Source organism: Erythrolamprus reginae, chromosome Z (assembly GCF_031021105.1).
Source record: "Erythrolamprus reginae isolate rEryReg1 chromosome Z, rEryReg1.hap1, whole genome shotgun sequence".
NCBI classification, from domain to species: Eukaryota; Metazoa; Chordata; class Lepidosauria; order Squamata; family Dipsadidae; genus Erythrolamprus; species Erythrolamprus reginae.
In genome coordinates this window covers 27,656,103-27,775,434 of record NC_091963.1, presented here as the reverse complement: position 1 = coordinate 27,775,434, position 119,332 = coordinate 27,656,103, and the positions used below count along the sequence as shown (strand labels likewise).

The 119,332-nt window shown below is 39.8% G+C and overlaps 2 protein-coding genes and 1 long non-coding RNA gene across 6 annotated transcripts in view; 1 reads left to right on the top strand and 2 right to left on the bottom strand.

Moving 5' to 3' along the window:
• Positions 1 to 7,969: 7,969 nt before the first annotated feature.
• LOC139153464 (uncharacterized) lies at positions 7,970 to 14,198 on the bottom strand. Its single transcript, XR_011556834.1, has 3 exons — positions 13,766 to 14,198; positions 12,307 to 12,392; positions 7,970 to 10,282 (listed from the first exon to the last, which is right to left on the bottom strand). It is a non-coding gene; the product is annotated as an uncharacterized lncRNA (long non-coding RNA).
• A 3,690-nt stretch (positions 14,199 to 17,888) lies between these two features.
• Positions 17,889 to 86,056, bottom strand: ABCB1 (ATP binding cassette subfamily B member 1). The gene is made up of 28 exons (XM_070727439.1): positions 85,974 to 86,056; positions 85,203 to 85,297; positions 83,238 to 83,289; positions 81,327 to 81,471; positions 79,422 to 79,458; positions 75,853 to 76,044; positions 74,231 to 74,402; positions 71,062 to 71,186; positions 69,211 to 69,382; positions 62,903 to 63,016; positions 60,942 to 61,052; positions 57,220 to 57,345; positions 55,474 to 55,677; positions 51,915 to 52,085; positions 50,313 to 50,474; positions 48,603 to 48,782; positions 47,805 to 47,951; positions 41,260 to 41,364; positions 40,387 to 40,464; positions 37,745 to 37,828; positions 36,753 to 36,956; positions 34,617 to 34,717; positions 32,781 to 32,921; positions 29,241 to 29,397; positions 27,623 to 27,820; positions 25,707 to 25,913; positions 22,332 to 22,478; positions 17,889 to 19,534 (listed from the first exon to the last, which is right to left on the bottom strand). Exons 2-28 carry the CDS (start codon positions 85,289 to 85,291, stop codon positions 19,328 to 19,330), a joined length of 3,828 nt encoding a protein of 1,275 aa, XP_070583540.1. The 5' UTR covers positions 85,292 to 85,297; positions 85,974 to 86,056; the 3' UTR covers positions 17,889 to 19,327.
• Positions 86,057 to 109,595: 23,539 nt separating this feature from the next.
• The window catches only part of RUNDC3B (RUN domain containing 3B), a 65,862-nt gene continuing 56,125 nt past the window's right edge, over positions 109,596 to 119,332 (top strand). For 2 of the 4 annotated variants that reach the window (XM_070727441.1, XM_070727444.1), the window contains exon 1: positions 109,719 to 109,910. In XM_070727441.1, the coding sequence (XP_070583542.1) occupies positions 109,807 to 109,910 (104 nt within the window). In that variant the 5' untranslated portion in view covers positions 109,719 to 109,806. Of the gene's footprint in view, positions 109,911 to 119,332 lie in introns of all 4 variants that reach the window. The other 2 variants (XM_070727442.1, XM_070727440.1) reach the window with 2 other exon arrangements.

Sequence of the window (119,332 nt, the reverse complement as noted above, 5' to 3'; positions counted from 1 at the left end):
GGGTTTCTGGGAGTTGAAGTTCAATAGCACTTAGCAATCGCACTTAGACCAGTGTTTCCCAACCTTGGTAACTTGAATATATTTGGACTTCAACTCCCAGAATTCCCCAGCCTGAGAATGCTGTCTGGGGATTTCTGGGAGTTGAAGTCCAGATATCTTCATTGCGCTTTACAGCCCTCTCTAAGAGTCAGCATATTGCCCCCAACAATCTGCGTTCTCATTTTACCAGGGAAGGATAGAAGGTTGAGTCAACTTTGAGCCTGGTGCGATTTGATTTGCCAAATTACATATACAAAGTTACCCAAGTTGGGGAAAAAACATTGCTATTAGGACTAGGTCGTTTCAGTCAGGAATTGACAAATCTAATCTCCCTAATTTTAAATTCTGTCAGATGATAGGCTATCTGCAATTTATCTTTGCAGAAAAAGCAAGCATCATTCTCATTAGAGATCATGTGGGTTTGGATGTTACACTAGTGTTAAATCTAGGAAAGCAAGGAGGCTTGGATCTTGGAGCATCACAATTTCAACTAGCATCCACCAGTTAAATAACAAATCATATCCAACTACAGAAAACGACTGCAATTTGTGGATACGTGGTCCCAAGGTTTATTTTATTCATTATACAAATGTAAATGGTGTCCAACTAACGGGACTCTGGATGATTTAGCAGCACCGGTAGCAAAATTTGAGCTGCACATACAGCTTCCGGTGTCTTGTGGGTGCATGGGCGTCCCGGTTTTTGCACATGCACAGGAAGCAAAATCTTGTGAAGAGATGTGTGTGAGATTTTGGCAATATTTTGCTTTTGCACATGTGCGGAAGCAAAAAAATTGCCAAAATCACACGTGCGCATTCCCGCGCAAGATTTTGCTTCCTGTACATGCGCATAAGCAAAAGCAAGCTGTGACACACACACGCATCCACAAAACACCTGAAGCGCGTGCAGTGCACCAGTACCGGCAGTAGGAGTAATCCACCCGTCTACAACATATAACCCATTCTCCTTTCATAGCAGCAGCATTGCAATTATTAGTTATTATACCAATTTATTAAAAACTGACTACAGAATCAAAGTTGTAGCATTAATAGTATTACTAAATGCCCATAAAAAGTACACAGTCCTCGAACTATGATCATCATTGTGCCCCAAATTCCTGTTGTTCGGTGTGTTAGTAATTGATTTGTGCCTTATTTTATAAATAATTTTTTGCCACAGTTGTTAAGCAAATCATTACAGTTAAGTTAGTTAGTTAGTTAGTTAGTTAGTTAGTTAGTTTGTTTGTTTAGTTATTTGATTTGTATGCCGCTCCTCTCCGTAGACTCGGGGTGGCTAACAACAATGATAAAAAACAACATGTAACAATCCAATTAATAAAACAACTAAAAACCAAACATACACACAAACATACCATGCATAACTTGTAATGGCCTAGGGGGAAGGAATATCTTAACTCCCCCGTGCCTGGTGGCATAAGTGAGTCTTGAGTAGTTTACGAAAGACAGGGAGGGTGGGGGCAGTTCCAATCTCCGGGGGAAGTTGGTTCCAGTGGGCCGGGGCCACCACAGAGAAGGCTCTTTCCCTGGGCCCCGCCAAACGACATTGTTTAGTCGACGGGACCCAGAGAAGGCCAGCTCTGTGGGACCTTATCGGTCGCTGGGATTCATGCAGTAGCAGGTGGTTCCGGAGGTAATCTGGTCCAATGCCATGTAGGGCTTTAAAGATTATGAACAACACTTTGAATTGTGACCGGAAACTGATCGGCAGCCAATGCAAGCCATGGAGTGTTGAAGAAACGTGGACGAATCTTGGAAGCCCCACGACGGCTCTCGCGGCTGTGTTCTGCATGATCTGAAGTTTCCGAACACTTTTCAAAGGTAGCAAATGCCCTCCTCGCCACAGCCGAAAGATGATGTTCCAATGTCAGCTGTGGATCGAGGAGGACGCCCAAGTTGCGAACCTTCTCTGAGGGGGTCAGTAGTTCCCCTCCCCCAGGGTAATGGACGGACAGATGGAATTGTCCTTGGGAGGCAAGACCCTCAGCCACTCCATCTTGTCTGGGTTGATTTTGAGTTTGTTGACACCCATCCAGGCCCCAACAGCCTCCAGGCACCGGCACATCTTTTCCACTGCTTTGCTGACTGGACATGGGGTGGAGATGTAAAGCTGGGTATCATCTGCGTACTGATGATACCTCACCCCATGCCCTTGGATGATCTCACCCAGCGGTTTCATGTAGATATTAAATAGCAGGGGGGAGAGGACCGACCCCTGAGGCACCCCACAAGGGGGACACCTAGAGGTCGACCTCTGAACCCCCACTAACACTGACTGCGACCGACTGGAGAGGTAGGAGGAGAACCACTGAAGAACAGTGCCTCCCACTCCCAACCCCTCCAGCCGGTGCAGAAGGATACCATGGTCGATGGTATCGAAAGCCACTGAGAAGTCAAGGAGCACCAGGACAGGATCCGCATCACACAGCCCAACATGTCTCACCTGCCAGAAATGAGTTTCTGTGACTTTGCAAGGCTTATTGGGATATTGCATGGATAAATGGCAGGAGGACCCCAGCTATACTCAGTGGTGGACTCTTATGGGTACGGTTAGGTACGCAGTAAAAATAGCAAAATTTTGGTCAGGTACACAGTACTGGTAGCAAAAGTTTGATTTTTTTTCTTTTTTTTCTCTTCTGGGCTCTGGATATGTTTTTCCTATCACAGTAAATGAGGTTGAATGTGTATAATTTTAGAAGAGCTGTGCCTGCGTGTGTGTACATACACTTTATATAGTAACTAATCAGGGGTGGGCTACTGCCCAGACGAGGGGGGGAACGCAGTGGGGTAGCGAAAATGGAGCTCCACCCCAGAACACTGTTTGCACGGAGAGATGTTGAAACAAACTGCATAAGCCATGCCCACAATGTGGTAGTAAAAATTTTGGTAGCCCATCACTAGCTATACTGGTATGATGAAGCTTACAGCAATCCTGCAGCTTGTGTATGCAACAGCACAAGCCTTGCAGAGTCCTGCTCCATGAGACAGCAGCGGTAGGCCAGCTGCTCGGCCAGCACCAAGAAGAGGAAGGGGAGGCAGCAGCCATGGGACAGCCAGTCCTATCCTAGTCGCCTACTGTTCCCCCCAAATAATAAGCCACCCCTCCAGACAATAAGCCAAAGCCATATTTCAGGGTTCAAAAATATAAGGCCTGTCTTATTTTCAGGCAAACATGGTACAGTAGATTCCAACGCTATTCTTATTGCCAAAAAAATATACCTATTCAGGGCTTTGTAGCATCAGTGGCATACAAATGTACAAATGTGAAACAATTGCCCACAGTCTAATAAGACATCTGTGTATGTACCGGTGTTCTGCCGGCGTGTTTCAACCGCCCGTAATTACAGGGTAATTAGTCCAGGAAGACACACACCACACGATAAAAGGAAAACCCAAAAGTTTTTATAAACAGAAAAACAGAAACAGCTCCCTTTTTAAATGTCAAAGGGATTTTCTGGTACACCCAAGGCACAGGTTAAATGCAATCCAATTGCTCACCCAATAACTGGGAAATTGAGTCCAATTTTAAAGTCCAGAGAGTCTACACACACAATCCTGAACAACAAAAAAACACGATCTTGACGAAACAATGAATCAAATTGCCACGAGGCTAACACACCAAGCTGCACTTTTATCTGTAGCACTAATTACAGCAGCCCCACCCAACCACAGGTGGCCTCATTTTCTCTTGTAATAATCCTTCAGTTGTTGTCTCCTATGCATCACTCGACGCATGCGTGGATGTGTCATTAATTCTTGTTCAGAATCCAGGGATGATACAGATGATTGATCTCCTCCTGGTCTGTCTGCCAAACTCCCCTCTTCCCTGTCACTCACGCTTCCTTGGTCAGAGGAGACAGATTCTACTGGAAGCAAAACAGGCTGGAGGCATGTGGATGTCTCCCCCACCTCCACCTCCACATTGCTTGGGGCAGGAGCTGGGCCAGAGCTAACCACAACAACCAGTATTTAATTATGAATCTATGTAACCCATACTCACTTAAGTCATCTTGATGACATAAAATGTTCATTGGAAACATTTCCAAAAATAATTTTACAGCATGACAGATACACTAAATTAATAGTTGTAATGCTATTATTTAGGGCATAGTATTTAATAGCATTAAGATTACAGGGGGATTAATTCAATAATTTTATATATCTTCTGATAATATAGCTGCTATACAATCCTGGGTAAAGATAATGTTGCTTTCAAGAGTGGCAGACAGATGCTACAATCTCATACTTTGTACCATCTTTTGAAATTAAATTTAAGGAAAATGGTATAATACACCTATAGCAGTGGTGAAATCTACTTATCTTTTCTTCCAGTTCGGAAGTGCACCCACACGCTTTTCACCCTCATTCCACTTGCGCATGCACTTTTTCACTCTGTGCATGTGTAGAGGGTTAAAAAATAGAAAATGACATTGAGGCAGATGGGCGGAGTCTCGTGCAGCCGCCCGCTAGCAGTTCTCTGAATTACCAGTGGCCGCTGCTACCATTACGCCTGAACCGGTAGCATTTCACCCCGACCAGTGAAGGGCTACCAAAATGTTTACTACCACACTGTGGGCATGGCTTATGCAGGACACCCTGTATTTTCTTTCAGCATCTTTCAGTGCAAATTGGGTGCTCTGGGATGGAGCTCCATTTTCGCCACCCCACTGTGTTCCCTTCCATCCAGGCAGTAGCCTATTCCTGACCCCGATCCATAGTTCCCTCTAAGCTGAGCAGTGAGCAATCGCTCACTTAAAAATCATCATCAACTCAGAGTTTTCCAAACCTGCCCAGAAGCCGAGAGGGAAAGAGTGAGAGGGAAGGAGAGAGAGAGGAAGAGAGAGAAACAGATAGAAAAAAGAGAGGAAGGAAAAGAAAGAAAAAGAATGGGAGTAAGGAAGAGAGAAAGAAAATCAAAATCTAGTTTGAAACTAGCTCAACTATTTAAGTGGCATTTTGATATTGATAGAGTTGCCCTATTATGAGTTCACTGTTATAGACACACAGTACAGTATTTTATTTTGAAATTCTCTGAGGCAAAACAGGGTGCGTTTTTTATTTGTTTGTTTGTTTGTTTGTTTGTTTATTATTTATGTGCCGCCCAGTCCCAAAGGGACTGCCGCTCAGACACTATACTTTTCCGCCCATCCCCCCCAAAAATTAGAGGGAACACTGCCCCGATCTATAGTAATTACCACTCCTTTATTTATTTAGCATATGGCATACTAGGCCAGGGTGGCTATAATATTAAGCACACAATAAAAACTCTGACAGCCGACAGTCACTCGTCTGTTTGTTATACCAGTTTGTTACACGCTGTACCACAAGGGGGTGAAATAGCTTCACACCAGTTGGCCTGTAGCTTTCTCTATGAAAGTTGGCTCATCCAGGGGTTTTCTTCCACAGATCATGTCCAGGAAATCTAACACAGGTTCTATCTCTCCACACAGAATGCACCCAGCATTTTCTGGTAATGGCAATACCTATCCATCTACTTGCAAATAATATTTTCTAAATGCTAGATGGGCATGAACTAGGGAAAAGAGACAGGAGCTAGGCTTGAACTATCGGAGTGCTCCAATTACTCAGTACGTTTAGGATCAAGAAACCTCTGTTCATTGAAGGGCTGCCAACATTTTTACTACTACACATATGAGGCTGCCCTGCATTTTCTTTCAATATCATTCAGTGAAAATTGGGTGTACTAGGGTGGGGCTCCATTTTTGCTTCCCACTGCATTCCTCCCCATCCGGGCACCCCTGTCTGTGTTCTACCATGTCCTCAACACCTTTGTTTACATATTTTAAAGATATACAGTGATCCCTCTATTATCGCGAGGGTTCCGTTCCAAGACCCCTCGCGATAATCGATTTTTCGCGATGTAGGGTTGCGGAAGTAAAAACACCATCTGCGCATGCACGTCCTTTTTTTTCTATGGCCGCGCATGCGTAGATGGTGGAGTTTGCGTTCCCCGCCGCCCATGCAAAGGGGAAACCCTGATTCGGCTCCTCGCTGCTGCTGCGCTACCGAGCAGATCAGCTGCTGGGCGGCCGAAGGAACCTTCCCTGGGTCTTCCCCCTCTTGCTGGCGGGCGGGCGAGCGGCGGGCATCAGCGAGGAGCCGGGGTTTCCCCTTTGCGTGGGCGGCCGGGAAGACCCAGGTTGGCGGTTCAGGGGGGTGCTGGGAAGCCCCCCAGGCCGGCTGCGACCTTTTAAAACAGCCGCGCCGCTTCCCAGCTGAGTCCTGAAGCCAAACGCGGAAGTGGTTTTTTTTTAATTAATTTTTTTTAAAAATCGCGATATAGCATTTCGCGAAGATCGAGATCGCGAAACTCGAGGGATCACTGTAGTGGCGTTTCATTGTATCTGTCAAACAAAATAATCAAAAAGCTGCATAGAATACAGCATTTGGCACAAGTATATCTAGAATTTCAGTAATATAATATTAAAAACAAGAATTGTACTCAATCAATTTAATACTTGTTAACATTATATCAGTCATTACTATATTGCAAACATGAGAAGTATTTTTAAAGTAAATAATCATCAAAAATAGATAACCACACTTTTATTTTAATATCTGTATTTCTTGAGAGTATGGACCAAGAAGAAATAAAAAAGAAAGGTATTTCTTAACTGGCCAGTAGTTTAGAATCTAGTAAGTCTTGCTTTCTATTTTTGCATCCACCGCCTACATAAAATATTTAAATATATTTCATCTCATACTTAATTTAAGATTTTAAAAAAACCTTCATTTTGTAACATTGCAAAAGTGTTTTAATCATGCGATGTGTTTAAAACAAGAAAACCAAGTCTATATGCTTTAAACATCTATTACAAAATCATAGAACAGATTTTGTCTGAATTTTAAATGTCAGACTAATTTGGGGTTCCAACATGAGCCAGGGTTATATAGGAGCAAATCAAAATGAAATCCAGATTCGTTTATTAAAAAATGAATATACTGTATCTTCATTTATTCTCCAAAGCAAAGGTTTGTCTCTAGTGATAGTTACAGGTAAAATGAGACATAGAGGGGTTGTTTTATAGGTAGATTCATACTGGGAGTGGGTTTGAGGTGCATGTTGATTCTAGTATGTGACACTTGAGGGGTGTCAATTCTGACACAGTTGGCTCAAAGTAACAATGTAGATTGAATCTCTTCATTTGAATTGTATTATAATCTTGTTTACATTGTGTTGAGTTTTGTGTTTACTTATGTGTAGGATCTAATCTGGACATTTTTCAGGTCTGTTCCTGTAGCTCTCTCAGCTGCGAATCATGCTGGGTCCATCTTGTTTTGTGTTGGTGTTTTGTATTTTTGTGTTTGCTTGTGTGTATTTACAATTTGAAGTGTATTTACATTCTTATGTTTGATGTGTTTAAAGGATTTTGATATTATCACTCATCAGCTTTTCCAGAAAACTTTTGCAACTGGAAAGTATGTATTTCTACATTATTTACAGTTGTCATTCATAACCATACCTTTTGTCTAATTGTAACATCATAAAGAAAACATATTTAGGAAGAGGGGTTAATCCAACATTATTGGAAGCAAAACACTGTGCAGTGGTCAGAAGCATGCTTCAAACTGTGCAATCCTTTTTGTTCTGTGGAATAGTTTTTTAAGGAGCAAAATAAGTTTCTAATAAAGGCAAAAAGTGTCATGCACAATCTTCCACAAAGTATTCCCTAAAAGTTCACCTGATGAAATTCATTAACAACTTATTTGGCCATATGCATTGTGGATACATGGTACATTAAAGTGACCAGATTTTTATACTGGTAAAGAGGGACACCATTGACCAGGCCGGGGGGGGGGGGGTTGATTAAAAATTTGGCCTGTATGGAGCAAAAAAAACACCTTCTCTCCCCTTCTCCTTCCTTCCTCTTTTCTCTATCTTCCTCCCTCCCTTTTTCTCTATTTCTTTCTATCGTTCTCTCTCTCTCTCTTTCTTTTTTCTCTCTCCCTCACTCTATTTCTTTGTTTCTCTCTCCCTCCCTTCCTCCCCCTCATTCTGTTTCTCTCTCTTTCTATTTCTCTCTTTCTTTCCCTCCCTTTCTCTCTATTTCTCTCTCCCTTTCTTCCTTCCTTTCTTCCTTCCTTCCTTTCCTTTCTTTCACTTGTTCTCTCTACAGCCCCCCCCTGTGCCCCTTTGGGAGGTGGGGCTGAAGCAGAGGGGCGGCTGCAGAGGCCCTGCACAATGTTTGGGGCCTCAGTGCCAGCCCCGAAGTGCCCCCCCCCCTTGAAGCCTCCTCCAGATTAAGAGGCCAAGGCGACCGGCACATTCTGAGCTTCCCTTGGGCAGAGGAGCTGGGCGGCTGCATCTGGACCGCCATTATCAGGCTCCCACCGCAGCCCTGGGGGAGAAGAACTTTTTTAAAAAGTAGGATATTTTTCAAAGGCCCCGGAACACAGGACAAATCATCAAAAAGCGGGACTGTCCCACCAAAAACATGACGTCTGGTCACCTTGTGGTACATATAAAATAAATGCACATATTGAAGCATAAAAGTATTTATGAATATACATATGAATACCCCATTTTCACCATCTCCTTGTATCTTTAACTTAACGAGTGTCCCAGTATGAATTCAGTTGTTCAGTGATGTCAGTGTAGTTTGGCCTGGTTATCTGTGGCAATCAGCATATTAGGGAGGCAGTTGTTGGTGGAGGCTAACCACAACCAGTTCTCAGTACCTTAGAGAACTCTTTCTGAAGTATTGTAACTGCAGTGTCTCCTGATATGCTGCTTTGAAATCTACTGAATCAAAAGGCAATTGTTGACCATTATTGTGAGGGAGTCAGGGTTCTACTAACAGTCACTGTGTTCTATTTGTTGTGCTGCCAAGGTTATTGAGTGCCATTCCTGGTTCCATTTTGCTATTGGACATTTTTCAGGTCTATTCCTGTAGCTCTCTCAGCTGCGTTCGTAAACAGGAAAGCATGTTCTTTCCACGCGTGCGGTGCGCAAAACTTCGCTTATCTGTGGTAATCAACTTTTTACAAAAGTTGTATCAATGGTTCAATTTCAAAGTTCCAGTATGCATTCATGGCAATGTAGGTTGGTCTGGACACTGTGGTAATCAGCATTTTTAGGGAGGCAATTGTTTAGAGAACTCTTTCTGAAATAAATGCAGTATCTCTGATACGCTGCTATTGAAGTCTACTGAATCAAAAGGCAATTGTTGGCCATTATTGTGAGCGAGTCAGGGTTCTACTAACAGTCACTGTGTTGTATATGTTGTGCTGCCAAGGTTATCGAGTGCCATTCTGGTTCCATTTTGCTATTGGACATTTTTCAGGTCTATTCCTGTAGCTCTCTCAGCTGCGTTTATAAAGAAGAAAGCATGTTCTTTCCGCGCGTGCGGTGCGCAAAACTTCACTTATCTGTGGTAATCAACTTTTTACAAAAGTTGTATCAATGGTTCAATTTCAAAGTTCCAGTATGCATTCATGGCAATGTAGGTTGGTCTGGACACTGTGGTAATCAGCATTTTTAGGGAGGCAATTGTTTGGTCGAGGCTAGCTTAGAGAACTCTTTCCAAAGTGAACTGCAGTATCTCTGAAACGCTGCTATTGAAGTCTACTGAATCAAAAGGCAATTGTTGGCCATTATTGTGAGGGAGTCATGGTTCTACTAACAGTCACTGTGTTCTATTTGTTGTGCTGCCAAGGTTATCGAGTGCCATTCAGGTTCCATTTTGCTACTGGACATTTTTCAGGTCTGTTCCTGTAGCTCTCTCAACTGCGTTCGTAAACAGGAAAGCATGCTCTTTCCACCCATGCAGTGCGCAAAGCTTAAGTTGGAGGAAGGTTCTCTATTAGGCATAGATTGGGGGATGGTCAGCAAATCATTAGTTAGTGTTACAACCAATCATTGCACAGTATTTTCCCGCCCAAGGAATATGGGGCGGATACAAAACCTAACTGTCCTCTGGACACAACAGTTAAAGTTCAGGATAGCTTGATTTTAATTATCCATCATCAGACAGGAGGAAGATCTGTAAGAGACTTAAAGTTCTAGAAGAGACTTAAAGAAAATTGATCTCCAAACTGGCTTGGCCTGTTTGCAACCTCACAATCTAGTAAGTCACCTGCTTTGGGCCTCAGCCCTGTTGCCACAAGGTGCAGGAAAATCTCGTGTGGAGGAAATGTGTACCATAACTTCCCAGAATCTGAAATATGTCCCTTCTTTTGCCGTAATTCCACATATTTCTTTTTCCCTGTTGGTAAAATATATCAATGGTTCAATTTCAAAGTCCAAACAGATTTCAGAAAAGGTGCATGCACAATTGTGAGGGATAGAAAAGGTTCCAGATTTAAATAATAAGCTAAACTAGCCATAGTTGGTTCTTGAACCTTATTAGGATTAATTACATAACCATGCAATATAAGATGAAGCTTCTAGGATTATTTTTACTACCCACAAAAGACAAATCAAGAGAGATTAGCATAACTGTACCAATATGTGGGATGCCATGTGGAGGGTAATGTGTCAAATGTTAGCGCCTCATACTATGATAGAACTATTTACATTTGTCTACAACCTAAGATAAGACTTGGGCCTCAGCTTTTATTTGCATAACAAAGGTATTTAATACTTTCTCATTTCTTAATAATTTCCCCAAATCAGATCTTATAGAGCAGGGAGGATACATGGGTTGCTTCCCAAGCAGAGTTAAAATGTTTTTCTTATTTCAGATAGACTATATTTATCCATGGAAACTCTATCAAATCTTGCCAAACTGTTTTTCCTTCTGCTTTCACCTTATCGAGAGCCATCGTGGGGCTTCCCAGATTCACCCACGTTTCTACAACACTCCGTGACCTGCATTGACTGCCAATCAGTTTCCGGTCACAATTCAAAGTGTTGGTTATGACCTTTAAAGCCCTACATGGCATTGGACCAGAATACCTCCGGAACTGCCTGCTACCGCACGAATCCCAGCAACCGATAAGGTCCACAGAGTTGGTCTTCTCCGGGTCCCGTCGACTAAACAATGTTGTTTGGTGGGCCCCAGGGGAAGAGCCTTTTCTGTGGCGGCCCCGCCCCTCTGGAATCAACTCCCCCTGGAAATTAGAACTGCCCCACCCACCTTGTCTTTCATAAACTACTCAAGACCCACCTATACCGTCAGGCATGGGGGAGTTGAGACACCTTTCCCCTAGGCTCTTTATATTTTACGTTTGGTATGTATGTGCTCTTTGGTTTTTCAATATAATAGGGTTTTATATGCTTCTTTTTTAATATTAGATTTGTTTCGCTATAACATTGTTTTTTATTATTGTGAGCCACCCCGAGTCTTCGGAGAGGGGCGGCATACAAATCTAATAAATTATTATTATTATTATCATTATTATTATCATCATCATCATCATCAAAGGCCATGTTAAGGGGGAAAGATGAAACCCAGTAACTATGCTCTCATGACCTGTTTAGGATTTTTAAAGGCAAAACATAGGTAATAGGTAAAAAGTCATACGCCTTTGATACTTTTAAAAAACTGGCCTACATGGAGCCAAGAATGCTGGAATTTTCTGTGCATGGTAAATGAGGAGATTACTATTAGAGGCTGAAATACAAGTTTATCTTGGAGGCAGCAAAGCAGAGGAGGCAATAATGGTTGTGGGAGCAGAAATGCTGCCTTTCTAGGCTTAAAGACAGTGACTTCCCCATGTCATCAAACTAGTTTTCATGGCTAAGGCAGGGGAAGAGCCTTCTCTGTGGCGGCCCCGGCCCTCTGGAACAAACTCCCCCCAGAGATTAGAACTGCCCCCACCCTCCCTATCTTTCGTAAACTATTCAAACAATACAAGTTGTGCATGATATGTTTGGGTGTATGTTTGGTTTTATAATAGGGGTTTTTAGTTGTTTTTTATTATTGAATTGTACATGTTGTGTTTATTATTGTTGTTAGCCGCCCCGAGTCTGCGGAGAGGGGCGGCATACAAATCCAATAAATTATTATTATTATTATTATTGAACCCACATTTATTTTCTAACCTGCTGCCTTAACTACTAATTAGACTAAACTGTTCTCTTATAAAAGTTTGCCTTTTCCTTGATTCCAATGAAATCCCTTCCTCAAACCTCCTTTTTATCTACACTACAATATTAATTTTCTTACAAGCATATACACTTATAAAACAATTTGTAAGCTTGGCAGCTTCCCCTATCTATGCTTTGCTATCATTGCTTACAATAGGTTTTTTTTTCAAATATAAAGATAGAATTGGTTAATATTACCTTTAATATTTCTTGCAGACATTGTTCTTAATTGCTTCTCTTTGATCTTCTTATACAAGAAGGCTCCAGCTTTTCCTCATACTTTTCTAAATCCCAGGAAAGATTTATAAAAATTGCACATAAATATTTGTAGATTTGGATGCAAATAGGAAGTCTCTTTTAAGTCCTAGGTAACCTCAGAAATGGAAAGCTAGAGAAAGCCTCTGGTTCTGAGCTTGCAATTTCTTCCTCTGAATTAGCACATCTGAGAATAATTACAGTAATTGAACCAGGAGTTAATTGAATCCAGCTGGCTAAAGTTAGGACTGATTAAATTATCTACTGGAGTGGTTTCTCTCTCTTCTGTCAGTTTCCTTGCACTGACAAATTACAGATGGGAAGACATATTTTACTAAAAACATATAACATTTTCTTTTCAGGCAAGATTTTTTTTTATTTTTCACTCCAATCACATATGCAAAATAATATACCATCAATCTGAAAATACATTCAATAATTATTTCTTTTAATTTTGGTATTCATGATTCATCCAATGCTGCCTCCAATACAATTGACATCTGGGCAAGAATAATTACTCAAATTTCTTATGTTGCTTCAAGTTGCATCTTATACACAGAAAAATACGGTAGGTAATAGCACTTAAAATTAAGTGCTATTAACTACCGTATTTTTCTGTGTATAAGACGCAACTAGATTTTAGAGGAAAGCAAGGAAAAAAGTATTCTGAACCAAATGGTGTAGTATTATATTTCTTTAATAAAATATCCGTGTAGCAGAATACTTTTTACAACCATGTATACTTTTTAAAACCATGTACACTTTTTACAAACTTCAAACTTGACAGCTTCAAGACTTGTGGACTCCAACTCCCAGAATTCCTCCACTAGTCATGCTAGCTCAAAAGGGAGTTGAAGTCCACAAGCCTTAAACGTGCCAGGTTTGAAGACCCTTGCACCCCTAAACCCTAACCCAAGGGTCTTCAAACTTGGCAGCTTCAATACTTGTGGACTTCAACTCCCAGAATTTCTCCACCAGTCATGCTAGCTTAGAAATGGGAGTTGAAGCCCACAAGCCTTAAACTTGCCAGGTTTGAAGACCCTTGTACCCCTAAGCCCCAGTCTTCAAACTTGACAGCTTTAATAGTTCAACTTCCAGAATTCCTACGCTGACGGGATCCACCTCCCAGAGTAACACACCCCCTTCTCTCAGCTCTAGTCGAAAATCTGATTGGGGCGCTTCTCTGTCGGCCGCAACTCTGCGCAACTTTAACCCTAAACCATCCTCAATTCCCACCCACCCCTCCACCACCTCTGTTGCCTTTTCTTCTTCCAGGCCGGCCTCTGTCCCTATGATAACCGCCTGGTTCAATTGTAAACCCCAGCCTTGCCTGCCGCAGGTACCCTATTCTCCTCTCTCCCTTTGTAGATTAGTCTCCCGCGGAGAGACTGAGAGTGCTCACCTTTCCTTCTCTCTTCCGGCCACCCAAGAGATCAGCAGGCCCTTGCAACTCTTTTCCTCGGCCTTGCAGCAAAAGTGGCTGCAGCCACTTCTTCCTCGGCCTTGACGTCATTTCCTTCCAACATAGTGAGGATGGGAGGCTGATGTTTCGCCGCTGCCGCTGCTTCTAATGGACGCTGAGGCAAATAGGCAGCGCTGCGTTCTCCTGTTGACCTTCTTCGTCCTTCCCCTACAGTGACGAGCAGGGGCTACAAGCTGCCCGGGTTTCGGTTCTGGGTGGGGGTAGCAGCGAAGGAAAGTGTGTGAGCGGCAGCTTATGGCAGCCCTGCTCATCACTCTGCAATCCTCCGTCCCCCCACTTTCTTGCCCCTAGGAGCTTCAGAACGCGTGGCAGCAGCTTCAGAGAAGCGGGCGGGCTTCCCCTCAACACTTCCAGCCGGCGGAGGAGCCCACGGGGCGGTTTTGATCATCCGGCAGGAGAGGGCTCGGCTCCATCAGCCCCCACCCCAATCTCCCGCCTTTGGGAGGGCGCAGCGGTCAGCGAAGACGCATTATAGCTACAAGTTGCCAGCTAATTTAAGAGCAATATGGTCCCCTCTATACATTTGTCTGCCTCTACAAAGCACCTGAGGGTAGAACAAGAAGTAATCGGTGCAAACTAAACAAGGAAAGAAGTAACTTAGAACTAAGGAGAAATTTCTTGACAGTTAGAACAATTAATCAGTGGAACAGCTTGCCTCCAGAAGTTGTGAATACGCCAACATGGGAAGTTTTTAAGAAGATGTTGGATAATCATTTGTCTGAAATAGTGTAGGGTTTCCTGCCTAAATAGGAGGTTGGACTAGAAGACCTTCAAGATCCTTTCCAATTCTGTTGTAGTAGTAGTTGTTATTGCTATTGTTGTTATATCAGCATTCAAAAACAAATCATCCTCATACTGCAAAACTGAATATTCCTTGATCCATGATGGTTTATACAGGTTGTTAGCCAGGCATTGACCAAAGATGGTGGAATTGTTCTTAAATCCTTGTGATAACTTATATCCCAAGTATTTAATAATAATATCAGGTACCTCCATACAATGGGGTCTTGCCATTCAAAGGTAAAGATTGGTTGGCTCTCTTTTGCCAGTGGGATGTAGAAACAGACATCCTGTAAATCCAATGAAGTCAACCACTTATCTTTTGGGTTAATTTGTGCCAAAAATGTATACACGTTGGACACTACTGCATGGAAGATGGGGGTATTCCTATCACCCATCATATCCTAGAGAAAACTGGTTTCTTAATAAGTAGCATTGGGGTGCTCCAAGGTGAAGATGTTTGTCTTATAAGTCCTCATTCTAGGACATTTTCTATTATGGGCTGCTTGCTTTGCCTCCCATTTAATATTGTATTGCTTTGTATTAGCTACTTGTCTCCTATTAAACAATTTCTCTGGAACCATTTTCACTGTAGCTAACCCCACAGGAAAATTTCGTTGCTTTTGAGAATAAATAAATATATTTTCTCTCAACATGTCGATTGTATTTTGATTTGCTCCTATGCAATCCTGGCTCAAGTGGGAACCCCAAATTATTCTTTTAATAATATGGCAGGCAACACGGAGAGCAGGGGACGCAGCTCTCTTAATTTACACCAGACCATTTTAGCACCCCCTAGCCAATGCATTAACATTCATAGAAATATACAAGCAAGAGCTATGAAGTTATTTGCAAAGGACAGATGCATACATTCTGACATTGCAGTGACACAGAAATCTAGTCCTAGCCTAGGGTCAAATCTCCAGCTATCTCAAAATATGTTCCTGGTCATTTTAAACAGTAAGGAAGATCGAATTGTAAGCACTGAGGGGCTGCTTGCTGCCGGCGCTACCGGTACGCTCCTGGCGTCTGGCGTGGGTGCGCCCCCCCTGGCGTGAGATTTGGCTTCTGCACATGCATGTAGAAGTGAAATCTCATGCAAGAATCCTTGCACAAATGAGATTTTGGCAATTTTCGCCAATTTCTTTGCTTCCGCACATGTGCAGAAACAAAAGAAGCTTGAAAATTGCCGAAATGTCACACAAGCGAGCACTCTCATGTGAGGTTTTGCTTGCTGTACATGCACAGAAGTCAAATCTCACACGGGGGCGCATCGGGCTCACAGTTGCTCATACATTGCCATTTTTACTAACTAATCGGTGATCCCATTGGTACCAGCTGCTGTAAGTGAGAAGTAGTATGCAAGTTTGTCATACACCTACATACCAGAAACATAGAAGACTGACAGCAGAAAAAGATCCCATGATCCATCTAGTCTGCCCTTATACTATTTCCTGTATTTTATCTTAGGATGGATATATGTTTATCCCAGGCATGTTTAAATTCAGTTACTGTGGATTTACCAACCACGTCTGCTGGACGTTTGTTCCAAGAATCTATTTCACTAACTTCAGATTGTGTCCCCTTGTTCTTGTGTTCACTTTCCTATTAAAAACAGTTCTCTCCTGAACCTTATTTAACCCTTTAACATATTTAAATGTTTCGATCATGTCCCCCCTTTTCCTTCTGTCCTCCAGATTATACAGATTGAGTTCATTAAGTCTTTCCTGATAACGTTTTATGCTTATGACCTTCCACCATTCTTGTAGCCCGTCTTTGGACCCATTCAGTTTTGTCAATATCTTTTTGTAGGTGAGGTCTCCAGAACTAAACACAGTATTCCAAATATGGTCTCACCAGCGCTCTATATAGCGGGATCACAATCTCCCTCTTCCTGCTTGTTATACCTCTAGCTATGCAGCCAAGCATCCTACTTGCTTTTCCTACCGCCCGACCACACTGCTTACCCATTTTGAGACTGTCAGAAATCACTACCCCTAAATCCTTCTCTTCTGAAGTTTTTGCTAACACAGAACTGCCAATGCAATACTCACATTGAGGATTCCTTTTCCCCAAGTGCATTATTTTACATTTGGAAACATTTGTACACTACATTTATTAGTGTGCACTACATTACATTTGTATACACTAATAAATAATAAATGGGATTAATACATATATACACTCAGCAAATTTCTCTAAAATATATAAAAATGTACAAATATGGTTGTGTGATGTTTCAGAAAAGTATTTCTTTTTCATAATGTTTCAGAAAAACTTAAGTGATTTGTATACATTATCAGGTTTGCTCTGTTCCATGTATTTGGCATTACAGTATAAAGAATGATAGATGACAGATAGATAGATAGATAGATAGATAGACAGACAGACAGACAGACAGACAGACAGACGATAGATAGATGATAGACCGACAGACAGACAGACAGATAGATGATAGACAGATTTGTTTATTTATTTATTAGATTTGTATGCCGCCCCCTCCGCAGACTCTGCAGATAGATAGATAGATGATAGATAGATAGATAGGTAGATAGATAGATAGGTAGGTAGGTAGATAGATAGATAGATAGATAGATAGATAGATAGATAGATAGATAGATAGATAGATGCATGCATGCATGCATGCATACACACATTCATACATACATACGTAGATTATAGATCTTGTATGTACAATAATGGGCAGCCAAAATTTTTACTGCCACATTGTGGGTGTGGCTTATTTTGTGGGTGTGGGTTGATGGTCATGTGACTGGGTAGGAGTGGCTTGCCAGCCATGTGACCAGGTGGCAGTGACTTGAACGATCATCATCATCCAACTGAGCTGTTAAGTCCTCAACTTACAACTTTACAATTGTCTCTCTCTGGAATGACCCTGCCTCAGGCTGGGTAGCTAGGCGAATGGGTGCCAATCAGCTATTGAGAAAAGAAGGGGGAAGGATATGGACCCCCTGCAACTCCTGCCAGTGATAGTCTCCCTACCACTTTCCGAGGAGGAGGAAGAGGATGGGGGGGGGTATAGTCAGCTGGAGCTGGGCACACAGCTTCATTTCCGCCGGTGGAATTGCGTTCTACCCTGTCCTGTTGTTGCCCACCCCTGGATATGTAGATACAAATATATTCCCCCAGACATTTAACTTTGATTCACTTTTAACATCACAACAGGTTGTGACTTCCTTTAAAGGCATTAAATATTTTTTAAAAACTGTATACTGTATTCATAGAGATGACCAACACCCACTGGTTATTGAAACTTTATTTAATGACATTCAACAGATATTAACAACTGTCTCTTTTTCACTGGAAACAATTGTTTTTAAAGCTTGTCTATCTCTTTACCTCCTCCAAAATAAGTGTTAGTTTTCAAGCCATAGATGTACATTTAAAAGCTGAAGTATGTCATTTTGCATTGTATGGTCACAAAGGAAACTTCTTGGTCCATCATTTCATGGGAAAGATGATGGCAATAAAATTCTTGAAGTCATCCTACAAGTACAGCCGTCAAAATATAAAGTGCTCAGTTTAGCCAGCCAAAAGTGATAAGCAAAGAGCTGGAATGCAGAACCTGACTAAAAACATATTTAATATTGGTGAATCTTCTTAGAAATTTGGCTATCTTGCTTAATATAAGAATATGAATAGCATCTTTTGTACTTGCTAGTTGCCCCAAATACTGGCTGGGAACCTACAGTCTGGAGATAACATGGTGAGTCAGACTGGCTTTAGGTTGGCAAAGGAGTGTGTAAAAATAGTGTATTCTTCCCTTATTTATTGAACTGACCTGTGAAATATACTGCATACTGCAGGAAAAATAGTAAAGTGACAACATCTCACTTTTAGGATTGTTTCTTAACAATAAAGGAATCAACAGCCAAGAAATACTCCTTAGACTAGCTATTTGCTAGAATAACAATGAAGTCCTGAGGAAAGATGTGTATACTTAAACAATCAGAAATTTGCAAACCATATTTTCTCTATAAGACACTATGGATGTGAAAGTTGTACTTTGAAGAAACAAGGGAAAAAAGAATGTTGATGTTTTTGAACTTTGCCATTGGAGAAAATTCCTGAGAATATCATGAATAGAGAAGAATTGGATCATGAAAGAAAGCAACAGAATTATTTCTCAAAGTACAAACGAATGATCAGGTTTTGAATATCATATTTTGGGTACATTATATATGAAGACCTACGTAGTCCTATGAAAAAGTCTATAATGCTGGGAAAGGTAGAAATAAAGAAAAGGACTGTGGTGGGATGTCATCTGGATTTCCAGGAAGGAGGGGCTGCATTCCAGAAGGCAAAAAGTCAGCAAAATATGGGAAGTCTGATCAGGAGGAAGAGTTAAAACAGTCCCTCCCTAGCAATTCCCAGAGTATATCTACGGTGATACAAATATTTGCTTTACTTTGGCAAGATTTATTCCTATAGATGAGCAACAATAAAGGAAACTACTCTAAAGTTATTCTATGTATCCTTGGTCCTTAGGGACCTGACAAGGGCAGCGAGCAGCAAGATGTTTTCAATTACAGTGGCAATCAATACACCAATGGAAGACCTGAAAGACCAAATTGGGGACAAATCATCCTGGTGAATCTGTACAGTCGTTAAGAAACAGCCCTAACTTAATGCCACATAATCCATCCATCAAATTAATTCAAGCAATGTTCATTTTCATATTTATGCATGAGCTGTTCCTGCGTGTGCATTGACTAGTGAATAATAAGGTCCTTTTTGAGCTAGTAGCTGCTGATGTGTTCCCTGTTCCATGACTTTCCCATTCTGGATTACAGCTATACTGTCGGCATTCTGCACCGTTGATAAGCGATGAGCTATTATAATGCAGGTGCGACCTTGTCTGGCTTTATCCAGCGCCTCCTGAACAACCTGTTTGAAAAGAAATACATTTTAAAAATCTATTCTCTGAAAATACTGTAGGTACATTTTGATTATAACTGCTCATTGTTAAAATGAACTATTTAATTAATTATATAATGAGCTAAAAGAAAGGATAATCTTGTATCATCTTTAAGTCTTAATTATTTTATTGCCAGGGTGGTGCAGCAGGTAGAGTGCTGTACTACAGGCCACTGAAGCTGACTCTAGATCTGCGGGTCAGCGGTTCAAATCTCATCACCGGCTCAAGGTTGACTCAGCCTTCCATCCTCCCGAGGTGGGTAAAATGAGGACCCGGATTGTGGGGGCAATATGCTGGCTCTGTTCAAAAGTGCTATTGGTAACATGTTGTAAGCCACCCTGAGTCTAAGGAGAAGGGCGGCATAAAAATCAAATGAATGAATGAATGAATGAATGAATGAATGAATGAATGAATGAATGAATAAATAAATAATAAATTGCTGCATATATTTGCATGACTAGAGTTTATTTGTTTGTTTATTTATTTATTTATTTATTTATTTATTTATTTATTTATTTATTCTTATTAGATTTGTATGCCGCCCCTCTCCAAAGACTTTCATCCAAGATGTAGAAAGTTATTAACAAATCTAGTTCTGCTTGGTTCTATAGAAAAATTATCATTTAAAAATTCAAATTAATTTAATTTAACAAAGTCTTTGGTCTACTGCCCAGACAGGGGGGAACGCAGTGGGGTAGCGAAAATGGAGCTCCACCCCAAACACCCAATTTGCACTGAAAGATATTGAAAGAAAATGCATACACCACACCCACAGTGTGGTAGTAAAACTTTTGGTAGCCCATCACTGCCTATATGCATTTAATTCTTAAGATGTTTCATAAAAATTACTCCATTGTATTATTATTATTATTATTATTATTATTATTATTATTATTATTATTATTATTTATTTATTAAATTTGTATGCCGCCCCTCTCCGTAGACTCGGGGCGGCTCACAACAGTGATAAAAACAATACATAATGACAAATCTAATAATTAGAATCTAAAATAACAATAGTACATTTAAAAAGTCTAAAAAGCAACGAACCCCAATATAAAAAACATAAGTGTAAGTGTATTTACAGACGGGTTTCTATAAATACACTTACAAAATGTATTTACAGAATACCAAAGGGTTCTTTGCCTGGTTGCTGGGTGGGTGTGGCCATGGTGAGCATGGCCTAGTCAGCCTCCTGCACTATGATGCAGTGGGTGGGCACTGTTGCCCTCCTTGGACACTTTACTTGAGCCTCCAGGAGGGAAAAAACAGCTTCCCTAGGCCCTGGAGGTCCCGTGGAGGCTGGAAACAGGCTTATTTACAGCCTTCCCAAACTTCTGGTTAGGCCTATTATTCGCTCTTCCTGAGCCTCCATTCCCACCCTAAACTTACCTGCATCCACAACGGGCCACATGGGGATTCCTGGGAGGGAGAGGTGGATGGGGATTTGTGGGTTATTTTAACTGCACAGAATCTTAGCTAGAGGTTTTCTGGAGCTTACTGTGCAACTAATTCTGAAATATCTTTTGTGCTTTAATTTGAACTATTGATGTTAATTTTCTAGTTATGATGAACCCTTTAGAAGATCCTGTAGTTTAGTCACTCAGTGGCTAGAAGCCAACAATACAAAATTTGATTTATATTGAAGCAAACCTTTAGTCCATTTGGCCAGGATTATTCATGCTAGTTAAAACTGGTTCTTAATATCTGCCTGTGCCAATAAGTCTAACAGAATAGGCATGCTTCAGGTCCCGTTCCTTAAATGTAGCTGTGTCTGATGGGACCTTTGAAGGATGGTTTTTCTTTAGCTGCCCCATCTCTTTGCAATAGACTCCCACCAAAGACTGAAGGGGTCCATATTCTTTTAGCTTTATGAAAGGCCATGAAGCTCTGCCTCTTCTGATAAGCATTAGGTTCGGCTGGAGGCTAAGTTATTAGGCTAATAGTGTGGTTGCTTGGCACCAAATGAGAACATTGTTTGGTTTTTATTTTTGTTGGCTGTTATGAATTGCATAGGTTCATTAAATATGATAGCCAGTTATATAACACAACACTAATGCAATGCATTATAATGCAATGCAATGTAGTGTAGGTATATTATTATTATTATTATTATTATTATTATTATTATTATTATTTATTAGATTTGTATGCCGCCCCTCTCCGAAGACTCAGGGTGGTTCACAACAGCAATAAAAAACAAAATAGTAATGGAACAAATCTAATATTAAAAAACATATAAAACCCTATCATTATTTAAAAAACCAAACAGCACATTCATACCAAACATAAAACAAAGTATAAAAGTATATATTTGTACCGTGTTTCCCCAAAAATAAGATCCTGTGTTATATTGTTTTGAACTCTGAAATAAGCGCTTGGCCTTATTGCTATGCGCTCAGAAGCCTGATTGGGCTTATTATCAGGGGATTTCTTATTTTGGGGGAAAACAGGGTATGTGTGTGTTATATATGTATGTGTACGTAGATATATATTTTCTTTTAGAGCAAGCAACAGGATTTCAATTTTAATGTGTGCCAGTAAAACTGATAATAGATATTATCTCATCTCATCAAGTTCTTTAAATAGCATCAAAAATAAATAAAAGAAGGAACACTTCCAACTTAATTGAAATAACCAGGGACTGAAATGGAGACTTTTGTTCATGCAGTTACTATTTAGCTATGCTCGGCCTTAAGTTATATGCTGTATTCTGAAATCTTCCCAATTGGAAGCCTATATTTTCTGCAGTGACAAAATAGTTACCTTTTCACTTTCTGTGTCAAGGGCAGAGGTTGCTTCATCCAACAGCAGAATTTTTGGCTGGCGGAGGAGAGCACGGGCAATAGCAATGCGCTGCTTTTGGCCCCCAGAAAGTTGAGTTCCTTTGTCGCCAACAGCAGTATTGTATTTCTATAAGTAATCAACATTATTAATAAATTTTATTTATTTATTTATTTATTATTTGGATTTGTATGCCGCCCCTCTCCGAAAACTCGGGGCGGCTCACAACAAGTGAAAAGACAATCCAACACAGCAATATTGCTGTGTCAATTAATTTGATCATCTATGCCAATGAGCAAGCTAGGATCCTTTGCATGTAAAATGCCTGCTTTCCCTCCCTCCCCCTCCCTCCCTCCCTCCCTTGTACTATTCTTTCTTTTAGAGGAGCGTTTCAGCTAAACTATAGTCCCTTAGTAGTCTGCCAATGCCACCGCAAAGTTTTGCAAGAGTGGAATTTATCAAAAGGTAAAAAGCTTAATTAATAATTAACCCTACTAATGTCATATGAACAGCCATGTATCAAGGATATGGGTCTATAGGTAGTAAGTTGACATTTCAATCATTTTATGGTAGCTGGAGAAATGAAAGAATACTCCCAGGTCAGCTGGAAGTTGTTAGTCATAGTTATTAATAACCTTCTGCATATATCAAGTTCAAAGAACTCTGGATAAAATAGGTTACAGGTAATCCATAATTTACAACTGGTTTAACAACTTTTTGAAATTATGGTTACATGACTGTATTCTAGGCGCATGGCACTTGGCTCGCACTTATGACTTGTTGCCGCATCCATGGCAATGTGGCTGAATTTGAAATTTTTTTGCCAGTTCCAAGTACTTTTTGACAGTTTTAGGCAAAGAACACCCACTTGGGAGAAAATATTTACTTACCAACTATTGTAAAATTGGTGATAATCCACCTTGTTCACTATCCGCCTTAACTTACAAATGCAATGACTTACTGTTGAAAATCCTAGCCCATTTGTGGTTATTAGTCAAGGATTACTGGTACATGAATTCTTTTGTATGGGGGATCAGGCTCAAGCATGAAACAAAAGTGCATTGTATGCTGACATAGATGCTTTTGTGACAGGACTTGTATGAGAGAAGTTTGTAATGTATTTCAGTACCATGGTATCTTTATATATTGCCAATGTTCTGCAGTGGTTCTATTACTTCCTGAGTATGTGATTACAATAAGTGTTGGTGGGGATGGATAGGCTGAGTCCCTTTGCCATTTCCATCCGAGGTGCCCAGAATTGGTCTTTACCTCATATGATTATACTACAATCTTATGAGTATGATTACACTACAATCTTATGAGTATGATTAATGTATCAGGAAAGACTTAATGAACTCAATCTGTATACTCTGGAGGACAGAAGGAAAAGGGGGGACATGACCGAAACATTTAAATATGTCAAAGGGTTAAATAAGGTTCAGGAGGGAAGTGTTTTTAATTAGAAAGTGAACACAAGAACAAGGAGGAACAATCTGAAGTTAGTTGGGGGAAAGATCAAAAGCAACGTGAGAAAATATTATTTCACTGAAACAGTAGTAGATCCTTGGAACAAACTTCCAGCAGACGTGGTTGGTAAATCCACAGTAACTGAATTTAAACATGCCTGGGATAAACATATATCCATTGTAAGATAAAATACAGGAAATAGTATAAGGGCAGACTAGATGGACCATGAGGTCTTTTTCTGCCATCAGTCTTCTATGTTTCTATGTTTCTAATATCAGTATTATCAATATTGTATATTTATAATCCCCAGTTATATATGTCCCTAGCTGAGTGGGAGATTTGGTACGTGTCCTGTTTTGATGCCTGGAAGCTCTGAAAATCTAGGATTATATTGAATAGAACATAACTGAATTTGACCATGATGGAACTTCTCTCTTCGAAGAAGCCTCTTGTTCCAAAATAATTCCAATTTATCTCTGAATAAGATGACATTTTATTTATTTATTTTTATTTATTTTGTCCAATACACAATAATATACAATGAAGCTTATAGAGATATAGTAGAGAAGATATATGAGATATAGGAGAGACTATAGAACAGGGGACAGAAGGCACTCAATGCGCTTATGTACGCCCCTTACTGACCTCTTAGGAATCTGGAGAGGTCAACGGTGGATAGTCTAAGGGTAAAGTGTTGGGGGTTAGGGGTTGACACTATTGAGTCCGGTAATGAGTTCCATGCTTCAGCAACTCGATTACTAAAGTCGTATTTTTTACAGTCAAGTTTGGAGCGGTTAATATTAAGCTTGAATCTGTTGTGTGCTCTTGTGTTGTTGTGGTTGAAGCTGAAGTAGTCTTTGATAGGCAGGACATTGCAGCATATGATCTTGTGGGCAATACTTAGATCATGTTTAAGGCGTCGTAGTTCTAAGCTTTCAAGACCCAGGATTTCTTCTGAAGAAGGAGGTGCTTACTTTGAGAGTTCTCCTGGATCTTGCTGAAGCAAGCAATTGTGACCTTTCTTAAACTAGGAGCCTGACCTCTGTTAGATTACTGACTAGGAATAATTGGTAAAGCAGGGATATAGGGAACATCTAGCTAAAATGAGGAACTGAAAACAGTTTTGCCCTAGGATAATCCAATGGGTTGATTCCGATTCAAGTAAGCAATTCTGCAGGTACTTACTGTAAGTGCCAAGGATTAATTGTTTTAGAATTATAAGTTGTCTAGAACTTTTGTAAAAACTTATATAAATTTGTATAGAAATATTTAGGGAAAATATTACTGTACAGATAATCCTTGACTTACAACCTTTTGCTTAGTGACCGTTTGAAGTTACAACAGTACTGAAAAAGTGACATGACAATTTTTGATACTTACAACCACTGCAGCATCCTATGACCATATGATCAAAATTGAGCTATTTGACAATTCGCTAATATTTATGATAGTTGCAGTGTCCAAGAATCATGTAATTATCTTTTGTGACCTTCTAACCAGCCTCTTCCACCATTAGAATGCAGATTTAATAATGTGAAAATTCTTTTAGTAGAATAATAATAATAAGTAATCTTAGGAATCATTTAGGTGGGATGGGCGGTATAGAAATGTGATAAGTAAATTCTGTGTGATAATAACACATAACACATACAACTTAATTAGCATAAGAGTTAATTCTAAACCTCTAATTTTAATTTGCTAAACTTTTTTTAATATGTAATTTGTTGAGTACTATCAATGATATGAAATCTGTTATTTTTTGTGGCAACATTTTGTTTAACTTCTACATCAAGAAACTACTCCTTAACAATATGCCATCAAGAAGAGTATCTTTTACCAAGGAAGCACACCTAGGAATTCAATGAAGGACATGTTAGAAAAGGAACTTACCTCTGGTAAAGATTCAATGAAGGAGTGTATATTGGCTGCTTTGGCTGCTTCACATATCTCATCAAATGGTACCACCCTACTGTTATCACCATAGGCAATATTTTCTGCAACACTGCAACCAAATAGGACCGGTTCTTGAGAAACAATTCCAATTTGAGACCGCAGCCACTGAATATTTAACTGCTTTTCATTTTCACCATCCAAAAGCTGAAAAAGGAGAGTTATTACAGCTTAGAGGCAGAGATTTTTGTGATGTACAATGGATATTGGCCTTCAAAAATGTTATCGGGTATAATGAAAGCTCTTCCTTACAAAAAAGGAAGAAGACAACCAGCCAGAAAGTGAATGAACTTAGTTATGGTGGCAGTGAGTGTAAACTAAGGATAATTGAAAGAATAGGTTATGGATAGATTGTGGAAAAATGTGTGTCTACAGTGGCTAAGAGTTGAAAATGGAATCTAATCAATCAATCATTACAAAAATGACAGAAAATCCAACAAGAAATAAGATGAAAATATGATCAACTTAATGCATAATTTGAATGAAATTAATGAATGAATGAATGAAATAGAAATGAAATTTTTGGATCAAATTTTACCTCCTCACAAGATGACCTTATGTTGAAGATTTTGCTGGATTAAATTCCAGGCAGCATAATCAATATAAGGAAGAGGATGAAAGCTACAGTCAATACCCAAGAATCACAAGTTCCTAATTTCTTAAATTGCCCTAAGTCAGTGATGGCGAATTTTTTTTCCTTGGGTGTCAAAAGCATGTACACGTCCGCTATTGTGCATGTGCGAATGCCCACACCTATAATTCAATGTCCCCACCCCTAATTCATTGCCCCTTTGCCCCTTGTGCATGCACGTGGGATCCCCTTGTGCTGCCCTGCCCTTCGTGCATGAACACATGATCCCTCCATTCCTCCGTTTTCCAACTTCAGATGGGCCTGGTAGATCCATTTTTTACCCTCCCCAGGCTCCAGAGGTTTACTTGGAGCCTGGGGAGGCGGAAAATTGCTTCCCCCACCCCGTGGTGGCCCGCTGGAGGCTGAAAATGCCCTCTCAGAGCCTCTGCACAAGCACATGTGCCCTGGAGCTGAGTTAGGGTAATGGCTCATGTGCCAATATATATGGCTCCATGTGCCACCTGTGGCACATGTACCCTAAATTCACCCTAAACCAGTGATGGAGAACTTTTTTTTTCTTCGGATGCCAAAAGAGTGTGAGCATCCGCAAGTGCCCACACCCACGATTCAATGCTCGGGGAGGGCGAAAGCAGCTTCCCCCCACTTCCCGGAGGCCCTCTGAAGACCAAAAATGGCCTGTTTGCCAACTTCTGGTGGGCTCAATAGGCTCATGTTTCGCCCTTCCCAGGCTCCAAAGGCTTCCCTGGATCCTGAGGAGGGTAAAAACGGCCACCCCCATCCCCTCAGAGGATTTCTGGAAGCCAAAAGTGCCCTCCCAGAGCCCTCAGTGCGAGCCCAAAACCAGCTGGCTGGCACACACATGCATGTTGGAGCTGATCTAGGGCAACGGCTCACATGCCAGCAGATATGGCTCCGCATGCCACCTGTGGCACCTCTTCCCTAGGTTCAACATCACTGCCCTAAGCTATTCTTGACACGAGGGTGCCTTCAGGAAAGGCTTGAAGGACAATGACCCAGAGTAAGAGATGGGACCTCAGTCTTTATTCCTATGCCACAGCATGAATTCCAATAGGGTTACCTTTTTCTAAAGATATTAAAAATTCCCAAAGGGGGGGAGATAACTTTTTTTTTAAAAAAAATAATGAAATGGTATCACCTTTTGGCACCCAGGATTCAATTCTGGTAGGAATGTTTTATTATCTAGCATCACATTACATAAATTTGAATTCTGAAAACAATATAAGCAAAATCTAAATGAGTTTACCACTTCTCCACCGAGGGGATCATAGAATCTTTCAAGCAACTGGACCAGTGTGCTTTTTCCACAGCCACTGCTTCCCACAAGCGCTAGGGTTTGCCCCTTCTCTATTGCAATATTTAGACCTTGAAGTACTGGAACGTCTGGGCGGGTTGGATAGTTGAAGAACACTTCCTTAAATGCTACATTGCTATTAATTGTGTCCTAAAAGCCAAGCAACATCCATACAGTTAAGACAAATGGTTAACAAATACATAAAAGAGACATATTAAAAGCAAAGCAAGCAGTTCTAGTGGTATTAACCATTCAAATTATTTTGTAACTTTCCTTCGCTAAAACTAATAGATACAGTGTTCCCTCGATTTTCGCGGGGGATGCGTTCCGAGACCACCCGCGAAAGTTGAATTTCCGTGAAGTAGAGATGCGGAAGTACACTATTTTTGGCTATGAACAGTAACACAAGCCTTCCCTTAACACTTTAAACCCCTAAATTGCAATTTCCCATTCCCTTAGCAATCATTTAGATTATTACTCACCATGTTTCTTTATTAAAATTTATTTTAAAAAAATATTTATTAAAGGTGGACCAAAGTTTGGTGATGATATATGACATCATCGGGCAGGAAAAACCGTGGTAAAGGGGGGAAAACCACAAAGTATTTTTAAATTAATATTTTTGAAAAACCGTGGTATAGACTTTTCGCGAAGTTCGAACCCGCGAAAATCGAGGGAACACTGTACTATTCAAATTAAAGCAATACCTTCTAAGATCAAAAGAGCTGCAATGTAATATTATAGCCTCAGAAGTCAGATGGCACTGAGGAATGACTTCTAAATAAACGTATTATTCTTGCACAATCCAGACGTGCTGGGTTTACAACTTTATATTTCTGTCTAGGAATTCTGATAATTGAACAATTTTAACAAAACCTTGACTAAACAAATCAACAAATCTGGATGATAGAAATCAATAAGATAATGTGAAGAATGCAGTATCTTGATTTTTTGCATTTTAATTACTCATCAATAGCAGAATTCCATGTACCATTATATACATTGTAATATACAGGGTTCATGGGCATATAATCTATGCCCATTAAAAGAAGGCTGATGATTTATTAAATTGTATATATTGGAATAATATGGCAAATTAATCTTGTCTCAAGCCAGTGCAGAAGTTGGTGATAAATTAACAGCTGGCCACACTATCTATAGAAGGCCTGATGTTTATAGGAACTTGGTAGGGGTGATTTTCACGAGGAAACAGATGCAGCCACAAAGCATTATTTTGAGTGGTTCAAGGCCATCCTATGCCCACCCACCTGGGCGGAAGTGGAGGGAGGTCTTGCCATGCTGGCACAATCTGAATGGGCAATGTTTGTGGGTGGGGGACAAGGGATGTGAACTTTCAACTATGTGGGAAACTCAAATTCAGGTTTCCCAGTGTAAATGCCAGGATGGCTCCGGCAATAAACTGGAACTTTGAGGAGCATTTTGACTTGATTTAGTTCGGATGCTACCTGGAACCTTAACGTCTTTTAAATCTAGCAATAAATAACTCATTAGCTACAGTCCTCACAGTGGCTAAATCAAGTGCTGAAATTATGTTGGAAAATCAACTTACAGGCTTCTTTCCTTCCTCACTATAGTTATCTATTGATGGAACTCTTTCAAATAACATGAACAATTGAGCAGCAGATATCTTGGCTTTGGCATAATCTGGTGTGAATGAAAAGGTCTGCCCCACGGCCATGGCACCAAATACAATGCAGGAAAATACTCTGAAACAGCAAAATAAGAAAACAGGACAAGCACACATTACATTACTAAAGAGATAGAAACATAGAAAAATAGAAGACTGATTGCAGAAAAAGACATCATGGTCCATCTAGTCTGCCCTTATACTATTTCCTGTATTTTATCTTAGGATGGATCTATGTTTATCCCAGGCATGTTTAAATTCAGTTACTGTGGATTTACCGACCACGTCTGCTGGAAGTTTGTTCCAAGGATCTACTACTTTTTCAGTAAAATAATATTTTCTCACGTTGTTTTTTATCTTTCCCCCAACTAACTTCAGATTGTGTCCCCTTCTTCTTGTGTTCACTTTCCTATTAAAAACACTTCCCTTCTGAACCTTATTTAACCCTTTGACATATTTAAATGTTTCGATCATGTCCCCCCCCTTTTCCTTCTGTCCTCCAGACTATACAGATTGAGTTCATTAAGTCTTTCCTGATACGTTTTATGCTTAAGACCTTCCACCATTCTTGTAGCCCCTTTGGACCCATTCAATTTTGTCAATATCTTTTTGTAGGTGAGGTCTCCAGAACTGAACACAGTATTCCAAATGTGGTCTCACCAGCACTCTATATAGCAGGATCACAATCTCCCTCTTCCTGCTTGTTATACCTCTAGCTATGCAGCCAAGCATCCTACTTGCTTTTCCTACCGCCCGACCACACTGCTCACCCATTTTGAGACTGTCAGAAATCACTACCCCTAAATCCTTCTCTTCTGAAGTTTTTGCTGCAGAAATGGGATATGATTATAATGGGATAGATGGGATATGATTATAATATTTATATGCACATTTTATTATTTTGTTTCTTGTTAATGAGAAGCTATCATAATGGCTGGGAACTTATGGAATAATATTGCTAATACATTTGGAAGGGACCAGGTTGTGGAAGATTGACCTAGTTCAGTAACTTAAAAATTCAGAAAATGCCTAACTTGACTCTGCTGATGTGTCATTAGCACCCTCTGGAGCAAAAGAGAAACAATTTTTAAAATAATTCGTTTTGTAAAAAATGCAGTCAATAATGCGTGGTGCTATGTATTATATAAGGAAACATCACCCCTATTTTCATGCTCTATTCTCATGCAGCCTCCCCAAATCACACAAGAAGCCCTACATGGCAATGGACCTGAGTACCTCCGGAACCGTCTGCTACCGTACGAATCCCAGTGACCGATAAGGTCCCACAGAGTTGGCCTTCTCCAGGTCCCGTCAACTAAACAATGACGTTTGCCGGGCCACAGGGGAAGAGCATTCTCTGTGGCAGCCCCGACCCTCTGGAATCAACTCCCCCCAGAGATTAAAACAGCCCCCACCCTCCTTGTCTTTCCAAATTACTCAAGACCCACCTATATCGCCAGGCATGGGGGAATTGAGACACCTCCCCCAGGTTTTTATATTTTATGTTTGGTATGTATGTGTTGTATGGTTTTAATTGTTGGGGTTTTATATATCTTTTCTTTTAATATTAGATTTGTTCACTGTTATATTGTTTTTATTATTGTTGTGAGCCGCCCCGAGTCTTTGGAGAGGGGCGGCATACAAATCTAATAAATTGAATTGAATTGAATTGAATGGGGCATGCTTTACAAATAATTGTTATAGGTGTTGGTGAAATGCTGTCACTTACCCAAATTTTGTGGAATGTCATAGGTTCATCACTGTCATATAATACTATAGATCAGTAATGCCGAACCTATGGCACGGGTGCCACAGGTGGCATGCGGAGCCATATCTGCCGGCACACAAGCCATTGCCTACCTCAGCTCCAGCACACACATGTGCACTGGCCACCGGGTTTCGGCTCACACAGAGCCTCTGGGAGGGCATTTTTGGCTTCTGGAGGAAAGGAGAGGGCGTTTTTGCCCTCCCCAGCTCCAGAGAAGTCTCTGGAGCCTGGGGAGGGTGAAAACTGGGCATATTGGGCCTATCAGAAGTTGGGAAGTGGGTTATTTCTGGCCTCCATAAGGTCTCCGGGGGGCAGAGGAGGCAATTTTTGACCTCCGCAGGCATTGAATTATGGGTGTGAGCACTTGTGCAGGCACGATAGTGTGTGCACACATGTTTTCGGCACCTGAGGGAATAAAGGTTTGCCATCATTGCTTTTATTCTATTCTGGAAAAAGCTGCATATGCAAAAAAAACCCCTCAAAATAGCTATGCAAAAGCTAAGTCAAGTATTAGCTACCTGCCTTTTTAATAATTGAAATATGAAATGTGTATATTTCCTCTTTTAATTAAATGATTAAATAATTGTTGGGAAAAGTAATGCTCTTTCCAGAGATGTAGCTCCCCGATTTTCAGATCGCCATCATATTCAGATACTCCAAATATTCATTTAAATTGGTCAATATTGCTTTTTATCATGATTTCTTAGCATTCCTGATCTACAAATTTTATTCCTTATGTAAGAATGCTATTTTTTTACTCTTAATACACAACCTTTGTTCTCCTTAAATGGTCAGTCAAAGAAAGGAAGAGTATAGGTAAATATCTCCATTTATTATAAGAATCAAGTTACTCATTCTTTTGTTTAATTTTTGCCCGGTAGATCATTCATTCCACATAAACATTACTCTTTCTCTCAAGTCTTTCTTTCTTTCTTTCTTTCTTTCTTTCTTTCTTTCTTTCTTTCTTGATTGGATTTGTATGCCGCCCCTCTCCATAGACTCGGGGCGGCTAACAACAATGATAAAAACAGCATGTAACAATCCAATCCAATACTAAAATAACTTAAAAAACCCTTATTATAAAAACCAAACATGCATACAGACATACCATGCGTAAATTGTAAAGGCCTAGGGGGAAATAATATCTCAGTTCCCCCATGCCTGACTGCAGAGGTGGGTTTTAAGAAGTTTACGAAAGGTGAGGAGGGTGGGGGCAATTCTAATCTCTGGGGGAGTTGGTTCCAAAGGGCCGGGGCCGCCACAGAGAAGGCTCTTCCCCTGGGTCCCACCAAACAACATTGTTTAGTTGACGGGACCCGGAGAAGGCCCACTTGTGGGACCCTACTGGTCACTGGGATTCGTGCAGCAGAAGGCGGTCCCTGAGATAATCTGGTCTGGTGCCATGAAGGGCTTTATAGGTCATAACCAACACTTTGAATTGTGACCGAAAACTGATCGGCAACCAATGCAGACTGCGGAGTGTTGGTGTAACATGGGCATATTTGGGGAAGCCCATGACTGCTCTCGCAGCTGCATTCTGCATGATCTGAAGTTTCCGAACACTTTTCAAAGGTTTTCAACACTTTTCAAAGGTTTTAACTGTCCTCCAAGGCTATTCATTCTAGCATTAGATGTTATTCTAATATACCATGACACAATTGAAATAATTTTTTAAATATTGCAGTGTTACATACAAGAATACGTCCTTAAAATCCATATATCTATTCACAATAAGATAAGCACCAAAACGAAAACAGCCAGCATAGGAGAAGTACAACATTGCTTGGGAAATGCCAAAAGTTAGTCCGTGAAGATGTGCTTTCTTTATAGAATTTCTGCAACAAAAAAATGGGAAAAAGCTGAGTTTTTTGTATGCTGATACATTTCCTACCCATTTATCAATAAAATAAAATCCATCAGAATTCCATATTAATAATACATGTTAATATTTTCTAATATGGATTTACCAACCATGTCTGCTGGAAGTTTGTTCCAAGGATCTACTACTCTTTCAGTAAAATAATATTTTCTCATGTTGCCTTTGATCATTCCCCCAACTAACTTCAGATTGTGTCCCCTTGTTCTTGTGTTCACTTTCCTATTAAAAACATTTCCCTCCTGAACCTTATTTAACCCTTTAACATATTTAAATGTTTCGATCATGTCCCCCCTTTTCCTTCTGTCCTCCAGACTATACAGATTGAGTTCATTAAGTATTTCCTGATACATTTTATGCTTAAGACCTTCCACCATTCTTGTAGCCCATCTTTGGACCCGTTCAATTTTGTCAATATCTTTTTGTAGATGAGGTCTCCAGAACTAAACACAGTACTCCAGTTGTGCTCAAGACATAGAAACATAGAAACATAGAAGACTGACGGCAGAAAAAGACCTCATGGTCCATCTAGTCTGCCCTTATACTATTTCCTGTATTTCATCTTACAATGGATATATGTTTATCCCAGACATGTTTAAATTCAGTTACTGTGGATTTACCAACCACGACAGCCTTTGCCTCCTGCTGCTTGGGGGTGGAGATCAGGCCTTCTGCACTCGGAGCTGCTGGGTTGGGAGGGGATGTGGCAAGGTGATGTCAGGAGCCTTATTGCAAGAACAAAGTAGCCCTATATTTGCCTTTGGGCCTCATTTGGCTCAAGGCAGCCCTTGCCTCCCACTGCTTTGGGTACAGAACTGTAAGCCGCATCCTGTTGCCAGGAGAGAGAGAGACAGAGTTGCTTTGTGGCTCCATGTTGTAATGGGCTCCAAGAGGAGTAGGGGACTCCATCTCCCCCAATGTGAAGCATGCTAAAGTTCACTAGGGTGTGCAAAGCACTGCAAGAGTGCCCCAGGGAATCAGAATCAGAGAGAGGGTAAAAGAGGCATGCAGAAAGAGAGAGACACGGGGGGAGGAGAGAGACATAGATACACAGAGAGATACAGAGAGATGTGGAGACAGGGAGACGGAGAGAAAGAGAGAGAGAGACTAGTGGGGAAATAGAGAGGGAGAGAGGTGGAGGGAGAGATACAAACACATATACACAGAGATATAGAGGGGAGGGAGAGAGGTGGGAGAGAGACAGATACACAGAGAGATAGAGGGGAGAGAGGGGCGGAGATAAAGAAGGAGTGAGGAAATGAAAGGGTTTTGTGGCTCCCAGTGTTTTTTAACAACCAGTTGTCTGCCTTAATGACCAGCTGGGTGTGGGTGGCAGTCATGTGACTCGGTGGGAATGAGTGAGTGACATCCAGTTGGCCACTTCAACCCAGGTTTTGTGGTACCCGAAGTTTTCTTTTTTGTGGGAAGTGGGTCCAAATGGCTCTTTAAGATTGCTGACCCCTCTTCTAGAGGATTATGGATGTTGTAATTTGTTACAAGTGGAGGGCACTACATTGGAAAAACCTGTGATAAAATATTTGATAAAACCTGTGATAAAATATTTGATAAAACCTGTGATAAAATATTTGATAAAACCTGTGATAAAATAGTCATTGTTTTTCAAATGTTGGCAAGACATTTTAATATTTCATACCTGTAAGGTCCTTTCAAACTTTCTCCATACATTTGTTCAAATTTTCTTTCTTGAGTGAGGGAAACTACTGTTCGAATATTTCCAATAGCTTCTGTTGCAATCTATAAAATGCAAAAAATATAGTACAGTGTTCCCTCGATTTTCATGGGTTCGAACTTCGCGAAAAGTCTATACCACGTTTTTTCAAAAATATTAATTAAAAAATACTTTGCGGGTTTTTTCCCTATACCACGGTTTTTCCTGCCAAACTTTCGTCTGCCTTTAATAAATATTTTTTTAAATAAACTTTAATAAATAAACATGGTGAGTAATAATCTAAATGGTTTCTAAGGGAATGGGGAATTGCAATTTAGGGGTTTAAAGTGTTAAGGGAAGGCTTGTGATACTGTTCATAGCCAAAAATAGTGTATTTACTTCCGCATCTCTACTTTGCGGAAATTCGACTTTCGCGGACGGTCTCAAAACGCATCCCTCATGAAAATCGAGGGAACATTGTAGTAACAGAAAATAATGAACTCTCCAATTTGAATTTTAGATTTAGAACACTGTTTACAAAATTGGCATTTTCTAATCTAACATATCAGGACGACATTTTAAAACCATCACCCCGAAGAAAAAATATTGGGGGGAAAAATCTACAAAATTAATAACACCGTCCTCTTGTCTAGTACTATATCAAAATAGTTTTTTATATTTGCCCCCAAATTTGAATTTTGGAATTAGAACACAGGTCTTCCAGGTATTTGTTTTAAGCATTGACAGAGCATAACAGAACATAACTTATAAAAAATTAATAGACAACTTAGATATGTTTTATTGAATAAGCCACAAATATTATGGTTCAATTTATAACACTAAGCCAAAATTATGACTGAATACAGGTAGAGATGTTTTTGAGGAGCCGAGACTGCATTCTGATTTCCTTATTTTCGGAAGGCTCCTGGGCAAAATCTAATATTATCAGAATTTGATGACTACTGTAAATGTCCTTTGCTTCTTTTTTTGAACAGTTTTATGTGCAGGATTGGAAGTCAAAGGGAAATTCGTTCTCATTCTAAGGATGAGTCAGAGGAAAACTCATTCTCATTCGAAATCCTGGGAATGTAGCCAGAATCAATCTAATCACTATGATGAAGGAAGAAACATTAGTTGCAGCATTAAACTGTAGCATTAGCAACAGGTAAGATATGCAATATACTGTACTTTGACCTGAAGAACAACCTGGGAAGGAGGATAAATTTAAAAATTGTCTTGAAGATTTTCTTCCAAATACAAGAAAAAGGGAAACAATGCGGTAGATATTCAAATTAAACAAAACTTGATGCAAGATCAATGTATATTCACAAACAGGAGTTTATCAACCAATTAGTCCTCTGTTGTGATGCAAACTCCCCCAGCCTGACACCTTGATTTCATCAGATGCATTCATTAGATTAACATAGTTGGAAGAGACCTTGCAGGTCATTTAGTCCAACCCCTGCCCAAGCAGGATACTCTAACATTTGCCTCTATCTAGGATCAAACTCTCAACCTCCTGATTGTGAGGCAGGAGCTCCGCCTCATTTCTACTAGGGATTCCCAGAATCCCTAGTAGTAATCTAGTAGTAGAAGTAGTACTAGAAGATGTAATCCTGAAATATCCAACAAATGGAAAAAAGGCTACTATAGCTTGACAGAGAATCAAGAAAGATTAAATTGGCTTTATATATCAGTATTTTTTCTTGGTTTCAATACAGCTAGTTCACCAGTACAGTAGTCCCTCACCTATCGCTGGTGTTACGTTCCAGACCTGGCCGCGATAGGTGAAATCCGCGATGGGGAATTTATCGACTGATAGTACTTATTTAAGTATTTATATTGTAATTGTTTGGTAAGTTTTCATTGTTTTAAGTGTTTATAAACCCTTCCCACACAGTATTTATTTTAGATACAGTATTTAAATACAGTATTTACAATTTTAGATATATATTTTTTTTGAAAAACCTGCCGATCGAGTTCGGCGAGCTGTTTAAATCTGCCGATCGACTTCCTCAGAAACCCGCGATGAAGTGAAGCCGCAGTAGGTGAAGCGCGGTATAGCGAGGGACTACTGTATTTGAATTTGCTATTCAAGAGAATGATTGATCAAAAACTTACCTTGCCTGCCCCTTGAAGTTCCTTCTTATCTTTCTCAGCATGTCCAGATAACATCCTGATTTCAATGAGCCCTGCTACAGCAATGATTGGCACAAGAGCCAGTAGCAAAAGGGTAAGTTGCCAGCCATAGACAAAGGATATAATAATTCCAGTCCCAAGATTAGCAATGTTTTGAGCAATCATACCTAACCTTTCCCCTGTGGCCTGAGAAAAGAAGGGGAGAAAAAGAACGTTAAAACAACATCCTACCGGTCAATGACTAGTTCAGCTTCAACCGCAACAACACAAGAGCACGCAACAGATTCAAAGTTAATACGAACCGCTCCAAACTTGACTGTAAAAAATATGACTTTAACAATCGAGTTGTCGAAGCGTGGAACTCATTACCGGACTCAATAGTGTCAACCCCTAACCCCCAACATTTCTCCCTTAGACTGTCCACGATTGACCTCTCCAGGTTCCTAAGAGGCCATTAAAGGGCGTACATAAGTGCACTACTGTGCCTTTCGTCCCCTGTCCAATGGTCTTTCCTTTATCTCATATATTATATATATTTTCTTCCTTTCATATATCTCCTCTATGTTCACTTTTACCCTTATATATATTACTTCATGTCTCTTTTCTTCCTATGTATTTGTGTATTGGACAAATGAATAAATAAAATAAATAAATAAATAAATAAATTTAATAAATGGACTCTTCATACAGATACCAGTGGAAAACTGCAGTGGAAAGTATTCAATAGCATTTTATTTTTTTATTTTTTTTATTTATTAGATTTGTATGCCGCCCCTCTCCGTAGACTCGGGGCGGCTCACAACAATAAATTTGTTGTCTGCTTCCTTTCTTTCCGACTGATACAATCTAAACCATCCATTAGGAACTTCACACTTGTATGTTTGTCACAGCAAATAGTTAATCCATGGTTAATTTTCTATTTTGGATAATGTCGAAAAGCTCTGGCAACAGATTGGAAATGTGTTGTTACTTACACCTTTTACTTCAGAAGCATCATTTGCAAGTCTTGTAGTTAGGGCTCCAGTACTGTTTTTTGGATTATCAAACCAACTGATATCCTATAAAACATTTCAAATATCGATTTATTTTCAAATGAAACTTTTCAAATCAGGTTAAATAAAAGATCGGAATTTAGGTAGAAACAAGCTGCGATAAAGTCTACGCTGCATTATAATTACTACAATTCCTTTTCATGAATTTATGAGCAGTGTTCCCTCTAATTTCTTTTTGGGGTGGGCGGAAAAGTATAGTGTCTGAGCGGCAGTCCCTTCGGGACTGAGCGGCACAGAAATAATAAATAAATAAATAAATAAATAAACAAACAAACAAACGAACAAACAAACAAACAAAAAACCCACCCTGTTTTGCCTCAGAGAATTTCAAAATAAAATACTGTACTGTGTGTCTATAACAGTGAGCTCATAATAGGGCAACTCTATCAATATCAAAATGCCACTTAAATAGTTGAGCTAGTTTCAAACTAGATTTTGATTTTCTTTCTCTCTTCCTTACTCCCATTCTTTTTCTTTCTCTTTTCCTTCCTCTCTTTTTTCTATCTGTTTCTCTCTCTTCCTCTCTTCCTCTCTCTCTCCTTCCCTCTCACTCTTTCCCTCTCGGCTTCTGGGCAGGTTTGGAAAACTCTGAGTTGATGATTATTTTTAAGTGAGCGATTGCTCACTGCTCAGCTTAGAGGGAACTATGTTTATGAGAGTTCTTTTTTGAAACTGTTGAAAGATTAGAGGATTTTTAAAGCTATACAAGACCTCTTATTTCCCAAAGACATACTTATAGGACCAGAATATCTCCGAGACCGCCTTCTGCTGCACGAATCCCAGCGACCAATTAGGTCTCACAGAGTTGGTCTTCTCCAGGTCCCGTCAACTAAACAATGTCGGTTGGCGGGCCCCAGGGGAAGAGCCTTCTCTGTGGTGGCCCCAACTCTCTGGAACCAGCTCCCCCCCAGAGATTAGAACTGCCCCTACCCTCCTTGCCTTTCGTAAACTTCTCAAAACTCACCTTTGTCGTCAGGCATGGGGGAACTGAGATATTTCCCCCGGGCCTATATAATTTATGTATGGTATATTTGTATGTATGTCTTTTTAATAATGGGGTTTTTAAAATATTTTAAATTGTAAATTATTAGATTTGTCATGAACTGTTTTATTGTATTGTGAGTCGCCCCGAGTCTACGGAGAGGGGCGGCATACAAATCTAATAAATAAATGAATGAATGAATGAATGAATGAATAAATAAAGAAAGAAAGAAAGAAAGATCTAAAACAATAATCTCAATATTCAACTTCTTCTTTATACCCTTTATTTCATGTCCTTAACATGCTTTAGCTTTAGAAGAATACCTTTTGCTATACCTTAGAATACCTTTTGCTATGATAATGATTTCACATGAAATTTCTAGATTTTTTTTTCCAAGAAGGAGGAAGAGAAACCCATAAAAACAAAAATACCCCAAATGATGAAAAATGAATAGAAAAAGTGTATTGTTATTAATAAGAACTAATGAGGAATTTTTAAAAACTAATGCAATATAGCACAACATTAAATGTTTCATAGAAGTAGGGTCCCTATTACGGAGAATGTTTAGGGGAAAAAATCTATACAATTGAATTAAGTATTTATCCCACTGATTGACATCAGAAAGCAATGTTGTTAATTTGCATTATTCATTTGTATATTAATTTGTATATTAATTCAATGTTTTTTATTTAGGCTTATACATCATGTTTCCTTATCGGATTCAACATAAGGCTACCATATTTTCCCCGTAGCAAAAGTCAAATTTACTGATAATTTTAATAATCTAATTTTAGATTTAAACTTTAATCTCTACAAACCTGGTTCAGCAACTAACCAATTCTACACTCTGTTTCAATAACTGTAGTAGATTAGAAACCCTGTATAATAGCTAATTTCTAAAAATCGTATTATTAATAATAATTAATAACCGCTTATAAGCCATGCAGAATCTCTGTAGACAAGTGGGCACTCATATAAATTTCTCAAATAAAATAGGAAACTCTCTGTGATGAATTTTGAGACTGTTTTAAATAAGAAAGCTGCCATTTAAACCATTGCTGGATTTGCTTTCGGAAAAACCCCAAAGTGCATACCATGTCACCTATTATTTTAAATTATTTATTATGCCATTACACCATAAGGAAAAGCATTGTTTAATAAATACAATTCACATTACTCCTTGGATACATGTTTTGTATACATGTATCCATACATTTTGGAATGTACAATATGCTATGACTAATATAAAAGCAGGTTCAGGAGGGAAGTGTGTTTTAATAGGAAAGTGAACACAAGAACAAGGGGACACAATCTGAAGTTAGTTGGGGGAAAGATCAAAAGCAACATGAGAAAATATTATTTTACTGAAAGAGTAGTAGATCCTTGGAACAAACTTCCAGCAGACGTGGTAGATAAATCCACAGTAACTGAATTTAAACATGTCTGGGATAAACATATATCCATCCTAAGATAAAATACAGAAAATAGTATAAGGGCAGACTAGATGGACCATGAGGTCTTTTTCTGCCGTCAGACTTCTATGTTTCTATGAAAAACAAATGGGCATATTTCTTCTACATACCTGTCTAAGTATTGCTTTGAATCCCATGGAACGTAGCTTCATTGTAAGAATCTCTCCAGCTCTGCCAAAACTGAAGCCCTGAAAGAGAAAAATATTGTACTTCATTGTGGCAAATATAAAAGTAACACAAAGCTAAATGGAAGAGTACCACATTGCTCTTTTTAAAAGAGAGAAAATAAAATTCCTAGAAAACAAACATTCACAGGGAATAGTAAAAACAAAATAAAAATAACAGAATGTTTTAATGTTCTGTTGGTTTTTGAGCTCTCTCTATAAAATAATAGATGAAACTCCAATAGCACCATTGTGGCCATTATCTATTCTTTTCTGAACACATTCTGTAACTACCCATGCAAACAATTGTTTGACTAAAGTCCAACATATTTAGTTCTCTCCCCATTTGGACCATTTCCTTTCCAACTTAAATTGGCTTCCTAAAGTAAATATGATTAGAGAACATAACATTTTAATTAGACTAATATTGTGCTACATGCTTCAATGATTGTTAAATTATCATGAAAAAGAATAATTTAAAACGCCAATAGAATAATTTAAAATCACTACATTAAGACTCAGGCACAATGTTTTACTTTCCATAATTAAAGTACTAAATTTCCATATAGCCACTCAAGCATCAAAACAGTTTCCCTTAATATAAGGAAACTTATCCAAAATTCAGACCAGATAGGTATACCAAAAGAACCTCATGAGAAAAACTATTGTTTTTCCTGATTTAATAATAGCTCTAGAATGCTATATATCTGAAGATCACAAATCTGCCCCTGAATTGGTAGTAATCCCTTTAGGTTTTTCTTCTTCCTGGATAGTTTTAGAATCCATCTAAAATGATAAGAATAAAACAATGAAACCTACCTGAAGAAAAAAGGTAATGAAGGAAACAACGCCAAGTCCTAAGAACAGCAGTGAATAGAGATTGCTCTTGTCACGCAAAAATTTGGAATCTGTGCTTGCAAAAATCTATGGAAACAATAATTTCAGCCTTAATTTTATTTCATTCACTTGCAATATAGTATTACATATTGCTTAGATCAGTGATTTTCAACCTTTTTTGAGCCACGGCACATTTTTTACATTTACAAAATCCTGGGGCACACCACCAACCAAAATGACACAAAATGACACTCTATGACACTCTCCTCCCTTTCCATCCCTGTCTTCTCCCCCTTTGTGTGTGTGTGTGTGTGTATACACACTCGAACCATTTTCAAAAACAGGTGAGGGCTGGGGGTTTTTCTTTCTTATTCTTTCCAAAACTAGGTGGGGGCTGGTTTTTTCCCCTCTCTTATTCTTTGGGTGCTTTTTATCATATGCTTTAAATCAAGAGTCACTCCTCTCTCTCTTTTGTTTCCCTCTCGGTCCTCTCATCTTCTCATTCTCAATCATTTTCTCGTTTCTCTTTTTTCTCCCCTTTTTTCTCTCTATTCTCTCTCACTCTCTCCTATTCTCTCTCACTCTCTCCTATTCTCCCTCTCTCTCTTTCTTTCTCTCTCTCTTGCTTGCTTTCTCTCTCTCTCTTGCTTGCTTTCTCTCTTTCTCTCTCTCTTTCTTTCTCTCTCTTTCTGTCTCTTGCTTTCTTTCTCTCTCTTTCTTTCTTTCTCTCACTCTCTTTATTTCTCGCTTTCTTTCTTTCTCTCTCTCTCTTGCTTTCTTTCTCTCTCCCCCTCTCTCTTTTTCTCTCTCTCTCGTGCACCACGCCGGCAAAAGCGGCATCAGGCAGTAACTAGGCATGGGCGCGGGACTGGCACCTCCCTCTCGGCCCAGCGCAGTGGGCCAGTGCCAGCCCCGCAGCACCAGCATGTATGGCATCCAGCAACACATCCAGCTGCCACCGTGGGTGCCTCCGTCCTGGAGCTCCTGCTCACAGCCAACCACCCTGCCGCCCCCCTGCAGCTACTGCCCAATGCCGCTGTTGCCGACTGCTCGCAGCCACCGCCCCACAACTACTGCCCGGTGCCGCTGCTGCCGGCACCCTCCTGCTGGGCCCCAAAATCACCTGCCACCGCCACCAGGGAAGCTCCATTCGGGCGGGGCACTGCAGTTGCCAGAAAACTTGGAAGGCGCAAAGAAGGAAGCTCAGCTTTCGGTCTTGCAACTTTTTGCTCTTCGCGCCCTCAGCAAAAAGTTGCGAGACTGGAACCTGAGCTTCCTTCTTCGCGGCACACTGGTTGAAAAACACTGGCCTAGATGATATAACATTTTATGTTCTGACAACCACAAAATGAAAACCTCTTTTAATACTTTTTAAAGGATAAGTCCGCATGACATTGTTCAATTCTCAATTCTAGTGTATCTTATGGCAGTTTAATCTAATATTAAATCTGTTTTAGTTTGAAAGGAAAGCTTTCTTTCTTCTACCAATATAATAATCCATAACACTTCACTGAAAATATTGGCTCAGTCAGTGGCTGAAATGTATCTACAGAGAGGGATGGCATACAATTTAATAAATAAATAAATAAGTATCCAGTTCTTCTTGGTTACTCTCTCCTATGACCGGCAGATTCCCTGGCAATTGGCATTACTCTCCAGAGGGCATTTTGGCAGGCGCTTCAGGAAAGAAATTAAATGCCTAATGCCTACCTGGTATTTTGGAGTGCATTGGGCAATTATAATGTGTTGACCAGTTTTTTTCTTTTTATTGAATTTTTTTTAATATACTCATTGATAGTTTACATAAATTCTCTTCCATGGTTGAGCAAAGGATTAGTGCTCTTGGGTGTTAAACTGGCCAATAATCATGTATTTAGGCAATACAGTGGTACTTCTACTAACGAATTTAATTCGTTCGGTGACCAGGTTCTTAAGTAGAAAAGTTTGTAAGAAGAAGCAATTTTTTCAATAGGAATCAATGTAAAAGCAAATAATGTGTGCGATTGGGAAACCACATGGAGGGTGGAGGCCCTGTTTCCTCCCAGGAGATTCCTAGAGAGGACCGATGGAAGCTTATCCCCACCTTTTTCGGCCCTGTTTTCTCCCAGGAGATTCCTAGAGAGGCCCCACAGAGGCTTCTCCCTGCCTTTTCTGGCCTTGTTTCCTCCCAGGAGATTCCTAGAGAGGCCCCACAAAGACTTCTCCCTCCCCTTTTCCTGACCTGTTTCCTCCCAGGAGATTCCTAGAGAGGCCCCACGGAGGCTTCTCCCAGCCTTTTCTGCTTACAGTTTTGGAGGCTTGGGTTTGGAAGTGGAAAATGGGTCTTGAGGAGAGGCAAAAAAATCTTGAACACCCAGTTCTTATCTATTAAAGTTCTTGACCGGATTGCGCCTTTGCGACCTCTCCGCGGCGCTAGACCCCGTAGAGCCCCATGGTTCAACGAGGAGCTCCAGGTGTTGAAACGCCAAAAGAAACGTCTAGAGAAGCGATGGAGGAAGAGTAGGTCCGAATCTGATCGAACACTTGTAAGAGCTTTTATTAAGACTTACAAAGTGGCGCTCAAGGCGGCAAGATGCGCGTACCATGCCGCCTTGATTGCATCAGCGGAATCCCGCCCGGCTGCTCTGTTTAGGGTGACCCGCTCCCTTCTTAATCATGGGGGAGTTGGGAAGCCCTTGCAGAGTAGTGCCGAGGAGTTTAACACGTTTTTCGCTGATAAAGTCGCTCAGATCCGGGCCGACCTCGACTCCAACTGTAAAACAGAGTCGACTGACAACGAGTCAGTCGAGGTGACTGGGGCACGTACTTGTCCACCTGTCTGGGAAGAGTTTGATCTGGTGACACCTGATGAAGTGGACAAGGCCATCGGAGCTGTGAGTTCTGCCACCTGCTTACTGGATCCGTGTCCCTCCTGGTTGGTCTCGGCCAGCAGGGAGGTGACACGGAGCTGGGCCCAGGAGATTACCAACGCTTCTTTGGGGAGGGGAGTTTTTCCATCACTCTATAAAGAAGCGCTTGTGCGCCCCCTCCTCAAGAAGCCCTCCCTGGACCCAGCCGTACTTAACAACTATCGTCCAGTCTCTAACCTTCCCTTTATGGGGAAGGTTGTCGAGAAGGTGGTGGCACTCCAGCTCCAGCGGTCCTTGGAAGAAGCTGATTATCTAGGTCCCCAGCAGTCGGGTTTCAGGCCCGGTTACAGCACAGAAACCGCTTTGGTCGCGTTGATGGATGATCTCTGGCGGGCCCGGGACAGGGGTTTATCCTCTGTCCTGGTGCTCCTTGATCTCTCAGCGGCTTTCGATACCATCGACCATGGTATCCTTCTGCACCGGTTGGAGGGGCTGGGGGTGGGAGGCACTGTTCTTCAGTGGTTCTCCTCCTACCTCTCTGGCCGGTCGCAGTCGGTGTTAGTGGGGGGTCAGAGGGCGGCTCCGAGGTCTCTCCCTTGTGGGGTGCCTCAGGGGTCGGTCCTCTCCCCCTTGCTATTTAACATCTACATGAAACCGCTGGGTGAGATCATCCAAGGACATGGGGTGAGGTATCATCAATATGCCGATGATACCCAGCTTTACATCTCCACCCCATGCCCAGTCAACGAAGCGGTGGAAGTGATGTGCCGGTGCCTGGAGGCTGTTGGGGCCTGGATGGGTGTCAACAGACTCAAACTCAACCCGGATAAGACGGAGTGGCTGTGGGTTTTGCCTCCCAAGGACAATTCCATCTGTCCGTCCATTACCCTGGGGGGGGGGAATTATTGACCCCCTCAGAGAGGGTCCGCAACTTGGGCGTCCTCCTCGATCCACAGCTCACATTAGAAAACCATCTCTCAGCTGTGGCGAGGGGGGCGTTTGCCCAGGTTCGCCTGGTGCACCAGTTGCGGCCCTATCTGGACCGGGACTCATTGCTCACAGTCACTCATGCCCTCATCACCTCGAGGTTCGACTACTGTAATGCTCTCTACATGGGGCTACCTTTGAAAAGTGTTCGGAAACTTCAGATCGTGCAGAATGCAGCTGCGAGAGCAGTCATGGGCTTACCTAGGTACGCCCATGTTTCACCATCACTCCGCAGTCTGCATTGGCTGCCGATCAATTTCCGGTCACAATTCAAAGTGTTGGTTATGACCTTTAAAGCCCTTCATGGCATCGGACCAGAATATCTCCGAGACCGCCTCCTGCCGCACGAATCCCAGCGACCGATTAGGTCCCACAGAGTGGGCCTTCTCCGGGTCCCGTCAACTAAACAATGCCGGTTGGCGGGTCCCAGGGGAAGAGCCTTCTCTGTGGCGGCGCCGGCTCTCTGGAACCAACTCCCCCCGGAGATTAGAACTGCCCCTACTCTTCCTGCCTTCCGAAAACTCCTTAAGACTCACCTTTGCCGTCAGGCATGGGGAAACTAAACATCTCCCCTGGGCATGTTAATTTATACATGGTATGCTTGTGTGTGTGTTTGCTATTACATGGGGTTTTTCTTAAATCGTTAAATATTTTTAATTAATTGGATTGTTGTGACTGTTTTTACTTGTTGTGAGCCGCCCCGAGTCTTCGGAGAGGGGCGGCATACAAGTCCAACTAATAAATAAAATAAATAAATAAATAGAGGCATTCTTAGATAGAGGTACCACTGTACACATAAAGTAGTCGGTAGTCCCTGCTGGACATGTAACTGATGAACAAATGGTTCAGCAGTTGAGGCAATACTGATGTCTATATATCGTTAATAAGAAAGACAACCAAGAAAAAACCTTGAAAGAGGGCCTATTAGAGTATTGTCTTCTAATGTGGTGATTCAGCTATGCTTATGGTGAAACTCTTCATATTAAGCATATCATGTTCAATACAAAATGATTGTATCTTTCATCATTGACATACAGGGGCTTCAGGTTACAAAGGGGCCACGGTTTCCATCATTAAGCAATGTAGCTATAGAGCATGATGTCATGATATCAAATTATTTAGCAATGGCAACCTCATCCATACTAGTTGTTATATGTAAAATCACACTGGTTGTTAAATGGACAGGAATCCCAAGCAAACAGCTGCATACCCCAGATGATGGAGGTTGCCAGTGACTGCCACTATGGAATGGTGAGACACATGTGCTGCAGGGGGTAGGGGGGGCACCGATAGGTCTTATGGAATGTGGGGTAGGTTGCTGTAGACAGGGAGTATAGAAGATAAGTTTGCCAGCTGGAGTCATAGACAAATCGGCAGTGGCCAAGTGTAAGCACTACAGAGCATGTGCAAATTGGTGGAAGCTATGGGTAGGTGGTGAAGAGCTGGTGGTAGGTGCACACTTAAGGGTGCAGACAGATGCTGAAGGATATGAGAAAGTGGGGCTTCTCAGGAGAAAAAGCAGTGGAAACAGGGGAAACCTGTGAAAAAAACTTGTACCTTCTGCTTGCCTTCTCCATTGACTTTGTGGGAAGTTGGCATGGAAGATTGCACATAGAAATATAAACCACACACTATTTTTTAGTAATCCTGTGGCCATTAAAAAAACAATCAGACACAGACCAGGGTTTATATCTGTTGTACTTAGAAGCTCCCATGACGAAACAATGAAATTCTTTCTCTATAGACAGCTTTGTAGACACTTAGATGTTAGGTACCATAATTTTGGGAGTATAAGACACACCTTTTTCTTTTTTCATTGTTCTAACTTGCTCCAAATGTTTATTTCCAGCCCTAACAAGCTGCTAACAATGTTCTCAATTCTTACCGGCTTGCAAGGTCTTTCATTGTTATTGTCTGCGAATAATGTTTTCCAAGCTCTAAGTCTTTGCAGAGTTTTTTTCCCCCATTACTCTAACTTACTCCAAGTAAGTTTCCTTCCAGCCAGATTCTAATATTGTTCCCAGCTCTTATTGGCTTGCAAGCTCTTTCATTGTTACTCTCTCTCCAAATAAGGGTTTTTTAAAGCCCTAACCAGGGGATAAAATAATGTGCTGAAACTGACCAGATTAAGGATGCTAGCCGGATGAATATCTGGTAAACAGATTCTTTCCCCTATTTTCCTCCCCCCAAACTAAAGTGTGTCTTACACTCCGGTGCGTCTTATACTTCCAAAAATAAGGTAATCAGTTTAGAGAAAAGATTTGCCACTGGCAACTGTTTGCCAATCCAAATCACAAAAAGGATTAAGCAAGGTTATGAGTTCATTAGCAGGTTTTACAGGGAAAAATCGTAAAGAAAGGAAATGGCAAGCTACCTTTGTAACCTGATGCCAAGAACACTTTGAAAATCAATTCACACAATTGCCAAGAATAAAGTTCAACCTGACGGAGATTTCATGAGTAAACCCTTGGTCGTAAACTTTATATTAGCCATTAGGCTATATGCATTTTATAAAGCTATTAGTTCAATTTCAGAAAAATTCTATTAAGAATTATACCATATTTTTAAATATTTCTTTTTGAAGATTCAATACTGGTTTAAATCATGGGATAGGAATAAATATTAAAATCAGAACCTATCATATGATAACATGGAATAATATAAAATTTATTATATATGTCAAATACTCACACCTATGATTTCTGAGAATATAATTGAAAATGCAGGTTGCAGGGCTCCGTTGACCAGAGCAGAAAATGTTCCCACTAAAAAGTAAGGCCATTCGGATGTATTTAACCTCATAATCTTAAAAAATGAAACTTTGGGAAGATTTTCATCCTAGAATATGGAAAGAGATGAAACATAATCTAGCATGTTATTCATGGATTCCATGCATACATGCACACACAGAGATATAATTTTAAAAATTAATATCGTAGCATTGATTCCCACCTCCCAAATTTCAAAAGTTTGCATATGCCCAACAGTCTTTGCAAGTTCCACCAGCATCTCTTGAACATGAACTTGTTGCCTGCAGGCCTCATACTATTCTTTAAGTCATTTTGTGTGGCATGCATCACTGACATGCATATTTTGGGGTAAAAGTGAAAGTAAAACCGAATGCCTGGCTAGGGTGAAGCCGATGGGAGGGTGGCACCCCTAGCCCTGTATAGGGACCCTGCCCCACTTCGCAGTCAAAGCAGCAAAACCATGCCCAATGTCTACAAAAAATGCATCGAAACTTGTAAAAAGAAGAAAAAAAAGCTGTGAATGATCCCAATGAAGACTAAGCATGCTTATTTGGAATGACTGGATGGAAAGACAAATGTCTGGGTGGGAAAACCAGATGGAGTACCTCAGAAACAGGTTCTGTTGACTGACTGGAACAATAAACAGGAAGAACAATTTGTTACAGATCCCAGCTGTAGAAACAAAATACAATTAACAACTTGTCCCTAGGATGTACAATTCTAAACCGCAAAGACTTACAGGCTGAACTGTCTGGACCTCAAGGTCTTTTTCCTCCATGGCTGATTTTTTAAGACTTCTGCGAGTAGAACGTCTTCTCAGCTCATTTGAAAAAGGATCTTTGCTTGTCTCTTCTGAGTTATATTTCAGATGGGATTCTTCTTCTGCTGACTCTTCTGATTCAACTTCAGTGGAAACTGCCTGAAAGAACAGAATGGAGTGACAAAAAAGATTTTAGATCTCCAAATAGCTCCTGGAATAGAATCCAGTTGAAATGTAATAATGCTAGTGATAAATTTTTATTTGCTTTAGTATCAGAAATTCTGTAATGGATGATGATACTGTAAAACAATAATTTCTCTCCTTTCTCTTTCTCCCCTCATTCCTCCCTCTCATTTACTTGTAATAAGTTCTGTTTATTCTATTCTATTCTTTCATATGTGAATAATATATACTGCGTCTCTGGGAAGACATTCTTTTGGCCACAGAATGACTCTGGCTGTAAAATAGAATTGTCTATCACAGTAGGAATCTAGCAACATTTAGCATTTGCCTGATTGATCAATTGCTGCTTGAAATTCTATGTGGAACCTACAATATTTTTTTATAAATTAAAATGGCGGGTTGCTTTATCCCTCTACTGTTTCAAAGCAGCCCTGTTCACTCAGGAAAAACAAACAAATTAACAAAAAAATACAGTGGAGGGCTTAGGCCCTAGGAAAGACACTCAGGGTCTTTTTCGATTTAATTCTGATTTGAAACTTTCTCTATCACTGAATTAAAGAGTTAGCCATTCATCCAGAAGAAAACTAAATGGTCACAAAATTTCCTGCCTTGTATTAAGTGCCCCTTTTTTTGAATTCCTGCATCCTCTGTTTCAGAGGTCATGAAAAGGGTTACAATGTTTTATGTTATTTCACTATCCTTCTTTTCCACCATTACATTGTGCTGCCATTTTACTGGTCCAATCTTAGGCAAAGGTCTATGGCAGTGATGGCGAACCTATTTGCCGGCATGTGTGCACCAGCCAGCTGATTTTTGGCTCATACCAGAGGCTTTAGGAGGACATTTTTAGCTTCCAGAGGGCCTCACGGGGGGTGGGGGAGGGCAATTTTGTCCTCCCCAGGCTCCAGGGAAGCCTCTGGAGTATGGGGAGGGTGAAAATTGGGTCTACTTGGAAATGGGCCATTTTTCGCCTCCAGAAAGCCTCCAGGCGGCAGGGGAGGCCATTTCCCCCTCCCCAAGCATTGAATTATGGGTGTGGGCACTTGCACATCTGCAATAGTGTGCATGCATGAACCTTTGGCACCAAAGGAAAAAAAGGTTTGCCATCACTGGTCTATAGAGACTGGCTGAGTCCAGTAAATTGAATAATTTGCACAGACTCTTAGCATAGTATTGCTCTACCCAGCTTTTTAAGGAGGATATAGCAGAATGAAGGGAGATAGAAAATTGAAGGCCTCCACCAGCTATAAATTGCCAATAAATACCATTCTGATCCTACCCTCTTCTTGTCAGTTGGCTTTGTTTTTAATATAATAGTGGCAAAGTATCAGATTTTACCCATGCTTTAGCTGTCTCGTAACCTAAAGCATAAAAGAATCTTATTCTTGAGTTGGATACAAAATGAAGTTTTAGAAAGAAAATATTGGTAGTGTGTTTTCCAGAGAGATTAAATCTTTAAAGGAAAGAAAGGAAAAGAGAAAAAAATATTAACAAATTGATGCCTACCTGCATATTGACAAGTTTGAAATAAACTCCTTTGCTTTTCATAAGCTCATTATGAGTTCCTTGCTCTCTAATGATGCCATCTTCAAAAGCAACGATGAGATCTGCATTTCGGACTGTAGACAAACGATGGGCTATTATAATAGTTGTGCGGCCTTCTCTTACCTGAAAGACATATCCAGATTAAATTAAAACTATGAGATATTCATTTGCTTTATTTTAATATTCAATATAATTAGACTGATGTCTTTTGCCCTTTAACCCTTTGCAAATTGTTAAAGCAATGGCTATATTGGCATTTCATGAATAAATATTTGCACTAAGCAGAAAAGTGAATGATTTGTCCAAGATCATTCTGAGAGAAGGATATTAGGGCATAAAACTAAATCCAAATCTTCTAGACTGTAATCAATTAGGCAATTTACCTCTTTGACTGGAAGCTATTTTTTTCTGAAAGTTTCTTTGGTTATACTTCAGGATTGATGGTAATGAAAAAAATTACAAAATAGAATTTATCTATCTATCTATCTATCTATCTATCTATCTATCTATCTATCTATCTATAAAATCCACCACTATTGCAAGTCATTTATAGTTAGCTATCTTTATCATGTATTAAGTCTTCATTACTTTCCTGCCAAAACCTTTGTCATTATATTATCCTGTGAATATATAATAGCACACAACATATGATTTTGGGAAGCTAATCAGAGGTAGATTTCATTAGTACTTGGATGGGAGATTACATATCTGAACTATAGATTAATCTAGGGGGAAAATGCCAGATCATTTCCCTGCTTTTCACAAATAAAAAAACCCTGAATGAATATGCCCATGAAGTCATCACAAGTTGAACTTGTGTTAATCTGTGCCTTAAGTTTGCTGCCATTATCTTACTAAACAAGGATTTTGACCTGTTTTACATTTCCCACCTCTAGAGAACATGTTAAACCTTTACTCCTGAGCTTTTTGGGGAGAAAAAAAAATCAGCCATAACTTTTGGAAATTCTAAGCTACAATTGTTGGAATTTTTTCTCCCAATATGATGGTGTCCAAATCTGTATGTTTAATATTTTCATTGTGTTCGGGCATATCCACAATGAATTATTCACTGATTTGGATGAATACTTCTTCAAATCAGATAAATACTATTGATGTAACTTCCAAACAAGTAATTTTAAAGTCAACTGTATTTAAAGATGGTATCAGTGAAGTCAAGGTACAGTGTATAATGAAAATTAAAAGTCCTGGATACCTGATCTTCACCAGTGGTGGATTACTCCTGGTTTGACCCAGTTCTAAGAACTGGTAGTACCAATAGCAAGATGCCCTGTCCACCTGCCCAGGATGCTTCTGCGCATGTGCAGAAACGGAGTAAAGGGTTCTAGAACCCTTTACTGATCTTCCCATTATTTCTCCTCTGCAGCCCAACTTTAGTTTCTAATGAATATTGCTGACCCTTAGCAGAAAGTTTCACTAGAGGGAAGATCTCATTGGGCAAATGAAGTGCTGCAACTCGCTGTTGACAGTCAGATTTTTCTCTTTACCAGCTTCCCCCACTGCCCATTCCTTTAGTATATTAGGTTCAGTTTCAGTTTTAAGGACCTTATCCAAAGCTGCCTGTACGATAGCTTCACTTTCTGTATCCAAAGCAGACGTAGCCTCATCCAGTAACAAAATTTTGGGGTTCCGCACAAGAGCCCGGGCGATTGCTATCCGTTGCTTCTGTCCTCCACTTAGCTGTGCTCCTCTTTCACCAACCACAGTTTCAAACTTCTGCAGAGCAACAACAAAACACATAACTTAGAATCAGCAGTGAAGTTGTCATCAAAGGTAGCATCAGTATGGGTGGTACAACATTTCAATTGAAACTACATAAGCAGCAATTCAATGAATAAGAAGCAGCCTATTTCTTCTACAAATACACCCAATATTTAATAGCAAGAAAGCAAATCTGAACACAATATTGATATTTTAGAGAATGTTTTCCTATCTCCATAATGCAAGTAACCTCATGGTTAATACTATAAAATATCGGGGGCTGAAGGCTGTAGGTACGAGGCCCAAAACTGAGTGCAGGGGGTGCAGTGTGCCTCTCTGTGGCCCATATTTGCTCCCAGGAAACTGCAGGGAGGCCTCCTAGGCCTAATACGGGGTAAGGGGGGGGTCACTCGCATATGCATAGTGGGGCAGACCACATGATGGGGGGGGGGGTTGTGGAAGCATTGCATTATGTGTGCAGTCTCACATGCATGCTTTTGGCACATGATGATAAAAAGGTTAGCCATCACTAGCCTAATGCATTGATGGGTACCATTTGAATGGGATGAGAAGAAGAATTTAGGCTGCCGGCCTTATGAAGAACTCCAGCAGGATATCCATTGATTTTTATGATGTCATCAGGAAGAGCATAGTGGAAATTGGTAAGTTCATTTTTAAAAAAATATTTTGAAAACTAGAGTAGAGCACTTCTCAGAAGCATTTCATATTATTTATTTATTTATTTATCCATCCATCCATCCATCCATCCATCCATTTATTTATTTATTTATTTAGTTAGTTATTAAATGTGTATGCCGCCCCTCTCCATAGACTCGGGGCGGCTCACAACAGTAATAGAAAAAACAATGTAGAATACAAATCTAATAATTAAAACTAAAAACCCATAATTTAAAAAACATGCACACAACATACCATACATAAACAATATAGGCCTGGGGAAGTTACATCAGTTCCCCCATGCCTGACAACAGAGGTGGGTTTTAAGGAGTTTACGAAAGGCAAGGAGGGTGGGGGCAGTTCTAATCTCAGGAGGGAGCTGGTTCCAGAGGGTCGGGGCTGCCACAGAGAAGGCTCTTCCCCTGGGACCTGCCAAACGACATTGTTTAGTCGACAGGACCCAGAGAAGGCCAACTCTGTGAGACCTGGGATTCGTGCGGCAGAAGGCGGTCACGGAGATATTCTGGTCCGATAATATATTATATGCCAACGTGGCACCACAATGCCAAGCATTGCTAAAAAAAAGTAGCTATTCCTCTTCTGAAACTTAATTGTAATAACATATTTGTTTTATTTAATAATAATAACAATAAGGCACCTTAGAGTCCAACCCCTGCTTGGGCTGGAGACCCTACACTATTTTAGACAAATGGTTATCCAACATCTTCTTAAAAACATCCAGTGTTGGAATATCCACAATTTCCGAAGGCAAGCCGTTCCACTGATCAATTGTTCTAACTGTAAGGAATTTTCTCCTTAGTTCTAAGTTGCTTCTCTCCTTGATTAGTATTCACCCATTTCTTCTGGTCCTCCCTTCAGGTGCTTTGGAGAATAGCCTGACTCCCTGTCCTTTGTGGCAGCCCTTGAGATATTGGAACACTGCTATCATGTCTCCTCTAGTCCTTCTTTTCCTCGAACTAGACATAACCACTTCCTGCAATGGTTCTTCATATGTTTAGCCTCCAGTTCCCTAATCATCTTTGTTGCTCTTCTCTATGCTCTTTCTAGAGTCTCAACATCCTTTTTACATCGCACCAGCACAACTTGCACACTTCCAGGGGAAAGGGAAAGGTAACTGTTGGCATGGTTGCCAAAAGAAAGGATTTTTTATGCATATGTTCTGGGAGTGTGTTGAAGTTCAGAAACTTTGGAAGGAAGTGCAGAACGAAATAAATAAAATGCTAAATATTAACTGGATAATTACAAAAGAAATAGCGATGTTAATTAAACAAAGAGAACTAAGAGATTTTAAAGAAATAAAAACTGTAGCACTGGAAAGTGCTCAAGCGGTAGTGGTATTGGGTTGGAAAGAGTCTATAAAATGGACATTACAGAACTGGTACTGGTACATGGTGGATCACATTCATTTTGAAATCATGGAAATAAGATTAAACAATTTTGATGAAAATAAGTTGGAGAAGCTAATGGCACGATGGAATAAGGTGAAAGGTTATATGCTGAGTAGAATCTGTGACGAAAATGTAAAAAATAAACTCCAATCACTCTTTTAATAATAACAAATGCAAAGTAGAGCTAAGGAAATTAAATATATATATATATATATATATAAACTAGTAAACATTTGAACCCCCCGCAATTGGTGGTGGTGGTGGTGGGATTGTCAGTCGGGTGATGGGCACATGCACTGTGCACCGTTTTATGTTTGTTTTATGTAACTCTATGTGCAAAACCAATAAAAATATATATATTTTAAAAAACATCCTTTTTACATCGCGATGACCAAAACTGGATGCAGTATTCCAAATCTGGCCTCACCAAGGCATTATACAGTGGTATTAACATTTCACGTGATCTTGATTCTATCCCTCTGTTATTGCAGTCTAGAACTGTGTTGGCTTTTTTGGCAGCTGCTGCACACTGCTGGTTCATATTTAAATGGTGTCCACTAGCACTCCAAGATCCCTCTCACAGTTACTACTGTTGAGCAACATATCACTTATACTGTACCTGTGCATTTTGTTTTTCTTGCCTAAATGTAGAACCTTACTTTTTTCACCATTGAATTTCATTTGGTTTGATAGTGCCTAATTGTCTCAGCTATTGTGCTTGGAAATTACATCAGTTGTGATTATCATCTGATGGAACCAGGAAACTTTGGAAAAAATGTTGGATTACCATTTCTATCCTATGAAAGGTTTTCAAGGGCTCCATGTAGTTTCACATGGTCTTAGGCCAGCAATTCTTCACTGCCTGTCTTCCAGACAGCTTGGGGTTATAGCTGGGGTGGCGCAGCAGGTAGAGTGCTCTACTGCAGGCCACTGGAGCTGACTTTAGATCTGTAGGTCAGCGGTTCAAATCTAATCACCGGCTCAAGGTTGACTCAGCCTTCCATCCTTCCGAGGTGGGTGAAATGAGGACCCGGATTGTGGGGGCAATATGCTGGCTCTGTTAAAAAGTGCTATTGCTAATATATTGTAAGCCGCCCTGAGTCTAAGGAGAAGGGCGGCATAAAAATTGAATAAATAAACAAACAAACAAATAAATAAATAAACAAACAAACAAATAAATATATTTGCTGAAACTGTAATGTTAATGCTATACTTCTTTATGTTTCCTATATGTCCCCTGTAATTTAAAGCTTTACAAAGCACTGTGTCTTACGACATTAGAACAACTAAAGGCAATAATGAATATGTTTTCTCACGTCAGGTAAATTCATGATGAAGTCATAAGCATTGGCTTCTTTGGCAGCTTTTTCCATCTCTTCCATGGTGACATTTTCACGACCGTGTCTAATGTTTTCTGCAATTGATGTGGCAAATAGCACAGGTTCCTGGTTCACAACACCAATAATTTCCCGCAGATACCTTAAATTCAGGGTCTTAATATTCTGTCCATCAATGGTAATCTAAAACAAAGCAAGAACTGATTATTTTATTTTATCCTATTCTTAGTGATATTAGATGAGTTATTTTAAAATTAGAATAGTTTTTATTGTATTCTACTTTTAAGACCTTTATTTTACAGAATGTAATTAAATATTTCAAGAACAAAGGAAAAATATTCTGCTGGTATTATCTAAATTGACTACTGGATGATTCACAGAAATGCTTATTATTCTCATTTGAAATACTTTTGAGGATATAGCCACTCTTAAAGCAGTCGAGAAAATGAAACAATGTTTAATATTTAATGTTTAACTAAAGTGGCCAGATAATCAGCAATAAAAATTAGGATCCATTAATTTATCTGAATCAATATGTCTTATTAGTATTAATCTTAGCTTAATTTCCCAAGAACTCTGGATAAATATTGTATTTCACATTTGAAGTTAATGTTTAGAAGGGCTTTTCTGTAATAAAAAAGTTTTTCATATGTTTTGCAAAGTACTTTTTCCATTTTCCTTCTACATTTCATGCAAATTGTTACCATATCAAACTAAGGATTTCCAAGTATAAAAACCTTTAGTAGAATAGAGTCGAATAAAATAGAATAATTATACTTTATTAGTCAAGTATGATCAGACACACAAAGCATTTAGCTATTATTCCAGCAATGTAAATGGCGTAGAGCTCTTCTCTTTCATCCTCATCTCCTGCTCTTCCTGGAATTACCAGATACAGTGGTACCTCATCATATGAACTTAATTGGTTCCAGGAGGAGGTTCGTAAGGTGAAAAGTTCGTAAGATGAAACAATGTTTCCCATAGGAATCAATGTAAAAGCAAATAATGCGTGCAAATCCTTCAGGAAAATCCCAAACTTTAGAAGGAAGGCGAACAGAGGGCAGGGAGGAGCAGCTAAAGGAGGCGGGTGGAAGAAGCAAGGCTAGGCTAAAGGGTGAGTGGGAAGGAAGGCAAGGGGGGGCGCCCCTCCCTTTTCTTTCTTCAAAAGACACCGTTTCAGTGTCTTTGCAAGCACGTTGTTCTCTGCAAAAATTTTCCTCCCCCAAGCTGCCCCTCCCTCCTCCCTTTTCTTTCTTAAAAAGACACCCTTTCAATTCCTTTGCAAGCACGTTGTTCTCTGCAAAATGTTTCCTACTCCAAGCAGCTCCTCCCTTTTCTTTCTTCAAAAAAGGGGGAAAAAAGAAACCCCTTCATCCCAGCAGCAGCTGCTTGGGTTTGTAAGGTGAAAATAGTTTGGAAGAAGAAGCAAAAAAATCTTAAACACCGGGTTCGTATCTTGAAAAGTTCGTTAGAAAAGGCGTTCGTAAGATGAGGTACCACTGTATTATGAATTTGGGGAACAGAATAAGCCTCAAGCACTATCAAGCACTCTGATTACAGTATCTAACATCATTCCAAGTCTTGCTTCCAATGCTGGAACCATCTGCTTGACTTAAAGTACTGTACTCATTCAGGCACATTGTTTTTTTTCTTGCCTGTGGAAAGTTATCTGATATTTAATATAAAGCATTCTCCAGATATCCTAGACGGCTTCAAACATCTTACCATGCCTTCCAGGGGATCATAAAACCTTTGTATCAGTTGGACAGTTGTACTTTTTCCACAACCACTGCTTCCAACCAGGGCTACTGTTTGTCCATTATTGATCTGCAGATTCAGACCTTTTAATATCTGAATGAGGAAAAAAGGATAGTGTGCTGAATCACAAGTCACAACATAATATGTTTTATTTTACAAAACAATGGCAGAGGGATATCCATGTTCCCAGACTAGGCCTATCAAACCAGCGGTCCATGGGTCAGATGGGTCACATGTATACCACAGTCACAGCCACAGTCACGTCATGATATGAGCCGGGGTGGCGCAGCAGGTAGAGTGCTGTACTGCAGGCCACTGAAGCTGACTGTAGATCTGAAGGTCAGCGGTTCAAATCTCATCACCGTCTCAAGGTTGACTCAGCCTTCCATCCTTCCAAGGTGGGTAAAATGAGGACCCGGATTTTGGGGGCAATAGCCTAGCTCTGTTAAAAAGTGCTATTGCTAACATGTTATAAGCCGCCCTGAGTCTAAGAAGAAGGGCGGCATAAAAATTGAATAAATAAATAATAAATAAATAATATGTCACGTGGCATGATAGCATTTGACACCTGTCTCTTAGTTCATGCAGCCCTAACACTAGTTCATACAGAAATAATACGTGGAAATTAAATATATTTAAGATTACCCTCAATAAATTCTCTTGGTAAAAAAAGATTTGAAGCTACTTTGAAGTCACATTTATTATTGCTTCAATCATTGGCATTTATTTATTTACAGAAAATTTTGTTTTTTGTTCCTGAATAAACAAAACCAAGGAATTGTAGGAGTGAGCATTCAGGGCAAAACATCAACATTTCACACATTTTACAGAAGACTTCTCAATTATGGTGGTCTCCAAAGGTCTTGGAACTAACTCATGCCCAACAACTAACATGATCAAAGAATCTCTTCTTTCTGGACTGTTGTTTTTCCAACTCAACAATAGAAAGAACAGGCTTCCTTTTGTATACTTGACTATCTGAGGTTAAGGAAAGTCTCAGAATTATCCCTTAAGATCCTTCAATAAAAGCCACAGGCTGCAAGCAGTTTTAGAAGAAGGCTTCCAGAACAACTGGTGAACTGAAACTAGGAGATGGGGTCGAAATCACATCGTTGTTGGATAAAACAGCCATTCTGGAATTTATTTTTCCAATGGACAATAAGCTGCGCTCTTCATTTCTTAAACAATTTATGCGATTATTTCCTTTACAAGCTAAAAGATGTTCCCCTTAGTTACAGATTAATACTCCTTTTTGAAGTTTTTAACACAATTTTTGAGACTTCTTTTTTACTATTAAACGCAGGGAGAAGATTGCTAGAGATAGTCAAAATAAGGAGCAGGGAGTATTCTTTCTCTTGAAATATAAGGATTAAAATTATAATTTTAATCTACTACTTTTAAAATAATTAATTTCTCTGTATTGTTTTGTTGTGGGTGGTTAAAATCTGCTAATTTTTAAGGACTCTGGCCAGAAAAAAGAAAAACAAACAAACAAACAAAAGTCTTCAACTACTAGAGGAAGCTACCAGGATGCCTAATTCTGAGATTCTTGACCAGTCATTAGAGAAGATTGGTCATTTCATGAATCTGTCAAAATATACTAATTACACAGAGGATTTTAAAATAAAATAAGAGACACAACTAAGTGTAGAAAATTATCACCCGACTGTGTCAATTTTACAAATATTGGATAATGCAAATAATCTAAGTGTAATTTCAGAATATAAATATGACATCAGTTCTTCTTGCGATAGAGCGAGTGCAACTAAAGTAAGAGTATCAAATAAATTCACAATTCTTAGGAGGTCAGGTTTGGGACTATTGCTTTATGGATACTAACAAGGTAGATAATTTTTTGAGGAAAAGGGATATGGTAGCCATCTTACTGAAGTAAATTTTAATCTGGGAAAATTTGTTTCAGACTAATTTATATTGTCTAACAGAACAATTTTGGGAGTTTTTTTTCCATAGATATAAATAAAGCTGAGAACTTTGTCAAGAAAAGTGACCTGTGAAGTGGCACATGGAACCATTTTGCCTGGCACATGCAGCATTGCCCATTCATCTTCTGGGTTTTTGGCGCACATGCATGCACATCAATAAGTTGACCTCTCCAGCATGGCAGCACTGGAAATTGGAAAGTTTTCCTGTGTAGGCATATGTGTTGGCCAGCTGATCATCGCGCATGCATGCATACCAGAGAATAACTGGAAAACTAGGTATCTGGTGCACATGGGTGCATTGGAAAGTAATTTCCTGGTGTGTGCACACATGCACACATGCCCCCTTTTGCAGCTCCTCTTCTGGGTTGTGTGGTTGACTAGCATGTGTGCGCTTCCTTTTCGGCATTTGGTGCCGAAAAGTTTCACCATCACTATGATAGACTCTCCTTAGAAGCAAAAGACTCTATGCTATAAAGATAAGCTGGAAGAAGTGACCTAAATTTATTTAATTAGGATGGACTTCTAAAAGTTTAATGTATGTACTGATATAAAGCTTTAAATTAGTTTTGTATGTATAAAATGAGTATGTACCTAAACACATGTCCTCAGGTTCTTTAAATAATATTGAATAATATTCCACAGTTTGTAAAATATTGTTGACTAGATTTGAAAATATGAGAATGAATGATACGTTATCCTTCACAGAAAGAGAAACTGAGATGGTTAAATTGATTCTTTTATGTAGAGAAGAGGATATATTTATTTTTTTCGCTATTTTTAAATTACTGGGGGGGAAAGAAATTTTAATTTTGTTTTTGTAAACTGGACAGACTTATTGTTATAGAAATGGCTTGTACATACTGTTGTGTAAAAGCAAAATGTTGTAGTTGTTAAAGTTGTTAAATTCTGCTTTCCTAAACACAGTCATAGGTTGGTGCCTTTTTCTTTCTTTTTCTCCCATTATACTATATCCCTTCTTTTCCCCTCCCCCTCTTTACTTTTTAATGCTTTTTTCCTTTGTATTTTAAACAAACTATGGTAATAAAAAAGTTAAATGTAAAAAAAGAAAAAAGAAAAAAGAAGGGAACTGCAACTCATAGAATTTTCATAGTGATTGAAAATTCAAATGTGACTCCTGCCCATTTGGAAGGAACCTATAGAAAAGAATAGAATAGAATAGAATAGAATTTTATTGGCCAAGTGTGATTGGACACACAAGGAATTTGTCTTGGTGCATATGCTCTCAGCGTACATAAAATAAAATATACATTTGTCAAGAATCATGTGGTACAACACTTAATGATTGTCATAAGGGTCAAATAAGCAATGAAGAAGCAATATTAATAAAAATCTTAGGATATAAGCAACAATTAGTCATACAGTCAACATGGGAGGAAATGGGTGAAAGGAATGATGAGAAAAACTAGTAGACTAGAAGTGCAGATTTAGTAGAAAGAATAATATTATATAATAATAATAATATAATAATAATAATAATATATAATAATAATATAATAATAATAATAATAATAATAATAATAATAATAATATAAATACAGTATAGGAAAATATAATTTAAAGCCATAATATGGTGTTTATGCTATGAAGTCTTTGTAGAATCAGCTTAATACATAACCACTTCCTATTCCTTTGCCAGTTCTAAATAAAGCTGTATGCAGTGCTGAGATCTTTGTTTAACATTTGAAACCGATTAGCTATAGTGTAAATGATAGTAGTAAAAAGTACCTTTACATCTGGCCTTGCTGGATAATTAAAATATACATCTTGGAAATTGAGATTTCCTGTAATTTTGTCAGGTTTAAAGCCACTTTCTGAATAAATATCAATTTGTGGTTCCTACATAAAAGGAAATAACAAATTAAATCCAAATAGTTTCATTCATTTGCTGATTGAAAACAAGAGAAAATGTTGCATGCAAGTTGTGTAACTTGAAAGTTTACCTATAGGATTTGCTATTTTTACATAAATAGCCATAATTGGTTCGACACAGCACATTACATACAATCTTGCCCAACCTGTGTACTATCTAGATCTGTGACCTTCAAGTTCCAGACTTACAGGAAAGTTTATTTATTTGTTTATTGGATTTGTATACAAGCCCTTTCCGAGGACTCATGCTGGTCAGGAAGATCTGAGATGTATGCACATCTAGAGGATATCTATATTATTATTATTATTATTATTAATAATAATACAGTAATAATAATAATAATAATAATAATAATAATAATAATAATAATAATAATAATAATAATTGTATGTTGTCCTTCTCTGAAGACTCGGGGCAGCTTTATTGATGAAATCAGTGCTTTGCCACAGTATCAAAGTTTGGTTTTAACTTAACATAATGTCTGAATCTACTCACTGTAAGCAACATTTCTTATTCTAGTCAAAACTATAATTAGATATACTTTGAATTATTTTAATGTATGAACTTACATCTTTGTTTACAGCAATTTAGATAATTAGAAACTACATTTCCCTTTTCAAATAATTTCATGGACTATCTCTTGGATTAGGTCATAGAAACAGAGAAAAGTTCTCATTAAAATATACTCAAAATAAATTGACATTTTTTTTCTCCTTCATGTCGCTCTATACCTGTTTTAAATTCTGTTTTGGGTTTCCTAGGCAATCTCTTACTGACTTTTATGTTATTCTTTAACTATGCTTGTTGGGGTCATTCAGTTATCACATCTACATTAACCTATCTACATTAACCATTTACACAGTAAGTACAAAGATTGATTTAATGTTACTTTCTTTGTTGTTAATTGTACACTGTACTATTCCTATATTCTGATCATTTACATACAGACTTTTAGCTTCTACTGTTACTGTTAGTTTTATTATTAAACTTGCATGGCTATTCAATAAAAATCAGAAAGAGTCAATTAATAATATTTGCAAGGGCTAGATTTGAAGAAGTATCTTAAGTTTGCATCGATTTGAAAAACAAATCTGACCGATTTCACTATTGAACATAGATTATAAATTTTTTATATCAGTAATTACCTCTAGGTTTAAAAACATTATAAATGAAATAATACATGAAGACCAGAATGGATTCCTACCAGGTAGACAAATTAAAAATAACTTGAGAACAATTATAAATACCCTAGAATATTACGAACTTTCTTTCCTAAATCTGTAAGCTAACCATCTTCCTGGTTTGTTTGCATGCTCAAAATATTCTTGCTTTGCTCTTTTTATTTTTTCAGCTATTTGTTCTTGTTCTATCAACCTTATTTTATGTTTTATTAGATCCCTCTGGTTTTTGACTTTATCATCATGTTCATTTTGTTGCATTTCTAAATCTAATTTTTTAAATTCATCTTCTAGTTTTTGATATTGCATCTTTTTCTCTTTATTCTTTTTTCCCGTATAAGAAATTGTTAACCCCCGTATATATGCCTTTGTTGTGTCCCAAAGGTTTTGTGGAGTTGTATTGTTGTTTTTATTTATTTTAAAAAAGGATCTCAATACTAAATTGATGCCAAGTAAGGGAATTCAAGAGGAGTTGGACCTGAACCATTTGTGGGAACATTACGAGTCTAAGCTCCCACAACATAGGGATCGAGTGGCCTTGTCACCTGGTTTTCACCAATGATGATTAGAATGTTTAACAGATCTCTAACTCTTTGGCTCCTTTCATTTATAGGCATAGTTCAAAAAGGGATACTTACACTGTCTATGATATTGTATATTGCATATGCAGCTCCTCTGGCAGTGGCAAACGCTGATAGGTTTGGAGAGACTTGGCCAATACTGAATGCTCCAATGAGAACAGCAAAGAAGACCTACACAGAAAGTGTTTCAGAACAAAAAGAAACATCCATTATCAGCTGTACAGTTTCCATAATTTGCAGTATAAAAATGATTGGCTGAAGTTCAGCAAGCAAACAATGTCTACCGGAGGAAACAATGATGTTTGCCAATTAATATTCTCAATATAATGTTTGAATAACTTCATTCGGCATGCAAATGTAACGGTATAAGCAACCATTTCAAAATTTGCATTGTAGGAAATATATCGTCATTTTCACTGAGATGATATTAAAATAGTCTAACCAAATTCTAATCCTCTGCACTATCAAACTAAGATTTTAAAGAGTCAATATGAGTTTTTAAATTGCAATATTTATTTATTTATTTATTTATTATTTTTAGTATTGATTGATTGATTGATTGATTGATTGATTGATGGACTGTCCTGACTCCCGACTCTGGGTGGTTCACAAGTAAAATAAAAACCAAGAAAGAGACTGTAATGCACAAAAATAAAGAAATAAAAGTAAACTAATATATATAGTTAAATACAAGCTAAAACAGAATGATGTGTAATAATGCAAACTAGTCTGGTCTTTGGATTTAAGTCAATGTTTTCAGTTGACACAATAGACAGGAGGGGGACCAAATACTGCCAACATTTTTAAATAGGTAAAGACACACACAAGATCAAAAATAGATGGTAATGTGATTTTAACACATCATTTGGAGATTTGAGGACTTAAACAATTCCTACAAAGCTGGAAAAGACAGTAATAATTTTAGGAAAGGGACTGAGGTTTGGGAAATAATACAAAGTAGATACAGTACATCTATGTTATAATGTCAGCTCTTCAAGGTAAGCCAAACTTATTTTTTCCTCTTTGCATATGCTAATTGTGTGAATTTTACTTGAGTTCTGCTTAATTCCTTCCCCCTATTGTCTTCTTCCTTTTTAGTTTGCCATATCTAATATCTCTGTCCTTGGCCTACTCTTTTCTTATCACTGTTTACCCCAGTATAACTATCATAAAATACAATATAACCATTGGTCTGCCCATTTACAAAATCTTATTTGCTTTTATCTCTATAATTCTCTGTGTCTTCTCCCACCAGCTCTTCCTCTTCAGATTTCTTCTCCTCTACACTGCTTTGTTTTGTATTTCTTGCCATCATGTTTTCAGAATCCTTACTATCGTCCTTATTGTTATCCTTGTCAGGACCCATATTGTTATCCAGTACTTTCTCTAGTTGTTTCCTAATTCCATCTCAAACTCCAAAAAACTCTCTCTTTAAATCTTTACAACAATCTTTTAAAAAGTCTACAAACTCCTCATATTCACATGCCTTCATATTGCCAATGTTGCAATAAATAGCTGCTGATTTCTCATCTCTTGATTGGCACATTCTGTTCACTGGCTGAAGACTGCTGAAGACCATTATTTTCTGCTCAAACTCAAAAGAATCATTAAGCTATACATATCATTAGTAACTCCCAAACTTAAAATAATCAAATTACCCATAACAATAAGGAAGCTCCAATAAAAACATATCTCTGGCAAAAAAACAAAACTGGCTATCTAGCTAACTTTAAAAGCCACTACAAAATCTTATGCCACCAGATAGAAGCAGAATGAACCAATTACCACTGCAAACAAGAGGAAAAGCTGTTACACATGAAATCTACCTGCACCTTCTATAATTTCGTAAACGCCAAACTTAAAGAATAGAAAGCCATCCCACCACTAAAAGAGCCTAATGGGGTAGACTATAATGATGATGCCATTAAGGCCATTTTTTTTCAACATGTTTTTCAGTTCAATCTTTGTCAACAGCAATGACTCGTGTTCATTTCCTAGTAGTGCCACAACTAGTTGCAATGATCTGCTACATATTGACTTTACAGAAGATAATGTTGAAAAGGCACTGTGCAACATAAAATCATCTCTATCTTTTGGACCTGATAGATTATGTGCCTACTATAGCCAAACCTCTAACCACGATCTATAAGATATCCTTCAGAACCAGCTCCTTGCCTGACCTATGGTCATTAGCCATGGTCATTCCTATCTTCAAAAATGGAGACCCCAAGCCTAGTTGAAAATTACAGACCAATCTCTCTGGGTTGCGGTACCTGCAAAGCCATGGAATCAATTATAAACCAATCCATTATCCTCCACCTAGAGACAAACAACCTACTCTCTAACAAACAGTTTTGTTTTAGGAAAAATTTATTCTGTAATCTGCAATCTTACACTGCAGAAACATTTGGACCACACAACTCAATCAGGGTAAAGCAATAGATCCAATTTACATTCTGCAAAGCCTTTGATTCAGTTGCATATGACAAATTACTGTTAAAACTGAGCTCTTATGGCATTTCCGGATCACTGTACAAGTGGATAGCTGTGTTCCTTTCAAAGAGGCAATAAGTAGTCAAAATAAGGATCACTTATCAAACCATGCACCAGTTAACAGCAGTATTTCCCAAGGCAGCATTTTAGGACCTACACTCTTTCTGCTTTACAGAAATGACCTTTGTGATCATATTATAAGCAACTGCGTCCTGTTCGCTGATGACGGAAAACTATTCAAATCCACCAACAATACTGCTGCCCTACAAAGCTATCTTGACTATGTGTCTGAATGGTCAAACAAATGGAAATTCCAAATCTAAACCAACAAATGCTCTGCCCTACACATTGGAAACAAAAACCATAACACCAAATACAAGCTGGGTGGATATGACCTGGTAGACAACTCTAAATCTGTCAAGGGCCTTTCTCAAACAATTTAAGCCCCAGAGCTCACTGTAACAGCATTTCAAAAAAGGCATTAAGAGTTGTTAACCTAATTTTGTGAACCTTCTTCTCTGGTAATATTGCATTGCTAATCAGGGCATACAAAACATTTGCCAGACCAATTCTCAAATACAGCTCATCTGCCTGGAATCTGCACTGTATATCGGACATTAATACAATTGAGCGGGTCCAGAAGTATATCACAAGAGGGATTTAGGGGTAATGATTTCTGACAGTCTCAAAATGGGTGAACAGTGCAGTCAGGCGGTAGGGAAAGCAAGTAGGATGCTTGGCTGCATAGCTAGAGGTATAACAAGCAGGAAGAGGGAGATTATGATCCCGCTATATAGAATGCTGGTGAGACCACATTTGGAATACTGTGTTCAGTTCTGGAGACCTCACCTACAAAAAGATATTGACAAAATTGAACGGGTCCAAAGACAGGCTACAAGAATGGTGGAAGGTCTTAAGCATAAAACGTATCAGGAAAGACTTAATGAACTCAATCTGTATAGTCTGGAGGACAGAAGGAAAAGGGGGGACATGATCGAAACATTTAAATATATTAAAGGGTTAAATAAGGTCCAGGAGGGAAGTGTTTTTAATAGGAAAGTGAACACAAGAACAAGGGGTCACAATCTGAAGTTAGTTGGGGGAAAGATCAAAAGCAACATGAGAAAATATTATTTTACTGAAAGAGTAGTAGATCCTTGGAACAAATTTCCAGCAGATGTGGTAGATAAATCCACAGTAACTGAATTTAAACATGCCTGGGATAAACATATATCCATCCTAAGATAAAATACAGAAAATAGTATAAGGGCAGACTAGATGGACCATGAGGTCTTTTTCTGCCGTCAGACTTCTATGTTTCTATGTTTCTAAGAGGAACACTCCATTCCTCTGCACAGAATGGAATACCTTATGCCACCAGGCTTGAAAGTTTGGGCTTAGACTAGAACTATGCCACCTAAGGTCTGACCTAAGCATAGTACAATTTCCTCTACATCGTCCTACTTGTCAATGACTACTTCTGCTTCAACTGCAATAATGCATGGGGAAACAATAGATACAAACTAAAAGTAAAACACTCTAAACACGATTTCAGAAAATACGACTTCAGCAACAGATTGATCAATGCCTGGAATGCACTATCTGACTCTGCTGTTACATCCTCAAACCTCCATAGCCTTAATCTTAAACTATCTACCGTGGACCTCACTCCATTCCTAAGAGGTCTGTCAGGGGGCATGCATAAGCCCGCCAGGGTGCCTACTGTCTTATACACTTATTAGTACTCATTTCCTGTGATCATGTTGATAGAACTTTATACTTATACAGTAGCTGTTTATACTTATGGCTGTTATCTCCTATATGTTTGACAAACTAACTAACTAAATAAAACTAAAATAAATAAAATCACCTTAAAAGCCTCCTAGTTCAGAAAATCTACCAGCAAAATATGTCTCACATCTCAGGCCTTTCCTATTTAAGAATGACAATTGCCTCTAATACTTGGCAAGCAAAAAGAAAACATGCTCTATAAATATACTATAAACTTAAACAGACATTTGGGATGGTTTCAAGGCACAAAAATATGAAGTGCCTCGCCAAACAATAATATACAGCTTTATTTGTCTTCAACTGTCCTAACCTAACCACGTGAATGATTGTGGAAACTGGACAAATAAACATGCTGAGCTGCACAATGAAAGGAAGCTAGTACATGTGCTAAGGCATATTTCAGTGGCAGCCTGGGCTAATGGGAATTGAAGTGGAATGTTAAGGAAAAGGCAGGGAGATTAAGGATAACTACAATCCAATGAACACTTCGGTTACCAGCAGAACTTGCTACAAAGAATACAATGGAAGAAGCAGAAACAGAAAATAAACAGAATCAAAAGTGCATTCTTAAAGGGAAATCCAGCCTTGCCAAAGTAGCTTTGTTATGACATAAAATGAAGCAAGGGTCTTGCATAAGTTATTCGAATAAACAGCTAGCAGAGGGAGCAAAGGGGTGACCGGAAGTGCTACTCTAATGGTTCAAATCAAGAAGAAATTTATCTCCTTTGCTATTAAGATGGTATTTCCAGGATACCGGTGATGGGCTCCTATGGGTAGAGTCAGGTACACAGAACCAGTAGAAATTTTTGATCAGGTATCCAGAACTGGTTGAAAATTTTTGAATTTTTTTCTTTTTTTCCCTTCTGGGCTCTGGGTATGTTTTTTCTATCGTAGTAAATGAGGTTGTATAATTTTAGAATAGCTGTGTGTGTGTGTATGTGTGTGCGTGTGTACATACACATACAGTTTATATAATAGATAATGTTTATTTTTGTGTGCCTGTGTGTAATATGTATTTGCACATATGGCATATAACATAGAATTAAATAGTATATTTTGGATGTTCAGTAATAATAAATAGATAGGGAAATTGTATCACTTTGAGGTGAGGAGAGGCCAGGCATCCTAACCCAAACCCTTGATGTGAATGACATCAAGTTGGCCACTTTTAAGCCAGTCACATGAACTTTAAGCCACTCCCCAGTCATATGATCATCAAGCCACTCCCACCTGGTCACATGGCTGGGAAGCCACACCCAAAAATAAGCCACACCCACAGTGTGGTAGTAAAAATTTATGCAGCCCTTCACTGAGGGACATCCATCTGAGACAGGAAGTTGATAGCTATCTCTCATGACAGTGCACTCTCCTTCAAGTTAACTTCAACTTCACAAACTTTTCTTAGCAATAGCTAAGATATGGGTTTCAATTGCTTTCTTCCAAGATACCATTTGACCTTTCTGTTCCTACTTATTGCCCTAGGACTTTGTGGTGATCTCTTAACATGTTTAGCTTTTCAAGATCAAACAAAGCTCTAACTAATTAAAAATTACATGGATTTGTACATGTGCATTGTAAAGTTGTTTTCATACCATAAAGACCGAGCTTTGGAAATTACAGTGTTCCCTCGATTTTCGCGGGGGATGCGTTCTGAGACCGCCTGCGAAAGTCGAATTTCCGCGAAGTAGAGATGCGGAAGTAAATACACTATTTTTGGCTATGAACAGTGTCACAAGCCTTCCCTTAACACTTTAAACCCTTAAATTAAAATTTCCAATTCCCTTAGCAACCATTTAGATTATTACTCACCATGTTTATTTATTAAAGTTTATTTAATATTTTTTTTATTAAAGGCGGACGAAAGTTTGGCGATGACATATGATGTCATCAGGCAGGAAAAACCGTGGTATAGTGGAAAAAACCGCAAAGTATTTTTTAATTAATATTTTTGAAAAACCGTGGTATAGGCTTTTCGCGAAGTTTGAACCCGCGAAAATTGAGGGAACACTGTACTTATTTATTAATTTTATGTACTTTTATTTTTGCAAAATAAAATTGTACAGCTAATTGCCAACACTTACTGTTAGGACTCCTCCAATATTGTATCCTTCGTATATTATCAATGTTGTTCCATACCAAAAAGCCAATGCATAGGAAGCATAAATAAATAAGAAAGCAACTCCAAGCGAAATGCTGGTACTCATAGCCTTCCTTATCCCAATATTTTTAGCATCTTCTAAATTTTTTTGATATCTGAAAGAAAAACAGCAAACTCAATATATTATATAATTGCATTTGACACAAAAATAATTTTCTATTACATTGCCTATAGTTATTGATGTTGCTTAAGACTTCGCAACTAATAACAAAAATAGAAAATATATACTCATGTGTTTTGCTTATCATAATCCTAGAAAAACATTTTGTATAAAATTAATCATTACAACCATTTGTTATTTACTCAAGGAAAAAAGAACAAGTAACATTTATTTATTTAATAAATATAATAATATCTATGTTAAATAAAGAATTTAGTTTGAACTGACCAAATGGTGAAGTTCTAGGAGCTGTGGTGGCACAGTGGTTAGAATGCAGCATTGCAGACTAACTCTGCCCACTGCCAGGAGTTTGATCTTGACTGTCTCAAGATTGCTCAGTATTCCATCCTTCTGAGGTCAGTAAAATGAGGAACCAGATTGTTGGGGGCAATATGCTTACCTTTGTAAACTGCTCATAGAGTGCTGTAAAGCACTGGAGAGCGGTATTAAAGTCTTAAGTGCTATTGCTAAGTTAAATTAATAATAAGTAATTTCCAAAGCTCGGTCTTTATGGTATGAAAACAACTTTACAATGCACATGTACAAATCCATGTAATTTTTAAGTTATCTATCAGTCTTTTTGGCAACAAAAGTATTACATTATTCAATTTTGGCCAAAATTAATTATAATTATTCCGTGATTCTCTCCCACTTGTAGCTATGGTGTCCTTTAAGTAGCAGCTTGTTTATGTGCACAAATCATACTCAAAGACATTTAATTTTCTTTTTTAATCACAAACTCTTGAGATTTACACTGGAAAGCTACTGCAAGTCCTATATGAATGGAAGAGAGGAATCAAAACAAAACAAAAAAAAGAATCAGAATTAGTCTGTAGAGTACCGTACTCTATTTCAACTGTACAGCATCACTGAGAAGCAAGCAGAAAGTCCCCAAATTTGCCATTTTACAATAGTTTTTAATTTCAATTTCCTGCCAGTCAGTAGTAAGTTCATGTGCATGGTTGTACACGGAACACTTCTGCACATGTTTTATTTATTTATTTTGTCAAACAATTATAGAGTGGTAATTTGTACAAATAAAACATTAGATAAGTAATGATAAAAAGTAACAAAAGAAGACAATAGGACAAGGACAAGGACGGTAGGCACAGTGGTGCGCTTACGCACGCCCCTTACAGACCTCTTAGAAAGGGGGAGAGGTCAATTGTAGATAGTCTAAGGCTAAAGGTTTTGGGATTAGGAGTAGAAACCACAGAATCAGGTAGTGCATTCCAGGTGTTGATTACTCTGTTGCTGAAGTCGTATTTTTTGCAGTCAAGTTTGGAGCGGTTGACAGAAGCATCCCAGGTTAGTGGGTGGAGCATCCTGGGTGAGTGGGCGGAGCGTTCACCACCTGCACTACCAGTTCTTAGAACCTGCCTGAACCCACCACTGCTGTTGGTTGAAGACAATAGGAACTGTAGTCCAAGTGATTTGGAACAGCAATATTTTGACAAGACTAAAATTTAGATCAGCTCTTATAAATAACGATGGAAGAATCTAGTGATGAATGCTGCTGGCCTATCACTTACGTGCTTTTGGAGGAGTCAAATAATTAGCCAGATATGTGGGCAGCCCTAGAGATTCTGTGTAAAATTAACACATTTTCCTGACCTTTCAATTTCTTTCTTCTGTCCTCCAAAAGCTATCACTGTTCTGATAGAGCCTAGGACCTCCTCAGCAACTGACCCAGCTTTTGCGTATGCAGCAAGTTCCTGATTAGTGAATGCAGAAAGGATCTGTGCAAAAGAAAAAAGTTTTGACTTTTCCATTTAAAGCAAACTTTTATGAACTCTAATACCAGCTTCATTTTTTTACATGAATATCTCTAGTGAAACATTGGAGCTTAGACGCTGCCTATATATATAAAAAAAAATCTACCATAAGTTTCTTCTTAAAATCAAATAATTTCTACCTGCTCCATCTTTGTTCCCCTTTCCATGGCCAAACCTTGCTCTTTCCCCCCTTTCCCCCCTTCTTCTTAATAAGTTCTGACATTTCTCCATTGCTTTTGATTTTTAAAGAATATAAGCACGTTGCGCAATGTCCATGTGCCTAGTATCTAGATTTTGCAGAGAATTCCTCAGCCTGTTTTGGGAAACCCAAGATGCCTACTCTAACTTTATTTTGTAGGTAGCCAAATTCTAGACAGCTATCAACAATCTCCATCTTATTTATTTATTTATTTATTTATTTATTTATTTATTTATTTATTATCATCTTCATTCATTCATTCATTCATTCATTCATTCATTCATTCATTCATTCATTCATTCATTCATTTATTAAATTTTTATGTCGCCGCTCTCCGGAGACTCAGAGAGTCCTTTAGAGGAGTTTTATATCACCAGGCAAACTTTTTCATTGTACTGTATTTCACTTTCCCACTGAACTGCCTTTGGCTTCTAAAGTGGCCATATACAATCACAGACTGCAATGGAATTATATTGAAAACTGACTGCTGAAATGGAAATGGCAAAGTACAAGGAAGGATCTGGAGGATGAGGAAGCAGGCAAAGAGACCACATTGCCTTGACTGTAGGAGAGAATGATTTAGAAGAAAGGGGATAATGTTTAAACAGCTGAGATTTCCCAAAATAATCCTCAAAATATGTAAATAAGCAGAGTAGTTTTTCTCAAGCGTGAAAAAGCTCTGTCTTAAAGGACATACAGTAGGACACTTTCAAAGGCAGATACAGACTGAATATTATCTTCATTTGTAAAGTCAGAAATGTTGAGTACAGAAATGTAATCCTGTAAATCCTACTCCGTACGGTTTTTTTTTTAAAAAAGCTTCCTTCTAGGGACATCCCACTGATCTCTTGTAGGACAGTTATGCTGGGTGTGTGCATTTTCTTGTGTGAACACATGAGTACTGACCACAACTTACATGGAATTTCACAAAGGGGTCTAAAAAGTGAAGATGTCAATCTTGACTGAGTAACCAAATTATACTCCTTTTTTATGTGTGCCACCCACAAATAAGCTTGATATATTGTCAAGGCACTATTCAGGAAAATTCAGTACAGTTTTAGATTAAAATACAGTGATCCCTCGATTTTCGCGATCTCGATCTTCGCGAAACGCTATATCGCGATTTTTCCCACCCGATGACGTCACTCTCTTCCTTCCTTTCTCATCTTCCTTTCTCTCTCTCTTTCTCTATCTTGCTTCTTCCTCTCTCACACTCTCTTCCTCCCTCTCTCATCTCTTTCTTTCCTTCTCTCTCTTTCTCTATCTCTCCCCCTCTTGCTGGCGGGCGGCAGGCGGTGGGCGGGCAGGCGGGCGAGCGGGGGCATCAGCGAGGAGCCGGGCTTTCCCCTTTGCGTGGGCGGCGGGGAAACCCCGATCTTCGTCTGCTCGCTGCATACAGAAGCGAGGCGCTTCCGGGAACCCTGGGCGGACGTCACTTCCTTTCCAACGTGGGGGGAAAACACCCCAAGAGGAAGGCGCGTTCGTCCTCTTCGTCGGGTCTGCGTTTTCCAGCAGAACTGCCAGCTGTATTCGCGGGGGTTGCACAATACCGAGCGGGGGTGGAACCGGGAAGGAGATGATGAGCTCTTTGTGCTTCCAGAAAAAGAAGGAGGGGGCGGCGGCGGAGAGAAGACGAGTTGTGCAACTCAGGCTCCATTTAAGCCACATCACAAGATGCTGATTTCGCAGCCTCGTTTATATCCACTTTGCTGGGTGGCAAGAGCAGATCAGCTGCTGGGCGGCCGCAGCAGCAGCAGCGAGCGGACGAAGATCGGGGTTTCCCCACCGCCCACGCAAAGGGGAAAGCCCGATTCGGCTCCTCGCTGCTGCCACCAAGCAGATCAGCTGCTGGGCGGCCGCAGCAGCAGCGAGCAGACGAAGATCCGGGTTTCCCCACCACCCATGCAAACTCCACCATCTGCGCATGCGCGGCCATGGAAAAAGGGCACGCATGCGCAGATGGTGTTTTTACTTCCGCAACCCTACATCGCGAAAAATCGATTATCGCGAGGGGTCTTGGAACGGAACCCTCGCGATAATCGAGGGATCACTGTATACTGATCTGAAACCAAAACTAATCAATCAGAGACCAACAATGAAATAATGCTTTTCTTCTTTCTTTCCTAAAGAATGTATATTACATCCTCGGTCACCCAGAACATTTTGATAATAACATGCAATCTCTGGACACAGGCATATATTATCCCTGTTATTATTTCATGAAACACAGAAGCAATCAAAACACCATTTTAGAGGGAACCCTGATGGTATTTTCATGATTGAAAGGAGTTAATTTTTTTTATTTATTTAATTAGTCAAGCGTGTGTTAGATATCAGATATAAACATAGTTATGAATATATGAAACGAATACGAATAAAAGGGAACGTTAGGACAGGGATGGCAGGCACGTTGGTTCACTCATATACACTCCTTACAGAGCTCTTAGGAATGGACTGAGGTCAACAGTTGATAGTCTAAGGTTAAAGTTTTGGGGAGTTGGGAAGAAACCACAGTCAAGTAAGTTATTCCAGGCATTGACCATTCAGTTGCTGAAGTCATGTTTTCTGCAGTCGAGTTTGCAGCTGTTTACCTTAGGTTTGTATCTATTGTGTATTCGTGTATTGTTGTGGTTGAAGCTGAAGTAGTCATTGACAGGCAGATTATGTACTGCACTTAAGATGGTGTAGTTCTAAGTTGTCTAAGCTCCAAATTTCAAGTAGTGGCATAAGGTATTCTGTTTTTTTGCGTATATACCATTATTATACAACTATGTACTATATCATTAGTTTTAAGCAAAAGTATACTTGCCTTTGCCCAAAATGCAGCAGAGAGTCCTAGAACAGGACTAACAGCAAGGATTACAAGAGTCAATTTCCATCCTTTAGTGAATCCAACTATAAATCCTGTTAGAAATGCTGATATTCCCTGAATCAACATTCCAATTTTATCACCAATTCCTTCGTTGATCTTACATACATCACTGAAAAGAAATTAGAGCAAATATTTAGGGCAAGAAAATCACTAGCAAGATGCATTTTTGCTGGGTTTCTGAAGTACTTCAGTTCTATCAACACAGCACAGTGGTACAGTAGTACCTCTAGATACGAGCTGCTCCACATGCGAGTATTCCAAGTTATGAGCCACGAGGGGAGAGAAATTTTTGTTCCAGACCCGAGCTCAAATTCGGAATACGAGCCGAGCGTCAACTAGGTGGCGCAAGAATCCTTGCTTCTGGTTATCTCGGAGGGGAAAAGCAAAGTCTAAAGCCATTTGTTCCAGATACGAGTTGTTCGACATACAAGCTCCCTTCTGGAACGAATTAAACTCGTATCTAGAGGTACTACTGTAGTTGTAAATAATTTTGCCACCGGTTCGCAAGCGTGCTCGTGCAACACTTTTGCGCATGCACAGAAGCATTCCAGATGGATGGGAGGAGCTTCCCACCACCGGTGCTGCCAGTTCTAAGAACTGGTCCGAACCGGGAGCAACCCACTCCTGATACAGCACAGTTTGAATACATGGATGTAGAATATACATTCCTCCCTACCCAAAAATATACATTCATTGTATTCTGAATAAAGGGGAAAATTATAAAGGAGTTCAGAAAAACACAATGAACTGGAAGAAGTATAATTTGTAAGCATTCTATATAAAAGTCAAGTGTATTTAATGTAAGGTATTTATGCTAACTTTTGTTTAGTTTTGCTAAGTAATGAATGAATTTGGTGGAGATTTTAAGCAGAATTAAAGATGCTTATACATTTTAGTTTGGCAATTTAAAGCAGAGGTTTCCCTTGGACATCCTAATTTTGGTAACCAATAGAATGCAGATAATCTTAATCCTATTCTCATCTAGTACTACAGAGTTCCCTCGATTTTCGCGGGAGATACGTTCTGAGACCGCCCGCGAAAGTCGAATTTCCGCGAAGTAGAGATGCGGAAGTAAATACACCATTTTTGGCTATGGACAGTATCACAAGCCTTCCCTTAACACTTTAAACCCCTAAATTACCATTTCCCATTCCCTTAACAACCATTTACTCACCATTATTACTGGTACTCACCGTTGAATAAGACACTTAGTGATCCTGATATTTATAAACATAATTATTTATTAACAATAATTAATTTTTTTGTTATTTATTTGCAAAAATTATTAGTTTGGCGATAACGTATGACATCATCAGGCGGGAAAAACCGTGGTATAGAAAAAAAATGTGATGTATTTTTTAATTAATATTTTTTGAAAAACCGCGGTATAGGCTATTCGCGAAGTTCGAACCCGCGAAAATCGAGGGAACACTGTACTACTCAAATTCAGAGCTGAATTTTACTAACACAAACTAGGCAATTGGATTTAAAGCGTTAAAGCTAACCAAATCGATAAATTAAATTAATTACTGAAGAAAAAACATGAAATGTGGACTCACTCTATAAGTCGTGTATTTAGTTGTCCAGCATCATTTACATCAAACCATCCTATTTCTTGCCGCATAATGGCATGGAAAAATTGTTCCCTAATTCTTTTGATCTGGCGGCCAGCCGCAAGTGTCCAACATGCAATGTATACATAGGAAGAGACCAGAACTCCAGCTCCTATGGCTGAATACCAGTACGCATAACTGAAATAAAATATTGTAGAGGTAAATTAAAGAAGGCAACGTATGTTTATCTGTAGCATCATAATTAATCATAAGAAAGGGATTGACCATAATGTAGAAAATATACTCAATGCAAACAACTAAAGAAACATGTCAGACATGACCAAAAAAATATTCTGCTTGACAATCTATCTCTGCCTCTTTCCTTTTATCTCTCTCAAGATGGACAGCCATGCTATGGAGAATAGGCGGGGGAGACTCAGTCCCCTTACCCAGTTCCCCTCCGTTTCAGGGCCAGGAGGGAATGACACATCATCGGGGTCCACCGCCTCCCCACCCCAAAATTAACTTGCCCAGCAGCACTGCCATCTCCACCTGCCATGCTGCCTCATACTGCCTGCTCCCCATTCACTACCTGCATTGTATGGTCTCAATGGTGGTAGCTCTGGAAGCCGTTGATGGGCTCTCTGCATTGCCCTTGGGGTGGTGGTTTTGGCTGCCTGGCCCTCTTTGAGGCTCTGTTGACAGCCATGGGAGAGTTGGTGTGCGGAGTCAGAGCAGCATGAAACTCCACTGCTGCCACAATACTCCAAGGTTATATCGGATCGCTCTCTCTCCCCCTCCCTCTCTCACTGCTTCCACTGCTCAATGATCATTGATCTGCACTTTCTCACCAGCCTATATCGCCCCGTGCCACTCTTCTCCATTCTGGAAATGGCAGCCCCGTTTTTCTGCTACTTCTCCTCCTGGAGATGTATTTCTCCCTCAAATGGAAGGACGCTAACCTCTAAGAAAACTATCCCACATGGAGTAGGGCAAGGAAGGCCAGGTTCCCCTTCCTCTATGGATCTACAAAGCCTTTGAGATTTTGCATGGAGGAGCAGATCTACTTCCTGCAGGGCTGGCCTGTGGCAAGGACTAACACACACACACACACACACACACGCACACACATATATATACAGCAACTTATAAAAATCATACCAGCAGTTATTTATTTTATTTTATTTAGTTAGTTATTCTATTTATTTATTTATTTATTTATTTATTTATTTATTTATTTATTTATTTATTCAATTTTTATGCCGCCCTTCTCCTTAGACTCAGGACGGTTCACAACATGTTAGCAATAGCACTTTTTAACAGAGCCAGCCCTATTGCCTCCACAATCCGGGTCCTCATTTTACCCACCTCAGAAGGATGGAAGGCTGAGTCAACCTTGAGCCGGTGATGAGATTTGAACCGCTGACCTAAAGATCTACAGTCAGTTTCAGTGGCCTGCAGTACAGCACTCTACCTGCTGCGCCACTCCGACTTAGCAATTATACTCAGCTGATCAGGAGGAAAACATGTTTTCTTTGAATTTTAAGGCAGAAAAGCAAAGTGAGGGGAAATTTCAAAGGCCCTGGGATAGCTCCAACCTCCCCACTTGCCTCATCCCCCCACACAGCATCCTTCCCCATTGTAGCCTTGAGCAAGGAGACAGTGGGACAGGATGCAGTTACCTGAAGTATTCACCAGTTTCCTAGATCAGTGATGGTGAACCTATGGCACGGGTGCCACAGGTGGCACGTGGAGCCATATCTGCTGGCACATGAGCTGTTGCCTAGCTCAGCTCCAACATGCATGTGTGTGCCAGCCAGCTGGTTTTTGGCTGACACAGAGGCTCTGGGAGGGCGTTTTTGGCTTCCAGCGAGCCTCTGGGAGGATGGGAGAGAATGTTTTTACTCTCCCCCAGCTCCAAAGAAGACTTTGGAGCCTGAGGAGGGAGAAACATGAGCCTACTGGGCCCATCAGAAATTGGGAAACAGGCCATTTCCAGCCACCAAAGAGCTTCCAGGGGGTGGGGAAACTGTTTCCACCCTCTCCAAGTATTGAATTGTGGGTGTATGCACTCGGGCATGCATGATAGTGCACATTCATTCCATTTTAGCACCCGAGGAAAAAAAGGTTCGTTTGGCGGGCCCCAGGTGAAGAGCCTTCTCTGTGGCGGCCCCGGCCCTCTGGAATCAACTCCCCCCAGAGATTAGAACTGCCCCCACCCTCCTTGTCTTTCGTAAATTACTCAAGACCCATCTATACCGCCAGGCATGGAGGAGTTGAGACACTTTCCCCCCAGGCTTTTTTATATTTATGTTTGGATATGTATGTGTTGTTTGCTTTTTAAATATGATAGGGTTTTTATGTGCTTTTTAATATTAGATTTGTTTTCACTAGAATATCATTTTATTGTTGTTGTGAGCCGCCCCGAGTCTTCGGAGAGGGGCGGCATACAAATCTAATAAATTGAATTGGATTGAATCACTGCCCCAGATTCTGGATCGTCACCACTATCAGAATGCACATTAAGGCATTATCCCTTAAATTTATGACTTCCAGATTTATTGACACAGAGTTTCAACAGGCTGTATCTGAGTTATAGCCCAAAACATTGGTAGTGATCAGGCCCTCAAATGACTGCCTCTAGAGTCCAAGTTACAAATACAACATAGTTCTTCTACCTGGGATAGTTAACATGATGGATCTGATCATAGCTTCATATGCTGTGCTGGCATATTATTTTATGAGCACCGCAACTTGCTTGCTTTACTGCAGCTAACTAAAGTGCATCTATTGAGATAAGGATCTGTGGACTACTGACAAAATGCGGAATCTCCTTAATCAGCTTTTTTTCATTTTTGTTTTCTGAATATAGAAACATAGAAACATAGAAACATAGAAGTCTGACGGCAGAAAAAGACCTCATGGTCCATCTAGTCTGCCCTTATACTATTTTCTGTATTTTATCTTAGGATGGATATGTATTTATCCCAGGCATGTTTAAATTCAGTTACTGTGGATTTATCTACCATGTCTGCTGGAAGTTTGTTCCAAGGATCTACTACCCTTTCAGTAAAATAATATTTTCTCATGTTGCTTTTGATCTTTCCCCCAACTAACTTCAGATTGTGTCCCCTTGTTCTTGTGTTCACTTTCCTATTAAAAACACTTCCCTCCTGGACCTTATTTAACCCTTTAATATATTTAAATGTTTCGATCATGTCCCCCTTTTTCCTTCTGTCCTCCAGACTATACAGATTGAGTTCATTAAGTCTTTCCTGATACGTTTTATGCTTAAGACCTTCCACCATTCTTGTAGCCCGTCTTTGGACCCGTTCAATTTTGTCAATATTATCATCAATAACTAATCTGGAGACTAACATGGCTTGTTTACAGTAAAGGCAACTTCAATGTTTGCATTGTATCCAGACTTACACATTTTATTATAGGAAGTTATTTAATCCTTTTAAAAAATATTAAAATTTTAAATGAAAATCTCATGTATTACACTATACACACAAACCTATATAAACATGTCAAATATGTAATGTATAACAATATATATTAACTTAAAGTACCTTGTCATTTGTTCTTCTAGACTCTGAGTAGCATTAGCTAAATAGAAGAAAGAAAAAATGGTTTAAATCAAGTAAAGATAATATTAAGGGGAAATTAACAATACTTCCGCAAAACTATCCCCAGTCACAAGATTATTAGATTTTTTTAAACTGTATGAATTATTAAATGGCATCATTTGTTTACATCAAGATAACAGTTGCATGATAAGATTCCTTATGGTTATTCCTGAAATTCTGTTCTTAATAAAGAAATAACTTTGTTTTTTAGTAACATTTTGAATGACTGTGCACATCATGATTTGAAAAAAATATGTAGAATATAATATTCAAAAGAAGATAGAATTTTCAGATAGACAACTGAAGCCGTGCAACGTTATGTTATCAATTTGGCTTGTGATTCTAGACCTTTTTTGCCCTACAGATAGACCCCTTTTATTGATTGCTTCATACAGTGACCATGTCAAGTTATGATGCAGCTTAAAATATAATTTGAGACCAAGGTGCACATTTACCGATTGTGCAATTTCTGTCTCTGTCTGTCATGTATTCACCATTCCAAACAGTTAGTATGCATTTGTCCTGTGCATTTTTCTTTCCTCCTTCACAGAGTAGAAGGTTTGGAAAGGAAGAGTTTACAAGAGAGTAAACATTCCCCATTGTGTGCCTGCTTACTCTCTTGTAATTCCTTTCTCTCCAATCAATGTAAATAAACAGCAATTCTCTCATTCCTAACTATTCCAGCATTCCAAAGGATGCGGACGTGGGGAAAAGCAAAGCATAAACACATTTACATGTTTTCCCATTTAGTAACTGTTTTGATTACAAATGAAGCTGCCTGTCTTGACTATTTTTGTTAAATGAGGGCTACCTATAGCCATATTATCCTAGAGAAAATAGGAACAGTAATATTACTGCTATCTCTTGTATACACAGTTCTCTGTCGATAGCAGGAAATAATAACGTTCAGAAAAGTTCTGTTGGAGAATAATTAGGACTTTCTGTTTAAGGAGTTAATTAGTCTTGTTTAAATGTTCTAAGGTTGTGGAACAAACTAAGGCTTAGGGCTTTATGTAGCCCTTAGAATCCGCTCTGACTACATATGTCCTACATAGGTAATATGATTTTTTGCCATTTGATAACAGAAAATATTAAAAATATAGTGTACATTCTAAAATAGACTTATCCTTTATAATACAAAGAAAAATTCTAATTTGTGGTAACAAATAACAAATAAGAAATGTCCCCCAGATTATCCACAAAATGTTTACTTCTGACCTTAAATGTATATATTTATTTTAAATGAATTTTAAAATATAAATTTATTTGAAAATGACAGTCCTTTTTTTACAGCACTACTAAATGGGGCTGCATATGATTTTCAGTGGCTCACGCAGCTATTTTTAATTTTTGTCCCCTCTATTTTTGGAATATGACCTTGTCCAAGAAGATTCCAAAGTTAATTTGGCATAAGATTAGTTTCCTATGTTTCTATCACTGCTTAAACGTTCCAAAGGTTATTCTTTACACTCAATCCAGTTTTGGTAAATGATTCTAATTTGTATGCAGCATTTATTATTGATGCTAGATATATTGATCTATATTTATCATGTTTATCATGTAGTTTGTCTAAGTTTCTTCTCTTGCAGTTTTACATGGATGATTACATATACAATACAGAATAACAGAGTTGGAAATCTTGAGGTATTGTAGTCCAATCCCCTGCCCAGTTAGAAGACCGTATACCATTCTGGACAGCCACTGGTCAGCAATTTAAGAATAGAATGCTGATCTAGCCAATGACAGCAGTAAACTTACAAAACGTTTGGCAGAGGTCCACTGTGAAAGATACATGCTTCAATTATCTCTATTTTGCATTCTTTTCATGACGTTATTGACTCCTCTTACCTAAAGGAAGATTTCCAGATCCAACAAAGGTATTTGTCATATCTCCAAAAACAATCATCATAACTGGAAGGGAAGACCCATGAAGGGCTGCAAAAATAGTGCCCACTATCATTAATAATTTATCCAGGAAATCGGAGTAACGAAACTGTAAAGCAAAACACAAGGCAAAAAATTGTCCACTTATTGATAACTATCATTTATTATTTATTTATTTATTTATTTATTTATTTATTTATTAGATTTGTATGCCGCCCCTCTCCATAGTCTCGGGGAGGCTCACAACAGTGATAAAGAACAATATGTATTGACAAATGTAATAATTTAAAATCTAAAATAGCAATTGTACATTTAAAAAATCTAAAAACAAGGAACCCCAATATAAAAAACATACATACAGTCATATCATGCACTAAAACTACATAGGCAGGGGGAGATGTCTCAGTTCCCCCAAGCTTGACGACAGAGGTGGGTTTTGAGGAGTTTACGAAAGGCAAGGAGGGTAGGGGCAGTTCTAATCTCTGGAGGGAGCTGATTCCAGAGGGTCGGAGCCACCACAGAGAAGGCTCTTCCCCTGGGTCCCGCCAGATGACATTGTTTAGTCGACGGGACCCAGAGAAGGCCAACTCTGTGGGACCTGACCGGTCACTGGGATTCGTGCGGCAGAAGGCGGTCTCGCAGATATCCTGGTCTGGTGCCATGAAGGGCTTTATAGGTAATAACCAACACTTTGAATTGTGACCGGAAACTGATTGGCAACCAGTGCAGACTGCGGAGTGTTGGAGTAACATGGGCATATTTGGAAAAGCCCATGATTGCTCTCGCAGCTGCGTTCTGCACGATCTGAAGTTTCAGAACATTCTTCAAAGGTAGCCCCATGTAGAGAGCGTTACAGTAGTCGAGCCTCGAGGTGATGAGGGCATGAGTGACTGTGAGCAACGACCCCCGGTCCAAATAGGGCCGCAACTGGTGCACCAGGCAACCTGGGCAAACGCCCCCCTCGCCACAGCTGAAAGATGTTTCTCTAATGTGAGCTGTGGATCGAGGAGGACGCCCAAGTTGCGGACCCTCTCTGAGGAGGTCAATAATTCCCCCCGGCACATCACTTCCACTGCTTCGTTGACTGGACATGCAACTAGAACACATACATCTATGAGATAATTTCACAACTAACAAGCAGCATTCATTGCTTTTTTATTTTTTCATATAATTCTTGCATTAAATTAAGCAAACATAACATAATATAATATGGTTTATATTAATACTTTTAAACAGTGACCCCCCCAACCATTAGGTCACCAAGAACCAGTTCCATGAAGAAAAGTTTTCTGTGGACCAGAAGGAACGTGGTTTCACATGGTGCCTAAATACGGAGAATGGGGCTTTGCTTTGCTTATTTGTAAGGCCCTATTTCCCGGTGCTTGTCCACGGACTGGGTGCTCCGGATCCCTGATTTAAAACAATGTTATCTGGAACCTTCCTTAAAAAAATAGCCTGAATACAAATTTCTGAATATAAATTTCACATAATATCCACAGAATAAATGTTCTTATTTAGTTTTATTGAATACATGCACACACAAATGTTTTAAAAGTTTTGCTATTCTAATTGTAAATTATAAAAGAGAATGAGTTTTCACGCAGTGGTTAAAACATCAGGTTAGAAATTTAAGACTGGGAGTTTTAATCCTGCGTAAAAAATAAAGCCAGCAGGATAATTCTAGGCAAGTCACCTCTAAGTAGCTGGCAATGGCAAACAACTCCTGAAATCTTGCCAAGAAGTAGCAGTACAAGTAGAAATCAAGATTGATTCCAATGAACCAAAACAAAACAAAATAATTAGAAGTAGAAGTAGAAATCAAGATTGATTCCAATGAACCAAAACATAACAAAATAACCTAATTTTAAAACTTACCACTGCAAATAGGCCGACCATTTTAATTTTTTCCTTGATTTTTTTCTTCTCCCTATAAAATAATATAGTCAAATATTATTTTTTCTATAAAGAAACATTTATACAATTAAAATAATAAACACAAAACATAATTTGTACTTCTAATACTTTGTTTCTCTGAAAATGAAAGTGCTCATGATCCTAACCTGGGATGCTTTAAAATCTGCACTATTCCATTATGTTAACAACAAAAAGAATAAAAATCCACCCCCCCACCCCCAGAAATAGCATACTATAATATTTGAAACAATGTAACAGTATCAGGAGCTATGTTTAAGGTGTTTTCAAAATTGTTGGTTTCTCAAAATTCATTTTAATATTAATTACTACTATATAGTGCTATTTTATTGTTTATTTTTGAATTTTTTTCTTTGGTTCTGGATTTTCTGTTAATGAACCTAAATCATAATAGATTCAAATAAATAATCACATTAAGTAACTCTTAGTACTTAATAAATTAGATTCAATTTAATAGATTCAAATAAATAATCACATTAAATAATTCTTAGTACTTAATAAATAACGTAGTATATTAAGTTATGATCCTATGTATAACTGATTTATTTTATTTATTTATTACATTTATTTGCTGCCCATCTCACTATAGAGTGACTTATGTATTCTTATTCCATGTAATTTTTCTCAAATAATGCTATAAAATACAAATATTATATTTTAAAGATTTCATTCAATATTGATACATGAGAATGCTGAAGCCTAATCTCTTTGATTTTTTGATATTTTTTTTCATTTTGGAAAAATGCAATGTAGCTAAATCTCACTGAAATAAATGAGTTCTCAAATAATTATACAGTATTATTTTTATTATTTGAAAGTGATCAAACTGTCAAACAGGAGAAAGGCATTTAAGTTTTCATATTATTTTGATAACTGAGTTTGCTCACTGTACCATAAAATGTTTTGCTTGGTTTTGTGCGGAGTAAACATGGCCATTAATGGTTTATAATCTAATTGCCTGACATTATATGTCTATGAAGTCATTTTGACTTTTGAGCCAGCTAGGATTTAAAGGAACTTCTCTTTATCAACTGATGTATAAATACAACAATATAAGGATCCTGGATTCTATACTTATAAAGAAGTGGACAATTTATTAAGACCAAAGTTCTTATTTCCAGGATTCTGTGTGGCCAGATTCTATGTGAAACACAGGTGTATTTTGTCCTAGCCCAGAGGCAAATGATAAGGAAAAACTGCAGAATCTACAAATAGGGTCTACAATTTGTATGTCTACAAATAGGGTCAACAGAGAGCAGGGGCCGAAAGTGGCGCTCTGATATGTTTGTCCCACTGAATGTTCTTAGCTACCAAAAACAAACACAAATGCAGTATAAATAGCCAGCTATATTTGTACCTTTCACCAGTTTGTCAGAAGCCTATGATGATGCAGAATATAAGTAACACAGTGTTTTCTTAAATAATATTTCATTTTTGAAAAAAAAATAATTGTCTTGTTGAAAATCTATAGGTAGGCAGTTTTCAACAAAAAAATTTAAAATGTAAAGGGGAAAAAATAAACACAGCAAGACTGAAATAGAGAAAAACAAACGCTGAACCAAAATGAAAGCTCAAAAAAGCTATGGAGGATCCCAACACCCTTGAACAGCAGATGAATAACAAGATATACTAAGAAATTCACAACACTAAATACTGGTATATAGAAAATAAAAAAATCACTTCTATGTGGGCAGCAAACAAATTTAATAATAATAAATAGAATATTGTATTTATCTTATAATCCATGATGTGATAACAATTTTTTTGAATATAGAAGTTAAGCCTGAAAAGTGGTATATTTTAAATGGATGTTTGCCCTCTAATAAAGAAAGAATTGAGCGGCATAAAGCAGATAAATGCACTAACTTAAAATGTGAAAAATCAGCCAACTAAAAATGAAAGACATACTTTTGGTTTCCAGAAGCATCTTCAAAAGCAATATTCTCATCATTAACATTTCCATTAATATGTTTCTTTCCTTCCTTTTCAGAAACCATTTCTACCTGTATAAAAAATAATTTTTTCAGGAAATCAAATGATAAACCAATTTATTGTATAAAGGAGTATACTGCCACTAAACCAACAACAGAAACATGCACAATTTTAAGAATTTTTAAAAACAATGTGAATAATATTAAACTCCATTATTCAGTAATTTGTTTGATTAAGTAGAGCATTATCTTTTGCTCCATACATTTATATATTTTCTGTGCTTGGAACAATCCCAAGAGATCAGAATGTTGGATATTATTTCAGGAACCTGTATCCAAATTTTAATATTAGCCGGTAAGAGGATGTTCTTGTAGTAGGAGGTCTCACAGTAGTTTACACAAAAATGAGAAGTGATGCACAAAATGACATAAATAAAAAGTGAAAGGCACCAGTAACAGCAAAGATGGAAAGTTGTTTACAATTTTATAATTCATATTTTCCTGCTATCGTAAAAGTTGCCATTGCAATTGCTAATAGCTCATTTTGTTAACAAAATGAAAATCATCTACCCAAACATGACAAAATTGTGATTCTTGGCTTCTGAAAGTTCAGCTGGGGAGAGAAACATCAGGGTCCTTTTAGGATAGCAGTTTACTTAGATATCTTATCTTTCCCCCTCTTTTTAAACACGGTAGCTAAGTGCACAGTCTATATAATTCAGTGAAAAAGATAAAAACACAGACTTACTCTTTTGGATATATTATTTGCCTTTTGTCTTTGAATTATTCGGAGCCTAAGGATTGAGATGTGATCAGAGGCTGTAGATTGTTGGAAAGAATTTGTTCAGTTACACCCAGCTGTTATAAAGGAACTGCTTATTGTGGATGACAACTGACAGCAATTGCCCTTCCCCTTCGTCCTTGTTCTACCCTGGAAAGCTAAGTTCATGCTAATTGATCTCCACCTCTGCCATAACTAATATTTAACAAAGCTTGAATTGACGCTTGTGAACTCTTGCTCTCTAACTCTTCCCTTAAAAAAACCCCCTACCTTAAGCTTGTGCCTTTGAAGATCAGCATTTGTTTCTCCAAACAGTGATCATAACATCAATGTCCTAATCTCTTGCGGTTTCTTGTGTGAATGGTAGGAGTGGAGCGATCATTTTTAAACATATATATATATATAATATTTCTACATATAATAAAGAACAAAAGAGGAATAAATATTTGCAGGAAAGGCAGAGCTAAGAAATAATATAAATAAAAGGAGAATTAAAAAAAACCTTAAGAAAAGACAGGGAGAGAACAGTGTTGCTATGTTACTTGACAGAAGTCTCCCTTCTCTCTCATGGAGTGTGGATTATAGTTCCTCCTACTTCTTTCTACAATAATAAGCCTGTGAGGTGATAGGGCTGATACAGAATAATAGGCCTAAATCACTGAGTTGGCTTCTATGTCTTGTGTTAACTACACTTATGCTCTCCCTGGGCTCTCAATTACTATATCTATATTGATTCCAAGTGTTAGGGCTTTATTAGTAGAACCTTCTGTAGGATTATGATTTGGTTGGTACCTAAAGACATACTAAACACCAAATTGGTATCAAAACAAAACAAAAAACAATCCTTGTACAGCATGTATTCATGAAAACACCAGGGATTAAGCTCAGGCCAAAAGAACCTATGATAGAGCATGTAAGAGAAGTAGGACTCATGAAGAAATATTTTAATTCAAAACATTATTTTAAGTATGTTGGACCGAATAAAATCATTCGATGCAACCATGGTAAAAAAAAAAAGTCATTTTAAAACTGCACATTGGAAAACATGCTAGCTACCATATTTTACACCAACCAACTTTCCTAATATTTCCAGTATGTATTGAGTTACAATGAAAGACTTACAAACTGTTTCTTCAGACTTCATTCTACATATTTTACTAGGTACCTTCCATGGAAGTGTTGCAAAATTTTCATCTAAGTTCCTTTTCGCTTTGTCCTTCATTTAACAGTTTTATAGAGTTGGAAGGAACCTTGAGGTCATCTAGTCCAACCCCGCTCCCAAGCAGGAGACCCTACACTATTTCTGACAAATGGTAGTTCAATCTTTTCTTGAAAGCCTCTAGTGATAAAACTCCCACAACTTATTAAGGTTACATAATTTACTTATTTATTTAGCTAAATATTTCTACTTATTTTGATACTATACATCTCAAATCAAGATATAATTCATTGAACAATTCAGCAACAGCCTTTAAAACAAGGTTCGACAAACCCAGGCGCCTGGTCGCCAGTGGCGCCTAGAAAATGTTGTCTGGCGCCTAGAAAATGTTGCCTGCTGTACTGTATGTCAGCGTTTCCCAACCGGTGTGCCGCCTGGGCAGGGCGCTGCGGTGCCTCTGACCTCTCCGCTCCTGCCCGATGCCGCGGTTTCTGGCGCTCTCCTGCTGGGTCCCAAAGAAGGCAGGCAGGAAGGAGAGCTCCATTCTTCACGCCTTTTTCCCGCCTTCCGTCTTTGGGGCCCAGCAGGAGAGCGCCAGAAACCGCGGCATCGAGCAGGAACCGGGAGGTCGGAGGCACCGGCACGGCAGCGCCCGCCCAGCTGAAGGTTCCCTGTCGTCATCGGCAAGTGTCCTTTGGGGCCCGGCGGGAGGGCACTGGCGGTGGGAGCGGGGGGGGGGGGCCGCGGCTGCAGCGGCACAGGCAGTCGCGGGGAGATGGCGGGGGGAGCGGGGGGCGGCTAAAGCGGCCCCGGGCACCGTTCCCTGTACGCTTTTCCAGGGGCGCGCAGGGAGCCGCGGCCACCCGCCCGCCTACCGGATTTCCCTCCGCGCGGCTGGGGAGGTGGATTCGCCGCCCCCGCCAGCCCGATCTCCCTCCAGTGGCTGGTGACGTAGTTCTACCGCCCTCGCCAGCCTGATCTCCCTCCGTGGGGGGGTGGGGGGCGACGAACCGACGACCGGGGGCTGTCCGTCCGTGTTGGGTGGTGCAGGGCAGGCACAGGCAGCCCCAGGGGAGAACAAGGGAGGGAGAGAAAGGAAAGAGAGAGTAAGGGAGGGAGAGAAAATTGAATGAAGGAGGGAGAGAAAGAAAGAGTAAGAAGCAGAAAGGATAGAGAAAAAGGAAGAGAAAGGGAGGGGGAGAAAGGAAAGAGGGAGGAAGGGGGGGAGAGAAAATTGAATGAAGGAGGGAGAGAAAGAAAGAGTAAGAAGTAGAAAGGATAGAGAAAAAGGAAGAGAAAGGGAGGGAGAGAAAGGAAAGAGGGAGGAAGGGGGGAGAGAAAATTGAATGAAGGAGGGAGAGAAAGAAAGAGTAAGAAGTAGAAAGGATAGAGAAAAAGGAAGAGAAAGGGAGGGAGAGAAAGGAAAGAGAGAGAAAGGGAGAGAAAGGGAGGGAGAGAAAATTGAATGAAGGAGGGAGAGAAAGAAAGAGTAAGAAGTAGAAAGGATAGAGAAAAAGGAAGAGAAAGGGAGGGGGAGAAAGGAAAGAGGGAGGAAGGGGGAGAGAAAGAAGATATGAAGGAGGGAGAAAAAGAAAGAGAGATAGGAAGGAAAGAGGGAGAGAAAGGAATGAGAGAGAAAGGGAGGGAGAGAAAGGGAATGAAAGAGGGAGAAGGGGTGAGAGATAGAAAGGATAGACAGAAAGGGAGAGAAAGGAAAGAGAGAAAGGGAGGGAGAGGAAGGAGGAGACAGAAAGAGAGGAAGGAAGGAAGAGAGAAAGAAAGAGGGATGGAGAGAGAAAGGAAGGAAGAGAGAGAAAGAGGGAGGGAGAGAGAAATAGAGCGAAAGGGAGGAAGAGAGATGTCAGGTGGAGACTCGGCAAAAAACCAAGTTTGCTTAAAAAAAATTCTGGCTCCTAAATTTTTTGGCTGGCTCCTAGATTCTGAACAACTTTGTCGACCCCTGCTTTAAAATATACTAATGACACTAAAATACACTACACTGAGCCATGTAAGATCCAAAGGCTTCTATAAATTTTAAATATATTCCTAAAATGAAGTACGTTTTGATGTCAGAATTTTGAAGTGCAGCATTCCAAAATCAGAACTGCAAGTCTCAAAATTCTACTCTATTTGTGTTTCTATGTGATTTGCAAAGTTCATATCCCAAGAATATCCCTACTCAACAAATTGTAATGCTCAGGTTGTTACAAAACATTGATATTCCAAATAGAAATATTTTCATTAATTAAGTACCAAATTTAGCCCCTTTATTAGGTACTTTTATTTATTTATTTATTTATTTTTTGGTTGGTTGGTTGGTTGATTGGTAGGTTGGTTGGTTGATTGATTGATTTGATTTGATTTGATTTGTATGCCGCCCCTCTCCGAAGACTCGGGGCGGCACAATGATTACTTGTAGGAGAGATTATAAATTGTTTGATTGCTCCTTTCAATTCACTGAATTAAACAGAATTCAGATAATGAGATTTGATCTGGTATTTGTGACTTTCTTAAATTTGCCAGTTGCTGATTCTGTTTTTTCTCCGAGAGAATATATAAAAAGAATGGAAAGGAGCAGTTATGCAACATACATTCCAAATGTATGTTTCAGTTCCTGTTTTTCAATCTTACTAAGACTGCAGTCAGGAGAAGTGACCCAGGGTTCACTTGATTAAATAATTGGAGCCGTCTTTGTGCAGTGGTTAGAATGCACTATTGCAGGCAAAGTCTGCCCACACTTGGCAGTTTTATTCTGAGCGGCTCAAGGTTGACTCAGTCTTCCATCCTTCCAAGATGGATACAATGAGGATCCAGATTGTTGGGGGCAATATGCTGACTCTGTAAATCACTTAAAGAGGGCTGTTACAGCATGGTGAAGTGGTTCGCTAAGTGCTAAGTACAATTGCTTATTGAGTAAAATACATTAAAATAAATTCTTTTTTAAAAAAAATTATTTATATATTTTTTCTTTAACATACTGTACATAAGTGCTTGGTGAATAGTGCACTGTTTGGGTCTATTTACTTCAAACACAATACTACTGTTGATAATAATATACTGTACATGATAATAATCTTTCAGCTTCTAACATTTATGTATACAGTACATTGAAGTTATAGTGTGTTATTTTAATAACAGTATACATAATGATATTTGTCCCATTTCTATTTTCTACCTCTTCTTTCTAACTCCTAATAAGGCAGTTCCCTATTGAGAGGTATTATTGATCTATCCATCATCTCTCGTCCTTTTTAATATTTCAATTCTTATTAACTTTTTAACAAATCTCTCCTGCTAAAATAAATTATTGTATAAACATTGTGTTCTGCCGGCGTGTCTCAACCGCCCGTAATTACAGGGTAATTAGTCCAGAAAGACAGACACCACATGATAGAAGGAAAACCCAAAAGTCTTTATCAACAGAAAAACAGAAACAGCTCCCTTTTTAAATGTCAAATGGATTTTCTGGTACACACAAGGCACAGGTTAAATGCAATCCAAATGCTCACCCAATAACTGGGAAATTGAGTCCAATTCTAAAGTCCAGAAAGTCCAAACACAATCTTGAACAGCAAAAACCATGATCTTGACGAAACTATGAATCAGATAAACTGCCATGAGGCTAAAACAGCAGGCTGCTCTTTTATCTGTAGCACTAATTACAGCAGCCCCACCCAACCACAGGTGGCCTCATTTATCTCCTGTAATAATCCTTCAGTTGTTGTCTCCTATGCATCACTCTACGCATGCGTGGATGTGTCATACATTCTTGTTCAGAATCCAGGGATGATAAGGATGATTGATCTTCTCCTGGGCTGTCTGCCAAACTCCCCTCTTCCAAGTCACCCCCACCTTCTTCTTCTTCCGAGGAAACTTCACTACCTAACTCTGTCGACAATAAAACAGGCCTATGACATGTTGATGTTTCCCCTGCATCCACATCCACATTCCTTGGGGCAGGAGCTGGGCCAGAGCCAACCACAACACATTGTATCAAACTTTTCTTATTTCCACACATAAAAAGTATTGTAGTGTATTGTAGTGTGGAAATGCCGTTACGGCCATCAATCAGATTCAACAACAGATGAAGCAAAGTAAAACAATATAGTTTATGGAAAGGTCATTGATGCAATTCAATTATACAGATGGTCTTCAATTTACAACAGTTCATTTAGTTACTGTTCAAAGTTACAACAGCACTGAAAAAGTGACTTATTACCATTTTTCACAGTTACAACCTTTGCAGAATCCCCATGATCATGTGATCAATTGGTTCATACTTATGACCAGTGTTGTTTCCCAAAGTCATTTCATCATCTAGTCAATGGGAAGGCCAGATTCACTTAACAGCCAGATTAATAATTTATCAACTTCAATGATTCACTTAACTGTGATAAGAAAGTTGCAAAATGGAACAAAATTCTCTTAATAAATGCCTTACTTAACAAAAGAAATTTTAGGTTCGATTGTGGTCCATGTTTGAATACTATCTGTATCTAGTTTTTCAAAAAGTGTAGTAAAATCTGGACATATTCATAGGAATGACATCATATTAGTCTGTTTAACAGCTTTTACCTATAATAAATTAGAATTGCCTTAGCACTTTGCTAAATAAAAAAATAGAATTGATATTTTAAAACCTGCAGAACTTATGGAGAAAAAATATCAAATCAGTCTATCTATGCGTATCAAATCTTTAACAACGTAATTGTTAAAGTGTATCAAATATAAACAATGAAATTTACTGCAACATAATAAAGTTTCCAATACAACTATTTTGTACAATTATGCAAATATTGTTGCATAGTAAAATTTCCAGTCCTAAAATAATAACGAAGAGTACATCATCTTGAATAAGATGGGACATGTAAGAACAAAATTGAGTACTCTTTAAAGTATTTCAGAAATTTCTGATAGATGAGTCATATATTTAGTCTTATACAGTATTATGTATTTTGTGTAAACAGGGAATGAAATGGATGTGAAAACCTGTGATTTTTCAGGTGTTGAAGAACAAAAATTCCAAATATTCCTTTCGTTACTGGTAATTATTTTTCCTGGGAAATTATTTTTCATGGAATTATGTAATACTTTAATATTATGAATTCTAGATTGAATATTAACAAAGCTTCTCCTTTTTTGCTGGATAAATATTAACCAATATCTATTATGAAATATATGATAACATAGGTTTCTTTTATTACCCTATATTATGTGTATCAGCACACAAATCATTTGATGATAAGTAATATAAACCTCTCAGATGGCTATGCAATTAGATAATCTTTGAACTTTTATCAGTTAAAGAAAGAATGGTGAATCACTTGTACCTTTTTAATGAAGCTACACAACTGAGTATTGTGTCCTCTTCTAAAATGGTGCTCGCTTTTGGGGTGGCACCATATCACATCTATAAAGAAGGCCATGTGGGGGATTATTTAATTCTCTTTCCTGAAGCAATTTAAGGAAAAACTGAAGTGAAGTGTAATGAGGTGTGGGGTGGGGTGGGGTAAAGGTAGTCCTAGTGGGGCAGGGAGCAGGTCCAAGGCCTATGGATTCCAGCCAAATAGAGGGTAGGCCCAAGAGACTAGCAGAGCGGAATGGATGGAAAAATAGGCAGGAGATGCTACAAAATTCCTGTGGTTGGTTGTAAACAGATTGCCAAGCACCCAGATTTTGTTCAGATGATGATAAGGACACTACAGTAGCCGTAACTTCATGTAAAAGTCGTAATTCCCTTTGTCCAACACCATTGCAATTTCAGTTAATCCCTGAATAAAATATTGTTAAGTCAAAGATTATTTGTAGCAATATTTATTATGGTATAGAGTTAAAATTATTAGTGAGGATTCCTATTTAATTTTACCACCTTTAAAGAAAATGTATATACAGTGTTCCGTCGATTTCCATGGGGGATGCGTTCCGAGACCGCCCACGAAAGTCGAATTTCCGCGAAGTAGAGATGCGGAAGTAAATACACCATTTTAGTATCACAAGTCTTCCCTTAACACTTTAAACCCCTAAATTACCATTTCCCATTCCCTTAACAACCATTTATCACCATTATTACTGGTACTCACCATTGAATAAGAAACTTAATGATCCTGATATTTATAAACATAATTATTTATTAACAATAATTTTTTTTTGTTATTTATTTGCAAAATGTATTAGTTTGGCGATGACGTATGACGTATGACATCATTGGGTGGGAAAAACCGTGGTATAGAAAAAAACCCGCAAAGTATTTTTTAATTAATATTTTTTGAAAAACTGTGGTATAGGCTATTCGCAAAGTTTGAACCTGCGAAAATCGAGGGAACACTGTAGTGTCTATTGAATAAAATTGGCTATAACATTTTAAAAACCCAAAGTGCTTTGTGATCTTTTTTAGTCATTGAATGGAGTGGACAACTTTTAATATATAAATAAAATATATTATACAATGTAGGACATTGTTTTTAGATACACCACCTGCTATGACCAGCATGTGTTGTTTCCATGTATTTTTCGATACTTCTTGTCAGGATTATAGATAATTGCCAGGGAGGAAATGTGACTGCAATGGTTTAGGCTTTCATGTTTGGCACTATCTCCCACTTTGTCCCTTACAAGTGCTTGTTTTTTGTACTATGGGAAATCTGTTTCTGATTATTTGCTTTTAAGTGTTGGAATTCATTGTTGAAAGTCATTGAGAAATCAAAAGCCTGGAATTTAAAAAAAAAAACTTTTAAGCTTTTGTTTCATTTCTTCAAGAAGTTCTTTTAAGTACCGTGTTTCATGAGTTACAACAAAGCTTGTTTTAGGAACACGCCAAATTGTAACAGGCCTTTCTTTGAGTACTCTCCCAATCTCAGATCTGCAGGAAAGCAATGCAAATGTTGCACTAAGCCATAGCTTGTTTTAATGATTGTGTAAAGACCCTTCATTCCCATTACCAGGCCTCTGATGTATCTGACTAGGCAGCTCTAGGATAAAAGTCAGTTATCATAGTAGCAATTGCCATTGTGGTCCCTTCCCACTTCTCTAAGGCCATGTGGACAGAAGCAAGCCTAAAAGTTGGCAAATGTTTTCCCTTTCTATTGCCAAAAGAAAGCAAAGGCAATTGAATCCCAACAACTAGTAGCTGTTCTGTCGGGCTCTCTGGTAGAATCCTCCCCAAAATTCACAGGTACAAATTTCAGACACACACACGTTTGAAAATTCAAAACAATGTTCTTTATAATGAAAATTCACTTAAAGCAAGCCCTCTTTTGGTATAGCAAAGAGCACTCGTCTCCAAACAAACTGGTAATTTGTACAAGTCCCTTATCAGTTCTGTGATACTTAGCTTGCAGCTGTGAGGCAATTCACAGTCCTTCTTCTTTCACAAAGTGAAACACACTTTGCTCTGGTTTAGTTTCAAAGCGGGGGAAAATCAGCACACAAAAAGTCAAAGTCAGTAAAGCAGTCACGAAACACAACGATCAGATAATCCTCCACAATGGCCAAACCCATAGGCTGCTATTTATAGCAGCCTCACTAATTACCACAGTCCCACCCAACCACAGGTGGCCTCATTTTCTTTGATAATAATCTCTCAGTTGTTGTTGCCTATGCATCGCTCTCCGCATGCGTGGCTGTATCATTAACTCTTGTTCTGAATCCAAGGAGGAGCTAGATAATTGAACTCCTTCTGAGCTGTCTGCCACACTCTCCTCCTTCCTGTCACTCCTGTCTTCTTGGTCAGAGGAGCCTTCATCAGCAGATTCCACCGGGGGCAAAACAGGCCTGCAGCATGTGGATGTCTCCCCCACATCCACAGTCCTTGGGGCAGGAGCAGGGCCAGAGCTAACCACAACAGTAGCCAATTTAGGTTTAAAAAAAAAAAGACACCAAGAAGGCATCATCATTCTATAGCTCTTTGTCACTATGTAATCCTCATTGGTAGATTCTTAAGTAGAGAGTAAAAGATTCCAAAGGATGTCTATTGTAGGTTATTGAATATCTGGTACTATACTATTTGTCTTGAAGTAGAGAGACTGGGTATCTGTAAAAAGAAGACAGGTATGTGAAAAAAGGAAAAAAGAAGGTAGGGAAGAAGTCCAGGTTTGGAGATAAAGAAGTAATACTTCTCACTCTTATTGTATCACAGAATGCCCAGCCGGCGACTTAACGCTGGCCAGGATTTGCGGCAGGGCCATGGAAACGCGGCCCTCGGCCTCTGCCGCCATTTTGAATGGCCGGGATCTCGCGAGATTTCGCGAGATCCCGGTGATGCCTAGTCATTGGCCATTGCCGATGATGTTGCCAGGGGAGGAGCCTGCCAGCCCTATAAAAGGGGCTGCGCAGGCTCGGAGCCTCCTTTTCGCCCCTGACAACGAGCAGGCGAACACCCGCCCTCCCTCCCTATCTTTCAGTGTGCTACTGGGGTCACCCTTAGGGGGCCGAATAGGAATTTTTGGTGGTCTCGGTGTTTCTGCAACCGTTTTTCTGCCTATTCCACACTGGCAGTTAGGGGGTGCTTCGCTCCCCGATTAGTTCTAATTGGCTTACCTCTGGTCATTGGGTTGGTAGGTTAGGGTTGGAAATTGGGAGGTGTTTAGCAACTGTGTGTTCTCCGTTGGGCATCTTTGGGGATGATTGGCAGACTCTCTCCAAGGGCTCATGGTGCCTTTTAAATCGATCTGAGCATTTGGGGAGAACCTGCCTGTGGGTGTCGCCCATTTCAATTCCCTTTCAGGGATTGGACAGCGAGACCTCCCACATGCATGGCATGGCTGGGATCCAGGTGAGGGCACAGCCCCTTCACATGGATCAGCATGGAGCTACGCCCTAAGTTGCCCCGGAAGTTTTTATGACATCATTTCCGCCCCGGAAGTAATTCAGTTGACCTCTGCAGGTCCATGTTAGGTTGAATTAAATTAATTTTAATTTTATTAATAAAAATGACCTAGTTTTAAATCCAGCTCTGTGTCCACGTTGTCATTCCGCCTCTGCTGCAATGTCATCTAATGGTAGTCCTCAGAATTATCTGTCCAAAGGTCTTTCCACTGACTTTGCTTCCACTGATTTGTTGAAAAAGATGCTAATGTTCATCTGGCCTAGCCTCTGGGTACAATGGCAGCAAAAAATCTTGTAATGTCATCTGGGATACGTCTTAAACCTAAATTCCAAAAGGGGGAATATTACCCACCTTAATTTATAGGTTGCAGTATTCATATTTAATGTGAATAGTGCAACCTAAAATTCGGGAGTTGAGGCAAGAATGGTATGATTGTTTCTGCAACCTTGACAGAGGGAATGGTGCAAGTCATTTGCTACATCAGACAACTGGTCTCCAATCTTCCTGGTTTAGGAAAAAAACTTTTTGTAGGAAGTTATGGGACATTACAAACGTTGTATTCCAATCTTCACCCATCCGATTTCAAATTGTCCTTTAGATTTGGGAATAAGATCTACCCGATTCTATAAAACATCTTAGGCAGAGCTGGGCACACAGAGGCTGGTCCAACCAGGAAGGAGAAATGAGGGAGGGAGGAAGGAAGGAAGGAAGGAAATTTTTATTTATTCCTTCCTTCCTTCCTTCCTTCCTTCCTTCAATTTTTATGCCGCCCTTCTTCTTAGACTCAGGGTGGCTTACAATATAAGGTGTCTCAACTCCCCCATGCCTGGCGGTATAGATGGGTCTTGAGTAATTTACGAAAAGCAAGGAGTGTGGGGGCAGTTCTAATCTCCGGGGGGGAAGTTGATTCCAGAGGGCCGGGGCTGCCACCGAAAAGGCTTTTCCCCTGGGTCCCGCCAAACCGCATTGTTTAATCGACGGGACCTGGAGAAGGCCAACACTGTGGGACCTAACTGGTCGCTTGGATTTGTGCGGCAGAAGGCGGGAGGGAGGAAATGGAAATGGAGGGAGGGAGGGAGGAAGAAAGGAAGGAAGGAAGGAAGGAGAAACGGAGGAAGGAAGGAAGGAAGGAAGGAAGGAAGGAGAAATATATAATATAATATAATAATATAATAGAATAGAATAGAATAATATAATATTATAATTTGAAGAAAACTGAATTTGAAAATGTATTGTGGGCCAATGATGAATACGTTGTTGCTCAGGTTTATATAATATTGAAACTGAAATTGAAAAATGAATGCATTACATGATTCAATGACCTAGGAATTTTGGTAACAATATAATGCAATAATATAATAACGGTGGAAAAATATAGGGATGAATGGATTGAAATTTACCTTGAATTACAGTCTGAAAGAAAACTTTTACAAAATGATGTATTGTTAGTACCTAACATATTAGAAACTGTCAACAATGTATAAAGATTTTTTTCAACCATTAGTTGGAAATATACTGTATAAAATGCACCTTTTTACCCCCCCAAAAGAGGGTGGGTCATCCTATACACCGAATGTAGCCCCCCCCAGGGTCCCCACCCTTTGGCCTCTGCCTCCCAGCAATTACCTCCTGATAATAAACAGCACAGAGCTTTTCCTATTTCAATAAGCGGTATGGATCAAGTCAAAAGTGTTAGCCACAGTAGATAAAAATTCAATCTTTAAAAAGAAATGCTTCATTCTACAGGTTGGAAGAGTATAATTTGCAAATAAGTCCTTTCCTAATAATGCTTTTTCTGATTTTCATTTCATTTTCATTCATCTTTCTTTTACTAGTTATTATGGAAGGAGAAAATATTCAAACATAACAAATCTGATGTTACTTAATACTTTTTGGCAAGATTAGCAGCTTGGCTAATCAGTATGTGAACTTCATAGACCTATATCTGAACTTCAGTAAATTTTAGTCATTGCACTTGAAAATGAACTTGAAAAGAAATATAGTGGCAGTAAGTTTATATATCACATATTAACCTTTAACCAAGATGGCGATAAACACCAAGTCTAATTGTACTCTTCTCCCAGATATTGTGTTTGTCACCAAAAAAATGTATAAAACCTTGCACCTACATAAATATTTTTAATCTACACAAGATATTTTTACAGATAGTCCTCATTTACTAACTACTTATACATCTACTGTTCAAAGTTATGACAACACTGAAAAAAGAAGTTTATGACTCAAAGTTGCAGTTATCCAATGTTCCATCATGTGATTGTGATTCATGCAATTGGCAGCCAATGAACTTTTATGATAATTGAAGTGTCCTGCAGTCACAATTGTCATTTTCAACCTTCATAGCCAGCTTCCAATAAAGAAAGTCAATGGGAAGCTAGCGTAAAGCTCTCTTGACTGAAGATTATTTGCTTAATTGCAGCTGGAGCTGATGTCATAAGTTGGTGCAGTCATGTGACACTTTACTGTATAATCACATTGTTTAGTGACAGAATTGTCAATCCAATTGTGTTCAGTAAATGAGGACTACCCATACTTACATTTTACCATTAATGATGAAATAATATTTCCATGTAGGTAAGAGATGCTATCTTACTGATAGTCAAATTATAAGATGCTATTTGCCATGAATCTTGCAAAGCTCATTATTTCATCTATGGTGATAAATTAGGGGTTTTTTTTAAAGCAAACCTATAACAGAAGCATGGGATCATATTTGACTCTCCAAAGACCTATATCTTTGTAGACTTTAGTTCAGTATTCAATACCATCATACCAGACATTCTTCTAACTAAACTAAATCAGCTAGTGGTACCTGAACACACTAGTAAGTGGATCATAATCTTGCAGCTTTATATCTGAGCTTCAGTAAATCTTAGTCATTGCACTTGAAAATGAACTTGAAAAGAAATATAGTGGCACTAAGTTTATATATCACATATTAACCTTTAACCAAGATGGCGATAAACACCAAGTCTAATTGTACTCTTCTCCCAGATATTGTGTTTGTCACCAAAAAAATGTATAAAACCTTGCACCTACATAAATATTTTTAATCTACACAAAATATTTTTACAGATAGTCCTCATTTACCAACTACAGTACTTATACATCTACTGTTCAAAGTTATGACAACACTGAAAAAAGAGGTTTATGACTCAAAGTTGCAGTTATCCAATGTTCCATCATGTGAATGTGATTCATGCAATTGGCAGCCAATGAACTTTTATGATAATTGAAATGTCCTGCAGTCATAATCTTTCTAGCAGACAAGAAGCAGCAGGTGAAGCTAAGCAGAATCACATCAGGCACCCTACAATTAGTACAAGGGCTCTCCAGGGATGTGTGGTTCTTTCTACTTCTCTTCTCTCTACATTATTTACCAGTGATAGTGAACCTTTTTTTCCTCGGGTGCCTAAAGCACACATGTGTGTAGTATCGGGCATGCATGAGTGCCCACACCCATACTTTAATGCCTGGGAACAGTGAAAATGGCCTCTCCCGCCACACCGGAGGTCCTCTGGAGGTCTAAAACAACCCATTTCCCAACTTCTGATGGGCCCAGTAGGCCTGTTTTTCACCCTCCCGAGGCTCCAGAGGCAAAAAGAGCCTCCCCCACCTCTCCTGAGACTCTCTGGGAGCCAAAAATGTCTTCCCAGAGCCTCCATGAGAGTCGAAAATCAGCTGGACGGTACTGGAGCTGAGCTAGGCTTGTGTGCCAACAGATATGGCTCCATGTGCAACCTGTAGCACCCGTGCCATAAGTTTGCCATCACTGGTATGTACCAATGACTGTATCCCAAATGATCCATCTGTTAAACTACTGACGTTTGTAGATGGCACAGCAGTGATTAGTCTTATTAGAGACAACAATGAATACAGAGGTTGAACAACCAGCCTTGCGGTGCGACCAGAACAATCTGGAATTGAACAAACTCATAACTGTAGAAATGGTGGTAGACTTTAGGAGAAGCCCTCCCATACTACCATCTCTTACAATACTAGACAACCCTGTATCTACAGTAGAGACTTTCACATTTCTAGGTTCTATCATATCTCAAGACCTAAAATGGATACCTAACATGAAAAATGTCATCAAAAAAGTACAACAAAGAATGTTCTTTCTGCAACCCAACAAGACATGTTGGTTCTGCAACTCAACAAGGCATGTTCGTTCTGCAATCCAATAAGAAAGGCACAGATTTTAGATTACTACCAACATGCCTTTCATCGAGTACCTGTATACTGCATAAATCAAAAAGACGGCTGTAAAAATATTTGCAGACCCCTCGCATCCTGGATATAAATTGTTTCAGCTTTAACCTCAAAATTATGCTATCGAGCACTGCACACCAAAACAACTAGTCACAAGAACAGTTTTTCCTGAATGCCATCACTCTGCTAAACAAATAATTCCCCCAACACTGACAAATTATTCACTAAGGCTGCATTACTATTACTATTAGTCTTCTAATTGTTCCTATCACTCATCTCATCCCACTTAGGACCACATGACTGTAACTTTGTTGATAGTTTCCTTATTTGTATCCTATGACTATCATTAAGTTGTATCTTATGATTCTTGACAAATGCATCTTCTCTTTTTATGTACACTGAGAGAATATGAATCAAAGACAAATTCCTTGGGTGTCCAATCACACTTGACCAATAAAGATTTCTATTCTATTCTATTCTATTCTATTCCATTCCATTCCATCTTGTTTCTTAAAACTATGTCCTCAGTACGAAGAATTGTATGTATGTGTGTATGTATGTATATACAGTATGTATGTATGTATGTACGCACGTATGTATGTACATATACAGTAAATGTGTTGAATATTCATTAACCTGATATAAATAGTTGTATATTGAATGTTTGAATTTCATTGGTTGAAAAATGACCGGGAAATTTAAGTGACCGTCAGTTATGTTTGAGCGGGAAGAAACAAAGTATAAAAAGCTGTAAACCGCCACTATGATTCATTCATGTCTGGAGTAGAGTTATCAGAGCAACATTGTGTTCCCGATATATGGAGAAATAAAGTATCTGCCGATTCAACAGTCTCAGTTTATTTCACTGGTGACGAAGGAGGTCTTACCTATGTGCCTCCGACATGGAAAACCTACCCGTGGGAAAAGCTCCCAACCATTTCGATCCTGAAAAATCTACATGGAACAAATACATGGGGAAATTCGCAGTCTTCCTTGAGGCGGGAGGTATGAAAAATGCCGACAGTGGACAAAAAAGAGCCATTTTTAAAAAATTATTATTTATTTTATTATTATTTAGATTTGTATGCCGCCCCTATCTGCGAACTCGGGGCGGCTCACAACAAAAATATAAACAATCGTACAAATCCAAATAGATTCAATAAATTTAAGTATTTAAAATAGTTTAAAAAAGAACCTCACTATATTAACAAGCACACACACAAACATACCATACATAAATTGTACGTGGCCGGGGGAGGTGTTTCAGTTCCCCCATGCCTGACGACAAAGGTGGGTTTTAAGAACTTTACGGAAGGCAGGGAGAGTAGGGGCAGTTCTAATCTCCGGGGGGAGTTGGTTCCAGAGAGCTGGGGCCGCCACAGAGAAGGCTCTTCCCCTGGGGCCCGCCAACTGACATTGTTTAGTTGATGGGACCCAGAGAAGGCCCACTCTGTGGGACCTAATCGGTCGCTGGGATTCGTGCGGCAGAAGGCGGTCTCAGAGATATTCTGGTCCGATGCCATGAAGGGCTTTAAAGGTCATAACCAACACTTTGAATTGTGACCGGAAATTGATCGGCAGCCAATGCAGACTGCGGAGTGATGGTGAAACATGGGCATACCTAGGTAAGCCCATGACTGCTCTCGCAGCTGCATTCTGCACGATCTGAAGTTTCCGAACACTTTTCAAAGGTAGCCCCATGTAGAGAGAGTTACAGTAGTCGAATCTCGAGGTGATGAGGGCGTGAGTGACTGTGAGCAATGAATCCCGGTCCAGATAGGGCCGCAAATGGTGCACCAGGCGAACCTGGGCAAACGCCCCCCTCGCCACAGCTGAGAGATGGTTTTCTAATGTGAGCTGTGGATCGAGGAGGACGCCCAAGTTGCGGACCCTCTCTGAGGGGGTCAATAATTCCCCCCCCCAGGGTAATGGACGGACAGATGGAATTGTCCTTGGGAGGCAAAACCCACAGCCACTCCGTCTTATCCGGGTTGAGCTTGAGTCTGTTGACACCCATCCAGGTCCCAAGAGCCTCCAGGCACCGGCACATCACTTCCACCGCTTCGTTGACTGGGCATGGGGTGGAGATGTAAAGCTGGGTATCATCCGCATATTGATGATACCTCACCCCATGTCCTTGGATGATCTCACCCAGCGGTTTCATGTAGATGTTAAATAGCAAGGGGGAGAGGACCGACCCCTGAGGCACCCCACAAGGGAGAGACCTCGGAGCCGACCTCTGACCCCCCACTAACACCGACTGCGACCGGCCAGAGAGGTAGGAGGAGAACCACTGAAGAACAGTGCCTCCCACCCCCAGCCCCTCCAACCGGTGCAGAAGGATACCATGGTCGATGGTATTGAAAGCCGCTGAGAGATCGAGGAGCACCAGGACAGAGGATAAACCCCTGTCCCGGGCCCGCCAGAGATCATCCATCCATCCAAGCGGTTTCCGTGCTGTAACCGGGCCTGAAACCCGACTGCTGGGGACCTAGATAATCAGCTTCTTTCAAGGACCGCTGGAGCTGGAGTGCCACCACCTTCTCGACAACCTTCCCCATAAAGGGAAGGTTGGAGACTGGACGATAGTTGTTAAGTACGGCTGGGTCCAGGGAGGGCTTCTTGAGGAGGGGGTGCACAAGTGCTTCTTTATAGAGTGATGGGAAAACTCCCCTCCCCAAGGAAGCGTTGGTAATCTCCTGGGCCCAGCTCCGTGTCACTTCCCTGCTGGCCGAGACCAACCAGGAGGGACACGGATCCAGTAGACAGGTGGCAGAACTCACAGCTCCAATGGCCTTGTCCACTTCATCAGGTGTCACCAGATCAAACTCTTCCCAGACAGGTGGACAAGTACGTGCCCCAGTCACCTCGACTGACTCGTTGTCAGTCGACTCTGTTTTACAATTGGAGTCGAGGTCAGCCCAGATCTGAGCGACTTTATCAGCGAAAAATGTGTTAAACTCCTCGGCACTACTCTGCAAGGGCTCCCCAACTCCCCCCTGGTTAAGAAGGGAGCGGGTCACCCTAAACAGAGCGGCCGGGCGGGATTCCGCTGATGCAATCAAGGCGGCATGGTACGCGCATCTTGCCGCCTTGAGCGCCACTTTGTAAGTCTTAATAAAAGCTCTTACAAGTGTTCGATCAGATTCAGATCTACTCTTCCTCCATCGCTTCTCTAGACGTCTCTTTTGGCGTTTCAACTCCCGGAGCTCCTCGTTGAACCATGGGGCTCTACGGGGTCTAGCGCCACGGAGAGGTCGCAAAGGCGCAATCCGGTCAAGAGCCTCCGCAGCAGCCGTATTCCAGGCCTCCGCAAGAGACTCCGCCGAACTGTGGATGAGTGTCTCTGGAATAACCCCAAGCGCCGTCTGAAAGCCCTCTGGGTCCATCAGGCTTCTGGGGCGGAACATCTTCATTGGTTCCGCCTTCCTGCGGGGAAGGATAGCAGCCAGGAAGTCAAGCCGTAGTAGGAAATGGTCTGACCATGACAAAGGCAATGGTTCTAAGCCCCTTAGTCTCAGACCATTACTCAATTGCTCGGAAAGGAATACCATGTCAGGTGCGTGCCCTCCCTCGTGAGTCGGACCCTGTACTACTTGAGTCAGGTCCATGGCTGTCATGGGGGCCATGAACTTTCTTATACTAAGAAAATTACTGCGGCTCACAGATTTACGATTTAGCTTAGACTTTAACTGATCCACTACCGGCCAACTCAGTTTCGTGGGACACCTTAACTACTAAACTGGCATCTCATTTCAAGCCTACCAAGCTGGCTATTGTTTACAGACACCAATTCTCCCGAATGACTCAAACAGAGGGGGATTCGATTAATCAATATGCTACCTGTCTATGAACCGTGTTGTCTAAATGAAAATTCAACAACCCTGAAGCAAGGTTAATAGACACTTTAATTTTTGGAATGAACTAAGGAGGGAGGGGTGTTGAATATTCATTAACCTGATGTAAATATTGAATGTTTGAATTTGATTGGTTGAAAAATGATCGGGAAATTTAAGTGACTGTCAGTTACGTTTGAGCGGGAAGAAACAAAGTATAAAAAGCTATAAACCGCCACTATGATTTATTTGCATGTGGAGTAGTTATCAGAGCAACATTTTGTTCCCGATATATGGAGAAATAAAGTATCTGCCGATTCAACAGTCTCAGTTTATTTCAAAATGTATAATTGTTATAAGCTTAATTATTCAGTAATAACAGTTAACTGTTTTTTTAACATGAAAAATTATTCCACAGTAAACAAGAACTTACATAATAGCTGGGAAATTCTAGGAGTTGAAGTCTATATTTTAAACTTCTGAAGATTTAAAAAACCCTGCCAAATAATTAATATTTGAAACCACTTGGTATTAAATATATAATTAGATATCTAAAATTCATTTAAAGTTTAAAAATAAATGGAATTGAAACTGGTGAAATTAAAATACTTTAGTTAAATTAAGGTTTGATTGATTGAAACATAATGTATCTTGATAATTTTTAGCTAGCTAAATTTTTAACACTCCACAATATAATACCAAAACAGGGCATTCCACAAAGCACAGGATATCTGGTAATTGTATAAAGTACCCTCCCACCCTTCACCACTTTCTACAAAGCATAAATCCTCTTACATCTCCAATTTTTAGCTTAAAGTTTTAAAAAGGAATAATTGTTATTTATAAACTTTAGGCACAACAGCCTATATGTAGGTGATTAGGAAGAAGTGTATATATTTCACTTAAACTTCTGGAAAAATATTGATCAGCACTTAAAGATGCTGCTTTAGAAATAACAAGTACGGATTAATTACCAGTAAAAAAAAATGAGTGAAAGGAAGTATGTTTTTTGATAGAAATTTTAAATGGATATTTTTAGTATCTGTTTGTATAATGGGAAGTGAGGAAACACACAAGGAAACAATATTTAAAACTGTCTTTATCAGGAATTATGAATTCCTCTAACAGAATGCTGAAACAGTCCAAAAATTTCATATTTCTTCATTTAATCTATAACTGCTTTGTTTCGTATTTTATTCTTTTAATTTAAAATGTATAATGACATTTTTGTCTCATGACTTTTTAATGACTCATCATTGGATCTGAACTGTTTGATTAATCTGTAACCTCAGAATTTCACAGCTTCAGTAAAGTCATGACAACCTTGTTAATCATACATTTTTTCACCCCTAGGGTTTCAGAATTAATTGCAAAAATTGTACTTAGTGCATTTGCTCTATATCTTCCTCTACTTCCTTCTAGTATTTACAATATCCCTTTTCTTTAAATCTTTCCTTTATGTCCAGGATAAAATAACAACAAAGCTAATTAGCACATGATATTTTGTGCCATTGCTGTGTGGCCATAACCATGAACATTATAAAATCCATTACTTATTAGGTAATTAAACATAGAACTAACTACAAAAATCTAAAATTAAAAATAAACAATATTGTGATTTAGCATATTCATTAATTTTGTTGCCATTGTAATTCAGCACTCTAACTTATTTTGGAACACAAGTCTGTGTTTCACCCAAATTTTAAAGAAGAAATTTTTCAAATATGCTGAGAAATTGAAATATCATGACATAAAAATCTATAGTGATAGCAGAGATTATGACTTTAAAAACAGGGTTACTATTTCAGATAAATAATATATATATCCCATTCTCTTCTTTCTCTTCAAATTTCATTATAGTACTAAAAGCTTATTTCTATTGTTTTTGATTAAATGAAATGACATGATATTTCTTATATCTGGCTTTTAAAAGCTTGTTAAGGAGCAATATATTCCCAAATAAATACATTATAACAGGAGCAATGATTAAAATAACAAATTTGAAGTCTGACTCAATTGAGGATGTTTATATTAATTCCAACTAGTATGACTTGCAAAAAACATTATTACCACCAGAGGACGCTCTTTTATGAACAGAGTGTATTACTATAATTCCTTGAATCAACCTCTTCAGTTATATTATTTGCATTTCTATTACTGGATTTGCAAACAATGTGGATCTTCTAAATAAGTAAAGCAATACAATGGCCCCCAAAAAGGATAGAAACATAGAAGTCTGATGGCAGAAAAAGACCTCATGGTCCATCTAGTCTGCCCTTATACTATTTTCTGTATTTTATCTTAGCATGGATATATGTTTATCCCAGGCATGTTTAAATTCACTTACTGTGGATTTATCTACCATGTCTGCTGGAAGTTTGTTCCAAGGATCTACTATTCTTTCAGTAAAATAATATTTTCTCATGTTGCTTTTGATCTTTCCCCCAACTAACTTCAGATTGTGTCCCCTTGTTCTTGTGTTCACTTTCCTATTAAAAAACACTTCCCTCCTGGACCTTATTTAACCCTTTAATATATTTAAATGTTTCAATCATGTCCCCCCTTTTCCTTCTGTCCTCCAGACTATACAGATTGAGTTCATTAAGTCTTTCCTGATAGGTTTTATGCTTAAGACCTTCCACCATTCTTGTAGCCCGTCTTTGGACCCGTTCAATTTTGTCAATATCTTTTTGTAGGTGAGGTTTCCAGAACTGAACACAGTATTCCAAATGTGGTCTCACCAGCATTCTATATAGCGGGATCATAATCTCCCTCTTCCTGCTTGTTATACCTCTAGCTATGCATCTAGGATGCTTTTTGAATATCATAGCATATTGTTTTAGTATATTCTTGTGAATTTTTAAAATTATATTATAATTCAGATGAACAAAGGCAAATATACTTGTCAGGATTAATATAGGTAGCCTTTGATTTAACAATCCCAATAAAAAAATTGAACTTGGTAAATGATGTAGTGATTGAGATGTATCTGATATTGCAATACATATGGGTTGCCAAGTGCCATTTTTTAAATCATATGACAACATGAATGCTCAATGGTTTAGATCAGGGATCAAGCTTGACTCAGCCTTCCATCCTTCCAAGATGGGTAAAATGAGGACCCAGATTGTTGGGTCCTGACTTTGTAAACCGCCTAGAGAGGGCTGTAAAGCACTGTGAAGCAGTATATAAGTCTAAATGCTATTGCTGTTTATATTACGTTGCGATACTAAGATAGGAAAGATCCCTCAAAACCACTTCATGTAAGTAGCCATTTAGCCTGAGTTTGAATTTTAACTAAAAAAATTGGATATTTGGGTTGTTTATGAGACACAGATTAGACTACAGGGTATGCTTACTACTGTCCTCCAATTCTACTTCCAAAAGTAGAATTTCCTATCTAAGGCAGGTACATTTCTCTCTATCAGCCCTAGGTGTGTGGAGGTTAGCATGTTGACCAGAGATTGGCAGAACCATGCAGGTTTATACCTTCCAGAGCCATCAAAATGCATTCTATGATTCTGCACAAGACACACTCTCAGAATTAGGATGACAGGCAAAAGATAATCCGAAAGTGGATAAATGGGAGTGCCGGCAGTAGAAACATAGAAGATTGATGGCAGAAAAAGACTTCATGATCCATCTAGTCTGCCCTTATACTATTTCCTGTATTTTATCTTAAGATGGATATATGTTTATCCAAGGCATGTTTAAATTCAGGTACTGTGGATTTACCAACCACGTCTTCTGGAAGTTTGTTCCAAGCATCAGTAAAATAATATTTTCTCATGTTGCTTCTGATCTTTCCCCCAACTAACTTCAGATTGTGTCCCCTTGTTCTTGTGTTCACTTTCCAATTAAAAACATTTCCCCCCTGAACCTTATTTAACCCTTTAGCATATTTAAGTGTTTCGATTATGTCCCTCCTTTCCCTTCTGTCCTCCAGATGATACAGTAGAACACACTGCGAACTTTCTTGACAAAATTGCAGCAAGAAAAGTTATAAACAAACAAACAAACAAACAAACAAACAAGCAAGCAAGCAAGCAAGCAAGCAAACAAACAAGCAAACAAACAAATAAGGTCTAAATGTATTGTATTTGACCTTACTTTTCCAGTATCAGAAAGACTGGGGTTTTTTTTATCATAGCATTTTTTCAACCAATTTATTTTCAAGAATCTATAATAGTGATAATATAGAATCAACAACAACACACTTTTCAAATTTCACCATCGAAACGTGAATATATTACATATGATAACTCGAATTATCTACAAGCTACAATTTACACTGTTACAATACACAAACATCTGCATGAGTACAGCCTTATTTTTTTAAAAAATACACAAAAATCTGGATACCTGATTTAAAGCTATGCCTCATGGATGGACATGAGGATAAAAGAAGAATATGCTCTCCCCTGTGAATATCTATTCTCAGCTTAACTTCCACTTGGAAAGTTGGTGAAGAGAGAAATAGTCTGTAGGATGTCTTACCTCGAGCTCCGAAAAGAAAGCTATTAGCACGAATAGCGGTAAGGCTTCTTAGACCCTACTTCTTCCTGGCAGAGAAATCGATTGTGGTTGACTAATCTCTTGTATCTCTCTGTGTGGGCAGCTACATGTCTGAACGTGTCTATAATTGGGCAGGATTCTTGACTACAAATTATATGCAATAAATATGGTTAATGCTTCAAGACTCCGGGATCTCAGCGTTTTCTTTTTAAATAACCTGGGTCTATTGTAGTATCTAAATTGACTTAAAAACAAAGGGAAATAAGGATAAAAAGAAAGAAAGAAAGAAAACAAAAAATCGGAACAGGAATTAGTTAATGCTTGTTTGAGAGACCACCAAGAGATTTCATGGCAGCAGGCTAGATTGGATTGTTTTTTTTTAATCGCAGAAGAAAATTACCTAGGAATCCTTGTAGGGGCAGAAGTGAGGGGTTCTTTCTTTTTTCTATGCATGCAGCCTTGCAATACGGGCTTGCAATTATGGTTATACAGTACACAGAAAACTGTATGAAGATAACCGTGTGAAGATAAACGGATAAACGGATAACTGTATGAAGATAACCGTATTCGATATGTGTATCTTTTATTCTCGCGGAATACCGAAAAGCGGAATATCTTTGGGGTTCCTCAGACCTTTTAGGTAGGTTGGATGGATTTCTGCAGCTACGCCCTCATTGCAGATTTTTCCAAAACAATGACTCGGGCAATAAACAGAGCTGTTCTGTAAAAAGAACCCTGGGCGCAAAGAGAAGCAACAGCCGCCCTTAGTTGTCCCTTCGTGCCGGGGACAACCGTGCATCACTAGCCCCGCCCATAGCCAACCCGAAGACTCTCCGATCTACTTCGCTTTCTGCTTACCTGACAGGCGCTTCCGTTGCGGGAGAAGCCGGCGAGCTGGTCCTCAGAAGACCATCTCCGTCGAAGGCCCGCCCTTTCGCCTTCCGGATTGGCTGGCGAGGCCGGTGCTCTGCGGTCTCTGTTATTGATGCTGGGCTGGTGCTGCTGCTGCTGCTGCAAGGAATTTTGTGGTCCGTTCGGCGGCTGGGAGCTTATCCTTAAAGAAGGGAAGAGCGCGAGGGGCCGCTGCGGAACTCTCTGCGTAAAAGGAAAGTTATCCATCTCCTCGCGAAGTGGCATCCGAGGCTGAAAGGAAGCGGTGGCGGCAGAGTAAGCCCCCACCCGCCCTCTCCTCTGGAACAAAGGCGCCGACAAGTCTGCTCTGCCCTCGCCGGAGAGATGGCGTCTTTCAATTTCGGGGGGCTCAGTGCGGCTTCTCGGAGGAAGAGCACTTATGCCCGCAACGCAGCCGTTGAGAGACGGAATCTCATTACCGTCTGCAGGTAAGTTGGCCTCACTGCCTGGCTAGTTGCAAATATATTCCTTAATATGTGTGTTTGTACATTCATTCATTCATTCATTCATTCATTCATTCACTCACTATTTTGGGCCCTTTAGCTCTAACTAAAACGGATAGGTATGTATTCCCTGAAGTTTGCATAGGTGGAAAAAGGTAAGCAGGGCTGAACATAATTGATACTGTTGGAAGAAAAATCCATCTGGATTCAGTTCCAAGTGGGGAGAAAGACACTGGAAACATGGAGGCTGTTTGGAAGAATGGCTTAGCGGTGGACCACATGGTTTTTTTGGTTCCTGTGCAAATGAGCACATGGAAGATGTGTGTGTGTGTGTGTACAAACAAACCCACACACACACATATATGCCAAGACCTTCATACATATATACAAATATATATACAAATATATATACAAATATATATATGTAGATTGTTCTGAGTTCGGGTTTTGCCCTGTGTAATATTTTGCATGTCTATGCGACGTTTCGGCGAAATCACATTCACCATCATCAGGCTGAAGTTCCAATCTTTGTGTTGTTGTAAAATGGAACACAAAGATTGGAACTTCATCCTGATGATGGTGAATGTGATTTCGCCGAAACGTCGCATAGACATGCAAAATATTACACAGGGCAAAACCCGAACTCAGAACAATCTACATACATATACCCGTGAAAATTTACGAAAACAAATATATATATATGTGTGTGTGTGTGTGTGTGTGTGTGTGTGTGTTTATGTCGGATCACCCTGGTATATTTTAAGGAACGTCACAGCTCCTTTTTGCCTCTAGGCCCAACCCAGGACCACTTCAAGGCAGTTAATATATTTATAGCCGACAATATACATTTTACAACAGCACAAAGCTTGGAACTTCAGCCTGATGATGGTGAATGTGATTTCACCGAAACGTCGCATAGACATGCAAAATATTACACAGGGCAAAACCCGAACTCAGAACAATCTACATATATATATATATATATATATATATATATATATATATATATATATATATATATATATATATATAGACACACACACACACACACACACATACACACACATACATATATGTGTCACATGTTTTTGCTGAATTTGAATATATATATATATATATGTATACACATATATGTAGGGTGATTTGACACAAAAATATGTAACCCTTCCCTGGTGCAGAGCTGAAGGGATTGGATACTTTAGCCTAGAGGATAATTCTCTGCCTTACAAGGCAAAAGTTCAAGTCCCAGTGGGTATGGCTAGCTGATGAGGCCAAAATAAGGCCAAAATAGATCTATCCTAGTCTCCCTTAATTTTCAAATTCAGCAAAAAAACATGTGAGACGTACACATATATATATATACACACACAATATGTCACAGAAATTTATTTATTATTTATTTATTTATTTGATTTTTATGCCACCCTTCTCCTTAGACTCAGGGCGGTTTACAACATGTTAGCAATAGCACTTTTTTAATAGAGCCAGCGTATTGCCCCCACAATCCAGGTCCTCATTTTACCCACCTCGGAAGGATGGAAGGCTGAGTCAACCTTGAGCCGGTGAGATTTGAACCGCTGACCTTCAGATCTACAAGTCAGCTTCAGTGGCCTGCAGTACAGCACTCTACCTGCTGCGCCACCCCATCTCATATATGAGTATACCCCCTCTCACATTTTGTAAATGTTACGTATATCTTTTCATGTGACAACACTGGAGAAATGACACTATGCTACAATATAAAGTACTAAATATTCAGCTTGTATAACTGTGTCAATATGCTGTCCCTTCAAAATAACACACAGCCATTAATGTCTAAACTGCTAGCAATAAAAGTGAGTACACCTCTAAGTGATAATGGCCAAATGGGGCCCAAAGTATCAATTATTTTCCAGCACATCCTTAACCATTTTCAACAATTCACCAGAGCTTGCCACTGGAGTCTCTTCCATTCCTCCATGATGACATCATGGAGCTGGTGGATGTTAGAGACCTTCTGTATCTCCACTTTCCATTTCAGGATGTCCCACAGATGCTCAATAGGGTCTGAAGACATATTTGGCCAACCCATCATCCTTACCATCAGTTTCTTTAGCAAGGCACTGGTTATTTTGGAGGTGTGTTTGGAGTTGTTATCATGTTGGAATACTGCCCTGCGGCCCAGTCTCCAAAGGGAAGGGATCATGCTCTGCTTCAATATGTCACAGTACATGTTGGCATTCATGGTTCCCTCAATGAACTGTAGCTCCCCAGTGCCAACAGCACTCATGCAGCCCCAGACCATGACCTTCGCACCACCATGCTTAACTGTAGGCAAGACACACTCCTCGTTGTACTCATCACCTGGCTGCCGCCATACATGCTCGACACCATCTGAACAAAATAAGTTTATCTGGGTCTCATTAGACCACAGCGCATGGTTCTAGAAAGCCATGTTCTTAATCTGCTTGTCTGCAGGAAACCGTCTGTGGGCTTTCTTGTGGCATCATCTTTTGAAGAGGCTTCCTTCTGGGACAACAGCCCTGCAGACCAATTTGATGCAGTGTGTGGCATAGGGTCTGAGCACTGACAGGCTGACCCCCCCCCCCACGCCTTCGAACTCTGCAGCAGTGCTGGCAGTACTCGTACATCTATTTCCCAGAGCCAAGCGCTGGATATGACTCTGAGCATGGGCACTCAACTTTTTTGGTCGACCATGGCGAGGCCTGTTCTGAGTGGAACCCACCCTATTAAACCACTGTATGATCTTAGCCACCATGCTGTAGTTTAGTTTTAGGGTCTTGCCAATCTTCTTATTGTTCTGGTTTCTGGTAGAAGTTTAGTAATTACAAATAACTCTTATTAAATGCATCATTTCATGAATAAAGCAACTCCATTTATTTCTCTGCTTTCCTGTACTTCAACATATTCCATACAGCACTCGGTCCATTATCTCTCTCTTATTATTATTATTATTATTATTATTATTATTATTATTATTTATTCGATTTGTATGCCGCCCCTCTCCGAAGACTCGGGGCGGCTCACAACATGTAACAAGAAATCATAGATAATCTAACAATTTTAAAATATTTAAAGATTTAAAAGACCCCGTATACTAACAGACATACACACACACGCATACCATATATAAATTAAACATGCCCAGGGGGAGATGTTTCAATTCCCCCATGCCTGACAACAAAGGTGGGTTTTAAGGAGTTTACGGAAGGCAGGAAGAGTAGGGGCAATCCTAATCTCCGGGGGGAGTTGGTTCCAGAGGGCCGGTGCCGCCACAGAGAAGGCTCTTCCCCTGGGGCCCGCCAACCGACATTGTTTAGTTGACGGGACCCGGAGAAGGCCCACTCTGTGGGACCTAATCGGTCGCTGGGATTCGTGCGGCAGTAGGCGGTCTCGGAGATATTCTGGTCCAATGCCATGAAGGGCTTTAAAGGTCATAACCAACACTTTGAATTGTGACCGGAAATTGATCGGCAGCCAATGCAGACTGCGGAGTGATGGAGAAACATGGGCATACCTAGGTAAGCCCATGACTGCTCTCGCAGCTGCATTCTGCACGATCTGAAGTTTCCGAACACTTTTCAAGGGTAGCCCCATGTAGAGAGCATTACAGTAGTCGAACCTCGAGGTGATGAGGGCATGAGTGACTGTGAGCAGTGAGTCCCGGTCCAGATAGGGCCGCAACTGGTGCACCAGGCGGACCTGGGCAAACGCCCCCCTCGCCACAGCTGAGAGATGTTTTTCTAATGTGAGCTGTGGATCGAGGAGGACGCCCAAGTTGCGGACCCTCTCTGAGGGGGTCAATAATTCCCCCCCCCCAGGGTAATGGACGGACAGATGGGATTGTCCTTGGGAGGCAAAACCCACAGCCACTCCGTCTTATCCGGGTTGAGCTTGAGTCTGTTGACACCCATCCAGGCCCCAACAGCCTCCAGGCACCGGCACATCACTTCCGCCGCTTCGTTGACTGGGCATGGGGTGGAGATGTAGAGCTGGGTATCATCCGCATATTGATGATACCTCACCCCATGTCCTTGGATGATCTCGCCCAGCGGTTTCATGTAGATGTTGAATAGCAGGGGGGAGAGGACCGACCCCTGAGGCACCCCACAAGGGAGAAACCTAGGAGTCGACCTCTGACCCCCCACTAACACCGACTGCGACCGGCCAGAGAGGTAGGAGGAGAACCACTGAAGAACAGTGCCTCCCACCCCCAACCCCTCCAGCCGGCGCAGAAGGATACCATGGTCGATGGTATCGAAAGCCACTGAGAGGTCAAGGAGCACCAGGACAGAGGATAAACCCCTGTCCCGGGCCAGCCAGAGATCATCCATCAACGCGACCAAAGCGGTTTCCGTGCTGTAACCGGGCCTGAAACCCGACTGCTGGGGACCTAGATAATCGGCTTCTTCCAAGGACCGCTGGAGCTGGAGTGCCACCACCTTCTCGACAACCTTCCCCATAAAGGGAAGGTTGGAGACTGGACGATAGTTGTTAAGCACAGCTGGGTCCAGGGAGGGCTTCTTGAGGAGGGGGCGCACGAGCGCTTCTTTATAGAGTGATGGAAAAACTCCCCTCCCCAAGGAAGCGTTGGTAATCTCCTGGGCCCAGCTCCGTGTCACCTCCCTGCTGGCCGAAACCAACCAGGAGGGACACGAATCCAGTAAACAGGTGGCGGAACTCACAGCTCCAATGGCCTTGTCCACTTCATCAGGTGTCACCAGATCAAACTCTTCCCAGACAGGTGGACAAGTACGTGCCCCAGTCACCTCGACTGACTCATTGTCAGTCGACTCTGTTTTACAATTGGAGTCGAGATCGGCCCGGATCCGAGCGACTTTATCAGCGAAAAACGTGTTAAAATCCTCGGCACTACTCTGTAAGGGCTCCCCAACTCCCCCCTGGTTGAGAAGGGAGCGGGTCACCCTAAACAGAGCGGCCGGGCGGGATTCCGCTGATGCAATCAAGGCGGCATGGTACGCGCATCTTGCCGCCTTGAGCGCCACTTTGTAAGTCTTAATAAAAGCTCTTACAAGTGTTCGATCGGATTCAGACCTACTCTTCCTCCATCGCTTCTCTAGATGTCTCTTTTGGCGTTTCAACTCCCGGAGCTCCTCGTTGAACCATGGGGCTCTACGGGGTCTAGCGCCACGGAGAGGTCGCAAAGGCGCAATCCGGTCAAGAGCCCCCGCCGCAGCCCTGTTCCAGGCCTCCGCGAGAGACTCCGCTGAACTGTGGACGAGTGCCTCTGGAATAACCCCAAGCGCTGTCTGAAAGCCCTCTGGGTCCATCAGGCGCCTGGGGCGGAACATCTTCATTGGTTCCGCCTCCCTGCGGGGGAGGATTGGAGCCAGGAAGTCAAGCCGTAGTAGAAAATGGTCTGACCATGACAAAGGCAACACTTCTAAGCCCCTTAGTCTCAGACCATTACTCAATTGCTCGGAAAGGAATACCATGTCAGGTGCGTGCCCTCCCTCGTGAGTCGGACCCTGAACTACTTGAGTCAGGTCCACGGCTGTCATGGTGGCCATGAACTCCTGTGCCAACCCAGAGGTTTCGCCGAGTGACGGCAGGTTGAAGTCCCCCAAGACAATGAGTCTGGGGAACTCCACCGCCAACCCGGCTACCTCCTCGAGTAGCACAGGCAGGGCTTTTGACACGCAGCTGGGAGGCAAGTACGTGAGAAATAAGCCCACCTGAACTCCTAAGTCCAACTTCATCAAGAGAGACTCGCAACCCGCAATTTCCGGAGCAATGAGTCTACGCAGGCAAAGGCTCTCCCTGGCTACAATAGCCACTCCTCCCCCCCTCCCCTGGGGTCGAGGTTGATGCCATATCTGAAACCCGGCTGGGCAAATTTCAGAGAGAGGAACACCTCCCTCCGGGCCCAGCCAGGTTTCAGTAATACATGCCAGGTTGGCCTCCTCATCCAGGATCAAATCCCGGATGAGGAGAGCTTTATTAACCACCGACCTGGCATTCAGCAGCAGCAACCTGAGCCCAGGGCCAGAGTTACACTCATCACCAGTACCCAAGATTGGGCTCACAGAGCCAGAACAGGGGACCGTTATTAAGCAATGGTCCCTCATTCCCCTGGAACGGCTAACTCTGTGGCCCCCGCCATATCTGCATCTCCCCAGCAACACAGGGATATTCCGACCCCCTGCCACCCCAGAGATCGGTGCCCCTTCCTCTCCTGTCTCACGAGCGTCAGGTGGGCCAGACATATCATTCACACTACTATCGATACACTCATCCATACCATACCCCCCCACTCCCACCCATCCAATCATACCAGTCATTCCATTCATAACCACAAGTATGTTTATCCCAATCATCCATTACTTAGAGCCCCAATTACGTTAAAAATCAATTAAATTAATAATAGTATAAAATGGCAGTTAACAGCAATTTAAACACTAAAAAGATTAAAATATAAATATATAAAATATACGCTAAAATTATAAATTAATTAATTAATTAATATAAAATTGATATCGATGATGGTATAAACAGATCTTAAAATACTCTTCAATCATCAGTAATCAGTCAGTCCAGGCATGATGTTCTTCTGGTCTTCAACGGTCTTAGGTCTTAATCTAATTTAAGAAAGTCTTGGTCTTGATTTTCTCTCTTCCTGGTGTCTTTTTTAAAACAGTCCACAAGGGGGCGCATTTCTCACATTTCTTTTCCTGCTTCACTTAGACAAGATTTATTTTCCTAACTACATAACTTTGAAAAAACAGCAGCACTGACTAAATACAATACAAAATACTTTGGCTTACGATAGCGTGGCGAAAACACATCCATTATTCTTTTTGGCAACATTGAAACTCCACCCTTCTTCTCCACTAGCCCCCTACGTGCCAAATACATCACTACAATATTTAATCCATTCCTCTCCTTAATATTTTCTTCCAGACCTCTGCTCTCTACATTTCTGGAACCCTTCTGAATTTAGGGTTAACCCAGCGAGCATCTGATTCTCCCTCACTAGATCCTGAACTCATAGCCCATCCTGTGGCTGGCCTCCCACCTGTTTTACTACCTGTAACCCCGGGGGCCCCACTACTTCATAAACACTATCTGAATCCGAGTCCTCAATATCTTCATCATCCTCCAACTGATCAGGAGTATGTACTTATAGCCTAGGACTAGGCCATCTTTCGCTAGAGCAGCAATTCATTCTTTCAAATCCTCAGGTGCCATGTTGAATTTCCATATGAGAAAGTTGGAGTGCTAACATAAAATTTAACACACCTGTTCCCCCTTCACACCTGAGACCTTGTATCACTAACAAGTCACATGACATCAGGGGGAGAAACAGTTACTTGGGCCCATTTGGCCATTATCACTTAGGGTATACTCACTTTCATTGCTAGCAGTTTAGACATCAATGGCTGTGTGTTGCGTTATTTTGAGGGGACAGCATGTTTACACAATTATACAAACTATATTCATTACTTTACATTGTAGCCTACGGTCATTTTTCCAGTGTTCTCCAGTGAAAAGATATACTTAAACATTTACAAAATGTGAGGGGGTACTCACTTCTGTGACATTCTCTCTCTCTCTGTCTCTCTCTCTGTCTCTGTGTGTGTGTTTGTGTCTATGTGTGTAGTTTTTGGATATTTAGGTGTTTTCCCACCACTGAAATAGAGAAATGCCCCCATAACATGAACAAACATGACAATACCATGACACCCCCATAACACGAACAAACATGACAGTACCACCTACGTATCAGACAACTGGAAACTAGCCCTAATCAACAAACGAATCCCAGCCATGAAAACCGACACTGGACCCAGAACAACCCAGGATGCCACCACCAATCAACCTCACCAGACCCAAACCCATACCCACTCCACAGACAAAATACAGCCCCCACCCAGAAGCCAAACCACGGGGGCATCTCCAATTGCTGCACTCCCTCAGACAAAGCAAACTGGCACACGGCATAAACACATAGCCAGACCACAAACTCAGAGTCATCCCAAAACCCGGGATGGTGTACCACAGACATACATTACAAAACAGCTGTCTAATCAACTCCAACAATTACTCAAGACGTCACCCCTAATCTACAAACATTAACTAATCTGCCAACATCAACTCTGAACTACTCAAGGTGTTACCCCATCAACTAATCAGGATGTTACAACATAGCCAACCAACCCGTTTACAGCAATTAAGCCAGCACCCCCCCCCCAATATTTATAGAAATACAGCAGCTTCAATCAAGCTTTGTTCACCTTAGCTTGAAACCGAAAACACCAGCCTGAAGATGATGAGTGGGACGTCGTCAAAATGTCGCCAAGATACAATCTTACATGAGAAAAGACCTGAATATGGCAAGACCTACATACCTATACCCATGAAAATCTACAAACACACACACACACACACTTAAGGTGCAGTTTTGCAGCTTTCTGTTCCTGTTTATTTATTTATTGTTAGAGTTGAAAGGGACCATGAAGGCCCTCAAGTTCAACCCCCTGCCCAAGCAGGAACCCTATAGTACACCAGTCAAATGGCAGTTCAATCTTCTCTTTAAAATGTCCAGAGTGTTGGCATTCACAACGTCCGCTGGTAGGTTGTTCCATTGGTTGATCACTCTGACCGTCAGGAAGTTCCTCCTTATCTCTATGTTGAATCTCTCATTGGTCAGTTTCCAGCCGTTGTTCCTGGTCCGGCCCTCTGGTGCCCTGAAGAATAAAGTGATCCCATCCTCTCTGTGACATCCCCTCATATACTTGTAGACTGCTATCATGTCTGCTCTAGCCCTCCTTTTCTCTAGGCTATCCATGCCCAGTTCCCTCAGTCACTCTTCGTAAGTCTTGGTTTCCAATCCCTTAATCATCTTGGTTTCTCTTTTTTGCACCTTCTCCAGAGTTTCAATGTCTCTTTTGAAGTATGGTGACCAGAACTGAATACAGCACTCCAGGTGTGGTCGGACCAGGGCGTAGTAGAGTGGTATTAAGACTTCCCTGGTCTTGGAGTGTATTCCCCTGTTGATGCAGCTTAGGATTGTGTTGGCTTTTTTAGCTGCTGCTGCACATTGTTGGCTGTGTAAGGGCAGATATTCTGATATTCTGATTGGTTGTCAGATTCCCATGGGGCAATGCAGGGGTAACTTTGTAGGTCCATGATGTCAAACCTATGGCACATGTGCCAGAGGTGGCATACAAAACCTTCTCTGTGGGCACCTGGGCTGTCATCAGCTGCTCTTCTGTTTGCATATCAGCCAGTGTCAGAACCTCAGAAACCTGAAGAACAGTGCATACCAACCACCTGGTCTTTGGGTTTCCAGTCCTCTGGTGCATCTGAAGACTAGCTGGCTAGACCGCATGTGCATGCCGGAAACCAGAAGAGCAGCTGTTGATAGCGCGCATGACCACAGAGAG

Coding starts and splice junctions, on each gene's coding strand:
- ABCB1 (XM_070727439.1), bottom strand. CDS start 85,291: ATGGTTTCTGAAAAGGAAGGAAAGAAACATATTAATGGAAATGTTAAT. Junction 76,045..79,421: donor CTAGAAGAACAAATGACAAG/GTACTTTAAGTT, acceptor ATTTTATTTCAG/TTATGCGTACTGGTATTCAG. Junction 55,678..57,219: donor ATGATCCCCTGGAAGGCATG/GTAAGATGTTTG, acceptor GCTTTGTTTTAG/ATTACCATTGATGGACAGAA.